Here is a 144,045-nt window from a genome sequence, read left to right on the forward strand (position 1 = left end):
TTGATCATAGTGGATCTTGACTTGACTCGACTTGAACTCGGCTCGGCCCGAAGCTCGAGCTCGAGCTCGACTCGACTCGAGTATATAATATATTGTATTTAAAAATAAAAAAATTAAATATTATATATATATATATATATATATATTATTATTATTATTACTTGAATATTTGATTTGGGAGTTGGGTCGGCGTGGGTTTGGTCAATTGGGTTGGGTGGCTAGGTTGAGTCGGGTGCCGATTGGGTCGGGTTTCTGAGTTGAGTCTGGTAAGAGTTGGGTCAGGCTGGGATCAAGCTTGATTCGACTCGAGGTAAGCTCACCTCGACTTGATCCACTAGCTCGCCTCGAGCTCGATTCGAAATTTTTAGAAAACAAGTCAAGCTCCAATGGTAAGCTCAAGCTCGAACTCAAGGAGAGAACGGACGAGTCAAGCCAAGCTTGGCGCACCTCGACTCGGCTCGGCTTCGATGTACAGCCCTGTTTTTTATCCAAAGATTGAATTATATCCGGAGCTCAAGTAGAACACATCATACAAAACAGCGCGGAATGAATGGCTGCCGTTGAAAATTTCTTGGGCCAACAGAAGTTTTGGATACAGATGATAATTGTTTTTTTCCTTCATACATGTTTGTGTGATCTTATGAACAGGTTGGATGACAAATAAACATCACTTTGGGCCTTAGAAAGGTTTCAACGGTGGAAATCATTATTCCCACTGTTTCTTGTGGTATTATCCACTCGAGCGTTGGATATGCTTCAATTTTTGTATCAACCCTAAAATGAGCTGGAACAACGGACGAACGGCGTGGATGAACCATATACATTCGTGGTGGGCCCAATAGTATTTACTCAGTACGATAAAAGCATACTGGGTAACAAAGTACGCAATCCGATTTCGTGCTAAAGGCAAGGGAAATTCCAGTGCCGCCGTTTCTAATTCGTCCACGTCATTTCCGATGACTCAGCTAAAGAAGATAGGCCTGATTTCTCTCTCTTATCGCTAATTACAAAACATAAATTTTAAAGTGTCAGTATTTTTCTAGGTCCCACCATGATTTTTGTGTTACATCTATACCATTTATATCGTATATCAAATTTTCCAGATAAATATAAAGCACGATCCCAAAAATGAGGCACATGCAAAGCCCAAGTGGATCACACCACATAAAGTAGTGGGGATTAAACAAACTACGGTTGAAACTTTCCTAAGGCCAACCGTAAGGCTTATTTCCCATATAAGCTATTCATAAGAACACACATGCTTGGATGAAATTAAAATACAAATATGATCTTCATCAGAGCCTTCTCTGGCCTGAAGAAGTTTTCAATAATGGTAGTAGCATCAATTCCTGTTGTCTTCAGTGGCGTCTTCCACTTTAGCTTTGAATCTGCTTTGTTTTTGGATTCTTATCTTATAAAGATCTAAAAAATTGAATGAATTGTGTCGATCTAATAGATCATATTGGAGCCCACGTAAATTTCACACCCCAATAAATTCCATTGCTTGCTGTGTGGTGCGGGGAGTCTGATTAAGTAAGATCCAGCCTCAGCCAAGACAATGCAGCCCGGGCCCCACCTTGATTTGTATATTCTGTATCCACTCTCTCTATCTACCGGCATCAGCCAAGACAATGCAGCCCGGGGCCCACCTTGATTTGTATATTCTGTATCCACTCTCTCTATCGACATATCATCGTAGATCATGATACCAAAATTTAAGAATATCCTATTATCATGTGAACCATATTTTAAGAAACAGTGGTGATTGAACACACAACCATTAAAACTTTTTAGGGCTCACCTCAATGTTCCCATAGATTTTATTTTCCATCCAAGCTGTTGGTAAGCTCACGTGAGCCAGGAAAGAGGAAAAACAAACATAGGCTTGATACAAAGCTTTTGTGGCCTATTAATAGTTAATCACTACTGTTTTCTATGGTATGGTCCACATGATAATTGGATCTGCCTCATTTTTTCAATAATGCTTTAAATTTATTGAAAAAATGGATGGATGAGGTGGATACAAAATACACACGATCAAGGCGGGCACCATGATAAGTGCGACACTGTCTTGACGTCCAGATAAGAAAATGGAAAGACTTGCTATGTGAAACTGATATTTGTATTAGATGTATGCATTAGATATTTGTATTAGATGTACGTATTAGATCCACACCATGATAAGTGCGACACTGCCTCATTATGATGTATGTATTAGATCCACACCATCCATCCATTTTTCCATACCATTTTATGGAATGATATAGAAAAGGAGTTAGATCCAACGATCAAGTGGGCCACACTACACAGATGGTGGAATTGGACCCCTTCTAATGAAAATTTATTGGAGTCATAGAATACTCTGATCAAGCTGATATTTGTGTTTTCCCTTCATTCCGGTCTGCGTGACCTTACGAACAGGTTAAAGGAAAAATAAATCTAACAGTGGACCCTATGAAGGTTTCAACGATATTGGTTCAATCTCCAGCTTCTTTCTTTGGTTTGGTCCACTTTAGCTTTGGATGTGCCTTGTTTTTTGGATCATGCTTTGGAATGATCTCTAAAAATTAATGGCCAGTGTGGATCTAAAACATAAATTATTTTGGGGCCTATAGAAATTCCACACGTACGTTAAAAGTCATGTGTATATAGCACCCGGGCGAGAGAAATCCCGCGCATCTTGTTACTCAGGTTCATCGGCAATGATATGGACGAATGAGAGACCACTGCACTGAAATTTTCTTTCTTCGGAACAGACTATCCACACTCAAAACAAAATCTCGTACACATGCACGGACGCCGATTGCGTGGTGAGTAACTCGATACGCTTGGCCCACTGAGTAAACTCTGAGGGGTCCACTATGATTTATATATTTTGTCCACTCCTTCCATCCATTTTACCAGATAAATTTATGGGCTGACCTAAAAAATAAAGCATATCTAAATCTCAAATGGACCACACCATGGGAAACGGTGTGATTTGAAAATCTACCGTTGAAAAATTCTTGAGGGCCTCAGAAGATTTGGATCAAGGTTATATTTGTGTTTTCCCTTTCATTCATATATATATATATATATATATATATATATATATATATAAAGAACAGGTTGGATGAAAAATAAACATCACTGTGGAGCCTAACAAGGTTTCAACGGTGGAAATCCTTATTTCCACTGTTTCATGTGGTATGGTCGACTTCAGCTTTAGATATGTTTCAATTTTAGTCTCAACCCCTTAAATAAACTGGGAAAACGGATGGACAACTTGGAATAATAACATACATTCACGGTGGGCCTCATAGAGTTTACTCAGTACGGCCAGAGCTAGCGTATGCAGTCCGATTTCGTTGCACACGGCGCCGCATGAGTATCACGTGGCACGACGTGGCCAAAATCGGATTGCGTACTTGGGCCCACGTATGTAGTCTATCCATGCCATCCATCCATTTTTCCGAATAATTCAAGGAGTTGAGCCCAAAATTAAAGTCTATCCAAAGGTTGTAGATCATACCACAGGAAACCTTGTGAATAATGATTTCCACTGTTGAAATGTTGCTAGGCCCCACAGTGATGTTTATTTGTCATCCAACCTGTTTATAAGATCATAAAGACATGGATGAATGGAAAACATAAAAATAAGCTCCATCCAAAACTTATGTGGGCCTTGAGAAGTTTTCAACGGTAGATGTTCAATTCAGATTGTTTCCTGTTGTGTGGTCCATTTGAATATTGGATATACTTCATTTTTTGGTTCAAGCCCTAAAATTATCCGATAAAATAGATGGATGGAGTCGATCAAACACATAAATCATGGTAAACCTACTCAGTACACAGTCGGCTTCCTATGTGGCCTAAGCTCTGTAGCTCTGTGGGGCTTATTGTCACGTTTGTATTATATCGTGAGCATCTATCAGTTTTGCCAACTCGTTTTATGGCATGAAACAAAAAATGATAGAGATTCAAAGCTCAAATAGACCACACCATATAAAACAGTGAGGATTGAGCTCCCACCTTTGAAAACTTTTTGGCTGCTAAGAACTTCTTATGTATATTGTATATTGTATGTTGTATATTTTCAACTGTGGGCGTTCAATCTCCACTGGCTTCTTAGTGTGGTTTACTTGAGCTTTGCATCGGCATATTTTTGGACTCGTATAATGAAATGAGCCAGCAAAATAGATGGATGGCATGAATAAACACTCGTCACGGTGGGTCCCACAAAGCTTGGCCACATAGTGTCCAAGGGATATACCAGCCGCCGGGCGGGAAATCTGCTTCGGATAGCGGTAATGCCTTGATGCTTGCGTTATGTAGACTTTCCTCATATATCTAGCCAGCTTATTTTGCACAACGTAAGATTAAATAAAACCCTAAATTAGGGCTAGCAATGGGCCTGCAACTCTTGTCAGCCCATGAACCAGCTTGCCACGCTTGCTTTTAACTTGAGCTCAAGTGTATTTACTGGGTTGTGCTTCCATTTTAGCAAAAACAAGGCCCGTTAAAGTAAGCAAGTCATGCTATGGCAAACTTGTCCTCATCTCAAACTGTTTCTAGTATGTAATAAGTAATAGAAAGTTTCAATTCCCAAATCTCATTAAAACTAATAAGTATGTAATAAGAGCCTTTAAGTAAACGGGATGGAGTGGTGCTGGTGCCTAATGAATTGCTGACCGGTGGTACCATGTGTTAGAAAATTTTAAACCCAATTAGTGGATGGGTAAGTATTGGATCATAGGTAATTGCTTGCCTCTAAGTGCAGAGGTTTGTAAGTAATATTCCGTGAATACAGGGTCAATCCCACGGGGAGATGAATTGCGAGAAGGAGAAGATCAAATGCAAAAACAAACTAAGTAATAAAAACTAAACTGATGATTGATTTTGAGAGTTTTAAATGGATGTAATTCAACTGAATTAAGACAAAACTCAAGCTTCAAAGTTCCACACATAGGTTAATGTTCCAAAATCATGATGACTTGGATAATACAACTAGGTTCCGAGCACTATGGTCGGCCTAATCGGAAAATAAAACAATTTAAACATTTTAAATAAATGATATAAAATATTAGAAAATCATAGATTTGTATCATTGATATATATTCTCAAGCGCCGACGATTTTAAGAATTCATATCTATAAGATAATGAATATCAAATAAATGTAGCAGGTTAAGAACTTCTCCTATTTAAGAAATCTAATTGATTCAGGGTAAACTTATCCATCAATGTGGATCTCATATGATGGAAACATATGAATCTCACGTGAGGATAAAAAACTAAACTTAAAGAATTGATAACATGCATATATCATTCTTCTCATCATTAAAATAATCAATCATCATAACTATGAAAATATTAAACCAATGTACTTCCCTTCTACCTTGGGCTAGGGGGAACTTAAAAGAACATAATTAAATTACAAAATAGAAAAGCAACAAGAAATAAATAAATGCAAATAGAAAAGATCTAGAAGAAAAAAAATATAAAACTTTAATAAAATTGAAAACTTTTCAAAAACCCTAAATCTTGCTCTTGAATGCTTTGAATGATGCTTAGGAATGCCCTGGGAAGCTCTATTTATAAGTGGGGAACTCCAACTTTCGCATCTAGTTAGAAGATTCTAAAAATCACCTTAAATTTATATAGTTTGTTAAAATAGACTTTAGTCTGCGCAGTTTTTCAAAATAGACTTCAGAGTTTTAGAATACATTTTTTAAAATAATTTCAGGATTCCTTTTCTTCACTTCAAATCTTTTATTCTCTTCATTCCTCACTTGATTTTCTTGGATCTTTGACATGTGAATTCTTCAATCTTGGTCTCCTAAGATCCATTCATTGCCTTGGTGATTCATGAGCATCAAATTCATGCTTTTAATACTCTTTTCAATCTAAGCTCTTAAATTCACCTTGCAATACAAACATGAGTAAAATAGAACATTAAACTGATTTATGTTCATAAAACCAAGATATAAATGAGGAAAATTATGTAATATTTGAGTCTCAATACACCCCCAACCAGCATTTTGTTAGTCCAGAGTAAAATAAGCGAAGAAAAATAAAAATAAGAATAAAAAGTAATTCTAGAAATAAAATTAAAATGAAAACAAAAATTCTGACTACACTTTCACAGGTAATCTTGATTGCATTTAGCATATGCAACAAGCCTTCAAACTCTTAGGTTTTCCCTAGTGGACGAGTTATAGTCTCGTGAGGGTTTCCAGAAATGTTATCCACAAACATTGAAAACATGAAAAATAGTTCAACACTCAGAAATTTATACAATTATGTCTCCATGCATTATATGAATTTCAAAACAAAACAATACTTACCCTAAGTCTGAAGTTAGTTAGAGCCTCAATTTCCTAATCTATTACATCCTTGAGTTTACAGACCTAATCAAAATTTAGAATATTTATGATCTAATATACTTAGGTGTTCAGTGACACTAGTCTAACTTTGAAAAATATGCATGTTCCCTATCCTAACTCCTTTCAATCATCCCAAGAATATGAAATCTCTAGTTATCTCATTTCCTTCATGCCGTTACTTCTTTTATCATCATATCCTCATTATTATAGACCACCCTTAGATGAAGGTTCCCACCGGGTTTACTTCAGAACTTAAGGTATCATAATTGTAACGGTAACAATAATGGATACTTAGGTATCCTTACTCCAGATTACTGACACAATTGTTATGGTCATTACGTTCATGCTCTTTAATGACAATTTTTTTCTCTTTCTTTTTTCTATAACTTTTTCTTTCAATATTCTCTGTTTAAGCATATGTTAATATACTAGATCATTTAACCTTATTTGAATCAAAATTTGTTATTCTAGTTCACATATCAGATTTCGTACTGAGTTAACTAGGGTGTATTGTGAATTTACTACATCAAATTACAACTCACTCTAAACTAGTGATTAGAAAATCGAACTCAAGTATATAATTTTCAGTTACCAGAATTCTAACTATTATCAACTTAAAATAAATATTAACTTTACTTTTGGAATTCGCATAATATCATGTTCACATTTTTGTATAAAAAATTTGAAATTTTTGAAAAAATTTCTCATAAACCTTTTTAAAAAAAAAACTCAACTCACATGGATGACTATCCACACCCCCAACCTAAAATCTACATTGTCCCCAATGTAATGATACATGTAATGCAGAGAACAATAAAAATAAAAGAAAGGATGGATAATACCTGCCATGAAAAACTCACCTGCTAGGTGACAAAAAAAATGAATATTATACAAATCCTATACAAATGCTCCATCAGACTAGGAGTATCAATCTGAATATTCAGGCTCATGAAGAGGGACGGACTCCTCTCCCAAATGAAAATTTTCCACATAAGGCTTCAATTTTTTACCATTAACCTTGTTCACATTGCCATTACGTAGATTCTTAATTTTAATGGCCCCATGAGTATAAACATTATTCACAATAAAGGGGCATGTCTATCTTGATCTTAATTTTCTTGAAAAGAACTAAAGACGAGAATTGTACAATAGGACCTTTTGCTGAGGTTCAAAATTTTTTCTCAAAATATTTTTGTCATGTAAAGCTTTGGTCCCTTCTTTGTAGATTTTAAAATTTTCATAGGAGTTTCTCCTCTGCTCCTCTAATTCATTTAACTCTAATTTCCTTTGTCAATATCAAAGTTTAATTTCTTTATTTCTTAACAGGCTCTATGTTCTAATTCCAAAGGCAAGTGACAAGCCTTCCCATACACCAATCTATATGCGGACATTCCAATTGGGGTCTTATAAGCAATCCTATAAGCCTATGTATAAAGTGTCGGATAGTCTGAGGGACCAATACTTCCTATCTGGCCTTATAATTTTCTCTAAAATGTGTTTGATTTCCCGATTAGAAATCTCAGCTTACTTGATGTCATATTTCTTCATCAAAACCTCAAATGTCCTATTACTAAAGTGAGACCCGCTATCACTAATGATGGCCTTTAGAGTTCCAAACTTAGAAAAAAATATTTTCCTTGAGGAATCGTATAACCACTTTATTGTCATTGGTCCTACTTGGAACTGCCTCAATCCACTTTGAAACATAGTCCGCACCAACCAATATATAAAGAAATCTAAAAGAAGATGGAAATGGACCTATAAAATCAATACCCCAACAATAAAAAATCTCCAATGGTAAAATTGGAGACAAAAGCATCATGTTGCGCCAGGACATTCTTACCAACTTTTGACATCTATCACAAGCAACACAGAAAGCATGAGTGTCTTTAAACATGGTGGGCTAGTAAAAACCACACTGCAGGATTTTTATAGTGGTTTTTCTAGTGAAAAAATGGCCACCACATGCTTCCATGTGGCAAAAGGAAATAACACTCTGAATTTCATCTTCTGGGACACAACGTCTAAAAATCTGATCAGTCCCATATAGTGATGTTGGATCTGACGACAGATTTGGATTTGGATTTGGATTATCAACTAGATCTGCCATGGAATCTAAGTGATGTTGAGTGCCTCTTTTAAGTGAATGATCAAGGCCTGGAACTAGTCCTCCTTCAGAGGAGAGTTGATTGTTTTGATTCCTACTCCAACGGGACATAAACCATCCATACCACACAACAAATATCACTAATTCAAATAGCAAGTATGATACTTAATAAAAACAAAAAGTTAACCAACAACCCAGGTGGCAAAGCCAACCATGAGGGTCAATCCATAAAGTAAAATAAATCAATAAGCCATGCAACAGAGCCGACCATGAGGGTTCAATCCACAAAGCAAAATAAATCAACAACTCACGCCGCAAAGCTGACCATAAGAGTTTAAACCATAACGAAAAAATAAAAAATAAATCAACAAAAGTAAAACTAATGTAGAAATTAAATTATGCTAATCTGGAAAATAGATTCAGCAGGATGATCTTTGTGATCAAGCAACAACTGTAGGACAACCATAACACTTGGGTGATAAAGTCCTAAGCAGGGCAACCTTATGTCACAGTTAGTGCTTGCAAGACCCAACTAAATTTACTTTCAAAGAAAAACAGAAAATCTACAGAAATTTTGGAGAGTTTAGAAGAGAACTTACGTTAGAAAAGAACTTACCTTAACTATCTTACACAGATCAAATCTATCTCATTCTTTCCCCAACAATGGCACCAAAAACTTGATTGCTTGCCGCCAAGTGCAGAAGTTTGTAAGTAATATCCCGTGAATACAGGGTCGATCCAACAGGGAGATGAATTGCGAGAATGAGAAAATCAAATGCAAAAAAAACTAAGTAATAAAAACTAAACTGATGTTTGATTTTAGAAATTTTGAATGGATATAATTCAATTGAATTAAAACAACACCCAAACTTCAAAATTCCATACATAGGTTAATGTTCCAAAATCATGATGACTTGGATAACACAACTAGGATCTGAGCACTATGGTCGACCTAATCGACAAATAAAATAATTTAAACATTTTAAATAAATGATATAAAAGATTGAAAAATCATGGATTTACACCATTGATATATATTCTCAAGCGCCAGTGATTTTAAGAATTCATATCTATAAGATAATGAATATCAAATAAATGTAGTAGGTTGAGAACCTCTCATATCTAGGAAATCTAATTGATTCAGGGTAAACCTATCCATCAATGTGGATCTCATATGATGAAAACATATAGATCTTATATGAGGATAAAAAACTAAACCTAAACAATTGATAACATGCATACATCATTCTTCTCATTATTAAAACAATCAATTATCATAACTATGAAAATATTAAACCAATGTGCTTTCCTTCTAGCTTGGGCTAGGGGGAACTTAGAAGAATATAATTAAATTGTAAAATAGAAAAGATCTAAAAAATAATAATTTATAAAACTTTAATAAAATTGAAAACTTTCTAAAAACCCTAAATCTTGCTCTTAGATGCTTTGAATGATGCTTAGTAATGCCCTGGGAAGACCTATTTATAAATAGGGAACTCCAACTTTCGCACCTAGTTGGAAAACGCTAAAAACTGCCTCAAATTTATGCAGTTTGCTAAAATAGACTGCACACTGTGTGGTTTCCCAAAATAGACTTTAGAGTTTAATAATATCCTTTTTTAGGACGATTTCAAGATTCCTTTTATTCACTTCAAATCTTTGATTTTCTTTATTCCTCGCTTGATTTTCTTGAATCTCTGGCATGTGAATTTTTCAATCTTGGTCTCCTAAGATCCATCCCTTGCCTTGGTGATTCTTGAGCATCAAATCCATGCTTTTAGTATCCTTTTCAATCCAAGATCTTAAATTCACCTTGCAATACAAACATGAGTGAAATAGAACATTAAGCTGATTCATGTTCATAAAAGCAAGATATAAATGGGGGAAATTGTGCAATATTTGAGTCTCAACAATAGGTCCATAGGATGTGACTCAGATTTGGGTTTGAATGGTCAATTTGATCCTTCTCTTAACTGGTTACCTTATGAGGCCTCGTAGATTAAGCCTATACTCTAAAGGTGTGGTGAAGGGTATGCCACTAGAGTCTGAGCACATCATAGACTTGTCCAGAAGGTTACTATGTATTTAAAACTAGATGCCAATATTCCAATGCAACGTTCACACGATTCACTACATGAATTTATGTACTCAATTACGATTTTGAATAATTGTCCACTCTTTTCTATGGTGTCGCATGTGTATTTCATCTTCAGGTGACCAACAACATGATAAGGAGATGCTGGAAATTTAGGCCCATGCATTCATTAGGAGAGCTACACCATTCAAAACGATGTACAACCATCCCTAGATGAGAGATAGATATTAAGGAGTGGGGCTGAGACAAGTTGGGTTAAGGTGCAAAGTATGCATTCAAGGCTCAGGCTCCTCCTTTGGTTAAGGTGCAAAGTAAACATTCAAGGCTCAGGCTCCTCCTTTGTTGAGATAGCACCAAGATTTCAAGGGGGTGGGGCACATGACTAGATGGATTTGGGCTGAAGTTTTACCTTCAGAGTTAAGTGTTTTTTTTTTTTTTTTTGGGTGTGGTACTAGATTTTGAGGAGTAGGCATGAGATTGGATATGAACCCAAATTTTTTTACTAATTTGTTTAAGCTTGTCAGGCTGAAATCTATTTGAAGTTTTTATTAGAGTTCGCAATGGACTAGTGATTATGGTATGCCCATCGGCCACCTGGTCAGGCCTACTTCTAACTTGGTCTTAGGCGTACTTGTGTTGCAGTTTGAGCCTGAAATGAAGGCATATTAAAGCAAATGAGTCAAGTTATGGCTAACTCACTCCCATTTCAAAGATGCATATAGGTATTAAAAAAGGTTTCAATTCCCAAATCACATAAAATTTAGTAAAGGCCTTTTAAGTAAACAAATCAAAAGGACTAGTTCTCTGCCCTAAAAATTTATTGCAGGTGGGACCATGTGCTAGAAATTTAAACCCAATTAGTAAATGGGCGAGGATTAGGTCAAGGGTCCATGTGGGGCCCACTGTGATATTTATCTCATCTCTACTCTATCCATCCATTTGCCAGCTCATTTTAGGACATGAATATATGAGGCAAATTTTAAAAAAAAAGTCCCCTCTCTCTCTCTCTCTCTCTCTCTCTCTCTCTCTCTCTCTCTCTCTCTCTCTCTCTCTCTCTCTCAGTTCTTATTAGAAAATGAAATGGAGGAGTCCAACTTCTACTAATAAAACTCATTAAGAATGACTTCAGGTCTTCTATCTCAACCAATCTTACTAGAAAACAATATTATACAATGGGTGGTTAGCCACCTTGTGAATGCATCACAATTTTAAAGTTAATATTTCCTAATTAAATAGCCAGGTCAAGGGGTGGTGAAAATAAAAAAAATACAAGAAACGAAACCCCATTAAAAAATGAGGAATGCTCTGATATTCTTAGAGCACCATAAGTTACGGTGCTCCTAGCTTCATTAAGTCACTTAGATTGTCTAATTAGCTGATCTAAACCATCCATTAAGTCCATAATATATGTCATATAACAGGATGGAAAAATTATTCCAAGACCATTTGATTGCAGTATACTTAAACATTTTATATTGTATACAACTATGTAAGTAGATTGAAACTACCATGTGTTACCAAAGGAGTCTAGCCGTACAAAGCATATTCAGGTGTGGGTCGCAGTACTTACTAAAAAACAAAGCCATACAAGGTTTGCTCAGAGCAAACTGTGCATTTTCCCCATTAAGGGAACATGAGGCAACTGGACCCAAATTCCAATGGACGTTTCAGATAGGCAATGCGAATGCCGAGAAAGTCAAATACAACAATGTGAATGGAGATGTTTCCATAGACAACCCACTAGATCGTTTTTCAATGAATTAAGGTTAGTTAGAAACGTCATGAGTTTATAATATTTCAATTGAAAGCAACAACTTGAAATCTAATCAAATTCAATACCCGTTATTTGTATTTATTTCTTATCCAATCAATTTTAGTGGTACTACCTACTATTGCTATAAAAAAAATTGTACAAAAATATACCAGTGTGACCCACAAAGATTAGGGATTAGTTTATATTGGAATCTACAGGTTGTATTATTATCTATGGTTACCTTAAATTAGATTGTGTTATGTGTAGGATATTCTATACTTTGGATGTATTAGCTAGCATGTATGAGCAATATCCAAGCCATCCATAAGGATGGAGAGCATTCAACCTCTAGATTCCTAAAATTGGGTAGGACATGCATTCAACCACGTGAGCCACTAGAGTGTTAACACACCACCGATTTGTCCAAATGGTCACAGTGTCTTCAAAACTGGATGCCCATGAGTTGATGCGAGCTTCACGTGGTTCACCATATGAATTTGCTGTAGATTTGGAATAGTTGTCCATAGCTTTCTATGATGTGGCATGTGTGTTTCATCTAAGGTAACCAGCAATATAATATAAAGGTATGCCTGGAAAGTCAGGCTCATGCATTCATCATGAGAGCCACACCATTGAAAACAAATGTACAACCATCTCCCGCATGAGAGGGAGATTTTAAGGAGTGGGGCCTGGGACACTGTGGGTTTGGGCCTAGATTCTGCAGTCAAGGCTCATGCATTCATTACAAGAGCCACACCATTGAAAACAATGTACAACCATCTCCCTGCATGACGGAGATTTTAAGGAGTGGGGCCTGGGACACAATGGGTTTGGGTCCAGATTTTGCAGTCTAAGTCTCTACTTCTGTTGGAATCAGTTGGAATCACTGAGATTTCAAGGAGTGGGACATGGGATTCGATGGGCTGAGATTCTACTTTTAAAGTCAAGTAACTTTTTTGGTTGGGTGCTACCAGATTCCAAGGAGTTGGGCTTCAGATTGGATATGGGCGTCGACTTTTTACTAATTTGCTTGGGCTTGTCAATCTGAAGTCTATAGAAAGTTTTTACTTTGCACAGCCAGGGTTAAGTGGGCCCGTGAATTTGGTCAGCCCATAGGCCAGCTGGCCAGCCCTGCTTCTAACTCAGTCTTAGGTATAGTATTTGCTTTGGTTTCAATGTGAAAACAAGAGCTATTAAAGCATATGAGTCAGGTTATGGCTGACTCACTCCTGTTTCGAACAGTTTTAAGGACGAACGATAGGTACTAACGGAAGGTTTCAATTTCCAAATCTTATAAAAGTTACTAATAGGTCTCAAATAAAACTAAATGTGTCAAAGGAGTGGTGCTCAGGTCTAAGAATTTTTCTTGCACGTCCTACCCAAGTTGCCATTAAAAAATTTAACAAAAGTACTCTGATGATAATTACTTAGATTAAAGAGGTAACTTACATAATACTTTTATGAGAAAGGTATAGGAATCTAATTCTAGATTAATTTGTTTTTTTTTTTTAAAAAAAAAATCCTTATTAAAAAATGAAATTGAGTCGGACTTCTACTAATAAATCTCATTATACAATGACTTAAAGTCCTCTCTCTCTCTCTCTCTCTCTCTCTCTCTCTCTCTCTCTCTCTCAGTTCTTATTAGAAAATGAAATGGAGGAGTCCAACTTCTACTAATAAAACTCATTAAGAATGACTTCAGGTCTTCTATCTCAACCAATCTTACTAGAAAACAATATTATACAATGGGTGGTTAGCCACCTTGTGAATGCATCACAATTTTAAAGTTAATATTTCCTAATTAAATAGCCAGGTCAAGGGGTGGTGAAAATAAAAAAAATACAAGAAACGAAACCCCATTAAAAAATGAGGAATGCTCTGATATTCTTAGAGCACCATAAGTTACGGTGCTCCTAGCTTCATTAAGTCACTTAGATTGTCTAATTAGCTGATCTAAACCATCCATTAAGTCCATAATATATGTCATATAACAGGATGGAAAAATTATTCCAAGACCATTTGATTGCAGTATACTTAAACATTTCATATTGTATACAACTATGTAAGTAGATTGAAACTACCATGTGTTACCAAAGGAGTCTAGTCGTACAAAGCATATTCAGGTGTGGGTCGCAGTACTTACTAAAAAACAAAGCCATACAAGGTTTGCTCAGAGCAAACTGTGCATTTTCCCCATTATACTACGCCAAAACTGCAAAAAAAGGACGGTCCAAAATCGTCTCAAATGACCAAAAAGGACGGTCATGGACCGTCGCAAGGGCCGTCAAATTTTGACGTGTCGTATTACTTAAAGGACGGTCGAAAACCGTCTTTTTTATTGATGAAAAAAGGACGGTCATGGACCGTCCTAAAAAAGGACGGTCGTGAACCGTCCTTAAAAAGGACGATCTCGAACAGTCTCTTATGAGCCTTTAAAGGACGGCCATCGAACGTCCTTTAAGAGGATGGCCATCGACCGTCCTTAAAAAAGACTGTTGTAGACCGTCTCTGATGAGCCTTTAAAGGATTGTCATGATCCGTCTCTTATGGGCCTTCAAAAGACGGCCACAGACCGTCCTTAAAAAGGATTGTCATGGACCGTCCTACAAAAGGACTGTCATGGACCGTCCCTTATAAGAGGGTCAATATACACCTGTTACATCATCATATTCTTCCTGATATACACCTGTTATATAATATATTTCATCATATTCACATTCACATTCATCTAAACCTAAACTACGTAAATCCAATATAAACTACATTCATCCAAACATAAACTACATTCATCTAAACCCAAACTACGTAAATCCAACATAAATTACATTCATCCAAACACAAGCAATCTTATCCACATTACATTCATCCACACATAAATATATATAAGTTTAACATCATAACTAAAAAAAGAAAAAAAATCAGCAACAATTTTCTTTTTGTGTCTTTCACCTGAAAAAAAAAATATTAAACCAACAAAACATTATAATTTAGAATCATGAAGAATTGCATAAACTTCTTCCAAAAAAGTGAGCACTTTTTAAAAATAAAACTGATCATTAAAATAGGTTCAGGTTTAGGATTTAAGTTTTAGGTGTTAGGTTTTAGGTTTAGGTTCAGGATTAGGTTTTAGGTTATAGGTTATAAGTTTAGGTTATAGGTTATAGGTTATAGGTTAAGGTTTAGGTTATAGGTTTTGGTTTAGGTTAAGGTTTAGGCTTAGGTTATAGGTTTAGGTTAAGGTTTAGGTTTTAGTTATAGGTTATAGTATATAGGTTATAGCTTTAGGGAATTAAGAATAGGTTAAGGTTTAGGTTTAGGAAATCGGGTCCGAGTTCGGGATCGGGTTTAGGTTTGGGTTATCAAGTTTAAGTTTAAGTTTAGGGAGTTGAGATTATGATTAGGTGTAGGTTTAGGTTCAAGGATTTGAAAATACATTTCGATTTTAGGTTTAGGTTTAGGTTTTAGGCTTATGTTTAGGTTATAAGTGCAGGTAATAGGTTTAGGTTTATGTTAGGTTATAGGTTAACGTTTATGTTTAGGAAATCGAGTTCGGGTTCGGGATCGGGTTTAGGTTTGGATTAGAGAGTTGAGATTAGGATTAGGTGTAGGTTTAGGTTTAGGGATTTGAGAATACATTTAGGTTTAGGTTTAGGTTTAGCTTATAAGCAATAGGTTTTAGGTTTAGGTTTAAGTTATAGGTTACAGGTTTAGGTATAGCTTTAGGCTTAGGTTTAGGTTACAGGTTTAGGTATAGCTTTAGGCTTAGGTTTAGGTTACAGGTTTAGGTATAGCTTTAGGCTTAGGTTTAGGTTACAAGATAAAAGTTTAGGGAATTGAGAATAGGTTAAGGTTTAGGTTTAGGAAATCGGGTTCGGGTTCGAGATCGGGTTTAGGTTTGGGTTTTCAAGTTTAGGTTTAGGTTTAGGTTAGGAAGTTGAGATTAGGATTAGGTGTAGGTTTAGGTTTAGGGATTCGAGAATACATTTAGGTTTTAGGTTTAGAGATTCGAGAATACATTTAGGTTTTAGGTTTAGGTTAAGGTTTAGGTTTAGGTTTAGGAAATTGAGAATAGGTTAAGGTTTAGGTTTAGGAAATCGGGTTCGGGTTCGGGATCGGGTTTAGGTTTTGGTTTTCAAGTTTAGGTTTAGGTTTAGGTTAGGGAGTTAAGATTAGGATTAGGTGTAGATTTAGGTTTAGGGATTTGAGAATACATTAAGGTTTAGGTTTAGGAAATCGGGTTCGGGTTCGGGATCGGGTCTAGGTTTGAGTTTTCAAGTTTAGGTTTAGGTTTTGGTTAGGGAGTTGAAATTAGGATTAGGTGTAAGTTTAGGTTTAGGGATTTGAGAATACACTTAGGTTATAGGTTTATGTTTAGGTTATAGGTTATAGGTTTAGGTTAAGGTATAGGTTTAGGTTTCGGTTTAGGTTATAAGCAATGGGTTTAGGGAATTGAGAATAAGTTAAGGTTTAGGTTGAGGAAATCGGATTCGGGTTCGGGATCGGGTTTAGGTTTGAGTTTTCAAGTTTAGGTTTAGGTTTAGGTTAAGGAGTTGAGATTAGGATTAGGTGTAGGTTTAGGTTTAGGGATTTGAGAATACATTTAGGTTTTAGGTTTATATTTAGGTTATAGGTTACAGGTTTAGGTTAAGGCTATAGGTAATAGGTTTAGGTTAAGGTTTAGATTAAGGTTTAGATTTAGGTTTAAGGATTTGAGAATACATTTAGGTTTTGGGTTTAGGTTTAGGTTATAGGTTACAGGTTTAGGTTTAGGTTATAGGTTACAGGTTTAGGTTTAGGTTTATGCTATAGGTTATAGGTTTAGGTTACGGTTTAGGTTTAAGTTTAGGTTATAAGCTATAGGTTTAGGGAATTGAGAATAGGTTAAGGTTTAGGTTTAGGAAATCAGGTTCGGGTTCGGGTTTAGGTTTGAGTTTTCAAGTTTAGGTTTAGGTTTAGGTTAGGGAGTTGAGATTAGGATTAGGTGTCGGTTTAGGTTTAGGGATTTGAGAATACATTTAGGTTTTAGGTTTATGTTTAGGTTATAGGTTATAGGTTTAGGTTAAGGTATAAGTTTAGGTTTCGGTTTATGTTATAAGCAATTGGTTTAAGGAATTGAGAATAGGTTAAGGTTTAGGTTTAGGAAATTGGGTTCGGGTTCGGGATCGGGTTTAGGTTTTGGTTTTCAAGTTTAGGTTTAGGTTTAGGTTAGGGAGTTGAGATTAGGATTAGGTGTAGGTTTAGGTTTAGAGATTTGAGAATACATTTAGGTTTTAGGTTTATGTTTAGGTTATATGTTATAGGTTTAGGTTAAGGCTATATGTTATAGGTTTAGGTTAAGGTTTAGGTTTAGGTTTAAGGATTTGAGAATACATTTAGGTTTTAGGTTTAGGTTTAGGTTATAGGTTACAGGTTTAGGTTTAGGTTTATGCTATAGGTTATAGGTTTAGGTTAAGGTTTAGTTTAAGTTTAGGTTATAAGCTATAGGTTTAGGGAATTGAGAATAGGTTAAGGTTTAGGTTTAGGAAATCGAGTTCGGGTTCGGGATCGAGTTTAGGTTTAGGTTAGGGAGTCGAGATTAGGATTAGGTGTATGTTTAGGTTTAGGGATTTGAGAATACATTTAGGTTTTAGGTTATGTTTAGGTTATAGGTTATAGGTTTAGGTTAAGGTATAAGTTTAGCTTTCGGTTTAGGTTATAAGCAATTGGTTTAGAGAATTAAGAATAGGTTAAGGTTTAGGTTTACGAAATCGGGTTCGGATTCGGGATCGGGTTTAGGTTTTGGTTTTCAAGTTTAGGTTTAGGTTTAGGTGAGGGAGTTGAGATTAAGATTAGGTATAGGTTTAGGTTTAGGGATTTGAGAATACATTTAGGTTTTAGGTTTAGGTTAAGGCTATAGGTTACAGGTTTAGATTAAGGCTATAGGTTATAGGTTTAGGTTAAGGTTTAGGTTAAGGTTTATATTTAGGTTTAAGGATTTGAGAATACATTTAGGTTTTAGGTTTATGTTCAGGTTATAGGTTATAGGTTTAGGTTTAAGTTTAGGTTAAGGTATAGGTTTTGGTTTCGGTTTAGGTTATAAGCAATAGGTTTAGGGAATTGAGAATAGGTTAAGGTTTAGGTTTAGGAAATCGGGTTTGGGTTCAGGATCAGGTTTAGGTTTGGGTTATCAAGTTTAGGTTTAGGTTTAAGTTAGGGAGTTTAGATTAGGATTAGGTGTAGGTTTAGGTTTAGGGATTTGAGAATACATTAGGTTTTAAGTTTAGGTTTAGGTTATAGGTTATAGGTTTAGGTTTAGGTTTAGGTTTGGTTTTGGTTTTGATTTAGGTTATATATTATAGGTTTAGGTTAAGGTTTAGGGAAAGGTGGTTTTGATTTAGGTTATAGGTTATAGGTTTAGGTTAAGGTATAAGTTTAGCTTTCGGTTTAGGTTATAAGCAATTAGTTTAGGGAATTGAGAATAGGTTAAGGTTTAGGTTTAGGAAATCGGGTTCGGGTTCGGGATTAGGTTTAGGTTTTGGTTTTCAAGTTTAGGTTTAGGTTTAGGTGAGGGAGTTGATATTAGGATTAGGTGTAGGTTTAGGTTTAGGGATTTGAGAATAGATTTAGGTTTTAGGTTTAGGTTAAGGCTATAGGTTATAAGTCTAGGTTAAGGTTTAGGTTCAGGTTCAGATTTAGGTTTAATGATTTGAGAATACATTTAGGTTTTAGGTTTATGTTTAGGCTATAGGTTATAGGTTTAGGTATAGGTTTTGGTTTCGGTTTAGGTTATAAGCAATAGGTTTAGGGAATTGAGAATAGGTTAAGGTTTAGGTTTAGGAAATCGGGTTTAGGTTCAGGATCGGGTTTAGGTTTGGGTTATCAAGTTTAGGTTTAGGTTTAGGTTAGGGAGTTTAGATTAAGATTAGGTGTAGGTTTAGGTTTGGGGATTTGGGAATACATTAGGTTTTAGGTTTAGGTTTAGGTTATAGGTTATAGGTTTAGGTTTAGGTTTAGGTTTGGTTTTGGTTTTGATTTAAGTTATAGGTTTTAGGTTTAGGTTTAGGTTTAGGGAAAGGTGGTTTTGATTTAGGTTATAGGTTATAGATTTAGGTTAAGGTATAAGTTTAGCTTTCGGTTTAGGTTATAAGCAATTGGTTTAGGGAATTGAGAATAGGCTCAGGTTTAGGTTTAGGAAATCGGGTTCCGGTTCGGGATCGGGTTTAGGTTTTGGTTTTCAAGTTTAGGTTTAGGTTTAGGTGAGGGAGTTGAGATTAGGATTAGGTGTAGGTTTAGGTTCAGGGATTTGAGAATACATTTAGGTTTTAGGTTTAGGTTAAGGCTATAGGTTACAAGTTTAGGTTAAGGCTATAGGTTATAGGTCTAGGTTAAGGTTTAGGTTCAGGTTCAGATTTAGGTTTAATGATTTGAGAATACATTTAGGTTTTAGGTTTATGTTTAGGCTATAGGTTATAGGTTTAGGTTTAGGTTTAGGTTTAGGTATAGGTTTTGGTTTCGGTTTAGGTTATAAGCAATAGGTTTAGGGAATTGAGAATAGGTTAAGGTTTAGGTTTAGGAAATCGGGTTTGGGTTCAGGATCGGGTTTAGGTTTGGGTTATCAAGTTTAGGTTTAGGTTTAGGTTAGAAAGTTTAGATTAGGATTAGGTGTAGGTTTAGGTTTGGGGATTTGGGAATACATTAGGTTTTAGGTTTAGGTTTAGGTTTAGGTTTGGTTTTGGTTTTGATTTAAGTTATAGGTTATAGGTTTAGGTTTAGGTTTAGGTTTAGGGAAACGTGGTTTTGATTTAGGTTATAGGTTATAGGTTTAGGTTAAGGTATAAGTTTAGCTTTCGGTTTAGGTTATAAGCAATTGGTTTAGGGAATTGAGAATAGGTTAAGGTTTAGGTTTAGGAAATCGGGTTCGGGTTCGGGATCGGGTTTAGGTTTTGGTTTTCAAGTTTAGGTTTAGGTTTAGGTGAGGGAGTTGAGATTAGGATTAGGTGTAGGTTTAGGTTTAGGGATTTGAGAATACATTAGGTTTTAGGTTTAGGTTAAGGCTATAGGTTATAGGTCTAGGTTAAGGTTTAGGTTTAGGTTTAGGTTTAGGTTAAGGTTGAGGTTTAGGTTATAGGTTAAGGTTTTAGGTCATAGGTTTTGGTTTAGGTTAAGGGTATGGTCCCTGCAAATACAGATATAAACACGGCCATCCGACACAAATTGCCAGGCCCTTCCAATGCTGTCCATAAAAAATGGACAGCTTCATCATGGTCATAATAGCGGTTCCCTCTTTCCAGGGAACCCCGCTCTTCCGGATAGCTCCGACGCACATCCAGGTCTGCTCCATCAATTTCGAGTTAATACATAAACATGGCCTGTCCAAATGGTCAGGCCACTCCAATGCTGTCCATAGGAAATGGACAGCTTCATCATGGTCATAACAGCGGTTCCCACCTTCCAGGGACCCCCGCTCAACATCCGGATAGCTCCGACGCACATCCGGGTCTGCTCCATCAATTTCGAGTAAATACATAAACATGGCCTGTCCAAATGGCCAAGCCACTCCAATGCTGTCCATAGGAAATGGACAGCTTCATCATGGTCATAACAGTGGTTCCCACCTTCTAGGGACCCCCGCTAAACATCCGGATAGCTCCGACGCACATCCGGGTCTACTCCATCAATTTCGAGCTAATACATTTAAAAACAACATAATTATATCTAAAAGCATCTGGATACCTGGAGAAGGCCTCCCATATTCGTATTGTTGGTTACTCATCCCTTTGTCTATAAGCCACAATCGACCAACACTTTCTATTGCTACCTGTACTCTGAAACCAACACAAATATAACTGGGAAACAATATAAGGAATAAGAAAAAATCAAGAAAACATTTACTAAATAAAAAATTTCCAATTTATCAATAAGGTTCATCACTTGTCCATCCTCTATTCATGAAATAAAATGAAGGTTCTTCTTGAAACAATGCTTGGTTTCAAAATCAATTTGGAAACACTATATATAAGCGTGTTTTGTATAAATGATAAAAGCCATATATATAAGATCTTGATGTCACCAAAGAATATATCAAAATCAATTTGAAGGCATTGTGGATAAGTGCATTTTGCAGATAAGTATGATAAAAGGGTGTGAAATACCTACAGAGACTGTCCAGACATCACACGAACATATCATACTGCTATCCATAACGAATATAACAAGATCTGGCTTCTACAACATCAAGGAACTTAAATGTGATATAGATAGCATGTTGGCAACCAACATAAATAAATAAGAGTGATAAACCTTTAGAATAAGAAAATGAATACCGTTGCTTCAGACACGGTGCATTTCTTCAAACAGAGCCGCTTCCTGTTTGTAGTGTCCACTTATGTCTACAATTATCAGATCACAATTTTCCTTCTTAAACCGTTCTACACCTTCTACTGCAATTTTTACAGGGTCTGACTCCATGTAGCTGTGGATACAGCACAAATGATTTTTTATGTGAAAATGTTAGGGAAAGCACAAAATGAAACAAACAGTGTTATGTAGACATAAACATATTTTATTTGACCAAAAGACGAGCAGCACTGGCAGCATTAACAAATTTGGAACTAATGTACAAATTTGGAACTCGTTCAGATATTCCAAGACCTAAATCGGATTTCACTGTGATGACCCATTCTCCATGGTTGCTTTTGAACTCATACCTATGATTCAAAATTTTTGAGGCATCAGCACCGAAAAAAAAAAATCACATTCAATTTTTATAAGGGAGTCATGATAATAAATAATAATACCACACTGCCACTGCTGTGTATATTTCATGAAACAAAATAGATACACCTAGATAGGGGATGGCCCTAACTAACCCCTCAATACAAAGCTATATAATGAAAAAAAACAGACCTCTATGCACAACCGCAACACTTGGATCCCTAAAAAATCAAACATCAAAGGATCAAGAGAATTGTAGCTTCACATGTACAACATGCAAGCACAGTAGCTCTCAAAGATCCCCATAACTTTCCAGCTATTTTTCTTGGGATCCAGGCCGGGTTAAACATTTCATTTAAAGCAAACAAGGGCCTTTTTTGTTCAGGTCCTAACAGTGTTCCAGACAGAATGTACAGCAAAGCTAAAGAACTTGAAAATAAAGACACTTGACTAGGATCTCCATGAACCAATCGGATTCAGATCAGTTTGATGAAGGAAGAAAAAGTCACACTGTGATGTCAAGAAAAATCCTGCAACTGCTGATTACATCACATTTGTATGTATCCAGAAAATAGCATCTTGAACAGGACAACCATGCAATTTTTTTTCTTGTATTTACAGAGCACTTTGTAAGAATGCAGATAGCCATGCAATTTTTCTTATATTTACAGAGCTTTGCGAAGGCAACGCACAGTCACATGTCTATGTCATCTGAGAAAACCATCAGGGGTGCCTGATGTTTGGTGATCAAGTGGGTCAAATCATCAGGTAGAGTGGCAATTGATGGTGTCAAAAATTGCCCAGTCCACATTAAATGAACATGTACACTGATGAGTTTGGTGACTGTTTTATACCAAAATCTACCCAATGCCTCTGAAAAGCAAAGAGATCTCAGGTCCATTTAGACATTTGACTAAACATTCGATAATTCCAGGGGTCTGAGGAAATGAGATCCTCTTTCCCATTCTTTTCAGTATTGTGGTGGAAGGTTGTATTGTAAACAATGCTATGACTGGTCATGTTCGATCCATTTTTGTTGTCCTATCAGTTGCCTCAATGGATAGGTACCTCCTTTTTCTTTTTCTTTTTGAGAAATGAAATTTTCATTGCCGATTAGAAAAAAGAGAAGAAGAAGAAGAAGAAGAGCTAACTCAAGATTCTACAGTTTGATTCAGCAGTTCTTCATGGGGACAAAAAACAGCTCAAATCTCCTTGCTTGCAACAAAATCCAATCATATCAGGGAAAACATGAATAACCAACAAGAAAAACAGCGTATTAAGAGAAGCACAGTTCATTTTTTAACCAAAATCAATCAAGATATTAACACAAGTGAAACCAATCAGCAAAATCTGTACTCATTTCCTTAACCAAGGCAATAGAATGAGCAAGGAACGAGTATACAATAGCAGAAAATCAATATCATTTGCAAATCCTCATTTCCTACAACAAAATCCTTGGAAACAGTGGTAAAGAAAAAGCAATGTAGGAAGTACATGCTAATGTGGCATGCTACATCAGCTGATTGCATCACTGGTCCAATGGGCCTTGTTTTTCTCTTTGCACCCAATAAGATTTTATATGTATTTTTATTTCGTTCTTAAGGGATGAATAACAAAACAAACATGTACAGTTCTCAAAATGTCTGATTGGTTAAGACCTAGTACACTAAATCTGTGTATGCTTCTTGTTACAGTGTTTTGCAGATTGCATTGAAACAATGTCGCGAAACTCACTGCCACTTTTGCTTCAATGAATTTCCAGCAAATAGTATACCCTGTTCGTCATGTATGATTTCAATGTATTGCTCCCAGCATTGCCAAGAACAGGCAGGAGGAATACAATCTTGGAACAGTCAGCTCAAAGATACTATGCATGAGCACATATCAGACAAATTTCTGTAGAAGTGCTTGTATAAGTTCTGCATCTCTATTAATGTCAGATCCGAAATGTGAATTACATAAACTGAATTTTAGAGTGTAATCCAAGTTCATGTAATTATAAGATATGAATTAGAGATCGACTAAAAAGATATGAATTCATTTTAAAGTGGAACCCAAACAGGTCCTTAGAATTTACATTCAAAAAATCCTCCAGTCTTTTTCCTATTGTGCAGGAGAACCATCTATGCACATAAAATTGCTGGCAACTATTTTTTTTTTTTTGGTGTATTAAAATCCTCTCACCCCAAACAGGTGACTTTCCTCCCCCAAACGCCAACTGTAACTACGTCACCTGTAACTTACTTACATTTTAGAAAAGTTACAGGCATCCAAACAGGCCCTTAGTTGCATTCTGCTTCAACTGATCAAAAGCACCAGCTCTAATTTTTGGGATAAAGCCCTAAAATGATCTGTAAAAATGGATGAATGGCATGGATAAAATATATACATCATGGTGGGGCCATAGATCATGGTGGTGCTGCAGACGAAATCGGATTGCATACTGAGTTACTCAGTACGCTCTTATTGTACTGAGTAAACTCAGTAGGGCCCACCTTAATCCCAAAATCCCTAAATCCCCATATCCTAAAATCCCTAAGGGCCCGTTTGGCCGGTCGGATTGGAAGGGATTGGATGGTATTGGAAAGGATTAGAAGTTAAATCCCGGGATTGGCCTGGCATGCCAAACAGAGTCGTGATCTAATCCCAATCCCATGGGTCTTAAGACAATCCACTGACAAAACCATTATTACCTTTAAATCCCATCCAATCCACCCTAATCCGTTCAAATTTGCCAGGGACGTGTTTGGTTCGAGGATTGGAAGGGATGGGAAGGTTTAATCCCGAGATTGGCGGGGCGTGCCAAACAGAGGGTAACCTGATCCGGTGATATAGCAATCCCATGGATCTCAAGACAATCCACTGACAACACCATCATTACCATGCTATCCACCCTAATACCATTCAATCCCTTCTAATCCACCCGGCCAAACGGGCCTTAAATCCCCAATCCCCAAATCCCTAAATCCCCAAATCCCTAAATCACCAAATCGTTTCAATCGGTCTTGAGATTGAGAGAGAGAGAGAGAGAGAGAGAGAGAGATACCTCATGTGGATGTACGAGATAGAGAGCACCGAGAGAGACAGAAACAGAGAGAGGGCCCGGTGGAGATCGGACCGAGAGAGAGAGAGGGCGCGGTGGAGAGCGGACCGAGAGAGAGAGAGAGGATGCGCGTGAGTGAGAGAGGGCGGCGAGGAAGGGAGGGCGGCGAGGGAGAGAGAGAGAGAGAGAGAGAGAGAGAGAGAGCCCTCGCCGAGGGAGGGCAAGGGTGAGAGAGAGAGAGAGAGACAGAGAGAGAAGAGGGAATGTGCTTGGGCGCGCGCCCAAATTTGGGCGAGATTGGACGGTGCTTTGTGGGCCCCACCATGATGTATGATTTTCATCCATGCCATCCATCCAATTTTACAAATCATATTAGGCTCTATGCCTAAAACTAAAGGGAAATAAATCTCAGGTGGTCCACACCACATGAGAACAATAGTAATTGGATATCCACCATTAAAATCCTCCTAAGGCCCACTGTACTGTTTATTTGACATCAAATCTGTTGATTTGGTCATCCAGGACCAGATGAAGGGAAAAAACAAAAATAAGCTTGATCCAAAACTTTTATGCCTATTGATCATATTTTTAATGGTCGACGCTGATTCAACACGTTTCCTGTAATGTGGTCCACTTGAGATTTGCATATATCTCATTTTTGGTCTCATAATGTAAAATTATCTGTAAAAATATATGGACAGCATGGATGAAACACATACATCGTGGTGGGAGCCATAGAGCACTGAACACTAGTCATTGGTTAGTGTCAGGGGAGTAGTCAATCCGTTCTCAAGCGTACAGAGTAAATCCTATAGGGGCCACCATAATTTATTTATTTTATCCACTCCATCTATCCATTTTAACATATAATTTTATTACATAAGTTCAAAAATGAAGCCTATAAAAATCTGAAGTGGACCACATCATAGGAAATAGTATAAACTGAACATCTACCATTAAAATAATTTGTAAGGCCACCGAAGTTTTGGATCAAGTTGATACTTTAGTTTTCCCTTCATCCATGTATTTGTGATCTATTGAACAGGTTGGATGACAAATAAAAATCATTGTAGGCCATAGGAAGATTTCAACGGTGGAAATCATTATTCCTAATGTGTTCCTGTGGTATGGTCCGTTATGTCCACGTCATCCATCTGAGAGAGAGAGAGAGAGAGAGAGAGAGAGAGAGAGTGTGTGTGAGAGGACAGAAAGTGAGTCTCTCTTACGAGTGGTCATGGGTCACATGGTCTGTGCTCTGTGGGCCCCACCATGATGTATGTGCATGTTTCATCCTTGTCATCCATCTATTTTTCATTTTATTTTATGATATGAGACAAAAAATGAGGTATATCCCAATCTCAACTGGACCACATTATAAGAAACAGTGTTGAATGAGCGTCGACCATTAAAAACCTTTTAGGGGCCGTATAAAGTTATGGATCAATCTGATATTTTTTTTCCCTTCATCTGGGCCTGTATGACCTAATCAACAGATAGGATGTCAAATAAAAGGTACAGTGGGCCTTAGGAGGGTTTTAATGGTGGATATCCAATCACTATTGTTTTCATGTGGTGTGGTCCACCTGAGATTTATATCCCTTTCATTTTTAGTATTTTGCCCTAATATGATTTGTAAAAATGGATGGACAGCATGGATAAAACACATACATCATGGTGGGACCCATAGAGCACCGACCAACATCCAAAAACGGTTACTCGCCTCGAACATATTTCGTATGAGAAAGATATTGGGCAAACAAGATTGATTAACAATTTGAGTGAATTTTGATTTAAACATCTGAAGTTATTTACTTTTCATGTTTGGACTGATCAGATTGTCCAAAAACAATTAAAGGCTGTTCATAATATCAAAAATATATAAATGAATAGAAAACACAAACATCAGCTTGATCCAAAACTTCTATAGCCACCAAGAAATTTTAAATGGTAGAGGTTCAATCACACTATTTCCTGTGGTGTGGTCCACTTGAGCTTTGGATATGCTTCCTGTTTGTTCTGTAGACCCCAAATTATCTGTTAACATGGATGAATGGAGTAGATAAAATAAATAAATAACGGTGAACCCCACAGAGTTTACTCTGATAAAGGTAACAAGTAATTCACTTAAATGTAGTGGAGAAAGGTTTCCTTAAAACATTCATAATCATATATTGGGCCTGCCTAAATGTGATTCACATATCCAACCCACTCATTATGTGTGTCCCACTTGGATGAGGGGTCAGACCAAGTTTCAACCGCATCCAAAACTCATGTGGGCCCCACCAAGTGCTTTTATATTTTTTAGGATGTCTTCACATAGTTTTAAATGGTATGGCCCACTCGAGTTTCGTTTACCGATGATTTTTGAGATATCTCATAACTATAAATGGGACACATCAAATCCACGATGTTGATGTTCGACACACATCATGATGAGGCCCACAAAACTTACTAACATCAATTCTTAGGTTCTCACAAGGTCAGTTATAAGTTGGGTCACAATTTTAACCAGAATATTTGGCCCATTTCACATGTCTAGTTCATTCACTCTATTTTACTAATTAATTCTCAATTTGACTAGTTACTCGCCTCAATCAGGCTACATATATATGAGAAAGATATTGGGCATACAAGATTGACCAACAATTTCAGTGAAATTTGATTTAAACATCTGAAGTTATTTACTCTTCAATTTGAACTGATTAGATTGTCTAAAAACGATTAAAGGTTCAATTAGTGGATGTGCCTAATAATTTAGTAATTTTATTTTTCACAAATAAATTTAACATTTTTTTCAAAATGTATATTTTTTCTCTTTTAACTAAATATCATTTTTATTATAAATAAATTTAACATTTTTTTTTTACAAAATTTAGTTTTCTTTTTTAAAAAAATATATATTTTTTTACAATTTTTCAATTTTTTCACAAATTTGTTTAATTTTTTAAAATTTATTTTTCAAAATATCATTTTTTAAATCTCACTTTTGTTATAACTTTTTAATTTTTCTTGTCAAAATACAAAATCTGATTAGTGGACTTGGTATGATTTGATGGATGTCGGTCGTCTTTTTTTTTTCTTTTTCTTTTTAGATTCCATTTGGCTTAAACTATATTCCAATTCCTTTTTAATTAACAAGCAGCTTAAACTATATCTAAGCTGTGCAAGTTTACATCTCATTGCTTTGGAGACGAGTTAATAGCCGAAAAATGATAACATGAGAATGGCCTATACTAATGTATGCATTTGGTACCAATTCTTAATGTTGGCAACACCTCTCCAAAGGTCACACTGATTGAATGATCTTAACTGTCTGAAATTGCCGTTGGATTAATTTGGACCATTTTCTTTTTGACTATCCTGAAGAACATTGACTTGTACTATTCTTTTTAAACATCTATATGCTTCAATCTCCTTTGGTCTGCACTTGTGTTGAAGGGCACATCTATTATGTTGGGTAGAACACTTATTTTAATATCACAATGATTGGATAATCTCAACCATCTGATATTACCGTTGAATTTAGACCATTTTCTTTTTTACCAAGGTATTGAGGAACTTTGATTTGCACTCCTCTTTCTTAAACGTGTATATTTTTTTTTAACCTCGAGTTAACACTCTTCTTCTTCTTCTTTTTCTTTTTTCTTTTCACGTTTACATGTTTTTAATCCCACCTTGTGTATTGTAGGCCACATCCATTTAATTTGGTATAGATCCTTTTTTTTATTCAATTTTTCTTGTCAAAATACAAAATCTAGTTTTCTTTTTTAAAAAATATATTTTTTTACATTTTTTCAATTTTTTCACAATTTTGTTTAATTTCTTTTTTTTTTTTTTTCAAAATATCATTTTTTTAATCTTACTTTTGTTATATAACTTTTTAATTTTTGTTGTCAAAATACAAAATCTAGTTTTCTTTTTTTTAAAAAAAAAAAATATATTTTTTTACAATTTGTCAATTTTTTCACAATTTCATTTAATTTTTTAAATTTTCTTTTTCAAAATATCATTTTTTTTATCGAAATCTTGTTATATAACTTTTTAATTTTTCTTTTCAAAATACAAAATCTAGTTTTCTTTTTTAATATATATATCTATATATATATATATATATATATATATATATATATATATATATATATATATATATATATATATATATAATTTACAATTTGTCAATTTTTTCACAATTTTGTTTAATTTTTTAAATTTTCTTTTTCAAAATATCATTTTTTCAATATCACTTTTGTTATATAACTTTTTAATTTTTCTTGTCAAAATACAAAATCTAGTTTTCTTTTTTAAAATATATTTTTTTTACAATTTGTCAATTTTTTCACAATTTTGTTTAATTTTTTAAATTTTCTTTTTCAAAATATCATTTTTTAAATATCATTTTTGTTATATAACTTTTTAATTTTTCTTTTCAAAATACAAAATCTAGTTTTCTTTTTAAAAATATATATTTTTTTTACAATTTGTCAATTTGTTCACAATTTTGTTTAATTTTTAAAATTTTCTTTTTCAGAATATCATTTTTTAAATATCACTTTTGTTATACAACTTTTTAAATTTTCTTTTCAAAATACAAAATCTAGTTTTCTTTTTTGAAAAATATATTTTTTTACAATTTGACAATTTTTTTACAATTTTGTTTAATTTTTAAAATTTTCTTTTTCAAAATATCATTTTCTTATCGAAATTTGTTTTTTCAAAATTATCAACTTTATTAAAAGTTCTTAATTTTTATTTCAAAATCTAAATTTTTTTCTTAAACATTGTTAGTTATTTTTCTAAGCTTTTTAACGTTTTTTTTTTTTCAAATTCATAAATTTTTTTTTGTTTTTAATGTTTGAGTTGAGCATTAGTCTAATGTAGACGGTCTTTGGCGATTTCAAATAACCACAATAAGACGGCTATTAGAGACGGTCATTGACAGTCTCAAATAGGGACTGCTAAGGACCGTCCCTAATGCAGGTTCTTTTTCCCTACCTTGCAGAAGCAGTAAAAGACGGCCGTTGACCGTCTATAATTGAGACGGTCCATGACAGTCTCAGATTACCAATACAAGACGGTCAATGACCGTCTCTAATAGAGACGGTCCTTGACAGTCTCAAATAGAGACAGCTAAGAACCGTCTTTAATACAGACTATTTTTTCCAGTCCTAAATTACAGGAAAAGACGGCCAACGACCGTCTCTAATTGAGACGGTCCTTGACAGTCTCAAATTACAAATAGGGACGGTCTTTGACCGTCTCAAATTCCAGCATATAAGACGTTCAGGACCGTCTCTTATTCCAGACGGTCAATGGCCGTCTTTTATCTGCAGTTAACGACAGTTTTCGACCGTCTCAAATGATTTGTGGACGTTTAAATTTTCAAGACAATAATCAGGACGGTCAAGGGCCATCTAAAAGTTTAGAGACGGTTTACGGCCGTCTCTAAAGTGTCTTTAAACCAAGCAATTTTAAAGACGGTCCAAAACCGTCTCTAAATTCGTCATTTTTTTCCATTTTTCATGTAGTGAATTAAGGGAACATGAGGCAACTGGACCCAAATTCCAATGGACGTTTCAGATAGGCAATGCGAATGCCGAGAAAGTCAAATACAACAATGTGAATGGAGATGTTTCCATAGACAACCCACTAGATCGTTTTTCAATGAATTAAGGTTAGTTAGAAACGTCATGAGTTTATAATATTTCAATTGAAAGCAACAACTTGAAATCTAATCAAATTCAATACCCGTTATTTGTATTTATTTCTTATCCAATCAATTTTAGTGGTACTACCTACTATTGCTAAAAAATAAAAATAAAATTGTACAAAAATATACCAGTGTGACCCACAAAGATTAGGGATTAGTTTATATTGGAATCTACAGGTTGTATTATTATCTATGGTTACCTTAAATTAGATTGTGTTATGTGTAGGATATTCTATACTTTGGATGTATTAGCTAGCATGTATGAGTAATATCCAAGCCATCCATAAGGATGGAGAGCATTCAACCTCTAGATTCCTAAAATTGGGTAGGACATGCATTCAACCACGTGAGCCACTAGAGTGTTAACACCACCGATTTGTCCAAATGGTCACAGTGTCTTCAAAACTGGATGCCCATGAGTTGATGCGAGCTTCACGTGGTTCACCATATGAATTTGCTGTAGATTTGGAATAGTTGTCCATAGCTTTCTATGATGTGGCATGTGTGTTTCATCTAAGGTAACCAGCAATATAATATAAAGGTATGCCTGGAAAGTCAGGCTCATGCATTCATCACGAGAGCCACACCATTGAAAACAAATGTACAACCATCTCCCGCATGAGGGGGAGATTTTAAGGAGTGGGGTCTGGGACACGGTGGGTTTGGGCCTAGATTCTGCAGTCGAGGCTCATGCATTCATTACAAGAGCCACACCATTGAAAACATGTACAACCATCTCCCTGCATGACGGAGATTTAAAGGAGTGGGGCCTGGGACACAATGGGTTTGGGTCCAGATTTTGCAGTCTAAGTCTCTACTTCTGTTGGAATCAGTTGGAATCACTTAGATTTCAAGGAGTGGGACATGGGATTCGATGGGCTGAGATTCTACTTTTAAAGTCAAGTAACTTTTTTGGTTGGGTGCTACCAGATTCCAAGGAGTTGGGCTTCAGATTGGATATGGGCTTCGACTTTTTACTAATTTGCTTGGGCTTGTCAATCTGAAGTCTATGGAAAGTTTTTTTTTTTTGCACAGCCAGGGTTAAGTGCAACACTCAATTAGGGCTGGCAATGGGCCTGTGAATTTGGTCAGCCCATTGGCCAGCTGGCCAGGCCTGCTTCTAACTCAGTCTTAGGTATACTTACTGGGCTATGCTTTGGTTTCAATATGAAAACAAGAGCTATTAAAGCATATGAGTCAGGTTATGGCTGACTCACTCCTGTTTCGAATAGTTTTAAGGACGCACGTAGGTACTAACGGAAGGTTTCAATTTCCAAATCTTATAAAAGTTACTAATAGGTCTCAAATAAAACTAAATGTGTCAAAGGAGTGCTGCTCAGGTCTAAGAATTTTTCTTGCACGTCCTACCCAAGTTGCCATTAAAAAATTTAACAAAAGTACTCTGATGATAATTACTTAGATTAAAGAGGTAACTTACATAATACTTTTATGAGAAAGGTATAGGAATCTAATTCTAGATTAATTTTTTTTTAAAAAAAAAAAAAAAAATCCTTATTAAAAAATGAAATTGAGTCGGACTTCTACTAATAAATCTCATTATACAATGACTTAAAGTCCTCTCTCTCTCTCTCTCTCTCTCTCTCTCTCTCTCTCAGTTCTTATTAGAAAATGAAATGGAGTCGTCCAACTTCTACTAATAAAACACATTAAGAATGACTTCAGGTCTTCTATCTCAACCAATCTTACTAGAAAACAATATTATACAATGGGTGGCTAGCCACCTTGTGAATGCATCACAATTTTAAAGTTAATATTTCCTAATTAAATAGCCAGGTCAAGGGGTGGTGAAAATAAAAAAAATACAAGAAACGAAACCCCATTAAAAAATGAGGAATGCTCTGATATTCTTAGAGCACCATAAGTTACGGTGCTCCTAGCTTCATTAAGTCACTTAGATTGTCTAATTAGCTGATCTAAACCATCCATTAAGTCCATAATATATGTCATATAACAGGATGGAAAAATTATTCCAAGACCATTTGATTGCAGTATACTTAAACATTTTATATTGTATACAACTATGTAAGTAGATTGAAACTACCATGTGTTACCAAAGGAGTCTAGCCGTACAAAGCATATTCAGGTGTGGGTCGCAGTACTTACTAAAAAACAAAGCCATACAAGGTTTGCTCAGAGCAAACTGTGCATTTTCCCCATTAAGGGAACATGAGGCAACTGGACCCAAATTCCAATGGACGTTTCAGATAGGCAATGCGAATGCCGAGAAAGTCAAATACAACAATGTGAATGGAGATGTTTCCATAGACAACCCACTAGATCGTTTTTCAATGAATTAAGGTTAGTTAGAAACGTCATGAGTTTATAATATTTCAATTGAAACCAACAACTTGAAATCTAATCAAATTCAATACCCGTTATTTGTATTTATTTCTTATCCAATCAATTTTAGTGGTACTACCTACTATTGCTAAAAAAAACAAAAAAAAAATTGTACAAAAATATACCAGTGTGACCCACAAAGATTAGGGATTAGTTTATATTGGAATCTACAGGTTGTATTATTATCTATGGTTACCTTAAATTAGATTGTGTTATGTGTAGGATATTCTATACTTTGGATGTATTAGCTAGCATGTATGAGCAATATCCAAGCCATCCATAAGGATGGAGAGCATTCAACCTCTAGATTCCTAAAATTGGGTAGGACATGCATTCAACCACGTGAGCCACTAGAGTGTTAACACACCACCGATTTGTCCAAATGGTCACAGTGTCTTCAAAACTGGATGCCCATGAGTTGATGCGAGCTTCACGTGGTTCACCATATGAATTTGCTGTAGATTTGGAATAGTTGTCCATAGCTTTCTATGATGTGGCATGTGTGTTTCATCTAAGGTAACCAGCAATATAATATAAAGGTATGCCTGGAAAGTCAGGCTCATGCATTCATCACCAGAGCCACACCATTGAAAACAAATGTACAACCATCTCCCGCATGAGGGGGAGATTTTAAGGAGTGGGGCCTGGGACACGGTGGGTTTGGGCCTAGATTCTGCAGTCGAGGCTCATGCATTCATTATGAGAGCCACACCATTGAAAACAATGTACAACCATCTCCCTGCATGACGGAGATTTTAAGGAGTGGGGCCTGGAACACAATGGGTTTGGGGCCAGATTTTGCAGTCTAAGTCTCTACTTCTGTTGGAATGAGTTGGAATCACTGAGATTTCAAGGAGTGGGACATGGGATTCGATGGGCTGAGATTCTACTTTTAAAGTCAAGTAACTTTTTTTGTTGGGTGCTACCAGATTCCAAGGAGTTGGGCTTCAGATTGGATATGGGCTTCGACTTTTTACTAATTTGCTTGGGCTTGTCAATCTGATGTCTATAGAAAGTTTTTATTTTGCACAGCCAGGGTTAAGTGCAACACTCAATTAGGGCTGGCAATGGGCCTGTGAATTTGGTCAGCCCATTGGCCAGCTGGCCAGGCCTGCTTCTAACTCAGTCTTAGGTATACTTACTGGGCTATGCTTTGGTTTCAATATGAAAACAAGAGCTATTAAAGCATATGAGTCAGGTTATGGCTGACTCACTCCTGTTTCGAACAGTTTTAAGGACGCACGTAGGTACTAACGGAAGGTTTCAATTTCCAAATCTTATAAAAGTTACTAATAGGTCTCAAATAAAACTAAATGTGTCAAAGGAGTGGTGCTCAGGTCTAAGAATTTTTTTGACACGTGGGACCATGTATTAAAATTCTAAACTCAAATTTTTTGAATGGTCTGTCCATCTTATATATAGCAGGCCTTTGAACCGAAACTAGTCCCACCCTTTGCCACTTTGCTTAAATTTACTCTCTCTCTCTCTCTCTCTCTCTCTCTCTCTCTCTCTCTCTCTCTCTCTCTCTCTCTCTCTCTCTATATATATATATATATATATATAGTAAAAGGTTCTATACGGTCGAGCTCATGGGAACTCCCCATGAGGTCGATCTATGTCGGCCCCACCATGATGTATGTCAAACATCTACCCCATCAGTCAGATGCACCATTCCATAGTGGGCCTAGGCTTATAAATCAAGTCAATCCATGACTTGTGTGGGCCACCACATACAATAGTTGAGAGGGGTTACCCTCCATTAAAATATTCATAATCATTTTTTGGGCCTACCGAGATGTGGTTCACAAATCCAGCCCAGCCATTATGTGTGTCCCACTTGGATGAGGAGTCAGACCAAGTTTCAGACGCATCCAAATTTCATGTGGCCCCAACCATGTGCTTTTATATGTTTTAGGCATGTCTTCACAAGATTTTAGATGGTATAGCCCACGTGAGTTCCCAGCTAATTTTTGGAATATCCCATAATTTAAAGGGGACCCATCAAATGCACGGTGTTGATGTACTTGACATACATTATGGTGGCGCCAACACAGCTAGACCTCATGGGGAGTTCCCATGAGCTCGACCTTATAAAACCTTTTCCATATATATATATATATATATATATATATATATATATATATATATATATATATATATATATATATATATATATATATATATATATATCTTTTTAGTAGTAATGGATCCATGTTTGCATCATTGAGCATGGGTTCAAATAATGCGCAAATATTCAACAAAATATATAAGAGAATGCCAAGCAATTTGTACACCAAGAGGTTGTACGTGTAGAGATGATTCTTGACACTCATGTAATATCCGTGATCAAGAAGGCCCATTATGAAGATATATTGGCCCAAAAATAGGTCCCTAACCCATGAGGTGGGCTATAGACATGAGAAAAATAAATTTTCATGTACAAGCAACCTATATTTTATGTAACACGCTTCATGAGTGTAGTAGCCCAAAACTCTTGAGAGAGGATATGCTAACAATGGACAAAGCTCATGAACGACACAGATCTGGCCTGCATGGCCTGTAGACACGTGTCCTATCAATCACCTCTTCAATCTCTGCCCAAATTGCTTTCCCAATGCTTCATTTAGAGTGACATCACATACAAGCAAGGCAAAGTATTTCATACATTTTTAGGGCAGGTTGGACCGGGTCCCTACTATTCCTTGAGTTTGTTGTGTTTGGGCTCTTTCTGGGCTTAGTTTTGAGCCCAGTCGAAACCTGAACCACTGGCCCCCAGATCACAAAACACCTGAGGAAGATCCCATTATTAGGCAGGGCCAACAGCAAGGAATAAGCCAATCTATTAATTAGATGGGAGAAATTTTAATTCCATAAAGTATCCAAATAAGCCAATCCATGAATTAGGTGGGTGCACTTTCAATTCCATTGAGTATCCCACCGCACCATCGAACCTACCATCCAATTCATCTTTCACACTAGAACTGATCACCACAACTTTTGGTGACATTCCTTCTTTCCCACTAGCATGACAACTACATAAGGCATCCGTCCCATGAAAACAATAGATACCACCATAAAGTTCACCCATCTTGAAAATCAATCTGGTTGACCCACTAGATGGGCCACACCTACATGTTGAGTAGATTGTTTCAGTTTTCAGGTCTTTAAAGTATAGGCTCAATTACAACTTTCAAATATTAATTATAAGATATCATGGAATCAATTTGATGAGAGGATTGTATTTTTCCTTCATGAGCAAAATTTTCACATGTGATCATTAATGGGTAGGGAAATAAGACTAGACATGGATTCCAAGGGCTTCCAAATGATACTATGAATGAGATCAATGGCCATTAGATATTTTATTAGGACGGCTTGGGGTTTTCCTTAGTGAAAGTTTTATCATGCAGGCATTATTTTGATTGGCCCACAAATAACTTATTTCCCCTCTATTACAATCATCTAAATTTGAATGTAAAGAATGCTTCTGCTTTCAATCACCTAAAGTTGCATCTCAATCCCATTCATGCCTTCGGACGACGTGGACCGCATTTCAGGGTCCAAATGGTCGGTTCAGTACTGTCTGCCCAAGGCCTAGCCATTTCCTGAATGAACTAAGAATTTTGGCCCTAACCTGACACATTACCCATTACATAGGGACCTGTCCTGGCCCACTCAAAATTTGCCAAGCCCCAGCTCAATCTCTGACCACAGATTGCGATTGGCTTGGACTGGACTGGACCCAATCAATCTTGAATTTTGGATCTGCCTAATTTTTTGTCCTAACATGAGACCGAGAAACTGATGGACAGGATGGGTTTGTCACGGATGTCTCGGTGCAGCCCACATAGCCTTCCACAGCTTCATTTGGGCGGAGTGGACGTGGAATAGCTACTAACGACTTCAGTAGCTATCTCGCTACTAAAGTGATGTCACCAAGTTATGTGGACCCCATCATGATGTATGTGTTGTATCCACACAGTCTATCCATGTAGAGAGATCATTTTAGAGCATGAAGCAAATAATGAGACGGATCCAAAGCTCAAGGGAATCCCACCATAGAAAACTGTAGGAACAGTGATGGCACCATTGAAACCTTTCTATAGCCTACGACGATATTTATTTGAGATCCAACATGTTCATAAAATTCACACAGACATGGAAGAAGGGAAACCACAAATATAAGTTAACATTACCCTCTCTGTGAATTTTACTGTTACAATCCATCACCAGCAGTGATGCAGGGATGAACGTGATGAAGTCGATCACCGTCTTCCTCAAGGATAACTAATCCGAATCCACGGAGCTTCTTTGGACTCCTCACACAGATTTCTCGAATCTACGAGGAAAGAAAGCAAGAAGAATAGAAATAAATTCTAATAAATTCGTAATTTGATTGATTAATGAAATAAATGAGTGCACAGCCCTTTAAATAGGGATACCAAGCAATGAGAGAGAAATTAGAAGCAAACTATAACTAAAACTCTTAGAATTCGTAACTTACTATAAATAGTAAACTTAGCATTTAAGACGTTCGTGATGTCTAGTAGTGCACAAGGTTTCTGGCCAAAAATAGTGTCCTATTTGGCTTCACCAAGCTATTTTTCTAATTATTCTAAGCTCTTTTCATGTTGGGCACAACTTCTAAAGCCGAACGGATGAAGAGTTATAATCAAACTAAAACTTACTATTTATAGTAAAAACGGAATTAAACAAGGAAACCACCGTCGATACAGTTCGCAAATCCGACTTGCACAACCTGGCATAGCAAGTTGGGTGGTTAAAGTAGCCTGTTCTACCCAGAAACAGTGTTGAAATGAGTGTCGACCACTAAAATCCTTTTGAGGACCATAAAAGTTTTGGATCAAACCGATCTTTGTTTTTTCCCTTCATTTGGGCCTGTATGGCCTAATCAACAGATTAGATGTCAAATAAACAATACAGTGGGCCTTAGGAGGATTTTAATGGTGGATATCCAATCACTATTGTTTTCCTGGGTAGTGCACCTGAGATTTATATCTCTCTCAATTTTGGGATAAAATCCTAAAATGATCCCTAAAAATGGATGCAACAGAATGAATGAAACACATACATCATGGTGGAGCCCACATAGCACTGACCACTAGCCAGAGGGCGGTGGCAAGGGGACTAGCCAATTCGTTTCTGTATTTGTTTTACCAATGCTATTCATCTATTTTTTTCCTATCATTTTAGAGTATGATCAAAAAAAAATTAGGCACATCCAAATCTCAAGTGGACCACACCCCAGGAAAATAGTAATGATCTTACCATTAAAAACTTTCCAAGGCTCAGTGTAATGGTTATTTGCAATCCAAGATGTTGACTAAGTCACATAGACCTGGACGAAGGGAAAATACAAATATCAACTGCATCCAAAATCTTTGTGACCTCAAGAAGTTTTTAATGGTGGGCATTCAATTACAACTGGTTTCCTAAGGTGTGGTCCACATGAGATCTGGATGTATCTTATTTTTGGGTTCATACCATAAAATGAGCCCGAAAAATGGATGGATGGCGTGGATAAAAGAAATACAACCTGATGTGGCCTACAAAGCACTGTCAGTAGCTAGCCTCCGTAGGCAACCGGCGTCCTCCACTGTAGGGGTTGGTAAGCATGTTATCTTACCATTTTACACGCGCGGATTAAGTGTTATTACACGGGTAACTCCTTAGTGGGAGTTACCCTTAATGTAGGGCTCACCTTGATCATATGTTGTATATCCACTCCATTCATCTGTTTTTACTGCCCTTTTTAAGACACTTTCCCAAAAATTAAGCATATCTAAATCTAATATAGATCACACCGAAATAAACAGTGATGATTGAACGCTTACCATTAAAAACTTCCCAAGGTCCACTGTAAGCAGACCCATAATGTTTATTTGTCATCCAACCCATTGATAAGGTCAAACAGAACTGGATGAAGGGAAAATTTCTAAGGTTTGCTTGATCCAAAACTTTTGTGGCCTACAAATGGCTTTTAATGGTCATTCGCCATTTTTTTCCAGTGGTGCGATCCACCAGAGATTGGATCTTCTTAAGGTTTGGGATAACACCCTTAAATGAACTGAAAAAAATGGACGGGCGGTGTGTATATGAAACACATTCAGGAGGGTGGGCCCCACATGGAAAGGGGCTGTTACCCGGACCGCTCCCCATTTTACATGAGATGGCTTCCCGTGTGGCGATTCTATCACCAACGTGGGAGTGAATCAGGTGGTACCCAGATAGCACGTCTATGAATGGTTCCTAGTGTGGTCCACCTGCCATTTGGATATATTTCATTTTGGGGTGCATGTCCTAAAATTAACTGGGAAGATGGTATGAATACACAACATAGACATTAAGGTGGGCCACAGTCAGCTAAACACCAACTAAAGATATTATCCCTAAAATAAGCTGGCAAAAAATGGATGCACGGCATGATACAACACATGCATTCTGGTCGGCCTACAGAGATCTGATACCAGGTAGCTGGCTGGTGCTGGGGCTCACCATACAAAATAGGTCTGTGTGAGCATTGGACATTGTGCCACGCATGGGGCCTAGATCATCCATCTGGTGGTCCCCACTGAGTATGGGTGAACTGACGATTCACTTCTCTTGTGGGAGATTGAAGTGGGAGGTATACATCTCTGGTCACAAGCTTTGTTTTTTTTTCAAAAAAAATAAAATAAATTATTTTATTATTATTATTTTTACACACGCACACATACCCCACGCACACTCACGCTATAGTGGGATTTCACCACCTATGGATATTCGAACCCTTGACCAGGTGTTGAAACTTCCAAGAGTCTACCACCCGAGCAAGATGAGGATCCAAAAAAATAAAAGAGTAAGGATCCAAATTATATGCACAAGCTCTGTTAACTGTTGAGGGTCGAATATTGTATATTAGACTTCATTTGTTATCTGCTTTTACGAACATGATACTGTTTAATACCTTATTTTAATCGCGTTTGTAGTGTAAGGTGAATTTAGAAAGCTTGGATTGAAAATGGTACTAAAAGTATGGATTTGATGCTCTAAAGTCACCAAGGCAAGGGACGGACCCTAGGGGATTGAGATCGATGATTTTTCACAGCCAAGATTCAAGAAAACCACGTGTGTCACACTAAAGAGGCTCGAAAATCATACAGAATGCAAGATCACAGGGTTTCCACCATCCGTTCGGCTCGAAACTTTATATATGGCCTGAAGACCATAAATTGACCGTACATATCAAATTTCAGCCTCCAGATCCTTGTGGAAGTAGCCCAGTGGTCAGATCAGACCATAAATCCTCAACTTAGTGGCCTGGTTGATAACTGGATAGGCTTCAATTAACGTTTCAACCTTTTAAATTAACTGAGGAAATGGATGGACGGAACGGATTTTCTTCATTTACATCAAAGTGGGCCCCACTACAAAGTGCATGCGTATGGTGCATGAGCACAGCCGCCATGCACCGAAACAGCTAAGTCGGTCAGCAAGCGCTGACCTGACTAGTTCCCATTTTAACTCTGCTGCGAACAGGGGATCGACGCAGGATCTTTGTGGGCCACCATGTGGACCCATAAGCTCAATCCGAATCGTCCATTCGATGCATATGAGGGTATTAACCAAGATCTAGTGGTTCTTGGTCTGAATAATGCCAGCAAGAGGATGTAAAATGTGTTGAACGGCAGAATCATGCCGCAAGATACATCAAGTGGGCCACGTTATCAGCGCTCCAAAACCAGCCATTTCAGAATGTTTTTGGAGAAGAGACTAATGGACGGCGTGGATTTCTCAAAACATCTGTGCTCCACAACATTCACCGCAACCTGCTTTCCGTAGGGATTGCACGTCTGCGAGTTCCAGACGTTCCGAAACGTTGTGGCTCACCACCGTTGATCAGTCCGGCCATCTGGACCGTCAAAAATCGTCCCAAGGTGTGACCGACCAGAGCCAAGACGACTAAACGTCTTCGATCATGCACTTGGAGCCCCTGTAGTCGGAAATTTCATTCCAAACGTAGATTGGCTGCGTTTTGCTGCGCAAGATGATTTCCGATTTTGTTGCTGCGAAGGGCTATGCAGCCGACCACTCTAACCAGCTCAGCAAGGTCGGTTCTCCACTGAGAGCTCTCCAACCGCTCTCCTTCTATAAAAGAAAGAGAAGAAAGAAAGGGAAGGATCTAGTCCAATCATGTTAGGCTGAACCTCTTAGCTAGGGCTAAGAGGTGAAGCCCGGAGCATGATTGGGATGTTGGCTCTGTTTTGATTCATGACTGGTTGAACATTATGAATTCTAGTTTAATTATCGAGGAATATTTTTTGTTTTAATGGTTTGTTGTAATTCAAATTACAATAGATCTGTGATAGCTTAAGATATTCTCTTTTCATGCATTGAGATTGTTAAATTAGGCAATCTTGTTGTTCACCATCGTCTCATGGGCATGGTTGGGTGATGGAATCCTCGTAATCTTCTCAATTCTCTTATGATTGGTTGTTGGTTTGGTAAATTATTGTTGTTTGCCTTGTCTCCTAGGCATGGTTTGGTGACGGAATCACTTTCAAATCTTTATCATTCTTATTATTGATAATTAGATCCATGAGACATTCAAAGATCTAACAAATCTCTTCTTACCAACTGGATAAGATAGAACTCTGATTCCAGTTGTGTCCTTGAATTATGCAAAGTACTTTCCCAATTGCTAAAAGTGGATCCTCGGCACCCTAGTTCCCAACCTCTAATTTTTACTAGTTTTTATATTAATATTTTTACCATTATTCCCTTAAAATCCCTCTGATTTAGATTTCATCTTATTGTAGTTCTAGTTCTGGTTACTTTCAGATTACGTACAAGATTTAGTTCTTATGGATTTGACCTCGGTCTTACCGAGATTATTACTACATCACAACCCTATACTGGGGGTGTGAACATTAGCAAATTGAACAAATCTACAACGTTTTCCCAAAGGAATTTTAACATGTATCAATTCCCCAAATTGGCTAAAAACTTGTCTCAAATGGTCACCAGTAACATTTGAATCCAGAGCGCCAACAAATATAATTGTATTATTTGGGTCGTTCTCGGACTGAGTTGCTTGAGCAGTCTGGTAAGAAGTTTTTATAGGATATTGCTGCTGTGTAACGCCTCGAATTTTCAGGACCCGAGTATATGACTCGTTTCCTAAAACCCGAGTGTTAACCTTAAGGATGGTCAAATTCAAGTGTGTGTGTGTGTCTATATATATATATATTTCTTTCATCAGAGTAAGCAGAAGAGCGTAGAATGGACAAGTAAGTATAAAGGAAAATTTCAAATTTCATTTAGAATATATAAGAGGTTGTCAATAATGACTTATACAAACCAATGTCTCCAAAATTAGCAAATATAAGAATTACATGGTCCAATACATGAGAAATAGTAGAATGCAAGTAAATTTGAGCCGCAAGACCCCTTATCTTCTCAAGGTAGATACAGTCATGCAACCCTGGCATTTGAACCTGGCTCCTCATCAACCCGAACCTGAAAATCACTTAAGTCACCTGTGCTACCTGTATGGTTATATTTATTTGATGGATGAGTGGCCAACTCAGTGTGAATTCCCCTCAAGATTACACACCGCCACATTAGATAAGCATAGTTATAAGGAAAAACATACAAAACAATACACGACATAGGTCTTATTAGATGCATGGATGCGTGAAGTATGTAATCATCGCCCCGGGGATGCTCATCCGTGCGGACAGTGGGCTCGTCACCTATGCAATCATCGACCTGAGAAAATCATCCAGTTGGACAAATACGTACATCACGTACGATAACAATAGATGTTGGTCTGTGTCATAAATGCACGATTAGTCAAACCATTATTAATCCGTTTACAACCAGTAGGTTTAATAAGCTCAAAGATCACTATGGGGAACTCAGAGCCCAACGTAGGCTGACAGCTCAAGCATAGTGTCCCATGACCACCATCCCTAACTCATAAGATTACCACCTTAGGATGTTTAATGGAAACCTGTCGACTAATGGCCAATCATATCATAGTATATGGGGCTTGCCATTGCATGATTGCACGGTATAAAACATCGAACCCATATAGAGAAAATACCAGAACAGAGCTATATAAGGCGATATCAAAACAAGCCACATAGGGCAATTATCAAAATAGGCTACATAGGGCGAGTATAAAAACCACGCGATAAAAGACCATCCTTGAAAACCATTAGACACAACAACCCTGGATGGTAGGCCTACATCAATGGTCAATTTAAACCACCATTCAATAACCACTAAGCCGAAGGTCCATTACAATCACAACCAATCGGGTTACATCAAGTATGGGTGTACATTTTTAGGTGGGGGGTTTCCCACTGATGTACCAGTTTAAGTTTCATAAGCAATCCACAAATAATCTACCTGCATGAGTAAGTATGCAGGATAAATATTAAACATGTAATGTAACAATTCAATTCCAACAATTAACACATATAACTATGAAATGGAGATATCAATTATAAATTAAAATAAAACTATAACTTAAGCTAATAGGAAAATATAAAGCTCAAGGGGAAGAATCATTACCTGATGAACCAAATCACCTTCTAGTGTTGCTAAGTACTTGTGTTCTTAGAATCGAATCCTATCATGAATTATAAATTTTGTATGGTTAGATCCAAGTTTCATATGTCATCTATGGTTAGGATCATGACCTATGGTTTGGATCATTTAGATTTAGGGTTTTATTCATTAATCTAATCTTAGACTTTGGTTTAGGGTTTGAAGTTCAACTCATATAATTAAATTGTAATAATATTAGAATGGAGTAAAATTAAATAATAACTGCCTATTAATACTAATAATGCAAATCTTATTATCAATAACCTACAATGATAAAATAGGAATAAGATGATTAATGTTAATATCTAATATCTATAATAACCAATACTTAGCAAAATTAACCTATCAATAGTTAGCCACGTTTAATAATTGCAATAATTATAGTGACACTAATGATGGTAATAAATACTAAAATCTACTATTGAGGATAATATTAAATAAGATTCTACTACTTGATAACTACAGTTTTGTTTATAATAACTAACATTAGCACAAATAGTGTATTGACATATAACTAGGTTTTCATCCTAAAGCCTTAGACTTAGTTTCTAGGATCGAACGCTAATCGACGTGTGATTAATCACAATGTTAGTAATATCAATAGTTGTCAAACCACCATTAACATTAGCGATGCAATTTATAGTAGCTACATGATAATAATAAGCATTACAATGGTAATAAATATTCTGATCTATCCTTAATGGTAATGTTTAAGGGCGGTAAATAAAATATTATTACATATAAAATAACTAGTTTTATTATAACTAACCTCCTAATGGCTAATCGCCGGTAATATTAATAATACTAATAATAACATTAGTAGCAACGATAACTGCTCATTGAAATAGGTGTGGAATGAGGAGAAGTGGACTTATTACCTAATCGACTCAGTTCGAGTCGAGTTGACTCGGTCCAACACAACTATTCTTTCATCTTTCTCTTTTCTCTCTCTCTCTCTCTCTCTCTCTCTCTCTCTCTCTGGTCAGCGGCAGCAGCTCCAGCAGGCCTGGAGCAGGCCCAACATGGCAGACTCAGCCCCGACTCAACCCACTTCGCCTGAACTCGGTATAGGCTCAGGTTCGACATGACAATAGCAACCCCGGCCCCAACTCTCTCTCAGATTCCCTTTTCTTCCTTCCTTTTTTTTTTTTTTTTTCTCAGCTTTTCTATTACTACCGAGGGCTCTTTGAATGGCAGGGATTCGAAATCGACTCAGCTTAAGCCGAGTCAGACTCAAGACAGACCCACCCGACCAGTTTTGATACGTTTTTGATGAAATCATTGCCTCCAACACGCTGATCTGATCTTGATGGAATTAACAGGAATCAGACACCATCAAATGAGCTACGGAATAGACGCCTTAGATGAGTTACTGATGATCGGGTTGGGCTCAACGACTGGTGCATCTTGGCGAGGAAGAAGATGCAAGCGTTAATGGCAGATTGCAAGCGGGGGTTTATTTCTTCGAACTGATTGTTGTAGGTGGTGTGTATGAGCTCAGAGGAGCTTGGAGAATGGTTGGAGTGAAGCTCCAGGGAGGTTTTCATGGTGGGATTAAGCTTGAGAGGGAACGGCTATTTTCTCTCTCAGCGCCCATTTCTTTTCTAAATACCAAGCTAGGACGGCTAAGATTTCTTTAGAATGGACGGTTTGGTTGGAAGAAGAGCGATTCACGCGGATCGCCCTGCTGGCGTGAGAGCAGTTTCCATTTTTGGGAACTTTGTGTTTTTGGGACTGTTTGCGTCAGTTCTCGTGTGTACATGCATGCCGAAAAACTGGATAAAACAGTGTATTTTTGGTCGAGTCCACATCCTGAGTAAGATGGACGGTTTGGATCGTTCATATGATTAGCATAGGTGGGCCACTTACCACCGAAACGGACGTCCGTCCGTCCCATGTTTTTCCTTTTTAGAAACGCCCGCAGGCGGGAAGCTTTGCCCTTTTTGGAAAGGGTCGGGTCAAGGCAGGTTTGACCGAGGCCTTGATCCCATGCACTGGAGGTGCACGATCATGGTGGTACACACCCAATCCATTGTGGGGTCCACAGCGGTGTATCGCCTAATCCACTCCGTTTATTTCACTTGGAGGTCCCAAGAAGCTCCATGATCTGAGATCAGGCCAACGAAATGTCCAGACAGGGCCCACAACTTGATTTGGGTCCCGTTTATGGGTTTCCCGCTGATCTGTTGGTCGGATCAGTCCGAATTCGAATATATGCGGTTAAAAGGTCCTAATGCCTCATTCCATAACAGATTACTAACCAATCACTAATATTAATATTAATTTTATTACTATCATTGTTTTATATTAGTAAAATTACATTAATTTATAAGTAAGAATGAAATTTGTTATATATAATCTGCGTTATCACAGATTGTTAATACATTTAATTTGTATGAATATCAGTGAGAAAGAACGAAGGTTTATATATATTATTTGGGTGTTATTTGTATAGTTGTATATGTCTTAAGTTTTAATTTTGTATAAAATGTTAAATCGTTTGGATACTTGCATTAAAGCGAGTTACAACTCATGAACCCCTAATTACTGAATCATGATTTGTTGAGCGTTCCAACACTCTAACGATGGGATTGACTATTATTTACTTATCAACAACCCTTGAGATCCTAAAGAATGCGTAGGTATGATCCAGGAGTTGGATGTGGAACTAAACAACTCGATTTGTGCTTTTAAATGATGGATCGTCCTATGAGACGTTGTAAACTTGGTGAACGGTGGATTTCATGATTCAAGGTTGTATATCCATAATTCGGCTAGATTTGTTCATCAGTGAAGTTGGGATCCTAAGAAAATAGGTCTCTTTAGTGGTATGACGATCCATCTTGGGAATCAACGGATAGATAGCTTGATGTATGGATTAGGACTATTTTCAACGGTTGGGTTTAGACTAGAATGAGTGTGAATGTCCACTTAAGCCTGGCTTGTATGTATACTAAGTTTGGTTATATGGTAACACCCGAGTACTGGAAAGTATGGGGTGTTACATGCTATTCACCCGTATTCTTCTTAGTAGTTGCTGGACTGATCCGCATTGGCCTTGTAGAACAGAACACTCCATTCATTTCTGTCATGGCACGCACTTGCTCACTTTTATCCCTAAATCTCACAAACCCATAGCCCTTTGAGCGTCCTAATTGAGAAAATATCAGGCTTGTTGAATGTAATGTGATAGTTGCAGCAAATTTAATAGATAAGACCAAGGGTAGCAATGGGCTGAGTAGTTTACCCAACCCAGCTTTAGGCTGGACTTGGACCTACTTGCTGGGATCATGTGTTGGGCTTCTGCCTCTTATGCATGGCCTGAGAGCGTCCTAATTGAGAAAATATCAGGCTTGTTGAATGCAATATGATAGTTGCAGCAAATTTAATAGATAGGAACAAAGGTAGCAATGGGCTGAGTAGTTTGCTCGACCCAGCTTTGGGCTGGACTTGGACCTACTTGCTGGGATCATGTGTTGGGCTTCTGCCTCTTATGCATGGCCTGAGAGCATCCTAATTGAGAAAATATCAGGCTTGTTGAATGCAATGTGATAGTTGCAGCAAATTTAATAGATAGGACCAAGGGTAGCAATGGGCTGAGTAGTTTGCCCGACCCAACTTTGGGCTGGACTTGGACCTACTTGCTGGGATCATGTGTTGGGCTTCTGCCTCTTATGCATGGCCTGAGAGCATCCTAATTGAGAAAATATCAGGCTTGTTGAATGCAATGTGATAGTTGCAACAAATTTAATAGATAGGACCAAGGGTAGCAATGGGCTGAGTAGTTTGCCCGACCCAACTTTGGGCTGGACTTGGACCTACTTGTTGGGATCATGTGTTGGGCTTCTGCCTCTTATGCATGGCCTGAGAGCGTCCTAATTGAGAAAATATCAAGCTTGTTGAATGCAATGTGATAGTTGCAGCAAATTTAATAGATAGGACCAAGGGTAGCAATGGGCTGAGTAGTTTGCCCGACCCAGCTTTGGGCTGGACTTGGACCTACTTGCTGGGATCATGTGTTGGGCTTCTGCCTCTTATGCATGGCCTGATTAATTCTCAAGCCAGCCTTATGCTCATGTCACTTTAGCCACTAAATATGTGCATGTGTTATATCCTACAAATATATAAACTAATTCAATCCCAGGTTAGGCAATCCATCCATCTCGAATGTAGACAATTGGTTTAATTCCTCTGTAATGTCTTTTTCTTTGTGCATTTATGCCCCCACGTATACAATTTTCAGTCTAGGCTGGATCAAGTCGGTCTGTCTCAGGCTTGGGCAGGACCAGGCCTAGCCTAGCCAAGCCTAAATCTAGCCCATTGTCACCCCCCGAAATGACCAAAATGTAACTGCCTTTGTTTTTGTTTTTTTTGTTATTTTATTTTATTTATTTATTTTTTATTTTTACACATGCACACACACCCCCACACACTTACACACCATAGTGGGATTTCACCACCTATGGATACTCAAACCCTTGACTGGGTGTTGAAACTCCTGAGAGTCTACCACCGGAGCAAGAGTAAGGATCCATGTAGCTGCCTTTGTTATTATCCGTAATTGACATAGTGCTGGTGTTTCTTTTATTTTGAACTTTAAAGTAGGATAATTGCATTTGAAGGCATAGGTAAATATAACGAACTTTGTTTATATAGTTTCCATTAAGAAACTAACGTTAAAAAACTCCCATAAAATATGATGTGAACTCCGTCTTGCAGATAAAGCTGAACTTTGTGATGATGGTATTGCCACCAAGGAAACAATCTTGGGAGCTTGGCAAAATGAGATTCTCTATTTGTCTCAAGACTGCATTAAAAGTATCATCCTTGACAGTAAGAGGAGGAGCTCATGTAAACTACTGCATACAAAACTTTCTTTTTGCCTTGAAGAAGTAATATCCCTTTCCAAACTGGCTCATGAAACTCAATAGCTTGGACAAAGCATAAACAATAAAATGTTTCTCTTTATACTATACAGACAATGCATCAAATGCGTTCAGATCACTTTTATGGACTCCAATATACAGGTAATTGCATGTTATTATTACCAATATGTTGTTGAAATTTTAGTTTTGAAAAAATAAAAAATTTAGAAGTTTCGTTTTGCCGCACGCCAAAAAGATGTTGAAAATTTTCAAAAGAAATGTGCGGTTTTTTCTTTAGTCCCACATCGGAAATGAAAAAACAAGTTGCGGGGTTTATATGTGGAGGTGTGTGTAGTATTCTTACTTGGAGTCTTAGAGGTTGAGATGCTTGGGTTGGCACGGCAACATGCTCGAGCATGGGCTAGGGCATGGGCAATGTAGCTATAATGGCGCTATTAGCACACTTTGCACTTCGTGAGTGGTTTGAGATGAGCCTGGTTTTAAAGGGCTATAGAGAACAGTTGGATTATTTATCCAAAATGGTCAGTTGTTTTGAAAACGACTATCAACCTTAAAAGCCACAACGGTTCGAAAACAGATGGGCTTTGATGATCCAACAGTTAGATCTTCAATCCAACGACCTGAAATGGCTCAAATTCATTATCAACTATCAGAAACATTTTTTAAATATTCTGAACTATTGATGGCCACCTAGTAATGGTCCACTCTCCCAGTACCTATATAAACTGCTCAAATTATATTATAATATGTTTTAATTTATCATATGATTCTGCATGGATGTGTGGTGAGATTGATTTCTTGGGACCCCTCGGTGACACACAACGTTCGTGGTCAAGTTACGTAGGATCCTAAAATATCTGAAAATTCCCTCCATGATCAGGTTCAGACTATTGGATTGAATGTGCTAAAAAGCATTTTTCAGAGGGAACTTGGTGAAAGTGCAAACATGGAAAACAATTCGTTCATTCTCTTTTCTATTGGAGAGCTCCTTGGAGATATTTTCTCTCTAATTCAAAAGATCTCGGATGTACTTCCCATCTGAATTTATGGCGTATAAGCCAGCTGGTTTTCATCATGTGCTTTGAAAAGAGCTGTCTTATCCTCTTGATTTCAGAAAATCGTGACCAAGAATCACTTGTTACTGGTGAATGCTTGAGACTTCTAGTTCTCCTGCACACACTGTCACAAGCAAGTGAACGTCAGAAAGATGTTATTAATTTACTATTGGAAGCAATAATCATGGTTGTGTCCATATCAACTGAAGTTCATTCACAGGTAATGAAAGTTCTTACAACCATTTATGTTGATTTATTGGTCTTTAAATTGTTTATTGGGTTGGGCTCTTGATGTGTGTATCAGTTTGGGTGGTCCTATGAGGACCGAGTTTTAAGTGGTTTTCTTTAATAAAACTATGGTTACAGAGGGTTTTCTCTCTAGCAAATTTCCCAATTTCAGTTTAATTTCAAGAAATAATTAAATTATATTTATCTCATTAACTGTTTAATTTCAGGAACTTATTGAGATCAAGAGCAATGCTATGAGGCTGGTTTCTCACCTTGCTCAAATTCCATCCACTGACAACCTCAACCAAATTGCCTATGAGATTTTTTCCACTTTACATCTCACCTCCTACGCACTGGCTTTTCAGAACCACCCAAACTTTACTTTCCACAACTAAACCATGTTGTTCGGATACTGTTGAGGGTCAAATATTGCATATCAGACCCAGTTATTACATGGATTTACAAGCACGATACCGTTTAATAGCCTGACTTAATCGTGTTTGTGATGCAGAGTGTATTTACAAGCATGAACTGAAAAAGGGTGCTTAAACCATGGATTGAACGCTCTGATGACACCCAAGGCAAGGGACGGACTCTAGGGGACCAAGTTCGATGGAATTACACACCAGGGATCCGAGGAAATCAAGCCATTCACGTTAAAGAGGCCCGAAATTGGTGAAAAATGCAAGATCACATAGTTCTCGTCATCTGATTGGCTCAAAACTTCATACATGGCCTGAGGGCCATAAATCAACCGTACATATCAAATTTCAGCCCTCGAATCCCTATGAAAGTACCCCAACTGACAGATCAGCCCATAAACCATTGATTCTGGCCTGCCTGATATCTGGATATACTCCAATTTTGGTCTCAACCCATTAAATTAGATGGGAAACCAGATGGACGACGTGGATTTACCAAAAGAAGCAAGGTGGGTCCCACTTTACGTGCGTGCGTGTGCACAGCACACGTAGACTCACGACGCACCGAACCAACTAAAGCGGGTCAGCAGTGCTGACCCACGTCTTCTTCCCAATACGGCAATTGCCGTTTCACGCAGCATAATGGATGGACGCTGTCCGTTTTGCGGACGCTAGTGGGCCCCACACATTGTCCTAGTGGACAATCCAAGCCGTCCATCTTGTAGAGGGCCATGAATTCTTCAAACCTATGCTGAACTTTTGGACCCATGCAAGCACACGTACGTGATATAGGGGCCATAAGTGGACTGCCCTGCAACGTTCAAATTGATGTTTGAATGATTTCTTCTCTAATTCTGAGTCAATGGACATGAAAAACCATCCGTTTCTTACCGAAATTTCAAGGGCAATCTAATGGACGGGGTGGATTTTCATGAAAATACCTCTGTGGGGCCCACCGATCACGTCAGTGCCGGACGTGCGAAAGGCTACGCACGTCCGTGAAATCTGATCTTCCAGGCAATTGTGGCCCACCATCTTTGATCATATGGCAGATCTGAACCATCCATTGTGTAGACCAGCCAAAATACTTTCAAGAGACGCTAATTTTACAGAAATAATGCAAGGAACGCGAGAGTTATGAAGCCCCGAACTTGGCTGTGAAAAGGCTTTCGCTGCGCATGCGATAGCTTCCCAAATCCGATTTCCACCACTCCAAAAGCTATAAAAAGAGTTCCAAACGTGGAGAAGAGGGGGCGCTTAAATAGGGGACGTCAGATAGAGAGAGAGAGGCGGAGAGAGAAGTGTTTGGAATTTTTATGTATTTTTCTTTATTTTTCTTCTTTTTCCTATGATTATGTTAGGCTAAATCCCTTAGCTAGGGCTAAGAGGTGAAGCTTGTGGCGTGATGGGAGCTTCTACAGGTTTGATTGAACTGAACTGATTGACTTTGTTTTGATTTAAGAAATTCTTTTAGTCATTAATGGTTTGTTGTGATTTAAATTACAGTAGATCTGTGATGGCTTGAATAATTCCTTTCCTTTTATTTTGATGTTCGGAAACCCTGTTGTTCGCCATCATCTCATCGACGTGGTTGGATGATGGAATCCTTCCTAACACTCATACATCTTTTAGTTGGTTATGGATTGGTCTAAGTTCTGTTGTTTACCTTGTCTCTTAGGCATGGATTTGTGATGGAATCATACTTAATTCTTATACCTTTCATATCTTGAAAACTATATCAAGTAAGTTTAGTATAATATCCATGAAGCAGGCATAAGATCTCCCTGATCTCTACAAGTGGATCCTCTGAATCCCTAGTTCCCTGTTCTCTGAATTCTTTAAGTTTAGATTAATATTTCACTATTATTCCTCAAATCACAATTGGTTTATATTTCATCTTAGCCTAGTTCTAGATCTGGTTATTTTCAGATAACGTACAGGTTTCAGTCCCTGTGGATTCGACCTCGGTCTTACCGAGTTTATTACTACATCACAACCCTGCACTTGGGGTGTGAACAGATACAGCATGGGCGGACGAAAATACCCTTTCAACCTTTCCCGTCCAACTTGGTCCGTCTTGCTGCCCATCCAATCGGAAATGGATTGGCTACTCCATTGGTGCTTTTTGGGCCCCACCATGATGTATGTGTTTCATCCATGCTGTGCATCTATTTTTCTAGATCATTTCATGGTATGAGACCAAAAATGAGGTATATCCCAATATCAAGTGGACCACATTACAGGAAATAATGTTGAATGGACATCGACCATTAAAAACTTTTTGGGGGCCATAAAAGCTTTAGATCAATCTAATCTTTGTTTTTTCCCTTCATCTGTATCTATATGACCTAATCAACAGATTGAATGTCAAATAAACATTACAATGGGCCTTAGGAGGATTTTAATGGTGGATATCTAAATCACTATTGTTTTCATGTGGTGTGGTCCACTTGAGATTTATATCCTTCTCATTTTTGGGATCAAGGCATAAAATGATTTGTAAAAATGGATGAACGGAATGGATGAAACATATACGTCATGGTGGGACCCACAGAGCACTGACCACCAGCCACTGGGCTCGTGAAAGGGGGAGTAGCCAATCTGTTTCCCATCCAACCCCACACTCGATCAGCCCTGTCTTACTATCCAACTGGACATGGATTAGCTACTAACAGGTTGAGTAGGGAGACTCGCTACTGAAGTGACGTCACCAAGTTATGTGGGTCCCACCATGATGTATGTTTTGTATCCACACCATCCATCCATTTGGAGAGATCACTTACGAAGGTTTCAATGGTGGGCGTCACTCTCTCCACTATTTTTTGCGGTGGGGTCCACTTAAGCTTTGGATCTGATTAATTCTTTGGCTAATGCCCTAAAATGATCTCTCCAAATGGATGGACGGTGTGGATTGTAAACATACATAATGGTGGGACCCACATAACTTTGTGATGTCACTTTAGTAGCGAGTCTCGCTACTCAAAGTAAGATTGGGATGCCCTGACATTCTTCTCAACTCAAACTTGACCGAGCACTTCGTGAATTTGACTAAACACTTTGTATGCAATGAATTGGAAGTGACGAACCCAGGCGGATTAAATGAGATAGGCGTGGGGCCTCCGCAGCCCTTCTAACCTTAGTGATTCAAATAAGACCATATTGGAGGTACTCCAGCTTCATGAAATTGATCGAGCCTCACATGAAATTGACCGACCTAACATGTAATTGACTGGGCTTCATATGAAACTGACTGAGCCTAACATGAAATTGACCGAGCTTTACATGAAATTGATTGAGCTTCACATGAAATTAACCAAGCCTAACATGAAATTGACCGAGCTTTACATGAAATTAACCGATCTTCACATGAAATTGACCGAGCCTAACAGGAAATTGACCAAACCTCACATGAAATTGACCAAGCCCCACAAGAAATTGAACGAGTACTTCTTGAAATTAATTGAGCATCACAAGTGCAAATTTTTTCGGTTTAGGGTTTAGAGTTTAGGACAATTTGTTCAAATATACTTGCAGTCCATCGTTTCTTCGATTGAGGTACTATTTTTTTATATCATTTATTGACAAAATAAAATAAAGAAAAAGAAGTAACAATTTGATGAAAGGGTATTCTTGTATGAAGAAGAGATAAGATTTCAGAAAATGTGTTTTCGATACTAGAGTATTTTGGTATAAAGAAGAGAGAGAATTCCAGAAAATGAATTTTTGGTAGTAGAGTATTTTGGTATAAAGAAGAGAGGAGAGAAGATTTCAAAAAATGAGTTTGTATTATAGAGGTATCATCTTCCGAGAAAAGGCATTAGTTTAGTTAGGAAGGGTAAAGTTTGGATGGCTTAGAAAAGCCGGTGGGTAAAAGGTGAGATTTACAGTGGGAAAAAACTCATTACTTACTGAGGTTGCCAACAACTAGGTAACTACTGTACAGTGCTATGTGGGCTCCACAATGATGTATTTGTTTTATCTAGACCTTTTATCTATTTTTCTAGATCATTTTAGGCCATGATCCCAAAATTGAGATAGATTCAAATTTCAAGTGGACCATGCCACAAGAAAATAGTGGTGATTGAACACCTAATATTAAAGCTTTTTAGAGCCCAGTGTGATAGTTATTTGCCATCCAACCTATTATTTAGGTCACCCGGACTTGGATTAAGGAAAAACACAAATATCAACTGCATCCGTAACTTTTGTCACCCCTGAGAAGTTTTTAACGGTGGGCGTCTATTTTGTGTGGTGGGGTCCATATGAGACTTGGATGGGCCTCAATTTTGAGCTTTTTGAGCTTGTGCCCTACAATGACCCGAAAAAAAGAAAAAAAAGAAAAAGGATAAATGGCATCAATAAAACAAATACATTATAATGTCCCACAAATCACTGTCCAATAGATACTGGCAGCCTCACTAGGTAATAGGGAATGGGGAATATTGACAATGATTGCTTACTAACTTTGCCGGTACTTAAGTCATTACCGCACAGTTCTTTCTCCAAGTAGTGCATTTATTTTTCTAGATAATTTTAGGGAATGAGCCTAGAAAGAGAGATCAAAATCTCAAGTGGACCACATCATGCGATAACAGTGGTGATTGAACGGCAATAGTAAAAAACTTTCTCAGCACAGTGTAATGGTTATTTGCTATCCAACCTGTCGATTAGGTCACACGGACCTTGATGAAAGGTAACAACAAATATCAATTACATCTAAAGACTTCATAGACTTAGGAAGGTTTCTAATGATGGACATTTAATCACTACTATTTCATGAGCAGTCGTTCACATGAGATCAGGACCTGCCTTAGTTTTTGAGCTCTTGTCTTAAAATAACATGGAAAGAGGAAAGACAGCATAGATGAAACAAATACATCATGATGGGCCCACCCCACAGACCACGGTCCAGCAGTTACGGGCTACCAACAGCCTCTGTAGGCAGTTTACCTCCTAATGCGTAAGCAGCCAATAGCGAGGTGGATATTGGTCAGTTGGACTCCGCGATGATGCATTTGCTTTATCCACACCCTCTTCCATATCATTGTAGGACAGTGCTCTATGGGCTTCATGATGATGTATTTATATCACCTTAATTTTAGTCTAAATATTATATCCTATAAATATATATTAATTCAATCCTAATTTAGGCAATCTATCTATTTTGAATATAGACATTTGACTTAATTCCTCTTTATTGTATATTTCTTTGTGCATTTATGTGCTACAAGATTAAGGGATATATTAAGAAATTCCGAATGGGAAATAGGGATTTTACTAATTTTTAGATCAGGCTTGACCTTTGGCCTATTGTGTTAGGCTCATGTTGGGCGTGGGCCAGGACTAGGCATCAGGCCTGACTCATTGTAGTAGCCCTCAATAACATGTAGACAGAAAAAACGAAGACTACAACATTTTCCTTTTTAGTTTATACAGACAATGCATCAAAGGCATGTACATCGCTCTATTGGACTACCATTTACAGGTAATTGCGTGCCAATGCTTCTGATATTGTGACCATCATCATCTAAGACAGTAGCAAGTAGGAAGTGATGCCAACTACATACGTAGGATACATATGTTGGACACATTTTGAAATTTTCTATTGTTTGAAATAATGGGCCAGATGGGACATTGAATAGAAAGATAGAGAGGTGAACGGTTTAGATCACGTTAATGAGCTCTAGGTTAGACCCACAATTGTGTGGCTTGTACAACCTCCCTATACCCCACTGCGTATCATACTAAAAAATTGAAATTTGTGTTTGGCTTATGGTTCCTCACTCTCGCCGACTCTCCTCCCAAGTTCAAATGCGGTTTTCCCAATGCAGAGAGGGAGGTAAAGAACGAAGATTGCGGGCGTTGGGCCTTCTCTGGAGAGCGTCTTCTCGAGCATTCGGTCAGGTAGGTAAGGATCAAAACCTCTGTTAGCTCGTTGATTCAACGCACAGTAGCATTGTAAACATTTGGTATCATAGCAAAGTCCGTACTTGTGCTGCCGCGATTGGTCGGAGAACATAATCCCCCTTTTAATGGGCCTGCTTGGGGCATTTTGTCACAGCCCCTATCAGACAAAGACTGATGAATCGATGGCCCTCAGATAGTGGAGATGGTGATGAACAGTATAATCCGGCACGAATCGGTGGACCTTTGCCAAATCAGGCCTCCATCTCAGTCACTACTACCGAGTGGGGTTCATCCTTATTCCTCTTTTATGTTTTATGATTCATGTCTTTGTAGTTTTAACTCGTAATTCTTTATGAAAATAGTCCAGCCCATTACCACCCCTGGAAATGACCAAAATGTAACCATCTTCCTCACTATTCATAATTGAAGTAACCCTTTGTATGCAGTGGTGTTTCTTTCATGTTAAAAGTAGTATAATTGCTTTTTTTTTTTTTTAGGAAATGTGGAATCTTACCACCGACTTTGTATTGATGTAAGTGAGTTTACAAACATTCGGGAGGGCCCAGATGAGCAAAAAGGAATATCGGGCCCTGCCTATCATATATCCAAGAAAAACACAAAAAAAGAAGCAAAATAAGCCTGGAGAAGGAGCCAGCAGCAGGCAGCGAGGGCAGGGGCCAGATATAATTGCATTTCAAGATGTAGCTAAATATAACAAATTAAGCATCCTTTACGGTTTCAATTAAGAAACTCTGATAAAAAAATGATGTGAACTCTGTATTGCAGATAAAGCTGAACTTTTTGATGATGCTATTGTAAACTTTCTTTCAACATGCAGAACTTTATTCTGCCTTGAAGAAAGCAAGCAATATCCCTTACCAGACTGGCTTATGAAAACTCGATAGCTTGAACAGAACATGGACAATAACATGTTGCTTTTCACTCTATACAGACAATGCATCAAATGCCTGCAAATCACTCTTACAGATATGCAGGTAATTCCATATCAATGCTACTGATATGTGACCACCATCATCTAGAAAGTAGCAAGTAGGAAGGGATGCAAACTATGTAACAAGGAGATTACATTTCATCTTATCATCTTGATTTCTGGAAAACATGACCAAGGAATCAGTTGTTATTGATGGTGAATGCTTGAGACTTGTAGTTCTCTTGCACACACTGTCAAGAGCAAGTGAATGCCAGAAAGATGTTATGAATCTACCATTGAAAGCAATAGTCATTGTTGTGTCTATATCAACTGAAGTTCATTCACAGGTAGTGAAAGTTCTTACAACCGTACTATGTTGATGTATTATTCTTTTAATTGTTTACTGGGTTGGGCCTTTGATGTGTCTATCAATTTGGGTGCTAATGTGGGATACCAAGTTTTAAGTGGTTGTCTGTAACAAAACAATGGTTATAGAGGATTTCTCTCATATTGCAAATTTTTTTTTTTCCAATTTCAATTTATTTTCAGGATATTATTAAATTATATTTATCTCATTAACTGTTCAATTTCAGGAACTCAATGAGATTAAGAGCAATGCTATGAGACTGGTTTCTCGCCTTGATCAGATTCTATCCTTTACAGTTCAATTCTGAGAAGTTTTGTTAGCAATGCCAATGACATGTAAATAACAACTTCAGGTACACTTGTTACAAAGTCAGATAACTACAGTTTATTTTTATTTTATTTTTCATTTTTTTAATATGCTGGCAGCTCAGGATGTTTTGATATGCAGGCACCCACATGCAGCATGCATGTAACGCAAACTAAACCGACTAAACTGCCAAACCATCACTAATTCAGTCCAGAAATCAGATTTCTTGAACAATCCTAACCTCTGGTTTTTGGACACTTGTTTGTTGAAACAGGACCATTTATCATTTTTATTTTTATATTTAACTGCCCAATTAGTATCCACTAATCTAATATTTACAAATAACAATTAATCTTGATTTTTGGTTCATGATACATCTAAACAGGAACCCATAATTTGGCCAGCCTAATTTGAATTAATTGTATGCAACATATGCAATTTGTAAGTAATTTCTGTCTGTGCATCGTCCACCACTCTGCCAGAGTGTCAAGTTTTTCTTAAAGCTAAGTTCACGAATATATGAAATTGTAAATATTGAGGTTTGAATTCCTTATTCTTTCAAATTAGGGAACTTCCCCGTTTGAAACTTAATTTGTATATTTGTGGCCATGGTTTGTATATCCTAGACATTGGTGTGACAGCTCCCATCATGAATAGACTAATCCTAGAATATCCTCTCAATTGATCAACTGTAACCTTCTTCTTGTTGGCATGCAAATACATGGTTTTAAGAAAGGCACGAACAAACCATATTCAATAAATGAAAGATGAACGAAAGACCAACTTCTTCCATTAGCACTACTACCACTCCTAACCAACCATCATGCCAAGTAGGCCCACCAACACCATCAACTACCAAACAAAATCAACAACTCCACCTACAGCCTGAATCCCAGCCCCTCCAGATAGCATTATCAAAATAGAGGGCAACGATATGACCAGCTCACTACCCACTGCCACCGAAAGTATACAATGGGATGAAGCTGCAAGGGACTGAGATCCTCCTCAAAACTATTGTTGTAGCTGGAACTTGGGCTGATCTATTGCATTTGGAGATGGAAAAGTTATTGCTTCCTCAGACAAAACACCCTTTCTCCAGAAGGATTAGTAGCACCGGAGCTGGATCATTCCTCTGAAAAGCTTCTGAACAGCTTCGGAGCAGAGATGCGCCACCATCAGAGATGTTGGCGAACCTGGCAAACTGGAAGCGGAGAGGTGCATAGCAGATACCAGAAGCATTCCATCCTGCACATCATGCAAACAGACAAGCCCTCGTCTAAAATTCCATGCAATCAACTGGGCCTTCTTCTTACTACCCCGCATTCCCGCATAATCTAGATTAACCAAGCCCCTGATCTCCCAAGGGAGTTCTTCTGTTTTCTGCTGGAGAGGTCCTCAGAGATATTTTCTCCCTAATTCACAAGATCTTAGAGGTACTTCTCATATGAATTTATGCAATATAAGCAAGCTGGTTTTCATCATGTGCTTCTAAAGAGCTGTCTTATCTTCTTTATTTCAGAAAACCGTGACCAAGGAATCAGTTGTTATTTCTAGTGAATGTTTGAGACCTCTGGTTCTCCTTCACACACTGTTACAAGCAAGTGAATGTAGAAGGACGTTATGAATCTACTTTTGGAAGCAATAATCATGGTTGTGTCTGTATCAATTGAAGTTCATTCATAGGTAGTGAAAGTTCTTACAACCGTTTATGTTGATGTATTGGGCTTTTAATTGTTTATTAGGTTGGGCCCCGTGTGACACCAAGTTTAACTGGTTTTCTTTAATAAAACTATGGTTACAGAGGATTTTCTCTCTAGCAAATTTTCCCAATTTCAGTTTAATTTTAGGAACTCATTAAATTATATTTATCTCATTAACTTTTCAATTTCAGGACCTTTTCAATTTCAGAGAAGTTTTACTAGCAATGCCAGTAACACGCAAGCAGCAACTTCAGGTACACTTGTTACAAAGTCAGATAATAACAGTTTGACATAATCCATTTGATTCCCCTGCCTGTAAAGCTAAAGGGGAGTTATTTGATACTCTGGCTGTTTAGGACACTTTCATATACAGGCACGCAGCATACATTACTCAAATTAAACCGACTTAACTGCCAAACTGTCACTAAGTCCATTTTTTTTTTTTTTTTATTATTATTTTTTTTTTTGAAAAGTCACGATTTATATTAGAAAAGAAAAGGATACAAAAGAAGGAGAGAAGAGAGATCGCCGAGGAAGCAATCTCAGTTAGACTCCAAGAAAAAGAAAATCACAATCCTTAAGATCCACAACATACACAGCCTACTCTATCATTAACCGCGCTTAGCCTTACTAGCAATAATCAATTCCGAGTTTGAGGTATCCTTGAAACATCTATCGTAACTTTCTTCCCAAACTGACCACCTAATGGCAACAATTGCCATTCTCCACAAGCGCATCTTGTGCCTGCCCAATCTAACCCCATGCCAAGCTTTAATGAGATGGGACACTGAGCCAGGAAAGCACCACTGAATGTTGAAGCGGATGAGGAATTCAGCCCAAATCCGAGAGATAAAAGGGTAAGAGAGGAGAAGATGATCGACGGTTTCTTCATTCTTCATACAACAGAGGCACATGTTAGCTATGGACATCCCCCTTTTTCTCAAGTTATCCACCGTAAGGATTTTCTTGATCCCAACCAACCAACCAAAAGAAGAGAATTTAGGAGGAACCGAATAGGTCCTAATATGGAAGGGTGGGTGATCGTTATTTGGAGGCAGCTCGTGGTCTAAAAAGGAGTAAAGAGATTTAACAGAGTACTTGCTGGACTTGTCTAGCTTCCAAATTAATCTGTCTTGAGATTGATGATCTGGCGAACCACTGTAAATATGTGCAAGAAGCCCCACATATTCATCAATTTCCCAATCTTGGAGATTTCTTCTGTAGGCTACATTCCATACAATATCGGCGGCCAAGAAATAGTAGCAACTTGCGACTTGGATGCTTGGATCGGGGGTGAGGCTAAGGATATTCGGGAAATCTTCTTTTAAGGGCGCTTTTCCCACCCAAACATCTTCCCAAAACCGGATATTAACTCCATTACCTAGAGCAAAGCCAATGCCTTTGAGAACTTCCCTTTTCAAAGATAGGATCCCTTTCCACAAGGCGGAAGCCCTATAGAGAGAGGAGTCTTTGGACCACCAGCCGCCGAAGGATTTGCTGTATTTCCTTGTCATGATTTTTGTCCCAAAGGCTGTCATCCTCCGTCCCAAGTCTCCATATCCACTTCCTAAGAAGAGCCTTGTTCATGATCTTGAGGTCTTTAATCCCCGCTCCACCTTTTTGGAATTGGTTGCAAACCTGGGGCCACCAAACAAGATGAAATTTCCTTTTCTCTTCCTTCCCATTCCAAAAGAAATGACATTTTAGTCTTTCAAGCTTGGACAACACTGAAGCTGAGCATTTGAATAGAGACATGTAGTAAAGGGGTAGATTTGAGAGGGCTGCCTTAATGAGTGTAAGACGGCCACCCGAGGAAAGATATCTGCATTTCCATCTAACCAGGTAGCATTCAAACCTATTGATGACCTTATCCCATAGGGATTTGGGAGGCGAACCCAAGCACAGCGGAAGACCAACAAAAGAAGAGGGGAGCCTAATCGAAGAACACCTAAATGAATCTGCAAGAGAACTAACCTCCTCTTCCTTCAGGTTAACCCCAAACATCTTAGATTTTGCCATGTTCACCCTTAAGCTCGACACTGCCTCGAAACAATGGATCGTAGTGCACAAGTTAGCTATCTTGACAGGATCTGCTTTGCTGAAAATGAGGGTATCATCTGCGTACTGAATATGAGCTATCGTGAAAGACAGACCTTTCATTTTGATCCCACCTATAGTCTCGGCCTCCTGACCTGACTGAATCATTCTGGAGAAGGCCTCCCCCACAATAAGGAAGAGGAAAGGGGACAAGGGGTCACCCTAACAAGTGCCATGGGAGCTCCTAAAGAAACCAAACGGGGTCCCATTTAGGAGGATAGAGAAATGAGCCTTAAGCATTCTCCAATCCACCCTCTCCATTTAGCTCCAAAACTCATCCGCCTCATCATATATTGCAGGAAGCGCTAATCCACGTGATCATAGGCCTTTTCAATATCTAGCTTACAAAAAATAGTCTTCAAGCCAGCTTTGCGGGAGGAATCCAAGCATTCATTGGCTATAAGGGCACAATTGATGATCTGCCTCCCTGGAATAAACGCACTCTGGTGACTTGAAATGAGATTCCCTATAAATATTTTCAATCTGGTAGCCAAGACTTTTGCCAAGATTTTGTATGGGCCCCCTAAAAGACTGATTGGTCTGAAGTTTTGAAGAGAGCTAGCACCTGAGAATTTTAGAATTAATGCTACGAAGGAGGCCCCCAGGCCTTTAGACAGACAACCCCTATCATAAAACTCATTGAAGAAAAGCATGATATCTTCTTTTATGACATCCCAAAAAGTGATGAAGAAGGAAATAGGGAAACCATCAGGGCCCGGGCCTTGTCGCTGGCTAGGGAGGCCATTGCTAATCTCACTTCTTCTATGCTGAAAGGGACTTCTAAGGCTTTGGCGTCTTCAGGTGATAGGCCGACCATCTGAAGATGGTTCAACAACGGTCTTTTTCAATGATCTTCCCTCAACAAGGAGCTGAAATGGGCAATAGCTTCCTCGGCAATTTCCTCTTTATCTTCAATACGGCGACCATTAACTGTTATGTTTCTAATTCTGTTTTTTCTGGCATGCATACTAGCTATGTTGTGCAAGGATTTCGAGTTTTTATCCCCCTCCTTTAACTACTTGGCTCGGGACCTTTGCTTCCTGGCAATTTCATTTTCAAAGGCCCTGACAGATAGAGACTGGATGAGATGAATTGTTCTGAATAAGATTTCAGTCGACATAATACCATCTTCAGCCTCGACGTCTATCGATTGTAACTCTGCCATAATCGATTCCGTTTCCGAAGCCCTTTTGTATAGAACCTCCTGCTTCCACTTCTTAAGATTTTCCTTCAACATTCTGAATTTGCTGCAAAGCCTGAAACCTGCAAAACCATCTACATGAAAATCAGACCACCAACCTGAAACCATCTGATTGAATGCTTTAATATTTAACCAGGAGGATTTGAATATGAAAGGTTTGGGGCCCCAGTTGTACTCGTCAGTAGATAACATAATTGGATTGTGATCAGAGGTGGTTCTTGGGAGGGTTGTCTGAGAGACAGAAGGAAAATATTCCAGCCAGTCCGCAGAAGCAAGGAATCTGTCCAATCTGGAGAGGGAGGATTTACTCTACTGTTGGTCCAGGTAAATCTGGAACCGAGGAGAGGGAGATCAGCAAGTTCCTGGTCATCAATCCAACATGAGAAGGAGCGCATCGCTGGAGAAACTTTTCTACCATGGGATTTTTCTTCAGTGTACCTAGTGACGTTGAAGTCTCGGATAAAGCAGCAAGGGCCTAAGAAGCCCCACTTAGAGGCATTCAATTCCTCCCAGAAATCTGAACTTCTAGCTTCAAGAGTAGGGCCATAAATCGAATAATGCAGGGGCATTTTCACACCGGGCTCGAGTGGGGTCGCCTGTGGGATGCAGGGGCACACTCGGGGTGGGTGAGGCCCATGGGGGAGGTCTCGTGTTGGAGACTCCTCACCGGGGGTGATTAATGCGCATTTCACATCGGGCTCAAGTGGGGTAGCCTGTGGGATGTAGGGACACACTCGGGGTGGGCGGCCCATGTGAGGCGTACCCATGTGATTTGGGGCCCATGAGGGGGGTTCGGCCAAGGTCTTAACCCATGAGATGTGGGGCCTGGGCTATGAGATAAAGGGATTAATTCACCATACTCTAACAGTTTAAGCTTTCAGAGTAAGTCGTTAATTGTCCTACATCACCGAAGAGATAAGACAATTCTGATTTGAGAATCTGTCTGATAGAATAACCGAAACCGAAAAGGATCCCCACCAGGATTTCACCAGCGTCCATAGAGACGATTTTCACGCGATCTGAATGCCATCAGCACTGCTGTTGGCATCCAGCACCACCCAGTCTGCATCAGCAGCCTTCCACAGCGAGCTCAAGATCCTGTCATTGAAATTTTGAATCTTCGTTTCCTGGAGACAAATAATATCTGGGTTGTGAGCATCACATGAGTCTTTAATCAGCCTTCTTTTCTACTTCGAACCCACCCCTCCGACGTTCCAAGAGATAATCTTCATTGGTGAATTATGTTGCCCCGAGAACCTTGAAACTCTGTGCAACTGATCCCGCGAAGGACGCAAGGCGCTGGAGCTCTCGATTACTAACCGATTTGGACAATTGATTTTTGGGAGATCTGGTGGCAATAAGAGGCAGTGTTTCAAATAGCGCCCGTAGCGTATGCTAAGTAGCGTAGCGTGGCCATAGCGCTACGTAGCATCCTAAATAGTGTAAATCTCATGTGGCGTACGCTACAGGGGCCGTAGTGTACGCTACAACTACGTAGCATGTAGCGTCCGTAGCGTAAGCTACAATGTATTTTTTTACTATTTTATTTTATTATTATTTTTTTCACATTTGTTTTGTTTCTAATGCTGAGGAATGTGACACTTGTATTATACTTGATACATTTAACCTATGAGATTTTTATTTCTTTTCATAATTGTGATTTGTGGTTTCAATTAGACATTATTAATTAAAGTGGTTTGCTTAGAAAGTTGTTGATGTGATAATTATTTGATTTAGCTCATATACGTGGATTGGCTTTTGATAAATGATAACTAATAACTTTTTGGAACACGCTTATAATTAATAAAATGAATCATCTTTTGGGCATTTTTATATTTTTTCCCCTTTTTTTTTCTCTATTTATTATATTTGTCATATTTTTAAATTAAAAAATAGAAGTATCGTGTAGCTTACGCTACACGCTACATGTTATAGATGGTTGAGCGCTACGCGTCACTCTACTGCTATTTAAAACACTGGTAAGAGGTCTTCCACGAGCTTCCACACACTGAAATAGAGCAATGTAGTCTTCCAGGCAGTCCCCGAAGGATAGCCCAATGGCCCTTCCGACGTGGCCTATTGCATCTCTGATCCATTTTTTCTTTCGGATCGTGTTGATAAGGTTTGCTCTACATTCTGTATCTATTGTCTTCTTATCTTAAAAGGCCCCTTGTTCTGGAGGAAAGTCGATCTGGATTTGAAGAGGCTCCGCTTCAATGACGCGATCGCCTAGATCATCCTGGAAGAGGGTAATAAGGCCATTCTCTGAGATCGAAGCGTTTGAAGCTGAGGGGGAGGGAGGGAGGGAGTCGAGAGAGATCGGATTCTTCGAGTTGTATGATTGGTTGTCATACTCGAAAGGGTTTGCACCTACCCGACAGTGGATGCTAAGATCGGGCAGGCTGCACCAGTCGTTTGAGGCTATGGGCCTCGGGACGAAAGTCCCCATCTCGAGAACCTGCTGACTCGATGGAGCTTTCCACCTCAACGTCTCGGGGAGACCAGCAGGTTTAAAGACTAGGGCAGTAGGGGCTGCTGATCAATCTACGATCCAGATGAGGCTCGGGGCGAGGGGAGAGGTTGAGATTAATTAATCATCTGGTCCAATTCTACTAAAGAACCCGATCTGGAAAGATCATTTGGGATCAGGTCCGAGGTAGACCCGGACCCGGAACGTGAGCTTTAGCAGAGCTGAATGTCAACATATTACCATCATACTCGCCAGGTGTCTCCCTTGAAACAAGATCACCAAAATAATCAACCCTTCTGGAGATCGTAGACAAGTCCATAAATCAGATTTCTTGAACAATCCTAACCTCTGGTTCATGAACACATGCTTGTTGGAACATGACCATTGAAGATTTATCATTTTTAACTCCCCAATCAGTATCCACCAATGTCATAGTCACAGAAAACAAATAATCTTGATTTTCGGTTCATGGTACATTTAAACAGGGACCAATAATTTGGATAGCCAATTTGAATTGGTTGTATGCAGCTTATGCAATTTTGACTAATTTCTAAGTGCCTCTATTTCATCCATCACACTGCTAGTGTCTGGTTTTAATCGAAGCTAAATTCATAAAGAGTTGAAATTCTAAATGTTGAGGTCGAGTTCCCTATTCTTTCCAAATAGGAAACTTCTCCATTAGGAACTTTGTAGATTTGGGGCCCATGGTTGTTATATCCAAGCCACTGGTCTTCGTGGGGTTTGCTTTAGCCAGAGTTTTATTATGTAGGAATTATTTTGAGTGGCTTGTTTCCTGGCCCTCACAACCGTGTAACTGCAAATGGAAAATGGTTTCTATTTTTTATTCACCTAAGTAGCATCCCAATCCAATCCATGCCTTCGGACGTGATTTGTATTTAAGGGTAGAAATGGTCAGGTCAGAGTCTACCCAAGCTCCACCCATTTCCTGAACGAGCTAAGAATTTTGAGTGGGTTGGGTTGGCCCTGTGTAATGGGCGAAGTGACCTGCAATAACGTGGGCTGCATAACTCAGCTTTTGAAGACTGTTTTAATAAAACCCATATTACAGATGTTCCTAACTAGCAACCTATGCAACACTTCATTATTTAGTTTCTTAATTTTTATTACATTAATTTTTTTAGTATATTTTATTACTAGATGTTTTGATATTCATTAATTGTCGAGCCTAGTATCAACTTGGATGGACAAACCACAAATCGACTTTTCAGTTTGGAACTATGCACCAGGCTAACTGCCACCTGTCAAAATGATTATCTAGTGGGAAGGCCCACTATGGATGGTATTTGGTGCGGAAGTTGCACCAATTCTACAATCCTGACAAACCCATTAGTGAAATTTCACATTTTCATTGTAAGTGGTATACCTAGCTGAGGGGGAATACACAAAATTAGGTCATTCCAAAACCATATGGGCCTCACCACTATTTTAGATTTTTTAGTCATATTTGTTACACTGTTCCAGATTGAGTGACCTGCCTAAGTTTAGGAAGCTGCTGATTTTGGAGCGTCCATTTTCATTATGGCTGCCTTTGACACTTGGTTCATATGGCACACTCACTACATGGTTGGACACACTTTTGGTCATGTGTGTGTGTGTGTGTGTGTGTGTGTGTGTGATAAATGCTCCCATCCAACTGGTTGGGACGATAAGTTACCCATCTTGTGCATGTGACATCCAACCCTTCTAATATATAGGTCGGCCCCTTGTGCAAAAATCAGCCCCATCCAAGGTATCCCGTATCGGTATCGGTTGGTGTAACGGTGCCCTCCGATACCGATACAGATACGGGGGCATAACGGCGATACGGGGGTGTAACGGCTCATAACAATGCAAAGAAAATTTTTGCCAAAAAAATATAAAAAAATATGGATTAAGTCCGGAATATTCTAAGCATTCCAAACATGCATTCGTTTATAAATTGGAACATGTTTATGGTGGTGTAACGGTCCACTCTTTGGTGAGAAGTTGTATCGGACTGTCTGATGAATTTATGAACCAGACAACCTGGATTTGACTGCAAAACTCATATATTTAATTTTCTAACTATCTACTATCAATGATAGATATATTAGAATGAATGTAATATGAAAATATCTTACATGTGTAGGTGTTTGCAATTATTTTTCATAATTCATAAAAAAAATATAAAATGACAATAATGATCTGTAAAATGAACATTAACATATTCTACTATGATTAACACATCATATTCTACCATTAAAACATCAAAACATTCAATAAAAAATAATTTTTTGAATTAAAAAAATAAGGGCCGAAAATAGTGCATAAATAGAAAAAAATTATAAAAAAATATAAAATGATAACAACAATTTGTAAAATGGACATTAATATCTTCTATTATGATTAACACATCATATTTTAACATTAAAACAATAAAACATTGAATAAAAAGTATAAATACCTATTTTTGAGGAATTTCTGGAAAATGGCCCACAGAGCTTCGAATCAAGAAAATCCTTAATATAAGTTGTTTTTATTTGTAATGTCAAGCTAAGAGTGGTTGAAAATAGTAATAGAATGATTTAGGAAGAGTTTAGAAGAAAGAAGTTTCAAAAAAAGTGAAAAAATAGACCTTAAAAAGCAAAAAAAAAGAAAAAAAAGAAAAAAAAAGAGGTCATTTTTTTAACCGTTACGCCCGTATCGTAATGGATACGGGACACCCTGGCCCCATCCACTCATCAGGTTGCACACACCATAGAAAATAATATTTATTTGCCGATAAATGACAAAGTAGAAGTGTTGTCTGCTAGGTGAATAGTATATATAACTTATGTGCCAACGTTGGACGTGAGCATCTCTCTGTGTAGATGTGTGTACGTGTTCGTAGAAAACATTTGTGCATGTGAAATCAAGGCCATCCATCATATATGCCTAGTTGTTTCTCTAATTTCTTTTTTATCATCGGGAATTGGGCTAACCTATGACTTAACTGAGCCACAAAGGGAGGCAGGTAAATGTTCGCCATTTGCTGTCGTGTTTTTTCTGTGGAGCTTGGGTCTGGTTCCTAAGGTGCTGGTGTGATCCTTGTCCTAAGTGGGATCTAAGCTGCAGGGATTTCTGTTGTCTCGAACGAAGGTCCTGTTTTTGTTTCTGCAGGCAGGGTCTCATCTTCTAATTGACCTTCATGTTGCCGGAAGGAGAGATCCTTAGCTGGAAGGAGAGATTGACCTAAGGAGGAGCAGGGATAGGTATCCTCTGCTGGTAGGAGTGATCGGCCTGGATCATGATGTGCTTCATGGAGGTTTAAGCCTTTTCTTTTTTCCATTTTGTGTATGCAATTTAGGAGATGTGATAGATGAGGCCCGGAGTTTTTTTGGAGCCCATCTGAAAATCAAGATGTACATCCTCTGTTCATTTTATCAGAATTATAGGGGCGTGCCCAATCTTTTTTAAAAAAAAAAGGGGGTAAGGAGGGAACCCCCACTTTTGATCTCCTGCATAATTGCATAATCTGCATCTATGAACCCAACGAATTCCAAAATTTAGCTACCACAACAATTAGAAGTCCCAAAAACAACCTTCCAGTAATGAAGGGTATACTTCATTGTAGTCCAATGGTCTTTACCTAGATTTGTGGTGTATCTGCTGCCACCATTTAATGTTTGGTCTACTGCATATGATATCAAATATAACACTCCTTATTGCCAATAAATATAGTACCAGAGACATATTAGTTTTTTAGCTTTTGTGCTAAAAGATTAATTTTTAGATACCTTACAAACCGAAGCAAATAAAGTACTAGTTTGAAATTCTGGATATTGAAGTAGTGAAAAGCTTTTTCAACTTAAGTCTTTTGAGTTATGTACACTTTTCTGCTTTTTTGCTTCAAATATAGTCATTTGAAGAATATGATTAATGACTCCTAAATTATTATTTTTATATCGAATTCACCAACCTCATCACTTTCATCCCTATGTCAAATATACTCTCTCTTGTGTGGTCTATATAAGGAGGAACACAACCGAGAGATGTATTTCATTCATCATCTCTTGAGGTATTCATTAGTACGAGAATATATTGTACAGAGGAAGAGTGGGAGAGAGGTAAATCTCGTAATTTTGTTTCTATTGTTTTAGAGAAGAAAAAAGCTCCATGTTGCTACCCTATGGACATAGACTTTGCTAGGCATATTTTAGAAATACAATGAAATAAAAAGTTTTCAAATTTCTAATAAAATTAATTAATTAGTTATAGGATGCTTAATTAGACCTGGTCATTTTAATTTTAATTAAAAAAAAAACTACTTTATTTTTATTATTTTTTTTTTTTCCCAAAAGGTGGACAGAGCCACAATTCCAATAATCACCGAAAATTACAGAAATTCGGGTGGGACCCGACAAAAAGAAACAAGTCCCACCTATTCATAAAGCCTAAGGAAGATTCCCACCTATTAAAAAAAACTATTTTAATTAGATATACCTCACGATGACCCATCGATTGAATGCTGTTTTGATCTCCCAAGCAAGGGAATCTCTCCTAGACCTATTCCAATTGAAGAGGATGGAAAGCTTCCTGTCTATATCTTGGTAATTAGGACAAGATATGATTCTTGAGTCATTTGTGAGATTGCGATATAATAGTCTAAGCACATATGATCCTCCTCTACTTTGGTTACTCTATGAGGCCTTGTAGATCATTAAGCTTATATTATAAAGGTTTGATGACATGTAAGCCATTGAAGTGTGAACACAGCACAAACTTGTCCAAAAGGTCACTGTGCATTCAAAATTTGATGCCAATAGGCAGATGCAACCTTCCCATGATTCACCACATGAATTTATGCTGGATTTTGAATGGTTGTCCAAATTTTATTTTATTTTATGGCGTGGTATGTGTATTTCATCTGAAGGTGACCAGCAACATGATAAGGGGATGCCTCGAAAGTCAAGCCCATGCATTCATTAGAGAGCCACACCATTGAAAATGATGCATAACCATCCATAGATGAGAAGGAGATTTTAAGGAGTGGGGCCTGGGACAAGATGGGTTTGGACCTAAATTCTAAGTCACATCTCCTCTTTTATTAAGAGCATCGGAATTTCAAGGAGTGGGGCATGGGACTTAATAGATTTGGGCACAGATTCGGGCATGGGTCAAGATGTATTTGGGCACAGATTCTACTTTTAGAGTGAAGTATACCCATTTTCGGGTATTACTAGAATCCAACGTGTGGGGCCTGATACTAGATGTGAAACCAGATTTTTTACTGATTTGTTTTGACTTGCCAGGCTAAAATCTATTGGAAGTTTTCATTTTGCACCGTGTAGGCATGAACAAAGCGCTGAATTATTGCTAACAATGGCCAGGTGACTTTGGTCAGTCCATACTAGGCTGTGCTTGAGTTTCAGCCTGAAAACAAGGCTTATTAAAGAAAATGAGTAAGATAATGAGACAAGTTATGGCTAACACACTCGTTTCAATGCATTTTAAGGATGCATGTAAGTATTAATAGAAGGTTTTAATTCCCTAATCACATAAAACTTAGTAAGAGCCTTTAAGTAAATGAATCAAAGGAGTGTTGCTCAGGCCTAATAATTTGTTCACGGGTGGTGCCATATGTTAAACCTCTAAACCCAATTTGTAAATGGGTGGGGATTAGGTCACAGGTCTAAGTGAGGCCCACACTAATGTTTATCTCATATCCACTCTGTTCATCCTGTCACTAGCTTATTTTAGGACATGAATGTATCAGCAAATTAAAAAATTAAGTCAAGATTGCATCAAGAAATAATAGGGATGAATACACCCACCGTTGAAACCTTCCTTAGCCACTGTTATGTTTATATGCCATCCAACCCCCTTCATAAGTGATTGTAACATCCCAAAAAAAATTCAGCTGGTGTAGGTACACAGGTACTTATTCTAATATACATTGCATGTGAAATTGTGTTTTTAGAATAATAATACTTGGACCCGCACACAGGTACATACACTTAGACTCACGCACACCCAAATCGTTAAGCCTCGTATATCTTTTGTATACTCGATTAGTTTCTTAACTATATTAAATGTCACGAAGAAAAGTACAAAAATTCCGGTGGGCTACACTCAACAGAAGATGGGCCACACCTATCCTATAAGCAACAATAAAAATTTAAACATATAATATATCAACTATAAGAAAAGTACAAACATTCGAGTGCACCCGATTAGTTATCAAACTTGTCGTTGAATTAACTACTCATCCCCTGGAAAAGCCATCCGACTGTCCACTTCGTCTTTGGATCGCCGGATCATGATATATCAACTTTCGAATCATTATATCTACTCACGTACCTATTTATCCATAATTCCAACCTATTTATTTTACCTACCACCCCTATATAAGCTTAACTGACCATCAAGATTGCAATTGGAATACCCCTCATAAATACATGTACATGAATGCCTTTCTATTTATCCTGAGTTAGCAAATCATTACACAACTATTTGACCATCAATCCAAACCATTGAGAATACTTGTTTAGGTTAGATTACGCTAATCTACCATCAACTTTTACCCAGACCTTACATCATTTTTTTTTTTTTTTGATCTTTTATATATATATATATATATATATATATATATATATATTTGGAAAAGGTTCAATGCGGTCCAGCTCATGGGAACTTCCCATGAGGTTGAGCTGTGTGGGCCCCACCGTGATGCGTGTTGAACATCTACACCATCAGTCAGATGCACAATTCCATGGTGGGCCTCGGGTTTAAAATTCAAGTCAATCCGCAACTTGTGTAGGCCACACCACATACAAAAGTTGAGAGGGGCTGCCCTTCCATTAAAACATTCATAATCATTTGTTGTGCCCATTAGATGTGGTTCACAAATCCAGCTCATCCATTATGTGTTTCGCACTTGGATGAGGGGTCAGATCAATTTTCAGATGCATCCAAATTTCAGGTGGGCCCTACCAAGTGCTTTTATATGTTTTAGGCATGTCTTAATGAGAGGATAGCCCCTCTCAACTTTTGTATGTGGTGTGACCCACAAAAGTCTTGGACTGACTTGATTTTTAAGCTCGAGGCCCACCATGGAATGGTACATCTGACTGATGGGGTAGATGTTCGAAACGTATCAAGGTGGGGCCCACACAGCTCGACATCATGGGTAGTTCCCATGAGCTGGACCGCATGGAACTATTTCTCGTGGGAAGCCCGAGGCCGACCATGGAATGTTGCGTCTCACCAGCACGCCTACCCATGTGCACACCTTTGCACACGTGTCATAGTCGTCTAATCCGAACTGTCCATGTGATGTGGAATCTTATAAAAACCCCAAGGGATAAATTTTCACTTTGATCTAAAATTCTGGGCCACAACAAAGAGAAACGCAAATCAAGGGAGGAAACTGTTTTCATTTTTCATAGCCCATCAAAGTTTTGGATCAAAGTAAAAATTGAGTTTGGGGGTTTCATGAGGTGCTGCTTCACGTGGACCACCGTTCAGATTTTGGAGTCGCATCAGGTATGATGAGTTCTCAAAATAGTTTTGCATGGCCTGCAAACTGGTGGGCAGCTGAGCATTCGGTAGGAAATGAGACTAGAAATGGATTGAGAAAATGACCACTGTAGACAAAACCTTTTACCCAGCGGTTTTTATGTTGGAATACAAACTTAAGTTACCAACTTAGACTAGCACGTGCGGACAGCGACGTTGAGGACGAAACTACCCCTCCTTTTCACTTTCACTGCGAAGACGACGCTCCTCCAACTGAGAGTTGTGCGAGCGGCTTAAAAGAGATCAAAGTTACATGGCCCCACAGCTATGTTTTTATTATATCCACAACGTTCATCCATATTTCTAGATCATTTCGGAGCATTATCAAACAAAAGAAAATCATATCCAAAGATCAACTGGGCCACACCACAGAGCAGCGGAAAATTAATTTTCATAGTTGAAACTTTTGTAGGGCCCACCATAACATTTGTTTTCCATCCAATCTATTCATAAGGTCACAAAGACCTGGATGAAGAGGAAAAACAAATTTCATAATGATCCAAAACTTGTGTGGCCCCTAAAAGGGTTTCAACGGTAGACGTTCAAGCAGAATAGTAATGGCATATGCACAGGGATATGGATATAGCTACGGTTATAATCCGTAGCCATACCTTGGCGATCAATCCCAAATCCCGTGATTCCACCGCAAGTCGCTGTCCCTATTGGCGATTAATCGCGGATTTCGCGATTCCACCCCCTCGATCTATGGCTACGGATTATAACCGTAGCTATAACTGTATCCCTATGCACTTTCTTTTTTCTTTTTTATTTATTTTTTATTTTTTTTATTTTTTACATGGAGAATTTTATTCTACCTACATTTTTTTCTAACACATATTTATATAAATATGTAAATATAAGCATATAAAAAAAAATTTCTCTTTTTTCATTTCTTTCTTTATTCATGTAACAAAAATATTTTCTAAATCAAAATTAGTTACTTGACGTACCATATATAATTTTAGGGCTGAAAGTTGGGTGGGCTCAACTCGACCAACCTGTGACCAACCCGACATTGGGTTGGGCTTGGTCAGGATGAATCGGGTTTGGTCTTGGGGTTGAGCCATACAAACAGCAACTCGATAAAACTTAGGTTGGGCTTGGGTTGAGGTCTCGGGAATTGCTAGGAATTGCATGGAAATGACCGTGAAATGAAGGGAAATGACCGTGAAATGAAGGGAAATGACCGTAAAATGTATGGAAATGATCGTGAAATGAAGGGAAATGACCGTGAAATGCATGGAAATGACCGTGAAATGAAATGGAATCGCTGGGATTAACCGTGAAATACATGGAAATGAACGTGACGTGAACGGAAATGACCGTGAAATGCATGGAAATAATCTTCTAAATAGCATTAATTGCTAGTATTTATCATAAAAGCTAACTTTTTACAAATTTCTAAGAAGAGTCTGATGGAAGACTGAGAAAACTACAAATTTCTAGTCTTTTAATAACTACAAAAATAAAAAACTAACCAATAGTAAAAATTATAACCATTCTTAGTCTTGCTTGGATTATCAGAGAACAAAATCAAACCACCTCTTCAGGATGAGTTCTTTCGGTTGGTGTAGTACATTTCCACTAATTTACAGCCTTCCTTTTCTTCATTTTAGTATTCATGAACCAGCATAACACAAAAGTATTCATGGACCATCACATGCAATATTAACAGATGTGAGCGCTGGATCCCTTTTTCAAGGGCTAACCTATGGGTCAACTGCTTTGACGACTTCGTTTGGTAGAGGTTTGAAACCAAGCATCCAACCTTCGAACAATACGACCTAAAAAACTGCAACACAATCAAAATATTGAATATTGATCATCGTATATACCATACATAGAATCAAAAAGTTATTTTGGGTGTTCTTGAGTGCACTCCCAAATTCACGGTTGGCAGGGCTTCTATGACAGACGTGTAAGTGAAGGGTGGGGTGGCAGAGAAAACAGAACAACATTATGAGGGACATGTTTTCATGATTTTTCAGTTATTTGCATCTGGAGAACTTGTAGCATGGAGAAATTTTGGAAAGTAGAAATTGAGCGGGCCAAACTGGAAAATGAGCGAGACAAACTGAAAATTGAGCGGGCCAAACTGAAAATTGAGCGGGTCAAATTGAAATTTCAGCGGGCCAAACTGGAAATTGAGCGGGTCTAACTGGAATTTGAGCGGGACAAACTGAAAATTGAGCGGGCCTAACTAGAATTTGAGTGGGACAAACTGGAAATTTGAGCGGGACAAACTGAAAATTGAGCGAGCCTAACTGGAAATTGAGCGGGACAAACTGGAAATTGAGCGGGTCAAACTGAATTTCCAACTGGAAATTTTCAATCATTTCCATGTTTGCCCGCTCAATTTTCAGTTTATCCCACTCAATTTCCAATTTGGCCTGCTCAATTTCCAGTTTGTCCCGCTCAATTTCTAGTTTGGCTCGTTCAATTTCCAATTTGTCCTGCTCAATTTCCAATTTGGCCTACTGAAATTCTAGTTTGTCCCGCTCATTTTCATGTTCGCCGGCTCAATTTTCAGTTTGGTCCTCTCCATTTTCCAGTTTGTTCTGCTCAATTTTCAATATGGCCCGCTGAAATTCTAGTTTGTCCCACTCATTTCCATATTTGCCAGCTCAATTTTCAGTTTGGCCCTCTCCAATTTCCAGTTTGTTCCGCTCAATTTCCAATTTGGCCCGCTGAAATTCTAGTTTGGCCTGCTCATTTTCATGTTTGCCCGCTCAATTTTCAGTTTGGCTCGCTCAATTTCCAGTTTTGCCTGCTCAATTTCCAATTTATCCTGCTCAATTTTCAGTTTGGCTTGCTCAATTTTCAATTTGGCCCGCTGAAATTCTAGTTTGTCCCGCTCAATTTTCAGTTTGGCCCTCTCCAATTTTCAGTTTGTTCCGCTCAATTTCCAATTTGGCCTCTTGAAATTCTAGTTTGTCTCGCTCATTTCCATGTTTGCCCGCTCAATTTTTAGTTTGGCCCGCTCAATTTCCAATTTGGCCTGCTGAAATTCTAGTTTGTCCCGCTCATTTCCATGTTTGCTCGCTCAATTTTCAGTTTAGCCCTCTCAATTTCCAGTTTGTTCCACTCAATTTTCAATTTGGCCCGCTGAAATTCTAGTTTGTCCCGCTCATTTTCATGTTTGCCCACTCAATTTCCAGTTTGGCCCGCTCAATTTCCAGTTTGTCCCGCTCAATTTCCAGCTTGGCCCGCTCAATTCCTAGGTTGCCTCGCTCTAATTTTTACGTTGCCTCGCTCAATTCCTAGGTTGCCTCGCTCAATTCCTAGCTTCCCTCGCTTAATTCCTAGGTTGCCTCGCTTAATTTCTAGTTTCCCTTGCTCAAATCCTATGTTCCCTCACTCAATTCGTAGGTTGCCTCGCTCAATTTCTAGGGTTCTTTGCTCAATTCGTAGGTTGCCTCACTAAATTTTTAGGTTGCCTCGCTGAATTTCTAGCTTCCCTCACTCACGGTCAATTCGCTTCACTTCACGGTCATTTTCATGCATTTAACGGTCAATCCTGGCGATTCCGTTTTGATTCACGGTCATTTCCATGCATTTCACGGTCAATTTCCTTCACTTCACGGTCATTTCCATGCATTTCACGGTCAATCCTAGCGATTCCGTTTTGATTCACGGTCATTTCCATGCATTTCACAGTCAATTTCCTTCACTTCACAGTCATTTCCATTTATTTCACGGGCAATCCCGGCGATTTCGTTTCATTTCACGATCATTTCCATGCATTTCACGGTCAATCCCGACGATTTCGTTTCATTTCACGGTCATTTCCATGCATTTCATGATCAATCCCGGCGATTTCCTTTTACTTCATGGTCATTTCCATGCATTTCACGGTCAATACTAGCGATTCCATTTCATTTCACGGTCATTTCTATGCATTTCATGGTCATTTCCCTTCATTTCACGGTCATTTCCATACATTTCATGGTCATTTACATGCATTTCATGGTCATTTCCCTTCATTTCACGGTCATTTCCATGCATTTTTTGGCAATTCCTGAGACTTCAACCCAAGCCCAACCCAAGTTTTATTGAGTTGCTATTTGTATGGCCCAACCCCAAGACCAAACCCGATACATCTTGACTAAGCCCAACCCAATGTCGGGTCAGTCACAAGTTGGTCGGGTTGAGCCCGCCCAACTTTCAGCTCTAAAATTATATATGGTACGTCAAGTAACTAATTTTGGTTTAGAAAATATTCTTATTATATGAATAAAGAAAGAAATGAAAAAAAAGGAATTTTTTTATATGCTTATATTTACATATTTATATAAATATGTGTTAGAAAAAAATGTAGGTAGAATAAAATTCTCCATGTTAAAAAAAAAAAAAAAAAAAAAAGAAGAAGAAGAAAGAAAGAAAGAAAGAAAGGAAGTGCATTGGGATACAGTTATAGCTACAGTGATAGCTACGGTTATAATCCGTAGCCATAGGTCGGGGGTGGAATCGCGGAGTTTACGATTAATCGCCGATAGGGAAAAAAAGAAAGAAAGAAAGAAAGAAAGAAAGTGCATTGGGATACAGTTATAGCTACGGTGATAGCTACGGTTATAATCCGTAGCCATAGGTCGGGGGTGGAATCGCGGAGTTTACGATTAATCGCCGATAGGGACAACAACTTGCGGTGGAATCATAGAATCCACAATTGATCGCCGACTTACTGTTATAGCTACGGATTATAACCGTAGCTATATCCGTATCCCTGTCCACACACCATTACCATTCTACTTGAACGTCTACTGTTGAAACCCTTTTAGGGGCCACACAGAAACCCTTTTAGGGGCCACACAAGTTTTGGATCATTATGAAAATCGTTTTTCCTCTTCATCCAGGTCTTTGTGGCCTTATGAATTGATTGGATGGAAAATAAATGTTATGGTGGGCCCTACAAAAGTTTTAACGATGAAAATCAATTTTCCGCTGCTCTGTGTGGTGTGGCCCAGTTGATCATTGGATATGATTTTCTTTTTTTGGATAATGCTTCGAAATGATCTAGAAATATGGATGAACGTTGTGGATATAACAAATACATAGCTGTGGGGCCATGTAACTTTGATCTCTTTTAAGCCGTTCGTACAACTCTCAGTTGGAGGAGCGTCAGCGCCGTCCGCACGTGCTAGTCTAAGTTGGTAACTTCAAGTTTGTATTCCTTCATAAAAACCGCTGGGTAAAAGGTTTTGTCAACAGTGGTCATTTTCTCAAATGGATTCCCAGAGAGAAATTTACGACTGTGGACCCCACCTTTTATCCAGTGGTTTTTTTGAAACAATACAAACTTAGAATACGCACTTGGACCTCCTCGTACGAAGTCGGATTTTCAGGACGAAAATACCCCTCCTTTCATGGCTGTGGCTTTTCCTCTCCCATTTCCACTGCTTGCTTTTCCTCTTCCTTTCCACCGTTGCTTTCACCCCCTTTCCTCACTGTGTTTCTGGAGAAAGACCCAAAAAACCCTTTTTGTGGGCCCCCTCATCAGCATTTTATCTTCTTCTGAAAATGGTCGGTCCAATGAAGAAAGCACGCAGCACAGGTATATTTTAAACTCAGTTGAGCCCACATTGAATGTATGTAGTTCCATTTTTATTTTTGTACTAGAGGAAAAGGTTCTATACGGTCGAGCTCATGGGAACTCCCCATGAGGTCGAGCTGTGTGGGCCCCACCATGATGTATGTCGAACATCAACACAATGAACTTGATGGGTCCCCTTTAAATTATGGGATAGCAGAAAAATCAGCCGTATACGGAACTCAGGTGGGCCATACCATCTAAAATCATGTGAAGACATGCGTAAAACATATAAAATTACTTAGTGGGCCCACCTGAAATTTGGATGTGTCTGAAACTTGGCCTGACCCCTCATCCAAGTGGGAGACACATTATGGATGGGCTGGATTTGTGAAACACATCTTGGTGGGCCCAAAAAATAAATATGTATGTTTTAATGGAAGGTAACCCCTCTCAAGTTTTGTACGTGGTGTGGCCTACAAAAGTCACGGATTAACTTGATTTTTAAGCTCTAGGCCCACCATGGAATGGTGCATCTGACTGATGGGGTAGATGTTTGACATACTTCATGATAGCGCCCACACAGCTTGACCTCACGGGTAGTTCACATGAGCTCGACCATATAGAACCTTTTCCCACACACACATATATATACACACGACACATGTGCATGCTTGCACGCGCGCGCGCACGTGTGCTTGTGTGTGTGTGTGTGTGTGTATATAAGGGGTTGAGCCCCAAATTGAAGCATGTCAAAAGATCAAGTGGACCATACCAAGGGAAATAGTGGGCATAATGATTTTCCAGTTTGCCCCATTGAATTTCTAGTTTGCCCCGCTTATTATCTAGTTTGCCCCGCTCAATTTCATGTTTGCCACGCTGATTTTCTAGTTTGCCCCGCTGACTATCTAGCTTGCCCCGCTCAATTTCATATTTGCCCTGCTAATTGTCTAGTTTGCCCCGATGAATTTCATGTTTGCCCCGTTGATTTTTTAGTTTTCCCCGCTGATTTTTCAGTACACTCCTATTGTACTAAGTAAACTCAGTTGGGCCCACATTAAATGTATGTAGTATATCCATGCCGTCCATCCATTTTTCCATCTAATTTTAGCGGTTTAGCCTCAAATTGAAGTATATCAAAAGATCAAGTGGATCATACCATGGGAAACATCGAGGCATAATGATTTCCACCGTTGAAACCATAGTGGGCCCAACAGTGATGTTTGATTGTTATCAAACCTATTCATAAAATCATACAGACATGTATCAATAGAAAAAACAATTATAAGCTTGATCCAAAACTTCTGTGGCCCCTAAGAAATGATCAACATTAGAAGTTCAATTCGAATTTTCATTTGGTGTGGTCCATTTGAACATTGGATATGTTTATATTTATCGGCTCAAGCCATGAAATTATTTTTTAAATTTGCCCCACTGATTGTCTAGTTTGCCCCGTTGAATTTCATGTTTGCCCTGCTCAATTTCATGTTTGCCCCGCTGATTTCCTAGTTTGCCCCGCTGATTTTCTAGTTTCCCCCGCTTAATTTTATGTTTGCCTTGCTAATTTTCCAGTTTGCCCATCTGAGTTTCTAGTTTTCCCCGCTGATTATCTAGTTTGCCCTACTCAATTTCATGCTTGCCCCGCTAATTTTCTAGTTTGCCCCGCTGATTTCCTAGCATGCCCCGCTGATATTCTAGTTTGCCCCATTGAATTTGTAGTTTGCCTCGCTAATTTTTTAGTTTGTCCTACTGAATTCTTTGTTTGCCTCGCTGAATTTCATGTTTCCCCCGTTGAATTTCAGGTTTGCCCCGCTCAATTTTCAGTTTGCCCCGTTGAATTTCATAATTTGCCCTGCTGAATTTCATGTTTCCCCCGTTGAAAATCAAGTTTGCCCCGATCAATTCTTGTTTTCTCCGCTGAATTTAATGTTTCCCCCACTGAATTTCTTGTTTGCCCCGTTCAATTTCATGCTTGTCCGGCTCAATGTCTAAGTTTCCTACTTCAATGTCTAGGTTCCCTCCCACATATGGGGTTTTGGTGTATACATATACCGATGAAAACGGAGGGGTATTGAACATGATGTATTACAAATAAAACATCATTATGGGGCGTAGCAAGCGTAATCGGATTGCGTACTGAGTTAGTCAGTACGCTCCCATTGTACTAAGTAAAGAGAAATTTGGGATTGTGGACCCCACCTTTTATCCAGCTGTTTTTATGAAACACTACAAACTTTGTTTTGGAACTTAGACCTACACATTGCCCATGCCTTCCCATAACTAATAACAATATTATACTTCCCTTGCATGGCGAAGATAATATCACATGGCCTCAACCCCAAGCGTTGCTCGATGCGGCTAACAACTAAATCACATGCTAACTTACTGCTTGCTTGCCGGTGATCGCTCCTCATCCATGACATGTCACACGTGTGATTTGACATATTAGTCTGTATCTTGAAAATCCCCGAATCACTCAGCGTGATGCATGAACCCTCCATTTACATCTATCTTCGAAGCATACAACCGTAAATCTCCTAGAATTTGAGTACAGTACCCTGTACTGGAATTTATTTTGAAGGGCAAATTGGCTCAAAACATGTTGGCACCGACTCTTGTCCTTAAATATTTGCCCAACGGCTATCTCGATTGATTCACTCAACGAATCAGTATATTCTAGCATTGCTGCATTGGTGAATGCAACATCATTAAACGGCATGGGAACTTGACGGGTGCTGAAGTTTGATATTTCGGGAAGGTTTGGATGCGGGATATCACTTTCAGGATTGATGTATCTTCGGGCTGTGAATGATGATGACAAATCTGCTGTTGTTGCTAGAGGCGGTGTCATGTAATCATAAATGAGGTCAAGGTCACGTGCACCACTGACTTGGGTACTCATAAATTTTGATGTTTGGAGTGGCTCGGGCAGTTGATCATTTGTTCCTCCTACTTCTAATGGATTTGGCTTATATTCAAATTCCACGCCATGCTCTTCTGCCACACTGTCAACGTGTGTTGTCATATTAATGTGTTGGATTGTCTCGATGACTAAAGAGAAGAACTTTTTTGAATGCTCCAACTGTGTTGTCAGGAACTCTTTGACGTCATCGTCGTCCTCAAGTACGGTTGGAGGGATTGATTTGTTGGAGCAGGGATACAAAACTTTCATCTGAATATTACAATCTGTTGGTGTACTCTTAATAATCCTGTACATTCTGGATAGAAGTTCCTCATACGTAGTATTAACATCTAGTGAAATAGTTTTCGTACTTCCACTCTTGTACGTCCATTGCTTGTTTTCACATTCTAACTCCCTGCCATAGCAACAGATACTTCTCGTAGCCATTATCTGGAGATCAATACAATGACAAATGATCAATAATCAATAAACAACGGAAGCTTACCATAAGACAAAACTTATAGATGAGAATGATATAAATCTTAAAGAAATAAAGAATAAGTAACGCGTTAAATTTTCACGTAAACAACCAGAGCATATATGGATTATATCATGATTTCATATCGTATTTTATTAAACTGAGTAATGTAATCTACCATGACATTGAGCGGGGCAAACTGGAAAAATGAGGAAGACAACGTACAAATTGAGTAGGGCAAATATGAAATTCAATTGGGGGGGGGTAAGCATGAAATTCAGTAGGGCAAACATGAAATTCAGCGACCATAGCATGAAATTGAGTGAGGCAAACTATAAATTAAGCTATGCAAGCAAACATTAAATCGATTGTATATAATCCCCATTAACGCATTAAATTCAATAAGCCTAACGCATGAAATTGATTAAGCCTAACACATGCGCATCAACTTGCATTAAATTGATCTTAACTAGCCTCAAATAAGTCCATCAGTAAATTCACTAAGCTAGCATCAAATAAACAACCGGACCTCATACGGATTAGGCCTTCAATGATATGAATAATTTCATATGGTGCTCGTTTAATTTTGTGACACTAAGTATCATGACATCGAGCGAGCCACGCATGGAACTTGATCAACACAAACTAGGAATTGATCGAGGGAAGTATGAAATTTTAGCACAGCCATCTAGAAACTGAGCGAGGCAAGCATTAAAATTGAGCGGGGCAATGTAGAAAATTGAGCAGGGCAAACTAATAATTCAGCGTGGCAAACTACAAATTGAGCAGGGCAAACATGAAAATTGAGCGGGGCAAACTACAAATTGAGTGGGGGAAACATTAAATTGAGCGAGGCAAACATGAAATTCAGCGGGGGAAACATGAAATTGAGCAAGGCAAACTAGAAATTGAGCGGGGGAAACATGGAATCGAGCGGGGCAAACATGAAATTCAGCGGGTCAAACTGAAAATTCAGCGGGGCAAACATGAAATTGAGTAGGGCAAACTTAAAATTGAGCGGGGCAAACATGAAATTCAGCGGGGCAAACTAGAAAATCAGCGGGGTAAACATGAAATTGAGTGGGGCAAAGTAGAATTTCAGCAGGGCAAACTAGAAATAGAGCGGGGGAAAAATGAAAATGAGAGGGGTAAATATGAAATTCAGCAGGGCAAATATGAAAATTGAGCGGGGCAAACTAGAAATTGAATAGGGCAAACTATAAAATTTAATGGGGCAAACTACAAAATTCAACGAGGAAATCCGAAAAATTAGCGGGGCAAACTAGAAATTGAATGGGGCAAATAGAAAATTGAGCGGGACAAAATATAAATTCAGCTATGTAAGCAAACATTAAATCGAGCGAGCGTAACATGATATTGAGCTGGGCAAATGATATTTCGAGCGAGCATGGCATGATATTGAGCTGGGCAAACATTAAATCGAGCAAGCATAGTATGATATTCAGCAGGGCAAACATTAAATTGAGCGGGCATAGCATGATATTGAGCAGGGCAAAAATTAAATCAAGCAAGCATAACATGATATCGAGCTAGGCAAACATTAAATTGAGCGATCCTAGCATGAAATTTATCGAGGCAAACATTAAATTGACCTTATCTTATCTACCGTGAAATTAAGCTGGGCAAACATTAAATTGAGTGATCCTAGTATGAAATTTATCGAGGCAAACATTAAATTGACCTTATCTTATCTACCATGAAATTAAGCTCGGTAAACATTAAATTGACTGATCCTAGCATGAAATTGAGCAGGGTAAACATGAAATTCAGCGAGCATAGCATGAGATCGAGTGAGCCCTAAAATGGAATTGAGTGAGCTTCAAATGGAATTGAGCGAGTTCCACATGGATTGGACCAATCAACGCATAAAATTAACTAAGCCTAAAGCATGAAGTTTAGTAAGCCTAACACATGGAATTGATCGAACTTCGCATGCAATGCAATTATACGATCTGAGCATTTTTAAAAAAATATTTATATCACCGACTGCCGTAATACAGGTCAAATGTAGGTTGAAGAGAGGTGCTTTGGAGTGAGGGAATATTTTGAACTTTTTCAAGGATTGCAAATGCAGTCACTTCCTGGCATTTCACGTAACCCTAGCGAAGAAGGAAAATGGCAAACGTAGAATAATGATATCTAGATGATTCATGGAGATTCGATGAGGAAAATGAGAAGAATAACCTCTGTACGTCGGTTTATCGTTAAAAGGGAGTGGAAGGCTGTTATTTTGAGAAAGAGGTTTTTTCGTCAAGGGAGTGAAAGGAACGGAGTAAAAGCAAGGAGTAAAATATTAGAGGAAACAAATTAGCTACTCACCCTGCCACCAGCCAATGGCTGTGGTCGGTGGTTCGTGAGCCCCACCATGATGTATGTGTTTCATCCATTTTTACGGTTCATTTTAGGCCATGTCCCAAAAAATGAGGGGGATATAAATCTCAGGTGCACCACACCACAAGAAGATAATATTGATTGGATATTGACAATTAAAATTCTCCTAAGGCCCAATGAATTGTTTATTTCACATCTAATCTGTTGATTAGTTCATACAGGCCTAGATGAAGGGAAAAACCAAAAATCAGCTTCATACAAAACTTTTATGACCCCCTAATGGTTTCTAATGGTTGACACTCACTCAACACCGTCTCCTGTAATGTGGTACACTTGAGATTTGGATATACCTCATTTTTGGTCTCATACCATAAAATGATCTGGAAAAATATATGAACGGCATGGATGAAAAGCATACATCATAGTGGGGCCCACAGACCACCGACCGTCCGCCATTAGCTGGTGGCAGGGGAGTACCGAATCCATTTCCGTCAAAAGGAGGGGTATTTTCGTCCTGAAATTCCGACTCCGTGCGAGGAGGTCCAAGTGCGTATTCTAAGTTTGTATTGCCTCCAAAAAACCGCTGGATAAAAGGTGGGGTCCACAGTCGTAAATTTCTCATTCCCAGAGCTTTCGCATGAGACTGTGAATGAGATCAACAGCCATCAGATATTTTATTAGACGGCTTGGGGTTTGCCTCAGTGAGAGTTTTATTATATAGTCATTATTTTGACTGGCCACAGAAAACTCATTTCCCCTCTATCACAGCCATCTAAATTTGAAGGGAAAGAAGGTTTCTGTTTTCATTCACCTACAGTGGCATCTGAATTTGATTCATGCCTTCCGACAACGTGGACTGCATTTCAGGGTAGAAATGGTTGGTTCAGAGTCTGCCCAATGCTTAGCCATTTCCTGAATGAGTTAAGAATTTTGACCCTAACCTGAAACATTACCCATTACACAGGGGCCTGTTCCGACCCACTCAAAATTTGCCAAGCCCCAGTTCAATCTCGGACCACAGATTATGATTGGCTTGGACTAGACTACACCCAATCAATCTTGAATCCTGGTTCTTCCTATTTTTTTTGTCCTAACATGAGACAGAGAAACTGATGGACGGAATGGGTTTCTCACGGACGTTTCGGTGCAGCCCACGTAGCTTCCCACAACTTCATTTTGGCGGAATGGTAAGCGGATTAGCTACTGACGACTTCAGTAGCTATCTCGATTCTGAAGCGATGTCACCAAGTTCTGTGGACCCCACCATGATGTATGTGTTGTGTCCACACAGTCTATCCATTTAGAGATATCATTTTAGAGCATGAGGTAGAGAATGAGGAAGATCCAAAGCTCAAAAGAATCCTACCACAGCAAACCGTGGGGACAATGATGCCACCGTTGAAACCTTCCTACAGCCCACCAAGATGTTTATTTGAGATCCAACATGTTCATAAGTTCATACTGACATGGAATAAGGGAAAACACAAATATAAGTTAGCATTGCCCTCTCCATGTATTTTACTGTTACGATCCATCAGCAATAGGGACAATAATTTGTACGGTTTGGATTGCCATGCAACTGTGCGTAGCAGAAGAAACCACCATTTAAAAAAAATGGTGCCCAACTTGTTAGACAGCTCACATACTACCTTGTATATCTTCTTACCTTGTATAGATGATTGTAATATCTTTCCTTTCCTGTTATAGATGAGTGTAATATCTATATATTCAACCCCATTGGGTTGTCTCAAATACATAGAAAAACCTTTTTGGATTCACTGTTTTCATGGTATCAGAGCCATACTGATCCAAATCCGGCCACTCCCTGCTGCGTCCCTGCTGCGTCCGGCCACCCCCTGCTGCCAGATCCGGCCTCCCTGCTGCGTCCGGCCACCCCCTGCTGCGTCCGGCGTCCCTGCTGCATCCGGTCACCCCCTGCTGCAAGATCCGGCCTCCCTGCTCCCTGCCCCCTGCTGCGTCCGGCCTCCCTGCTGCTCCAGCCTGCTCCAGATCCAGATCCGATCCACCCCCTGCTGCCCCTGCATGGTTTTCCGGCTCCAGCCTGCTCCAGATCCTGCGCCCCTGCTCCAGATCTAGCGCACCTGCTCCAGATCCAACATCCCTGCTCGGTTTTCCTGTTCCAGATCAAGATCTGACGCCCCTGCTCCAGATTCGACGCACCTGCTTGTTTTTCATACTCCAGATCCAGATCTAGAGTTGCTTTTCCAGATCCCGATCAAGGTTGCTGATTGCTTTTCCAGATCCAGATCCAGATCCAGATCCAGAGTTCCTTTGCCAGATCCAGAAACTGCAATTCCTTGGGTATCTCCTACTGTACGGTACTTCTACGACCTTCTTCTGCTGCAACTTCTTGTCTGCTTTACATTACTTCAGATCAATGGACAAGAACTCATCACGTACAGAGGCCCCACGTTGTAGTTTTGATGGTACCAACTACTCTCTGTGGGCCATCCATTTTCAGAACTTTCTCAAGGGTCGTGGTTTGTGGGGACTAATTGATGGATCCGTTCCTCTCCCCACTTCCACAGATGCCGACAAATTAGCTGATTGGGAAATGAACAATGGAAGGATTATTACCTGGATTTTTGATTCCGTCGATCGGTCCATTGCTGTTGGTCTTACACCTCATCGCACTGCTAAGGCAATGTGGGAACATCTCCAGACGATTTATCAACAGAGTAATGCGGCCAGGTTATACCGCCTGGAACAGGATCTCGTTAACCTTACTCAGGGTAACGACAGTATTCAATTATTTTACTCCAAAATTGTCACAATTTGGACAGAGATGGCTATGATGGATCCACCATTTCCTCATGACTTTAAAATATTCCAATCTATGCGCGAGAGTACGCAAGTTCGTCAATTCCTTATGAAGCTACGTCCGGAATTTGAGCATTGTCGGGCTGCTCTCTTGAACCGTAGCCCTACTCCACTGAATTCAGTTATTAATGATTTATTGGCTGAGGAACAACGTCTGAAAGTTCTCTCTATTCCTTCCTCAACTCCGGGCTCATCTGATATGGTGCTTGCTGTGTCCACCACTCCACCAACACGTGGTTCTGGTTCCTCTCCTTTAACTTGTCGCGGGTGCAACAAGGTGGGTCATGTTGTCGCTCAATGCAAGGAATGGTGCGCTTATTGTCGACGGACTGGTCATGGTATTCAGGACTGCCGTACACGTGTCGTTCGGGCGTGGACGTGGAAGTCGTGGTCGTGGCCGTGGTCGTGCTCTTTCTGCTACTGCTGCCACTATTTCTTGTGAGCCGTCTTTTAGTGATTCTGCATCTACTGCTTCCGCTGAAGGTCTTTCATCTCCGTTGACTCCTGCGATGCTCCAGCAAATCGTTCAGGCCCTTTCTGCGGCCGGTATGTCAAGTATATCCCCATCTTCTACATGGTTCTTCGATTCGGGTGCTTCCAATCATATGACCGGTGCTGTATCCCATCTTCGTGACATTCGTCCCTACACCGGCAATCAGGCTATTTCTACTGCGGATGGCACTAGACTACCTATTCAGTCCGTTGGATCATTGACTTTCTCTCATTCTGCTCATCGTCAGTTCACCCTTCGTGATGTGTTTCATGTCCCTAACCTCTCCTCCAATTTAATTTCAGTTGGTCAACTCACATCCAATAACTGCTTAGTCATATTTCTTCCCAACTGTTGTTTTGTGCAGGATCTGACAACGGGAAAGGTACTTGGGAGGGGTAGGCGGCATGGTCGTCTGTATGTGCTGGATTTTGATCCATCTGTCACTCCGACTCGTTGTTTCTTTTCTCCATCTTCATCAGATATTTGTTCGGCAAATAAATTGTGGAAATTGTGGCACTTTCACCTAGGTCATCCACATTCCGATCGGTTACTTTGGTTAATTTCGTCTGGCATGTTAAGAGATATTTCTCTCAATAAAAATGATTTGGATTATTCTTGTTCTTCCTGTTGTCTTTCAAAAAGTAAGTGTATTCCCTTTTCTCTAAGTACTACAAAATCATCTTCTATGTTTGAACTTGTGCATACGGATGTCTGGGGTCCTTCACCAATTATGTCTCTCTCTGGGTTACGATACTATGTTATATTCATTGATGATTTCACACGTTACACTTGGATTTACTTTCTGCATTCGAAGTCACAGGTTTTTGAAAAATTCAAGTCCTTTCACTCTATGGTAAAGACTCAATTTCGGGTTCCAGATCAAACTCTCCGTTCTGACTCAGGGGGGGAATATCTCTCAACAGATTTTCGTACATTTCTTCAAGGTCATGGGATTATTCATCAGACCACCTGTTCTGATACTCCACAATAGAACGGGGTGGCTGAACGGAAAAATCGTCATATTGTTGAAACTGCCAACACCCTGATGACAGCTATGAGTGTTCCTCGTTCTTTCTGGGCGGAAGCAATGTTACATTCTGTCTACTTGATTAACCGGATGCCAACCAAGGTTCTGAACAGTAAATCTCCCTACTTTGCTCTCACCGGCTTACCTCCTGCATATTCCACATTTCGTGTTTTTGGTTGTATCTGTTATGTTCACCTGGCTTCACGTGAACGTCACAAACTATCTCCAAAATCAATCAAATGTATGTACTTGGGATTTGGGGAAACTCAGAAGGGTTTTCGGTGTTATGATCCGGTTTCTCGTCGTGTTCGGGTTTCACGAAATGTTGTCTTTCTTGAACACATTGCTTTTCATTCATCTCCTCCTCCTCCGCACACTCCAAACCCTCCTGGTTTAACCGCCTTTCCAGAAATTCCGGTTGCCTCAAGAACTCTCCCTCTCACGTCGACCACGTACAGATCCACCACCTATTACTCAACCCGAATCTACTGTACCTGTTGCAGATCCCAAACCTACCTCAATACGACGTTCCGCTCGTGAACATAGAGCGCCTGATCGCTTGATATGTTCTATGTCTGCCATGAATGCTACTCTGGATACTGTTTCTATTCCAACTTCATACTCTCAGGCAGCCACTCTTGATTGTTGGAAGAAGGCTATGGCAGACGAACTTGCGGCATTGGATGATAATCATACGTGGGACATTGTCACTCGACCTGCTGACCAACAGCTGATTGGTAGCAGATGGATTTATTCTGTCAAGCTCAAGTCTGATGGATCATTGGATCGATATAAGGCTCGGCTTGTCGCTCAAGGATACAAACAGGAATACGGAATTGATTATGATGAGACTTTTGCTCCCGTGGCTAAGATGAAAACTGTTCGTACTCTTCTGGCTATATCTTCTGTTCGCTCATGGCCACTCGCTCAGATGGATGTGAAAAATGCATTTCTTCATGGAGACCTCCAAGAAACCGTATATTTGAAACCTCCTCCTGACTCTTTAATCCCTGACGATAAGGTATGTCGCCTAAAGAAAGCCCTGTATGGCCTCAAACAGGCACCTCGGGCATGGTTCCAACGCTTTCACGATGTTGTTACGAGTGCTGGCTTTACTCAAAGTGGTTATGACCCATCCTTATTTTTGCGAACCACTGCTCACGGAATTGTCATTGTTCTGGTCTATGTTGACGACCTCCTCCTGACTGGTAGCGATGCTACTGGTATTTCGGCTTTAAAGGAAGTTCTGCAATCATCCTTCAAGATGAAAGACCTCGGCCATCTCACATACTTTCTTGGACTTGAATTTTCACGTTCCAACCGTGGGATCCTGGTCAGCCAGCGTAAATATACCAAGGATCTTCTCGCATTGGCATCATTGACGGATCAGAAGACAGTTCAGACTCCCTTAGAACTTAACGTTCACTATGGCCGTGACGATGGTGATCTACTTGCACAGCCCGACTTATACCGCCGTTTAGTTGGGAGTCTGGTTTACTTAACTATGACTCGCCCTGATATTGCCTACGTTGTCCAAGTCGTCAGTCAGTTTGTTTCTGCTCCTCGGACTCTTCATATGACTGCGGTGTTGCGCATCCTACGGTACCTTCGTGGAACTCTAGATCGATCTCTGTTCTTCTCCTCCACGGCAACTCTGGAACTTCGTGCTTATTCGGATGCTGATTGGGCTGGATGCGCTCTCACACGAAGATCTACCACTGGCTACTGTGTTTTTCTTGGCACTTCTCTCATCTCTTGGAAGTGTAAGAAGCAGGCCACTGTTTCCAAATCGAGTACAGAAGCCGAGTATCGGGCGATGTCAGCTGCGTGTAGTGAGCTCGTCTGGTTACGTGGACTTCTTTCAGACTTGGGCATTCGTCTACAGAATCCTACTCCACTCCATGTCGATAATCTCAGTGCAATTCAGATTGCCTCTAACCCGGTTTTTCATGAACGGACGAAGCATATAGAAGTTGACTGTCATTTTATCCGCGAGAAATTTCAGTCTGGGCTCATTTCTCTTCCACATGTGGTATCCCATGATCAGATTGCTGACATTCTCACCAAGTCCCTCACATCTGCACGTCACTCTTTTCTTGTTGGCAAACTATTACTTGTCGATGACCAGCATTAGTTTGAGGGGGGATGTTAGACAGCTCACATACTACCTTGTATATCTTCTTACCTTGTATAGATGATTGTAATATCTTTCCTTTCCTGTTATAGATGAGTGTAATATCTATATATTCAACCCCATTGGGTTGTCTCAAATACATAGAAAAACCTTTTTGGATTCACTGTTTTCACAACTAACATAGGAATCTAGCCGATTATGTATTTGTTTTATCCACACTGTTCATCTATAATTTTTCCATATCATTTTAGCACATGATCTAAAAAATTAGATGGATCCAAATCTCAAGTGGACCACACCACAAGCAAACAGTGGTGATTGAACTCTCATCATTAAAACTTTCTAAGGCCCAGTGTAATGGTTATTTGCCATCCAACGTGTGTTAATTAGATGTGGATGAAGGGAAAACACAAATATCTACTGCATCCAAAACCTTTGTAGTGCCAAGAAGTTTTTAATGGTGCGCATTCAATTGAAACTGGTTTCCTAATGTGTGGTCCACATTTGATTTGAATCTCTCTTATTTGTGGGTTCGTATCATAAAATGAACCAGAAAAATGGATGGACGGTGTAGATAAAAGAAATACATCGTGATGAGGCCTACAATGCACTGTCTAGTAGCTAGCCTCAGTAGGCAACCTACGTCCTCCATTGTACGGGTTGGTAAGCAGGCTATCTTACAATTTTACAGGCGCGGATTAGATGTTACCAGGGAAACAACTTGGTGGGAGTTACCATTACCGTTGGGCCCACTTTGATCACATGTCGTATATGTTGGGGGACCACGTAAGCACACAAATGAATCAAGCAAAGTATTCTAATATCACAATCGAGTCCAATCACAAACACTCTAAATTTAACAAAGAAAAACCCTTACCAGAAAAAACTACGGCGCAAATCAACCGTAATCAAAATCCATATATCCTACTAGCTTGTCTCCTAATTTCATTTCCCAAATCGGATAAAATTAATTAATAAAATCCTTTTAAGTAAACAGATAAAAGGACCGGTTCTCTAGCCTAATAATTTATTGACGAGTAGGACCATGTGTTAGAAATCCAAACCCAATTAGTAAATGGGTGAGGATAAGGTCATTGGTCCATGTGGGGCCCATCGTGATATCTCATATCCACTCTGTCCATCTTTATACCAGCTCATTTTAGGACATGAATACACGAGGTAAATTTAAAAAAATAAAAATAAAATCAATGGAGCTCTCCTCATAAAATAGCAGGGATGCAAATGCCCACTGTTCAAACCTTCACCACATGAATTTGTAGCAGATTTTGAATGGTTGTCCACATCTTTCTATTGTGTGGTATGTATATTTCATCTAAAGGTGACGGGCAATATAATGAGGGGATGCCTGGAAAGTCAGGCTCATGCATTCATCATGAGAGCCACACCATTGAAAACAATGTACAACCATCTCTAAATGAGAGGAAGATTTTAAGGAGTTGGGCATGAAGGTAGACAGGCAATATGATAAGGGGATGTAAGGTCAGGCTCATGCATTCACTATGACAGCCACGTCATTGAAAACAATATACAGTCATCCCTACATGAGAGAGATTTGAAAGTGGGGCCAGAGATAGGATGGGTTTGGGCCAAGATTCTACAGTCAAGTCTCCACTTGATAGAATCACCGAGATTTCAACGACTGGGATAAGGGACTGAATGGGTTCAGATTCTACTTTTTAAGTTAAGTCTCCTCTCTTGTGGGGTGTTAACATATTCCAAAGAGTTGGGCTTCAGACCGGATATGGGCGCAGACTTTTTACTGATTTGCTTGAGCTTGTCAATCTGAAGTCCATATGAAAATTTTATTTTGCACAGCCAGGGTTAAGGGCAACACTCAGTTACAGTTGGCAATGGGCTTGTGAATTTGGTCAGCTCACAGGCAAGCTGGCCAGGCCTACTTCTTACTCGATCTTAGGTGTACTTAGAAGGCTATGCTTTGGTTTCAACCTGAAAACAAGGGCTGTTAAAGCATATGAGTAGGCTATCGCTGACTCACTCCTGTTTGGGCCTGCCATGATGTACGCCTGACATCCACTCTGTCCATTCGTTCTGCTGGCTTATGACTTTTCATATTGTGTGGCCCACTTGAGTTATGGAACTGTCTTATGTGGCTGGGCTCATATCCAAAAGTGATCCAGAGAAATTGGTGCACGGAATGGATTTTTACATTGCAATAAGCCTACAGGCTCTCTGTATGGTTCTGCCCAAGGAGGGGATTTTTTCATGTTCTAAAGAATCTCAATTCCTACATACCTGCCTACGGGTTCCTTGTATGCTGGGGCACAGGAAAGCCCTGTCCAATGGGAACCCTAAGCTCTTTGAGGTGTGATGTATGAGTTATATCCCCTCCGTTTATCCATTGTGCTTTCTCATTTTAGGAATTGATTTAAAAAATCAGGCATGCTCAAATCCCAAATGGGCCACATCAAAAGAAATAATGGTGATTGATCAACCACTATCTAAAACTTTTTCGGGTCCACAAAAGTTTTGGATCAAGATGATATTGGTGTTTACCTTCATCTGCGTGGGGATCAACTTACAAGTGGGTTGGATAACATATAAACATTGTGTCGGCCTTTGGAAAGTACAGCGTGGGCCTTTCAGTCCTCTATTTCCGATGTTCTGCCTCAATAGTGTTTTATACATCAGAATCTAACATGGGCTTGCATAATGAATGGAGTGGATATATCACAGACAGCACATAGCCCCCACAAAGCTTAAGGTTAAAAGGAATTTCTGTTATAATGGCTTACCGGGAAGTCCCATTTCTATTATTCCAAGGAGTGGGGGACTAATTGGTTTCGGACCTGGATTCTACTATTGCAGTCAAGTCTCCTTCTTTTCTTTTTTTTTTTCCTTTTCTTTTCTTTTATTTATTTATTTATTTATTATTTTCTTTGTCTTTTAAATTTTATTTTATTTTTATTTTATTTTATTTTATTTTTGGGTATTGCTGGATTCCATGGACTTGAACAACAAATTCAATGGCGCTGTGCCAAAATTCTATCTTCTTGGTCAAGTATTGTTTTTATTGGGTGTTGTGATATTCCAAGGAAGTGGGCCCAGGACTGAATGATTTGATCTCAAATTCTAATATGAAGTTTACTCTTTTGTCAGAATGTCAAGATTCCAATGAGTTTAGGCCTAGATTTTACTTTTCAAGCTATGTCTCTTTTTATCGATAGATGCTGCCAAATTTGAATGATTTGATCTCAAATTCTAATATGAAGTTTACTCTTTTGTCAGAATATCAAGATTCCAATGAATTTAGGCCTAGAATTTACTTTTCAAGTTATGTCTCTTTTTATTGATAGATGCTGCCAAATTCCAAGGATTGGGCCTGGGACTAGATATAGACATAGATATTTTATTGATTTGTTTGTGCTCATCAACTCAAAATGTATTCAAACCTTATATATATATATATATATATATATATAATTTGCACAACGTTTGATTAAATGAAACTTAATTAGGGCTAGCAATGGGCCTTCAATTCTCGTCAGCCAATGAACCAGCTTACAAGGCTTGCTTTTAACTTGAGCTCAAGTGTATTTATTGGGTTGTGCTTCTATTTTAGAAAGAAAACAAGGCCTGTTAAAGTAAGCAAGTCAGGCTATGGCAGACTCATTCCCATCTCAAACCGTTTTTAGCATGTACGTAAGTAATAGAAATTACCAAATCTCATAAAAACTAATAAGTATGTAATAAGAGCCTTTAAGTAAATGGGATGGAGTGGTGCTAGTGCCTAATGATTTGCTGACTAGTGGGACCATGTGTTAGGAAATTCTAATTAAACCGTGATGTGTTTGTACTTTGAGCATAATGTTTACTTTGCAGAACAAGCAGTAGAGATGATTTTTGACACTTGTGTAATATATGTAATCAGGAAGGCCAGCATGAAGATCCATTGGCACAAAAAAATGACCATTAACTCATGCAGTGGTATTACAACCAGGGACTTGTATTCAAAGCAATGCACTTCATGAGTGGAGCAGCCTCAAAACTCTTAAGGGAGGGCATGCTAACAGTTGGCACAACCCATGAATGACCTGGAGCTTGCTTGCATAGCCCCTAGATTCATGTCTTCTCAATCACTTCTTCAATGTGTGGGGCAGATTGCTTTGGCAGTGTTCATTTAGAGTAGCATGGCTTACAAGCAATGGTGATCCAGACAGTTCATCGGTAGGGAGATACCGAATTGATGGATTCACAAAGTACTGAGGCATTGGGCGAATATAACCATCCGATATATGGCCTCCATGTTGTAGATAACGTGAAAATACAACTAATTGTTCAATGAGAAAGAGTACACTAGTCAGGTAGTAGGGATGGTTAGATGGAGGAGATTTTCACCTATACATGGCTCATCCATGCTTGGCAGGATATAAATGACTTATTAAGGATAGGTCATAGAATTGCTAATATTATGTTCTCAATAATTAAAGGAAATGTAAGGACAGACACTGGAGATAGACATGGGCTTTGTGATTCATGCCCACATGGCACACATGTAACAGATCATGGCAATTCATCATGGAATAGGTATTTGATCAATTTCCAAGATGAGTCGGACCCTGTCCCAACCAATCTTTTCAGGCTTGGGCTTGGGCTTGTGCTAGGCTCATACTGTGCTTCCTATCTTGGCCCATTGCTACCCAAGTCACAACACAAATTCAATTCCATAAAACATCCAAATGCACCCTTGAACCTATCATCCAATTCATTTTCTATGTTTTTTTGGTGACATACCATCTTTCCCACTAGCATGACACTTCGGTGGGGCATCCGTCCGGTTAAAACAATAGATCTACATTTCTCAAAAATCAATTGGATGGACTAAATAGGTGCACCACATCTACATGTTGAGCCAAACCATCCGTTGTTCCATGGTACCAATATGGTGCCACTCAAGTGATTTCTCTCACTGGTACATTTCCAATGACTCCATCTAATAAGATACGCAGGATTTCTCTCTCCCAAATAGATTGCATGCTACACAACAGGACTAACGTGTGATACTTCTCCAGCCTCACAATGATTTATCTTTTAGATCCACACCGTTCATCAATTTTTACGGATCATTCTAGAGGACGAGCCCAAAAATGAGACATCCAAAGTTCAAGTGGACCACAACACAGAAAACAATAGGAATTGAACAAACTACCATTGAAACTTTCTTAGGGACAACCATTAGGCTTATTTATTTAAATAAGAAGGTGAAAATCGTTCCACCTGATCTTTATTAATGAAGAACCAGAATTTACAGCCATTCGGGCAGGCCCCAACAAAAAGGATCCGGGCCGCCCATCATATAGGACAGCTACACATGGCTATACAGGAAAAACAGAACAGAAGCGAAATCTCAAGGGCCCTTGAAGTGTGACAGCAGTGAGATGGGAGCCAAACAACAACAGCCAAACACACCCAAGAGGACTCCAAAGGATGCTGAGAAAGCGGCTAGACGCCAGCAGCCTCCCAGCCTGCACATGTCTGAATGGAGCAGGGCTGCAACAAAAACCACGCAACCTCAACTACTAGCATCCACAACGGCCAGGCCTGACGCCAAGCCTGGCTGACTTGTTCATAATATGACACATGCCTTGATGAAGTTAAAATACAAATATCAGCTAAATCAGAACCTTATGTGGCCCGAAGGAGTTTTCAATGTTAGCATCAATTCTTACTATTTTCAGTAGTGTGGCTCACTGTAGTTTTGGATTTGTATAGTTTTTGGATTCTTATCCTAGAACAATCTAAAAAATAAGATGAACGGTGTGGATCTAAGAAATACATCATAATGAGCCTCACCAGAAGAAATTCAGTTGCTTGCTATGTGGTGTGGTGCAGGGGAGTGGATTAGGGCCTCACCCAAGACTTTGCCAACTTTATCGTGGGCCTACCTTGATGTGTGTATTTCATATCTACTCCATTCATCCATTTTTTCTGATCATTTTAGAGCATGATCCAAAAAAAATTAAGAAGATTCAATTTTAAAGGGGACTATACTCTAGGAAATAATGATGATTGAACACTGCTATTAAAAACTTCTTAAAGCACAACTTAACATTTTCCTAGATTTTATTTGCCATCCAATCTGTTGATAACTTCGCATAAACCTGGATGAAGAGAAAGAAAACAAACATCAGTTCAATCCAAAACTTCTATGGCCCATTAATGGTCAATCACCTTTGTTTCCTATGATATGGTCCACCTGATAATTGAATCCGCTTCAGTTTTTTGCATAATGCACTAAAATGATCTGAAGAAAATAGATAGACAAGGTGGATATGGAATACACCCATCAAGGTAGGCAATCACGGCAAGGGCCGCACCATCTTGGGTGAGGCCGGTGTCTCACCTAATCAATCGGGTGGTGCATCGCCTTCCAGGTTGAGAGATGAACAACGGGGAGTTGACGTGTGGAACTTTTGTGGACCATATCATCATATATGTATCCGATCCACATCGATCCATCTATTTTTTCATATCATTTTTAGGAAGGAAATAGAAAAAGAGGAAGATCCAACGACTCAAGGGTCAAGTAAGACACACTAAAGAAACAGTAAGAATTGGAGACCCACCGATTGAAAAGTTCTTAGGGTTACATAAGGCTTTAATCAAGCTGATATTTGTGTTTTCCCTTCATCCAGCTCTGAGTGACCTTGTGAAAAGATAAGATTGCCAAATAAAGCTCGCAGTGGACCCTATGAAGGTTTCAACTGTAGTCATTAATCCCTGTTTCTTTTTGTGGTGTGGTCTAATTGATCTTTGGGTGTGCCACATTTTTGTGTTCATCCTCTAGAATGATCAATAAAAGCTTATGGATGGTGTAGATCTAAAACATAAATCATCATGGGCTTAAAGAATTTCACATGCTAAAATATATGCTGTATAACACCCAATCTACTTGGGAGAGAAATCCGGCCCATCTTGTTTGCCACAGGCAATGACATGGAACAATGAAAAGCGACTACACTAAAATTTCCTTTGGCATATCCACCCGCGCATGCGGTTCATACGGAAGGGGATTGCCCGTTGCACACCGCATGAGTACGCACATGGCACGGCGTGGCCATTGTCGTGTATGTGTTTTATCCACATCATTCATCAGTTTTGCGGGTTCATTTTATGGAATGAGATAAAAAAATGATACAGATTTAAAGCTCAATTGGACCACACCTTAGAAAACGGTGAGGATTGCCGTCATTGAAAACTTCTTGGTTGTGATCGGACGCGGATTAGATACTGACAGGTTGAGTAGCGAGAATTGCTACTGAAGTGATGTCACCAAGTTCTGTGGGCCCATCTATGATATATGTGTTGTATCCACAACGTCCATTCATTCGGAGATATTATTTTAAGGCATGAACTAGAGAACGAGGCAGATCCAAAGCTTTAGTGGACCCTACCAAAGAAAACAGTGAGAAGATTGATGCCCACCGTTGAAACCTTCCTAAGGCTCACCATGATGTTTTTGAGAAATTCAACCTGTTCAAAAGTTAATAAAGACATTAAAGAAAGGAAAACACAAATATCAGATTGATCTAAAACTTTCACGGCCTTTAAAATTTTTAATGGTGGTCTCACTCTCCCCACTGTTTTCTCTGGCGGGGTCCACTGGATCTTTGGATGTGACTCGTTATTTGAATATTACCCTAAAATGATCTATACAGATGGATGGACGGCGTGGATACAAAACATACATCATGGTGGGGCCTACAAATCTTGGTGACGTCACTTCAGTAGCAGTCTCGCTACTCAACCTGTCAGTAGCCAATCCGCGTCCGTTGTGATCTGTTACAGAGTAACCATGCATATTTTCAACGGTGGGGGTTCAATCGCCACTGTTTTCTTTATTGGGTACCATATCAATCACTGCCCGCTTTACCCTTAAGAGACAGTAGAAGGTATTTGAAAGACACTAAAAAAGTATTTTAATTGTTGTACACATGCACAGGCATAAGATCTAGACTGCCCCAATTTGTGGACCTCCATAGATGGGGGTAATAGCTTAAATCAGATCCGTTGGACCTATCTCACCTCTGTATGATGGGCATTTATTCGTTGAATGCAGGTCCTTTTTACTCGTTGTACAACACATGTATGCACACGATTTAAACTGCCCCAGTTTGTAACTATGAACATATTTTAGACATTGATAAAATGTTAGAATTTTTTTTTTAGTTCCATTTTAAGTATATGGACCATACACAGTTTCTGACATTATTTTAACGGTTTGGATTATAACTACATGCATTAGTATAGAGGATTAATGACTAACAGAGTACTCTCGGTTTCTGATTTTCTGTCTTCATAATGGTGCTGAAACCACATGTCTTCTTAAGGCTGATATTTCCTTTCTATCAGTAATATTAGAGTGGGTAATGCCAGCGCTGAATCAGGGAAGCGACCTGACTACAGGCTGCTCTGAATTTAGGACGTGAATGGATGTGAATTAACACCATCCCTGCCTACTGGATGTTCAAGTAGGTGCTAGCTATATGCGGCCTGCAACGGTCTATGTGTGACATCCATTCCGTCCATCAGTTTTGCAGGTTCTTGTTAGGACCATTTCCTATCATGTGGCCCACTTGAGTTTTTGCATCTGCCTCATGATTCTGATCATGTCCTAATGTAATCCTGATCCGGTGAAATTGATGAATAGAGCTTTTGCCTAAGGGGCTCCAGTATGCTGGGACACAGGAAAGTGGCATGAAATGTTATTGGACTGTAATATGAAGTTATGTGAATGTACTCCTATCCTGAGCTCTATGAGGCCCACTGTGATGTCTGTGTTATATCCACTTCGTTTATCCATTGCACTTGCTCATTTTAGAATGTATTTTAAAAAATATGGCGTATTCAAAACTCAATTGGGCCACATCACAAGAAGCAATGGTGATTGAACAATCATTATCGAAAACTTCTTGTGGGCCATAGAAGTTTCGGATCAGGCTGATATTGGTGTTTTCCTTCATCTATATGGGAATCAACTTACTAATTACGGTTTTGGATGGCAAATAAACATCAAGTAGTGGGCCTTGGGAAAGTTTCAACGTGGGCATTCCTATTCCCACTATTTCATGTGGAGCTTACTTTAGTTTCTGAATCTTCTTGATTTTTAACATCACCACCTAACATGGGCCGGCACAAGGACTGGAGTAACACAGAATTCACAACTACACTACAGAGCTTAAGGTCGTATGCGATCTCCGTAGCCCGTGTTTAGAGGCAAGTTGCATCTTCGATATAGTGGGCTCGGGGACTGAATGGTTTCAGACCTGTCTTCTACGTTTTGAGTAGTCTCTCTTTTTTTCTCTCTCTCTGTCTTTTTTTTTTTTTCTTTAAATTTTAATTTTCTTTTTAAAAAATTGGTTGTTACTAGATTTCCAAGAGTTTGGCATGGCATTGGATGACTTTGAGCCAAAAGTCTTATGTTTTTATAGTCAAGTCTCTTCTTTTATAATTTGCATCGAATTCCCTATGGGTTTGGGCACCGACTCAACTTTTCCGGTATTCCAAGTAATGGGACCCTAGACTGGATGGGTTTGAGCCTGACTATACTTTTCCAGTCTTCTTCCCTCCTTTAATAGTCGAGTCTTACTTTTAAGAGTCTAAGTCTCTACCGACTTTAGGAGTCATGTCCCCCCTTTAATAGAGAGCTACTAAATTCCAAGGACTCATTTGGATGCCCCCTTCAAAGGGGTGTTTGAACCCAATTGATGGTGTGACTTTGAAAATCAGATTAGATGGCTTTGGATTCTACTGTTGGGGTCAACTCTCTCTCTCTCTCTCTCTCTCTCTCTCTCTCTCTCTCTCTCTCTCTCTCTCACATTTGGGCTTAGCTGGATTTTGAGGAGATGTGCATCGTATTAGATGGCTTTGTAGCAAAATTCTACCTTTGGAATCAAGTCTGATTTTTGCTGGGTGCTCCAATTTTCCAAGGAGTGGGCCTAAGATTGGATGGTATGATCCCACATGGATCAAATTCTACAGTCAAGTCTACTCTTTTGTCTGGAGCATCAAGACTCCAACCAGTGGGCCTGGAAATGAATGAGTTGCTTCTAAATTCTAAGGGATGGGCCAGGGACTAAATGTGGACAGATATTTTATTGATTTTGTCTGGGATATTCAAGTGAAAATATATTCAAAAGTTTTTATTTTGCAACAGCACAAGTTTAAATGAAATCCTAAATTGGGGCTAGCAATGGGCCTGTGACTCTTGACAGCCCATGTACCAGCTGGTCAGGCCTGCTTCTAACTCTGGCTCATGTGTATTTAATGAATTGTGCATTGATTTCAGCTTGAAAACAAGGTTAAATTTCTTTTTTTAATTTTTTGACTATGCTCTAAGGGGTAGGTTGTTTTTTCATTTACATATCTATTTGCCCATAAATGAACAATGATTATTTACCAATGTAATTATGGCATTGACATGCAGGATAAATATTAAGCATAAGATTTAGCAGTTCAATTCCAACAGTTAACACATACGAGTATAAAAGGAAGATATCAATTATTAATCAAAATTTAAAATAAAAACTATCACTTAAGCTAATGGAAAAATAGAAAGCTCAATGGGAAGGATCATCGCCTAATGTTTTGAACCGTTTACGTCATCGATAGGAAGTGTGTGCGCCCTTAGGGTCGACCCTACCACGAGTCATGAAATTGTATAATTAGATTCAAGTTCCATGCACTCACGGCCTAAGGTTTGAATTGATTATCCTTAGGATTTGATGTATAATTAAGGTTTCATCTTAGAGTTTAGTCCTAAACTTAGATTTTAGGATATCCAATCCACACCCAAATTTTATCGATTCTGTAAATCCATTTTACGAAGTTGTTTTAGTTTTTGATCCAGAAAATGAAAGATATCTAGAGCTCAAGTAGAACACACCATACAAACATTGCAAAATTAACGTACGCAGTTGAAAATTTATTAGGGCCAACAGAAGTTTTGGATCAAGATTATATTTGTTTTTTTCCCTTCATTAATATATGTGTGATCTTATAAACAGGCTGGATGACAAATAAATATCACTGTGAGACCTATAATGGTTTCAACAGTGAAAATCATTATTCCCACTATTTCTTGTGGTATGGTCCACTTGAGCATTGCATATGCTTCAATTTTGGGATCGAATCCCTGGAACAAAGGATGGACAGTGTGGATAAGCCATATACATTTATGGTGGGCCCAATAGGAACAATGGATGGACGGGGTGGATAAGCCATATATACATTCATGGTGGGCCAATAGGATTTATTGGGTACGAGAAAAGCATATTTAGTAACCCATTACACGGTTATGAAGGCATGAGAAATTCCAGCGTTGTCCCTTCTCATTCGCCCATGTTATTTGTATGACTCAAACAAGATAGGCCGGATTTCTTTCTCCCGAGTATATTGCCAACTGCACAACATAACTTTTTCTGGATCCCACCATGATTTTTGTGTTAGATCTACATGGTCCATCAATTTTTCCCGATAAATATAAAGTACTATCTTGAAAATTAAGTACATGCAAAGCTCAAATATATCACGCCACACAAAGTAGTGGGGATTGAACAAACTATCATTGAAACATTCCTAAGGCCAACCATGAGGCTTATTACCCATTTGACCTGTTCATAGGATCATACATACTTGGATGAAGTTAAAATACAAATATTATCTTGATCTAAGCCTTCTTTAGTACTAAGAAGTTTTCAATGGTAGCATCAATTCCTACTATCTAGGTGTGGTCTACTTTAGCTTTGAATCTGCATTGTTTTTGGGTTCTTTTCTTAAAATGTTCTGAAAAAGTAGATGGATGGTGTAGATTTAATGGCGCCCACCTAAATTTCACACCCCACTAAATTCACACAAACCCCACACACTCATGCCCTAGTGGAATTTCAGCACCTATGGGTACTCGAAACCCTTGACTGGGTGTTGAAACTCCTAAGAGTTGACTACCACCGGGGCAAGAGTAAGGACCGGTTGAGCTAGCTACCTTGATTTGGATATTCTGTATCCACTTGGTCTATTCTGTATCCACTTGGTCTATCCACCTGTTAAGATCATTGTAGATCATGACACCAAAATTTAAGAATATCCGATTATAGAGTGAACCATATTTCAAGAAACAGTGGTGATTGAACACACAACCATTAAAACTTTTTAGGGCTCACCTCAATGTTCCGGTAGTTTTTATTTTCTATCCAATCTATTGATAAGCTCACGTAAGCCAGGAAAGAGGAAAAGCAAATATAGGCTTGATACAAAGCTTTTGTGGCCTATTAATAGTTAATCACCATTGTTTCCTATGGTATGGTCCACATGATAACTGGATCTGCCTCATTTTTTCAATAATGCTTTAAATTTATTGAAAAAGTGGATGGCACGATCAAGGTGGGCACCATGATAAGTGTGACAGTGTCTTGACGTCCACATGAGAAAATGGAAAGCCTTGCTATGTGAAACTTTGTCCACCTCATTATGATGTATGTGTTAGATCCACACCATTTATCTATTTTTCCATACCATTTTATGGAACGATGTAGAGAAGGAGTTAGATCCAACGATCAAATGGGCCACACTACACAAACAGTGGAATTGGACTCCTTTTGTTGAAAATTTATTACAATTATAGAAGACTCTGATCAAGCTGATATTTGTGTTTTCCTTTCATTCAAGTTTGTGTGACCTTATGAAGAGGTTAAATGAAAAATAAATCTAACAGTGGACCCTAAGAAGGTTTCAACGATAGTGGTTCAATCCCTAGCTACTTTCTTTGGTGTGGTCTACTTTAGCTTTGGATGTGCCTACTTTTTTGGCTTATGCTTTGGAATGATCTCTAGAAATTGATTGTCGGTGTGGATCTATAACATAAATCATTGTGGGTTCTAGAGAAATTAGACACGTTAAAAGTCATGTAGTGTAGCTCGCAATCTATCTAGGAGAGAAATTCTTATCTTATTTCTTGGATTCTTAGGCAATGACGTGGACCAATGAGAAGTTATCGCACTGACTTTTCCTGTCCAAGAATTTTTCGGTGCCTTCCACGCAGACATCTGCATTCTAAAAATAATCTCGTACACATGCACGCACGCGGTTTAAACCGAAGCGGATTGCCTGTTGCACACGGCACATGAGTATCACATCATGCCACCCAAGCTCTGTGAGGCCCATCGTCATGTTTGTGTTTTATCCCTACCATCCATCAGTTTCTCGAACTCATTTTATGGCATGAGACAAAAAATGATATAGATTCACAGCTCAAGTAGACCACACCATATAAAACAGTGAGGATTGAACTCCCATCTTTGAAAACTTTTTGGCTGTGATCTGCTACCAACTTGTCATGTATGTTGTATATTTTCAACGGTGAGCGTTCAATCTCCACTGATTTCTTAGTGTGGTTTACTTGAGCTTCACATCAGCATATTTTTGGACTTATGCCTTGAAATGAGCTGGCAAAACAGATGAATGGCGGGGATAAACACTCATCGCGGTGGGTCCCACAAAGCTTGGACCACAGTGTCCAGTGATATCCCTGCGGCCTGTGTAGCCAGAAGCCTGCTTCGAATAGTGGTAACACAATGATGCTTGCGTTATATTGACTCTGGCCATTTGTCTAGCCAGCTCCTTTTTAGCCATAAAGCTCAAATATGAGGGAGATGCAAAGCTAAGTGGGCCACATCACATGAAATGGTAGAGATGGAAACACAAATCATTAATACCTTCCTGTAGCATGCCTTTTTTTTCTTCAAAAAGGTTAAATCTATATTCATGAGGAGAACTATACAGAAGGGAACTCCCTTACATAAAACAGGAGACCCCGCATGACAACGGAAAAATACTTACACAAAGAACCCACCTGTGATCAGACTATTCTAGTCGAGCCTAAACCAACTTTGTCTAGAAAAATCATACCTCGAAGTTGTCGTGGAAGCTCAAACTGGTTCTCGTAACAAGCACTAGACTTGGAAGCACTTCCTACACGAGCCAGAAAATCAGCCAGCGAATTTCCTTCCCTTAGAATATGCACAACATTGGTGTTGCCCCTCCTCCTTAGAAGGTAAATCCTAAGTAGCCTGTAGCATACCTTGGTACTTATATTCCATCTAACATGTTCCAAGGAAATTTAACAAATAGCGTCCGGCTGCAAAACTTATGTGCTCTCAAGAAAGTTTCAATCATGGTATTCAACTTTTATTATTATTATTACTTTTTTTTCTTTTTTAGCTTCTCTAAATTTTGGATATGAATAAAAGTGAATTGCCAGCACACTCTGCCTGCTGGATGTTCCAGAAGATGGTAGCTATATGGGCTTGCCATGATGTACTTGTGACATTCACACTGGCCATTAGTTTTACTGGCTCATGGTTGTCCAATTTTTATTTTTTATTTTTATTTTCATTTTTATTTTATGGCATGGTATGTGTATTTCATCTGAAGGTGACCAGCAACATGATAAGGGGATGCCTCGAAAGTCAAGCCCATGCATTCATTCGAGAGCCACACCATTGAAAATGAAGTATAACCATCCATAGATGAGAGGGAGATTTTAAGGAGTGGGGCCCAGGACAAGATGGGTTTGGACCTAAATTCTACAGTCACATCTCCTCCTTTATTAAGAGCATCGGAATTTCAAGGAGTGGGGCATGGGACTTAATAGATTTGGGCATAGATTCGATCATGGGACGAGATGTATTTGGGCACAGATTCTACTTTTAGAGTGAAGTATACCCATTTTCGGGTATTACTAGAATCCAACGAGTGCTAGATATGAAACCAGATTTTTTACTGATTTGTTTTGACTTGTCAGGCTAAAATCTATTGGAAGTTTTCATTTTGCACCGTGTAGACTTGAACAAAGCGCTGAATTATTGCTAGCAATGACCATATGACTTTGTTCAGCCCATACTAGGCTGTGCTTGAGTTTCAGCCTGAAAACAAGGCTTATTAAAGAAAATGAGACAGGTTATAACTAACATACTCATTTCAATGCATTTTAAGGATGCATGCAGATATTAATAGAAGGTTTTAATTCCCTAATCACATAAAAATTAGTAAGAGTCTTTAAGTAAATGAATCCAAGGAGTGTTGCTCGGGCCAAATAATTTGTTCACCCGCAGGACCATATGTTAAAACTCTAAACCCAATTCATAAATGAGGCCCATGCACACATATGTTTATCTCATATCCACTCCGTTCATCCTGTCACTAGCCTATTTTAGGACATGAATGTATCAGGCAAATTAAAAAATTAAGTCAAGATTGCCTCAAGAAATAATAGTGATGAATACAACCACCGTTGAAACCTTCCTTAATTAGCCACTGTTATGTTTATATGCCATCCAACCCCTTCATAAGTGATTGTAACATCCCAAAAGAATTTCTGCTGGCGTAGGTACACAGGAACTTATTCTAATATACATTGCATGTGAATTTGTGTTTTTAGAATAATAATACTTGGACCTGTACACACGTACATACACTTGGACTCATGCACGCCCCAATCTTTAAGCCTCATATATCTTTTGTACACTTGATTAGTTTTTTTTTTTACTATACTAAATGTCATGAAGAAAAGTGCAAAAATTCGGGTGGGCTACACTCAGCAGAAGATGGGCCACACCTATTGCATAAGAAATAACAAAAAATTAAACATATAAATATCAACTATAAGAAAAGTATCAGACATTCGGGATGCACCTGATTAATTATCAAACTGGACGTTGAATTAACTACTCATCCCTAGGAAAAGCCATCCCACTGTCCACTTCATCTTTGGATCCCCCAGTCATGATATATCAACTTTGGAATCATTATATCTGCTCATGTATCTATTCATCCATAATTCTAATCTATTTATTTTGTATACCACCCATATATAAGCTTAACTAACCATCAGGATTGCAACATGAACGCCTTCCTATTTATACCGAGTTTGCAAATCATTACACAACTGTCTGACCATCAATCCAAACCATTGAGAATAATTGTTTAGGTTCGATTAAGCCAACCTACCATCAACTTTTATCGGGACCTTACATCATTACAAGCCTAGCAATAGGCCATTTACCATCCACCGTTAAGATGTGCCTGGGACTAAAAAAGTTTTGAATTTGGCTAATAAACGTGTTTTCGGTTCATCTCAATAGGAATCATGACTTCATGAGCAGTATAGATGGCTTATATTCATCCCAATCAACCAAAGGAAGTTTTCAACATTAGGCATTGCAATTGCTTTTTCTATTGGCGCAGCCTACTCGCCGTGTGAATCTATCCCATGTTCGAGCCTACACCCAATCCCGATCTGCTGAATCAGATGGATGGTGTGGATGCTTCTCAAACACCATAAGTGGGGCTCATTGATCTATGTTCTTTTTCTTTTTTTTCTTTTTTCTTTTTTTTTTTTCTAAAAAGAAAAAAAAAAAAGAAAAGAAAAAAGAAAAAAAGAAGGCACAATGCGGGATGCACTAAAAGTAAAACCGTCCTCACCTTCTTCTCTCTAACCTCCCTCTCTCTCCATCCATCATCTGCAGACTTACCAATGTGATCCAGGCCATCCAATATCAGTAGCCAAGAAGGCCTCCAAGTTTTGGCATTCTTTCCCCACAGTTTCATATCATGCAGCCCACCTGATTTTCTGATCTGCCTCATCCTTTTGGTATGACAAGTAAATGGCACACACACACCCTGATCCATAGCTCAAGTGGTAGACTGAGTGAAAGATAACAGTGGGGGTGGCTAACACTGAAGTATGAACTGACAGTGGAAAAATGAAAATAAAAATGGCACACACACACACACATATATATACTCAGCTGCGTACACCAGCATGCACAGCACAGAACTGAACAGTCTGAACAGTCTTGAAGCAGCACCTCATGAAACCCCTCGGCCCAATTTTTACTTTGATCGGCCATGAAAAATGAAAACAGTTTTCTCCCTTGATTTGCATTTCTCTTTGCTATGGCCCACTATGGTAGGCCCTGAGAAGGTTTGAACGGTGGGTGTTCAAACCACATTGTTTCCTATGGTATGGCCCACCTAAGTTCTGGATCATTTTTATTTTAGGGCTATTGGCCTAAAATGATCTTAAAAAAATAGATGGACGGCATGGATGAAACACATGCATCATGGTGGTGGACTGCTGCAGCAGGCCACACCCTTCCTTTTTTTTCTTTTTTCTTTTTTTTTCTTTTGTTTAAAAGCAGCACCACAGCAGCTACATTTCTGCATGCAGCAGCGTAGCTGCAATAAATTATTATTATTATTATATAATTTTTTTTTATATTATATGCGTGTGTGCCTAATTAGGATGACCATTTAGATTTGGTTGTGTCAATAAAAAGAAAAATTTTAAAATAGGAAGAAAAACTAGTTTAATTAAATATGTCTCACGAGTTATCGATCGAATGACACTATTGATCTTCCAAGCAAAGAAGTATCTCCAAGATCTATTCTATGTGAAAAGGATGGAGAGCATTCAATCGATATCTTGATAGGGGCCATATATTTGACTCTTGAGTCATATGTGAGACTGAGGTTTATAGGTCTAAGAACATTTAATACTGCTCTAGGTTGGTTACTCTACACGGTCTTGTATGTTAAGCCTATACTTTAAAAGTGTGGTGACAGGAGCCACTAGAGTGTTAACACACCACTGATTTGTCCAAATGGTCACATTGTCTTCAAAACTGGATGCCCATGAGTTGATGCGAGCTTCACGTGGTTCACCACATGAATTTGCTGTAGATTTGGAATGGTTGTCCATAGCTTTCTATGATGTGGCATGTTTATTTCATCTAAGGTAACCAGCAATATAATAATAAGGGTATGCCTGGAAAGTCAGGCTCATGCATTCATTACGAGAGCCACACCATTGAAAACAATGTACAACCATCTCCCTGTATGAGAGAGATTTTAAGGAGTGGGGCCTGTGACACGATGGGTTTGGGTCTGAATTCTGCAGTCAAGACTCATGCATTCATTACGAGGGGCCACGCCATTGAAAACAATGTACGACCATCCCCCTGCATGAGGGTAATTTTAAGGAGTGGGGCCTGAGACACGATGGGTTTGGGCTCAGATTCTGCAGTCAAGGTTCATGCATTCATTACGAGAGCCACACCATTGAAAACAATGTTTAACCATCTTCCTGCATGAGGGAGATTTTAAGGAGTGGGGCCTGGGACACGATGGGTTTGGGCCCATATTCTAAAGTCAAGGCTCATGCATTCATTACGAGAGCCACACCATTGAAAACAATGTACAACCATCTACCTACATGAGGGAGATTTTAAGGAGTGGGGCCTGGGACACAATGGGTTTGGGCCTGGATTCTGCAGTCAAGTCTCATGCATTCATTACGAGAGCCACACCATTGAAAACAATATACAACCATCTCCCTGCATGAGGGTAATTTTAAGGAGTGGGGCCTGGGACATGATGGGTTTGGTCTCGAATTCTACAGTCAAGGCTCATGCATTCATTACCAGAGCCACACCATTAAAAACAATGTACAACCATCTCCCTGCATGAGGGAGATTTGAAGTAGTGGGGCCTGGGACATGATGGGTTTGGGCCTGGATTCTATAGTCAAGGCTCATGCATTCATTACGAGAGCCACACCATTGAAAACAATGTACAACCATCTCCCTGCATGAGGGAGATTTTAAGGAGTGGGGCCTGGGACACGATGGGTTTGGGTCCGGACTTTGCAATCAAGGCTCATGCATTCATTACGAGAGCCACAACATTGAAAACAATGTACAACCATCTCCCTGCATGAGGGAGATTTTAAGGAGTGGGGCCTAGGACACGATGGGTTTGGGCTCGGACTCTATAGTCAAGGCTCATGCATTCATTATGAGAGACACACCATTGAAAACAATGTACAACCATCTCCCTGCATGAGGGAGATTTTAAGGAGTGGGGCCTGGGACACGATGGGTTTGGGCCCGGATTCTGCAGTCTAAGTCTCTACATTTGATCAAATCACTGAGATTTCAAGGAGCGGGACATGGGATTCGATGGGCTGAGATTCTACTTTTAAAGTCAACTAACTTTTTTTGTTGGGTGCTACCGGATTCCAAGAAGTTGGGCTTCAGATTGGATATGGGCGTCGAATTTTTACGAATTTTCTTGGGCTTGTCAATCTGAAGTCTATAGAAAGTTTTTATTTTGCACAGCCAGGGTTAAGTGCAACACTCAATTAGGGCTGGCAGTAGGCCTGTGAAGTTAGTCAGCCAATAGGCCAGCTGGTGAGGCTTCTAACTCATTCTTAGGTATACTTACTGGGCTATGCTTTGGTTTCAACAAGAAAACAAGAGCTATATATTAAAGCATATAAGTCAGGTTATGGCTGACTCACTCCTGTTTCGAAGAGTTTCAAGGATGCACGTAGGTACTATCGAAGGTTTAAATTTTCAAATCTTATAAAAGTTACTAATAGGTCTGAAATAAAACTAAATGGGTCAAAGGAGTGGTGCTCGGGTCTAAGAATTTTTTTGACAGGTGGGACCACGTGTTAAAATTCTAAACCCAAATTTTTTGAATGGTCTGTCCAAACTAGTCCCACCCTTTACCACTTTGCTTAAATTTAGTCTCTCTCTCTCTCTCTCTCTCTCTCTCTCTCTCTCTCTCTCTCTCTCTCTCTCTCTCTCTCTCTATATATATATATATATATATATATATATATATATATATATTGGTGATGGATCCATGTTTGCATCATTGAGCATGGGTTCAAATAATGCGCGAATATTCAACAAAATATATAAGAGAATGCCAACCAATTTGTACAGCAAGAGGTTGTACTTGTAGAGATGATTCTTGACACCCATCTAATATCCGTGATCAAGAAGGCCCATTATGAAGATTTATTGGCCCAAAAATAGGTCCCTAACCCTTAAGGTGGGCTATAGACATGAGAAAAATAAATTTTCAGGTACAAGCAACCTATATTTTATGTAACACACTTCATGAGTGTAGTAGTCCAAAACTCTTGAGAGAGGATATGCTGACAATGGACAAAGCTCATGAACGGCACAGATCTGGCCTGCATGGCCTGTAGACGTGTCCTATCAATCAGCTCTTCAATCCCTGCTCAAATTGCTTTGCCAATGCTTCATTTAGAGTGGCATCACATACAAGCAAGGCTAAGTATTTCATACTTTTTTAGGGTAGGTTGGACCGGGTCCCTACTAATCTTTTCAGGCTTGGACTTGCATTTGTTTTTCTGGGCTGTTTCTGGGGCTTAGATTTTGAGCCCAGTCCAAACCTGAAGCACTGCCCCCCAAATCACAAAACACCTAAGGAAGATCCCATTATTTGGCAGGTCCAACGGCAAGGAATAAGCCAATCCATTAATTAGATGGGTGAAGTTTCAATTCCATAAAGTATCCAAGCAAGCCAATCCATTAATTAGGTGGGTGCACTTTCAATTCCATTAAGTATCAAACTTACCGTAGAACTTATCATCCAATTCATCTTTCACACTAGAACAGATCAGTGGAACTTTTGGTGACATTCCTTTCCGCTAGCATGACACCTACATGGGGCATCCGTCCCATGAAAACAGTAGATCCCACCATAAAGCTGACCCTATTTGAAAATCAATCTGGTCAACCCACTAGATGAGACACACCTACATGTTAAGCTAGATGTAATTTTGGTTTTCAGGTCTTTAAACTATGGGCTCAATTACAACTTTCAAATATTAATTAGATATCATGGAAGCAATTTGATGAGTGGATTGGATGTTGCCTTCATGAGCAAAATTTTCACATGTCATCATCAATTAGTAGGGAAATAAGACTTGAAATGGATTCCAAGAGCCTTCCGATGATATTGTGAATGAGATCAACGGCCCTTAGATATTTTATTAGGACAGCTTGGGGTTTTCCTTAGAGAGTTTTATCATGCAGACATTATTTTGATTGGCCCACAAATAACTTATTTCCCCTCCATTACAATCATCTAAATTTGAATGGATAGAATGTTTCTGTTTTAAATCACCTAAAGTAGCATCTCAATCCCATTAATGCCTTACGGGGACTGCATTTCAGGGTCCAAATGGTCGGTTCAGTACTGTCTGCCCAAGGCCTAGCCATTTCCTGAATGAGCTAAGAATTTTGGCCCTAACCCGACACATTACACATTACACATTACACAGGGACCTGTCTCGGCCCACTCAAAATTTGCCAAGCCCCAGCTCAATCTCTGACCATAGATTGTGATTGGCTTGGACTGGACTGGACCCAATCAATCTTGAAATTTGGATCTGCCTAATTTTTTTGTCCTAACATGAGACTGAGAAACTGGTGGACAGGCTGGGTTCGTCACAGATGTCTCCGTGCAGCCCAGGTAGCCTTCCATAGCTTCATTTGGGGACGTGGATTAGCTACTGACGACTTCAGTAGCTATCTCGCTACTAAAGCGATGTCACCAAGTTCTGTGGACCCCACCATGATGTATGTGTTGTATCCACACAATCTATCCATGTAGAGAGATCATTTTAGAGCATGAAGCAAAGAATGAGATAGATCCAAAGCTCAAGGGAATCCCACCATAGAAAACTGTGGGAACACTGATGGCACCATTGAAACCTTCCTACAGCCTACCAGGATATTTATTTGAGATCCAACATGTTCATAAAATTCACACAGACATGGAAGAAGGGAAAACGCAAATATAAGTTAACATTACCCTCCCTGTGAATTTTACTGTTACAATCCATCACCAGTAGTGACGCAGGGATGAACGTAATGAAGTCGATCACCGTCTTCCTCAAGGATAACTACTCCAAATCCACGGAGCTTCTTTGGACTCCTCACACAGATTTCTCGAATCCACGAGAAAAGAAAGCAAGAAGAATAGGAATAAATTCTAATAAATTTGTAATTTGATTGTTTAATGAAATAAATGAGTTCACAACCCTTTAAATAGGGATACCAAACAATGCGAGAGAAATTAGAAGCAAACTATAACTAAAACTCCTAGAATTCGTAACTTACTATAAATAGTAAACTTACTATTTAAGACGTTAGTGATGTCTACTAGTGCACAAGGTTTCTGGCCAAAAATAGTGTCCTATTTGGCTTCACCAAGCTGTTCTTCTAATTATTCTAAGCTCTTTTCATGTTGGGCACAACTTCTAAAGCCGAATGGATGAAGAGTTATAATCAAACTAAAACTTACTATTTATAGTAAAAACAGAATTAAACTTGGAAACCACCGTCGATACAGTTCACAAATCCGGCTTGCACAACCTAGCATAGCAGGTTGGGTGGTTAAAGTAGCCCGTTCTACCCAAAATTATATATTTTACTTCTTATAACTCATTCCGAATTACGAGATACACCCGATCTAAGGTTTGATGGTCTAGATCACTTCTGTCATCGACCGGGCCTTTTCTTATCTATCTTGGCCATGAAACTGTCCGCAACCCGCTCTACATCAAGCAGGGACAACAATTTGTACGGTTTGGATTGCTATGCAAGTCTGCTATGTGTATGGTGGAAGAAAAATGGTGCCGAATTAACATAGGAAGCTAGCCCTGTCCACTGTAAGACGCGATTGCGGACTGACGCAGCCACCAGGGAGGTGGCTACTGGACAGTTCTATGTGGGCTCCATGATGATGTGTTTGTTGGAAACGGATTGGCTACTTCCCCCGCCACCAGCCAATGGCTTATAATCGGTGCTCTGTGGGACCCACCATGATGTATGTGTTTCATCCATGCTATCCATCTATTTTTCCAAATCATTTTATGGTATGAGACCAAAAATGAGATATAGCCCAATCTCAAGTGGACCACATTACAGGAAAGAGTGTTAAATGAGCATCGACCACTAAAATCCTTTTGGGGACCATAAAAGTTTTGGATCGAACTGATCTTTGTTTTTTCCCTTCATCTGGGCTTGTATGGCCTAATCAACAGATTAGATGTCAAATAAACAGTACAGTGGGCCTCAGGAGGATTTTAGAGTATGATCCAAAAAATGCTATTCATCTATTATTTTCCTATCATTTTAGAGTATGATCCAAAAAATTAGGCGCATCCAAATCTCAAGTAAACCATACCACAGGAAAATAGTAGTGAGGTTACCATTAAAAACTTTCTAAGGCTCAGTGTAATCGTTATTTGCAATCCAACATGTTGATTAAGTCACATAGACCTGGACGAAGGGAAAACACAAATATCAACTGCATCCAAAATCTTTGTGACCTCAAGAAGTTTTTAATGGTGGGCATTCAATTACAACTGGTTTCCTAAGGTGTGGTCCACATGAGATCTGGATGTATCTTATAATTATTTTTGGGTTCGTACCATAAAATGAGCCCGAAAAATGGATGGATGGCGTGGATAAAAGAAATACAACCTGATGTGGCCTACAAAGCACCGTCAGTAGCTAGCCTCCGTAGGCAACCGGCGTCCTCCACTGTAGGGGTTGGTAAGCATGTTCTCTTACCATTTTACACGCGCGGATTAAGTGTTATTACACGGGTAACTCCTTAATGGGAGTTACCTTAATGTAGGGCTCACCTTGATCATATGTTGTATATCCACTCCATCCATCTGTTTTTACTGCCCATTTTAAGACACTTTCCCAAAAATTAAGCATATCCAAATCTAATATAGATCACACCGAAATAAACAGTGATGATTGAATGCTCACCATTAAAAACTTCCCGAGGTCCACTGTAAGCAGACCCATAATGTTTATTTGTCATCCAACCCGTTGATAAGGTCAAACAGAACTGGATGAAGGGAAATTCCAAGATTTGCTTGATCCAAGACTTTTGTGGCCTACAAATGGCTTTTAATGGTCATTCACCACTTTTTTCCAGTGGCGCGGTCACCAGAGATTTGGATCTTCTTAATGTTTGGGATTACATCCTTAAATGAACTGAAAAAATGGATGGACGGTGTGTATATGAAACACATTCAGGAGGGTGGGCCTCACATGGTAAGGGGCTGTTACCCGGACCGCTCCCCATTTTACATGAGATGGCTTCCCGTGTGGCGATTCTATCACCAACATGAGAGTGAATCAGGTGGTACCCAGATAGCACGTCTGTAAGTGGTTCCCTGGTGTTGGGCTTTCAATGACCAGTATTTTCTATGGTGTGGTCCACCTGCCATTTGGATATGTTTCATTTTGGGGTGCATGTCCTAAAATTAACTGGGAAGATGGTATGAATACAAAACATAGACGTCAAGGTGGGCCATAGTCAGCGAAACACCAACTAAAGATATTATCCCTAAAATGGCTGGTAAAATGGATGCACGGCATGATACAACACATGCATTATAGTGGGCCTACAGAGCTCTGATACCAGCTAGCTGGCTGGTGTTTGGGCCACCATCCAAACCACGTCTGTGTGAGCAATGGACATTGTGCCACGCATGGGGTCTAGATCATCCATCGTATGGGTGAACTGACCATTCACTTCTCTTGTGGGAGATTGAAGTGGGAGGTATACATCTCTGGAGTCATTATTTGTTTTTCAATTACTTTGCACAAGTATCAGATTTTTCTTTGTTGGGCCTTCATAAATATTTAGCCCTCCTAGCTGAGTTCCATTCAACCTCAGTAAAGCCTCCTCTGCACAAGCTCTGTTAGCAAATTGAACAAACCCACAACGTTTTCCCAAACGAATTTCAACATGTTTCAATTTCCCAAACTGGCTAAAAACTTATCTCAAATGGTCATCAGTAACATTTGAATCCACACCGCCAACAAATATAGTTGTATTATTTAGGTTGTTCTTGGACTGAGTTGCTTGAGCAGTCTGGTAAGAAGTTTTTGCAGGATACTGCTGCTGTCCACCCATATTCTTCTCACTAGCTGCTGGACCGATCCGCATTGGCCTTGTAGAACAGAACACTCCATTCATTTCTGTCATGGCACGCACTTGCTCACCAATACCATTTAGTTTTGTTTTAATTTTAAGGTGCAATTGCCAGCGAGCACAATTTATTATTATGCTTTTACCATTATTGTACTGGTATTTACACTTAACCAAACAACCCAAAATGTATCTGTACTAGAAGTTCATTATTATTATGTGGCAGTTAAAATTCCCACCATTTAAACATGGTCACTTGAAATACGTAACGTTGGCACATACATTCTCCATGTGGTTGCATCATATATATATTTATATAGTACTACAAATATTAATAATCAATACTAAAATGATACAATCGCTATGATCAATTATGGATAGTGAGGAAGGTAGTTACATTTTGGTCGTCTCTAAGGGTGGTAATGGGCCAGATTTCTGCTCGGCAGGCTAGGCCTGGCCCTACCCAAGCCTGAGACGGACTAACTTGATCCAGCCCGGACCGAAAATTGGTATACATGGAGCACAAATGCACGAAGAAAAAGACATTACAGAGGAATTAAACCAACCGTATACATTCAAGATGGATGGATTGCCTAACCTAGGATTGAATTAGTTTATATATTTGTAGGATATAACACATGCACATATTTACCGGCTAAAATGACATGACACAAGCATGGCTTGAGAATTAATCAGGCCATGCATGGGAGGTGGAAGCCCAACACATGATTCAAGCAAGTGGGTCCAAGTCCAGCCCAAAGCTGGGTCGGGCAAACTACTCAGCCCATTGCTACCCTTGGTCATGTCTATTATATAACATTGTTGCTATGACTACATTAAATGCAATATATGATGATGTAGCTCAATCACATTGTAATATATATGTTTTACCTGTTTGTAGCAAGGAGAGAATCTGGATTCATCATTGAAAAATGTAGACTCAATAATAATATAGCTCACTTTAGCTTTCGATCTACCTTGTTGATGAACTGTGGTCAGGAATGAAAGAATGACCCCAATGAAACACACCATCATGGCATTGCCAAGTAGATAAGTACTGATTACACATAAACCAAGTCTCCTTTGAAATGCCATACCTGTCAACGGCAAATACTAAAGGAGCACATCTTTGGTGGATTCCAAGGTGGGTGGGATCCTTGACCGTGGGACCCACTGTGGCATGGTCCATCTAAGATTTGGATCTGCTTCATTTTTTTGAATTGTGATCTAATATGAGCTTTTAAAATGGATTAACGGTGTAGATGTAAGGCACATACACCACAATGACCCCACAGTTAGAGGGATCCACCGAAACCGCACCAATACTAAAAGTAACCAATTATTACCTATTTATGCAATTACGCTAAATCCAACATACCCTTTGGTTATTCATTATCCAAAAGTGACGGTGAGTGTGTGATCCGAGGCCCGGCTAGCCTAAAATTGACTCTTTATTTATTTATTTATTTTTACTGTCTAAATTCAGCAAACAAGCGTATGCTAATCAGAGTGTAAGATCATCTGATAGATCTCGTGTTTAAGATCATCTGATAGATCTCTAGTGTATCCCCCACTAATCATGCGGTTTGGATTTGTTGTATGTGTGTCACATGTGGACTGACTGAGTGCAGGCGCACGGATCTCATACTCTAGCAAGTGAACCTATCAGGCTTGTTGAATGCACAATCTGTATACCTGTGAATGGGAAGTAAACATTTTGTTTCATTGTAAAGACGATTTCTCTGATATATGCTGTTGATCAAAGGAATAAGGTTGTGTTTAAATGCAATGTGATAGTTGCAACAAGTTCAATAGATAGGAAATGCAAGGGTAGCAATAGGCTGAGTAGTCTGCCTGACCCAGGTTTGGACTGGGCTTGGACCTACTAACTGGCCCATAGGTTGGGTTTGGGCCTCCCATGCATGGCCTAATTAATTTGTATGTCAGGCCTGGACTCATATCACTTTAGCCTGGCTTGTTCGGCTAAATACCAATTCAATCCCAGGTTAGGCAATCCATCCATCTCGAATGTATACCGTTGGTTTAATTCCTCTGTAATGCATTTTTCTTTGTGCATTTGTGGCCTGCATGATCAATGGATATGTTAGGAACAATTTTCAACGATTCCCGATACAGAAGAAGTAGTTCAGGAATTACTAAATATGGGACCATAGAGGTGGATTCAATAGTCAAAAAAGAGGATTTGATTGCATAAGTAGAAAGTATGGATTTTTACCAATTTTCGGTCTGGCTGGATCAAGTCCGTCCATCTCAGGCTTGGGCAGGGCCAGGCCTAGCCTGGCCGAGTCTAAATCTGGCCCATTGCCACCCATAGAAATGACCAAAACTTAACTGCCTTCCTTACTATTCGTAATTGATATAGCACTGTTGTTCTTTCATTTTGAACTTTAAAGTAGGATAATTGCATTTTAGGGCATAGGTAAATATAACAAACTTTTCTTCTATAGTTTCGATTGAGAAACTCAAGTTAAAAAACTCCCATAAAAAATGATGTGAACTCTGTCTTGAAGATAAAGCTGAAATTTGTGATGATGCTATTCCCACCAACGAAACAGTCTTGGGAGCTTAGCAAAATGAGATTCTCCATTTTTCTAGAGATTGCATCAAGAGTATCCATATCCTGGACAGTAAGAGGAGGAGCTCATGTAAATTACTGCGTACAAAACTTTCTTTCTGCCCTGAAGAAGCAATATCCCTCTCCAGGCTGGCTCATGAAACTCAACAGCTTGGGCAGAGCAAAGACAATAACATGTTTCTCTTTTACCCTATACAGACAATGTATCAAATGCTTTTGATATGTGACCATCGTCATTCATCTAGACAGTATCATGTAGGAAGGGATGCCAACTTCGTAACAAGGATACTATATTTCTTATGTGAATAAATAACTGTTGTCTGACACTTGTGTAGGATACACATGTTGGACACATTTTGACACTTTCTATTTGGAAAAATAATTTAATTATCCTCTTTTCATAATTTTTCCGTATTTATATTCTAATTACAAGAATATAGTTCGTAGGATATCCATATCTTATGCATATATGAAGCACAAATTCTATTATACCATGTTTTTCTTTATCATATGATTCTGCATGGATGTGTGGCCAGATTGATTTCTTGGGACCCTTCTGTGACACCCTGCATTCGTGACAAAGTTACATAGGATCCTAAAGTATCTGAAAATTCTTTACATGATCAGGTTCAAACTGTTGGATTGTATGTGCTGAAAAGCATTTTCCAAAGGGAACTTGGTGAAAGCGCAAACATGGAAAATAATTCTTTCATTCTCTTTTTTGCTGGAGAGCTCCTTGGAGATATTTTCTCTTTAATTTGCAAGATCTGGGAGGTACTTCCCATCTGAATTTATAACATATAAGCTAGCTCGTTTTCATCATGTGCTTCTAAAAGAGCTGTCCTACCCTCTTGGTTTCAGAAACTCGTGACCAGAGAATCACTTGTTATTGCTGGTGAATGCTTGAGACTTCTGGTTCTCCTGCACGCACTGTCACAAGCAAGTGAATGTCAGAAAGATGTTATGAATTTACTATTGGAAGCAATAATCATGGTCGTGTCGGTGTCAACTGAAGCTCATTCACAGGTAGTGAAAGTTCTTACTACTGTTTATGTTGATTTATTGGGCTTTAAATTGTTTATTGGGTTGGGCTCCTGATGTGTTTATCAATTTGGTGCACCTATGAGAATCAAGTTCAAGTGGTTTTCTTTAATAAAACTATGGTTACAGAGGATTTTCTCTCTAGTAAATTTCCCAATTTCAGTTTAATTTCAGGAACTAATTAAATTATATTTATCTCATTAACTGTTCAATTTCAGGAACTTATTGAGATTACAAGCAATGCTATGAGGCTGGTTTCTCACCTTGCTCAGATTCCATCCTCTGCGGTTCAATTCAAAGAAGTTTTATTAGCAATGCCAGTGTCACGCAAGCAGCAACTTCAGACACACTTGTTACAAAGTCAGATAACAACCGTTCTGCATAATCCACCTGATTCCCCTGCCTGTAAAGCTAAAGGGGAGTTATTTGATGCTTTGGTAGTGCAAGAACTTTTGATATGCATGCACCCCTACACAGCGTACGTTTTACTCAAATTAAACAGATTAAGCTACCAAACCTTCACTAAGTCAGTCCGTAAATCAGATTTCTTCAACAATACTAACCTTTAGCTTGTGGATACATTGAAACAGGACCATTAAACATTTTTCATTTTTAACCGTACAATCAGTATCCATCAATCTGATAGTTACAGAGAACAAATGATCTTGATTTTTGGTTCGTTCATGGTACAGCTAAAAAGGGACCCAAGATTTATATGGCTTAATTTAAATTACTTGTATGCAACCTATGCAATTTTTGGCCAATTTTTAAGTGCCAGTGTTTCATCCATCGCACTGCCAGTGTCATGTTTTTCTCGAAGCTAAATCCACGTAGAGGTGAAATTGTAAATGTTGAGGTTGAGTTCCCTACTCTTTCCAAGCTATTGGTCTTACGGGCTCCCATCACGAACGAACCGATCGGGCGCAGCTTCGGTGGATCCCGGGATCCACTAATGTGGGTGGGACCCCTGACTGTGGGGCACACCGTGATGTATGTGACTACATCCACACCATCCATCCCTATTGAAAGCCCATTTTAGGGCATGATCCAAAAATTGTAGCAGATCCAAATCTCAGATGGACCATAGTACAGGAAACAATGGCCACAAAAGCTTTGGATCAAGATGATATTTGTGTGTTCTCTTCATCTAGGTCTTTGTGACCTTATCAATAGGTTGGATGGCAAATAAACATTCATGTGGAATCCATGAAGTTTTTAATTGTGGGGATTCAATCATGACTGTTTCCTGTGGTGTGGTCCACCTAAGATTTGGTCAGCTTCATTTTTTGGATCATGCCCTAAAATGAGCTGTCAAAATGTTTGGAGGGTGCGGATTTAAGGCACATACATCACTGTGAGCCCCACAGTCAGGGGTCCCACCCACTGTACTCTCAAACCACATTTAATGGAGGAAAGACCACTAAAAACGAAATGTCAGGATCTTCCAATTTGGGAGATTTTGGGGATATGGTCCATCCATGATGGGGGCGTCGTATCTATGGCTTGAGTAGACCAACCATGGGCACCACATCTCCGAACTAGGCTCTGAACAGGAAAGTTCCCTCTTGGGAATCATTAGGGATCTCTGCGGCCTCTGCAAAATACTTAATAATCTTTTACCACAGTTAAATTACCCTGGCTTTATTTTGGCATGAAAAAGTTTACTGTTTCTACAGCATACATAGTTCACCAAATTCCCACATACATTCTCATCAATAAAGTGCCTCTGCAAAATTATTTTGAAGTTGCCATTCTAAAGGAAACTACTCTTCAAAATTTCCATCATCCAGGTTGATTCAGTCACTTGCAATGAATTTTCAGATGCATATGGGACCTTTTTGGCTATTGTTGTTTGTACAAATATTGTATTCCTGCCTGTTGAAGTGAATTTGATACTAAATCTTGTATCTTATGAATTCACCTATCTAAAGTTTTAGTCTTGCCTTACCCATTTTATAAATGTTTCCATCCACTAGCTTGTTTATGTGTACTATGATAATTTAGAGTTAGTGGCCCATATTTTATTGATGTTTTGTCAAATTCAGTGGTCATGTTTGTTACACTTTTATGTCGGATTGGTGTAGACCAACTCATGAATGATGCACTTGCATAATTTGTTTGAGAACTGATCACGTAAGAAAGATACCACAACTTGTGGTACAAGTGTACTATCTTTTCCACCAAGTTGCCAGATGTCCAGGACATGAAAATGGTAGGCCCCAGCATGAGGTTTGCGCATCTAGAAAATTAGGTTGATATGCTCGCTACACTACAAGAAAGTAGGCCTTTATCCACAATTTTTTTAGCCTCAGTTGAAAAAATGGAGGCTAAATGTGTTTTTTTAGCCTCGGTTGCTAAGGAACTGAGGCTAAAAGTTCGTTTTTTGCCTCAGTTGCTAAGGAACTGTGGCTAAAAGTCCATTATTTCACCTCAATTATTGTAAAACAGATATTAAAAGTTTATTATTTTGTCTCGGTTGTTGAGAAACTGAGACTAAAAAATTACCATTTTCGCCTTAGTTGGTGAAAAACTGAGGCTAAAAGTTTACCATTTCGCCTCGATTAATAAGAAATTGAGGTTCAAAATCTATATAGTTTTGCATTGGTTGCAAAGGAATTGAAGCTAAAAGTCTGCCATTTCGCCTCAGTTGGTGAGAAATTGAGGCCAAAAGTCCATCATTTTGTCTTGGTTAGTGAGGAATCGAGACTACAAGTCTACCATTTCACCTTAGTTGAGGAGAAACTAGGGCTAAAAGATTACTATTTTGTCTTAGTTAATCAGATATTGAAGTTAAAAGTTTACTTTTTAGCCTCAGTTGTTAGGAAACTAAAGTCAAAAGTCTACCTTTTCGCCTTGGTTGCAAAGCAACTGAGGCTAAAAGTTTCCAATTTCACCTTAGTTGATGAGAGACTGGGGCGAAAAGTCTACCATTTTGCCTCCGTTGGTGAGGAACCAAAACTAAAAATTTACCATTTGGACTCAGTTGGTGAGAAACCAAGGCTAAATGATTACTATTTTGCCTCAGTTAGTAAGAAACTAAAGTTACAAGTTTACTTTTTAGCCTCAAGTGTTAGGAAACTGAGGCCAAAAGTTTGCCTTTTCGCTTTGGTTGCAAAAGAATTGAAGCTAAAAGTTAACTATTTCGCCTCAGTTGGTGAGAAACCAATGTCAAAAGTCTACCATTTTACTTTAGTTGATGAGAAATGGAGGCCAAAAGTCTACCCTTTTGCCTCGGTTGGTGAAAAACTAAGGCCAAAAGTCTGCCCTTTTACTTCAGTTGGTGAGAAACTGAGGCAAAAGTATGCCCTTTTGCCTCGGTTGGTGAGAAACTGACTTTTGGCCTCAATTGATGAGAAACTGAGGCTAAAAGTTAGCCCTTTTGCCTCGGTTGGTGAGAAATTAAGATCAAAAGTCTGTCCTTTTGTTTCGGTTGGTGAGAAACTGAGGCCAAAAGTCTACCCTTTGTCTCGGTTGATGAGAAACTGAGGCCAAAAGTCTGCCCTTTTAACTCAATTAGTGAAAAACTCAGGCCAAATGTAATGTGCCACAAAAAATGCATAATAAATCTATGTTCCATCTAGATGGCCACGATCATATGATAAGTACAATTTTATATCTATGTTCGATCCAGATGTGGTTCCACGATTTGGACGGTCCATATTACCATCAATTCATGCGCCTTGTCGTGGATAAGTTACCGACATTTATAAAATGGTGGTCAACTATCACTGTAGTATAGCCCCACTTCAGTTTCATTCCACTCCATCGTCCCGCCTCTTCAAAAATTAAAAACAAAGGAAAAGACAAAAAACAAAAAACAAAAAAAAAAAACAAAAAAAAAAATGAAACATGAAAAAGAGAAATTTACGATGTGGACCCCACCTTTTATCTAGCGATTTTTATGAAACAATACAAACTTACTTTGCGAACTTAGACCTGCACGTGTGGAGACCAAATTTCAAGACGAAAATACCCCTCCTTTTCACTCTTGTGGCTTTTCCTCTCCCTTTCCACTGTTTGCTCTTCCTCTCCCTTTCCAGTACTGCTTTCACTGCCATTGCTTTCACTGTCGTTGCTTTCACCCCCTTTCCTCACTCCATTTCTAGGAGAAAGACCAAAAAAACCCATTTTGTGGGCCCCCTTATCAGCATTTTGTCTTCTTCTAAAAATGGTCGGTCCAGTGAAGAAAGCACGCACCATAGGTATATTTTAAACTCAGTTGGGCCCACATTGAATGTATGTAGTATAGGAAACGGATTGGCTACTCCCCCTGACACCAGCCCCATGGCTGGTGGTCGGTGCTCTGTGGGCCCCACCATGATGTATGTGTTTCATCCATTCCGTTCATCCATTTTTAAAGATCATTTTAGGGCTTTATCCTAAAAATAAGAGGGATATAAATCTTAGATGTACCACACTACAGGAAAACAATAGTGATTGGATATCCATCATTTAAATCCTCCTAAAGCCCACTGTACTGTTTATTTGAAATCCAATCTGTTTATTAGGTCATAAAGACCCAGATGAAGGCTAAAAACAAAGATCATCTTGATCCAATACTTTTATAGCCCCCAAAAAGCTTTTAATGGTCGATGTTCATTAAACACTATTTCCTGTAATGTGGTCCAATTGAGATCAGGATATACCTCATTTTTTTGTATAATATCATAAAATGATCTATAAAAATAGATGGATGGCATGGATGAAACACATACATCATGATGGGGCCCACAAAGCACCGAACACCAGCCATTGGCTGGTGGCAGGGGGAGTAACCAATCCGTTTCCTGTAGTATATACACGTCGTCCATCCGTTTTTCCATCTAATTTAAGGGGTTGTGCGCCAAATTGAAGCATATCAAAATATCAAGTAGATCATACCACCGAAAACAATGGGCATAATGATTTTCTAGTTTGCCCCACTCAATTTCATGTTTGCCCCACTGATTTTCTAGTTTGCCCCGTTGAATTCATAGTTTGCCCCGCTGAATTTCATGTTTCCCCCACTCAATTTCATGTTTGTCTCGCTGATTTCCTACTTTGCCCCGCTGATTTTCTAGTTTGCCCTACTCAATTTCATGTTTGCCCCGGTCAGTTTCATGTTTGCCCCGGTCAATTTTCTAATTTGCCCCACTCAATTTCATGTTTGCCCCGCTGAATTTCATTTTTGCCCTGCCTAATTTCGACCTTGCCCCGCTCAATTTTCGGTTTGCCCCACTCAATTCCTAGTTTGCCCCGCTCATTTTCATGTTTGCCTCGCTCAATTTGGAGCTTGCCCCGTTCAATTTCATACTTGTCCCACTCAATTTGTAGTTTGCCCCGCTCAATTTGGAGCTTACCCCGCTTAATTTCATGCTTTCCCTACTCAATTCCTAGTTTGCCCCGCTCAATTTCATACTTACCCCGCTTAATTCCTAGTTTGCCCCGCTCAATTTCATACTTACCCCGCTCAATTCCTAGTTTATCCCGCTCAATTTCATACTTGCCCCGCTTATTTTCATGTTTACCCTGCTCAATTTGGAGCTTGCCCTGCTCAATTTGGATGCAAAATGAAAATAGATTGAATTACAAGCATTAGTTTAATTAAGAAGAAATGGTGAAACTAATGATGATTTCCTTGCATTCATAATGAATTAGTCCTCCAATTTTCAGTTTGTCCTGCTCAATTTCTAGTTTGCCCCGCTCAATTTTCAGTTTACCCCGCTCAATTTCTAGTTTGCCCCGCTCAATTTCATTTTTGCCCCACTCAATTTCTAGTTTTCCCCGCTTAATTTCATGTTTGCCCCGCTCAATTTCTAGTTTGACCGCGAAGTGATTGAAATTGACCGCGAAGTGAATGAAATGGATTTTCGACCATCGACCCGATGGAATCTTAGAAAATAACTAGGTTGGTTGAGTAAATTAGCTTTTCCTACCCCAAAATCATATGTTGTACATTAAATAATTCATTTTACCCCTGATGATTTTCATGTTTTCCCGCTGAATTTCATGTTTTCCCCATTGAATTACATGTTTCCCCTGCTAAATTTTATGTTTCCCTCGAACAATTTTCTAGTTTGCCCCACTCAATGTTTTCTCAAAGCGATCATTTTTTATATATCACAATGGATAATTCCATCGTTCATAGTTGAAAAGAAGAGTCACAAGAGGTTTTTCAATCCAGAAGAGGTCTCTATCCTCTTTAAGTATTTCCAACTTCCAATTTTCTTAAAACCCTTGATTCCCATATAGTTTGTCAGGATCTTTATTTTCTTCTGAATAAAGGGAAGGGTCTTCTTTTGTGGATGCCTCTTGCTCCTATTTAGTTCCATCGTTTTGGAAGTTGTTTCTATTTCTACAACTGTTTCTTCCGCACTTTTCCCCATTTCTTCCGTTTCCGAGATTTGTTTCAGATTCTTAGTGACAATAGGCAACGGTATTCTGCATAAATGTAGACACAGGTGATAAATAAAAGAATACTAAAGATTCGAGGGATAGACTTTCGCAAGTTTGACACAAGATACTTATTAGATCAAATAAGTACATTACATCTAATATAATTATTTTGTCGTATCCAAAATAATACGAATACAACCCATTTCATGAAGAAAATGTGTCCAATTAACCAACCAACAAAACTAGTTACAAATAACATCTTCTTGTTGCATTGAAACATATAAATGTTCACTAATCTGGCTAACGTTAAACTTGGTAAAATGCTATGGTTGAATTTTATGTTTCCCCCGCTTAATTTCATGTTTCCCCCGCTGAATTTTCAGTTTGCCCCGCTCAATTTTCATGTTTGCTTTGTTTTGTTTTGTTTTATTTTATTTTATTTATTTATTTTTGCATTAGGTGTGAAAAAGTAAGTTGATAAAGTAATAGTAGGAAAGGAGATGAGAAAATGACCGTAGACCTATGGCTACGGATTATAACCGTAGCTTAGATTGTCGATAATATCGAAGATGAATGCCAAATTGTCCAGCAACAAAACTCGAAAAATAGATGAATTTTTGATATTATCGAGACTGGTTCGATAGTATCGAGCATAAGTCATCAATAATATTAAGAAATGATAGATAGAATCAATAATTAATGTAGAGTAATGGCCGTAGACCTATGGCTACGGATTATAATCGTAGCCATAGGTGTCGTAGCCGATCTGGCAGCTAACCCCAATTTAATGTCATGTCCCATGGTCAAGGTTCGCTGCCAGATGGGCTACACTACCTATAGCTACGGTTAGCTATACGTCTACAGTCATTACTCAAAATAAGTTATCGATACTATCTATCATTTCTCGATATTATCGATGACTTATGCTCGATACTATCAAACCAGTCTCGATAATATCGAAAATTCATCCATTTTTCGAGTGTTGTTGCTGGACAATTTGGCATTCATCTTCGATATAATCGAACTATAGTCGATATTATCGACAATCTAGGCTATGGTTATAATCCGTAGCCATAGGTCTACAGTCATTTTCTCATCTCCTTTCCTACTATTACTTTATCAACTTACTTCTTCACGCCTAATGCAAAAATAAATAAATAAATAAATAAATAAATAAAATAAAACAAAACAAAACAAAACCAAAAAAAAGAAAAAAGAAAAAAAGAAACAAAGTATTAAAACACCATAGTGTGAGTGTAACCATTTGCATCTATCAAAGAGAAAATAGACAACAACATGTGAATTTGTTACAGACCCAGGCCAGATCCCAGTCAACAACAAGACAGGCCTAGAAGCTCCACAGTCCACTGCCATCTCATGAGATCCCCATGCCATCCCTTCTTTTAGTGAAGTAAATTGTACAAATCTTGTGGGATGCCTATCAAACAAAGATCAAACTGAGGACTAATTCGCTTTCCATGATAAATGAATCAGATTATAGAACCTGAATTGTAAATTGTAGGATGTTAACCACAAGCTCATGTTATAAGAACCCAAAATGTGATTTAAGATTATGATAGTCCAAGAGACACCTGAGAGCTGATTGGAGGTCACCATTCTCCCGATAACCAAGGCAAAACACGTGCACAAACCCTATACTCAACTCAAGCATGCCCTTGTAAATCATACATGTAAATCCCAATAACCAAAGTGTTCTCCCTTTATACACCAACAAACCATATTCGGAAGAGTTCTCAATAACCAAAGTGTCAAGTGGAGGAGAAAAGGAACCCATAAAGTAGTTGAACTTCGTGGATACCAAAGGCTTGACATCAACACCAAGTCCAGTTCTTAGTGGATCTGATGGTAAAGTGAAGGATTCCTACAATGGCTGTGCAGGTGATACATAGCCAAAAAAAAAAAAAGAAACAAAGAAACAAAGCATTAAAACACTATAGAGAATGTAACCTTTAATATGAAAAGTTCCAAATTTATGCCATAGAGATTTCCAATTTGGAGTTTGAAGCTCTAGTTGCATATGCAAATGGAAGAACGCCAAAAAATTACCTTTACAACAACTTTTTTGCCACCATGCATGTGAGCAACATGAACCTTTGCGAGGGAAGCACTTGCTAGTGGAACAAAATCAAACTCAACAAAAATCTATTTCATAAAAAGATTGCTTCATTTAGTTGGCAAGTTTTACATCAATTGAGCATTTAATCAATCCATAAAACTACTCTTCACAACAAAAAAGAAAGAAAAAAAATCAAACATTGTAATTTGGTTCCACCTCCCTACTCAAAATTAGTGCCTACTTGTATCGCTGTTACATCCTATTGAAGATATTGTTCGTTGATGTGTTGACAAATAAATATCAAACAAGGAACTGTATAGTTGCACAATTGGAACATCTAAAATTCAAAGGAATGACAAAAACAACTGATGTATTAATTATTGTAATTTTTCTCTTCAAGTTTCACAACTGATATGTTGGGTCCTCTAGAGGTCATGTTGGGCTTAAGTTGCCCTCAACCCAACCCAACCTACCCCTCACTACAACTTGGGTTTGGATCAACTGGCCTAACTTGAGATGGGGTCAGGTTCACTCAGGTTGTCACGGTCTTGAGCGGGGCAAGCATGAAATTGAGTGGGGCAAACTGAAAGTTGAGCGGGGCAAGTATGAAATTCAACGAGACAAACATGAAATTCAGCAGGGCAAACATGGAATTGAGCGGGGCAAACATGGAATTGAGCAGGGCAAACTGAAAGTTGAGCAGGGCAAGTATGAAATTCAGCGGGGCAAACATGGAATTGAGCGGGGCAAGCATGAAATTGAGCGGGGCAAGTATAAAATTCAGCAGAGCAAACATGAAATTGAGCGGAGCAAAGTAGAAAATCAACGGGGCAAACTTAATCGATAATTTCATGGCTTGAGCCCAAAAATCTAAACGTATCTAATGTTCAAATGGACCACACAACATGAAAATTTTGAATTGAACTTCTACTGTTAATCAAATATTAGGGGCCATAGAAATTTTAGATCAAGCTTATAATTGTGTTTTCTATTAATCCATGTCTGAATGATCTTATGAACATTGCGTGAGGCAAGTTAAATTTAACGATGCTGTCTATCATGGAATTGTGTGAGGCAAGCATGAAAATTGAGCATAACAAGCATGAAAGTTTAGCAAGACATGCTAGAAATTGAACAAGGCAATCATGAAATTTAAGCAAAGCGAACTAGAAATGGTGCGAGGGAAGCATGAAAATTCAACGAGGCAAGCTAGAAATTGAGAGAGGGAACCTAGACATTAAGCGGGGCAAACATGAAATTCACAAGATAATCATAGTGTACAAACTGAAGTGATTGATATAAGCTAAGTAACTTGATAATCATACGGAGGAGTTTGGATTGTAAGTAACTTGATATAAGCTACCTATGTGTTAAGTAGCTTATCTTGGTTCCTACTTCTCAAACTGAAGTGATTAAGTAACTTTAAGTAAAAAAAAGTTACTTATAATTGATCTTAAACCGAATGTACATTCAGTAGAACACTTTCTCTAGTTACAGTAGATAGAGCTTCAGGAAATGTGAAATTATCTACAGTCAATTTGTATACCTCTTCCATATCCATCACAACTCCCAACAAATTGAATTCAGCGGTATAGCAACCAAACTTGTTTCCGTAGAATGTTTCATCAATGACAGGAATGTTTGTTATTTGTAAAAAAGCTCCTGTAATGGATGGAAGGAAAAAGGACCCAAAGGGGGTTACATACCCTTTAAAGCTCTTCATCCATTCTCCCTTTTTCAGAGTTCTCAAAAAATCATCATCGACTTTCCCCCTCTTCTTTAAGTACCTAATAAACTGCAGCAGTAAAATTCTATATTTGCTAGTAATTCTTAATGAAGGAAGAGATGTAACATGATTGATTATTAGTTTACATACGCGCACTGACCCAAACAACACCCCAATCAATTTCAGCTTATCCAGGATTAATTATTAGTCTACATACATGATTGCTAGTAATTCTTATGCCTCTATTTTATTGGTAGGACGGATTGGAAGGGATTGGAAGGTAAAATCCTGGAATATGACGGGCATGCCAAATAGACTCGGTGAACCTGTCCCGGGATATAGTAATCTCATGGAGGTCCCGACCTTTGATCCAGGGATTGAGAAGGTCCCAACATTTCCTCAAATCAATCTGCATCCCTGATATGGCCTAGATATCCAGTCCGGACAACTAGATAGTCCAAATCTTTAACACAGATGGTTGGAACTTAAGGTAGGATCCTCGTGCTCTTCAATCTACCAGCATGGAACTCTCTTCTTAAAAGCATGGAAGTAGAGAGTTATAATCACATTTGCAATATGGAAGGATTGAAATGATAATTGAATTTTAGTCCTTGGCTGATTAGCTTATATGGTGGTATCCAAACTTTAGGCATAATAGCAGTAAGAAACATGGATTGAAATCACACTAATAATAACCCATGCCATGTATTGAAACTATAAAACTCTAGGCACAATAGCAGTAAGAAGCATCATATCTAAAGTACCTTAAGCCCCATCATGCTTACAGCAGCATCACCATAGTTGTCAAGGTTATGATGTGCCTCAAACAGCTAACGACTAAAGAGTTCCAGTAATCCAAGCATATCTATCCATGCATTTAACACAGACAAGGTAAGACTTTATACAAACTCAATTACAAAGAAAAGAAGGCATGCTTATATCTTGTGGGGGAAGCTTGAATTTGAGCGCGGCAAACATGAAATTCCACGGGGGAAGCTTGAATTTCAATGGGGCAAACATGAATTTCTGTGGGGCAAATGTGAAATTGAGCGGGGCAAAGTAGAAAATCAGCGGAACAAACATAAAATTAGGGAGGCAAACTAAAAAATCAGCGGGGCAAACTAGAAATTAAGCGGGGCAAACATGAAATTCAGCGGGGCAAACTAAAAATTCAACGGGGGAAATATGAAATTCAGTGGGGGAAGCATGAAATTCAGTAGGGGAAACATGAAATTGAGCGGGGCAAACTAGAAAATGAGCGGGGCAAACAAGTGGGGCAAACATTAAATTGAGCGGGGCAAACATTAAATTCAGCGGGGAAAGCATGAAATTGAGGAGGACAAACATGAATTTGAGCGGGACAAACTAGAAAATCAATGGGGCAAACATGAAATTGAGCGATCGTAGCATGAAATTTATTGAGAAAAACATTAAATTGACCTTATCTACCAAAAAATTAAGCTGGGCAAACATTAAATTGAGCTATCGTAGCATGAAATTTATCGAGGCAAACATTAAACTGACCTTATCTACCATGAAATTAAGCTGGGCAAACATTAAATTGAGCGATCCTAGCATGAAATTTATCGAGGCAAACATTAAATTAACCTTATCTACCATGAAATTAAGCTAGGCAAATATTAAATTGAGCAATCCTAGCATGAAATTTATCGAGGCAAACATTAAATTGACCGTATCTACCATGAAATTAAGCTGTGCAAACATTAAATTGAGCGATCCTAGCATGATATTTATCAAGACAAACATTGAATTGACCTTATCTACCATGAAATTAAGTTGGGCAAACATTAAATTGAACGATCCTAGCATGACATTGAGAAGGGTAAACATGGAATTCAGCGAGCCTAGCATGAGATCAAGTGAGCCCTAATATGGAATTGAGTGAGCTTCAAATTGAATTGAGCAAGTTTGACATGGATTTGATTGATTAACGCATAAAATTAACTAATCCTAACACATGAAATTGACTAAGCCTAACACATGGAATTGACCGAACTTCGCATGCAATGCCATTATACAAGTGTAGCCTTTTTTTTTCAAGATCTATACCTCCGACTGCCGCAGTACCGGTCAAATGCAAGTTGAAGAGAGGTGCGTTGGAGTGAGAGAATATTTTGAACCTTTTCAAGGAGATGCAACCAGTTCGTGGGATTTCACATAACCCTAGCCAAGATGAAAAATGACAAATATAGAATGATGATATCTAGATGATTCACAGATATTTCAGTCAGTAAAATAAGAAGAAAACCCGTTGTACTTCAGTTCTTCGTTCCAAGAGAGTGTAGGGATAGAAGCACCTATTTTTTCGTTAATGAGAGTGAAAGCAATGCAGTGAGCAGAGTACGGAAAAAGGAGGGGTATTTTCATCCTCAAATTCGGTCCCCGCAGGTGCAGGTCTAAGTTCCCAAACTAAGTTTGTATTGCTTCATAAAAACAAGTTCCCAAACTAAGTTTGTATTGCTTCATAAAAACAGCTGGATAAAAGGTGGGGTCCACAGTCCTAAATTTCCCTGATAGAGAAAAAAGACTAGGGTTCGACTATATACTACCACATTAAAACTAGCAATGAGGCCTCCACCACTGACAGAACATATTTTTAAAACAATCGCGGCCGTCCAATATCTGTCCCACCTGTGGATGGAGTATAAATTAAAGAATGAAAGTGAGATGATGCTATAACAATCTGACCTTTTTCCTTTGGAATTTCGACCACTCACTATTTAATTTCTAACCATCCATTTGATAAACATAAAATGGACGGCTAGGATTAATTAATTAGAGTGATTTTTGACACATTCTCTATTGATCTACTGCTCCACAAACTGGACGGTCTGGATATCCCTATATGACTGGCATATGACGATGAATCACCGTCCTTTTTCGAAACGGTGGTGTTAGGATTCTATCCCCAAATCTCCATTTCTCCCTCTCTCTCTCTCTCTCTGAGCTATTCCTCTCTCATTTCTCCTCATTTCCAAGCACCTTTCGAAGCGAAAGAACAACAACATCGAGCATGAATCAATACCACATATATGAAGCAATCGGCAAGGGCAATCATTCTGTACTCTCTCTATCTATTGGCATTTCTCTGTGAATTGATTTGGACAGCTCCAGATCGAGCTTCAGCCGCACGATATCATTCTTCTGATTTTTATCTCCTTTTTTTTTTTTTTTTTTCCGAAATGAAAAAAAAAAAGGATCAAAATCAGAAGACCGAGATCGCGTGACAGATTCGCACGATCTCATTTTTCTCAAGTGTAAAGAAATCCACCATCCAATCGCTGGGATTGTTTTGGCAGATGAGGCATTTTGGCCCACTGCCGTCCATGGCTGGGGTCACCAGTTGAGCAATCTGGATCAATGAAAGATGAGCAGACCTGTATGAAATGTGGTCCGGTATGAGAAATGCTAGTAATCTGAGCCGAGCAATGTATGACATTACCGCATGAAGAATGTGTACATATCTCTCTAACACTCACATCAATAATCTGAATAAACCTATTTCCCTAATTTTCTCAAAATAAATACATTAATCTGCTTTGCTTTTTTCCCCACTAACAATTAAACCCTCCGTCGTTTTTAGTAGAATGGGTGCAATCGATGACATGATTTTGGAGGTTTGATTATGCGATTTTTGATGATATGATTTTGGAGGTTTGATTATGCGAAGAATGAGAAAATCTCAGCTAAATCACACAATTGTGATCTTCTTGAAGGATCCTTTGGTGATTTTCTTATTTCTTCTATTCCTCTCTGCATAACGAGGCTTGTTTTGAGATTGAGCTACCTATAATCCATACTATCCTGCTGCTGAGCAGCTAGAAAGTGACTATCTGATGCATTCCCTGTTTGGCGTAAAATATGTGGCACATTACTAGTATGTAGTAGATATTAGCACTGATTTCATATGGTGTGGTCCACATGAGCTTTTGATATGGTCCACCCTGTTTGATGGCTTTTTTCTTTTTTTCTTTTTAAAATTCTTCTTAGTGTGTTCTATTTTTGAAATTCTATATCTTAACAGTTCTGCTATTCATCGATGGACCAGATTGTGATTAGAAATCTGAAAATGTGTTATAATCGACATGCAATATTGGTTTCATTTCCTTTTTCTGGATTTGCAGTTTTTTATGATGGGCGTTTGATTCTCAGGTTGAATCTCTGATATCAGGTTTTTTCATTTATAAACCATACTAATTTTAAGGAAAATATGGTGGTCTTTTCATCCTTTGGGTTCTTGGGAATAATGAGTGTTATTTCTAAATTCTGATTTTTGCCAGGCCCCATGCCACCATGTCGGATTGAAAGAAACTTTTTTTATAACTGTGTGAAGTTCCTTTGCTGTACAGGTTTCTTTCACAAGTTCTGGTATATTGCCTCAAGAAGTTGTTACTCCTTGATGTAGAGCGGGTCGCGGATAGTTACATGGCCAAGATGGATCAGAAAAGGCCCGGTCAACGACAAAAGTGAGCCAGACCATCGGACCTTAAATCGGGCGTATCTCGCAATCCGGAATGAGTTATCTAACGTAAAATATATGATTTTGGGGTAGAACGAGCTACTTTAGCCAACCAACCCTGCTATACCGGGTTACCCAAGCCGGATTTGCAAAATACCGCCAGATCGACGGTCGTTTCCCTATTTTAATTTCGTTTTTACTATAAATAGTAAGTTTTAGTTTGATTATAACTCTTCATCCGTTGGGCTTTAGGAGTTGCGTCCAACGTGAAAAGAGCTTAGAAAAATTAGGAGAACGGGTTGGTGAAGCCAAATAGGACACTTACTATTTTTGGCCGAAAACTTTGCACACTAGTAGACATCACGACCGTCTATAAATAATAAGTTTACTATTTATAGTAAGTCGCGAATTCTAGGAGTTCTACTTGTAGTTTGATTCTGATTTCTTTCCCATTGCTTGGTACCCCTATTTAAAGGGTTGTGAACTCGTTTTTATTAATTAATTAATCAATTTTGAATTTATTAGAATTTATTTCTATTTTCTGCTTTCTTTCTTCGTGGATTCGAGAAGTCTCTGTAAGGAGTCCAAAGAAGTTCTGTGGATTCGGAATAGTTATCCTCTTGAGGAAGACGGTGCTCGACCTCACGTCTTTCCCTGCATCAATTTGGTATCAGAGCGAGGTTTCTCCTCGGATCGATGGCTTCTAACTACGAGTCGGGTAACAATCCCATGGGCGGTGCTCCAGGGAATTTACCTTTAACGGTGGCAGCTTTCAAAGTAGCGCAACGAGAGAATCGACAAGCCATGCAAGGGTTGCAGGATTCCATCGACCGCATGGTAGATCGCATAGTAGAGACCTTAGGGCAACTCTATGTTCCTGGTGGTGATCCGCCACCAACAATTGTTGACACTCGTAATCACTCTGATCGTAGGATGGTGCAAACAGTGAACCACAGGATCACTCTTGAGAAGGTGGGATCTAATAACATGATTCCACAATATCCTAGACAAGGCAATGATCAGATGGATCAAGAATTTAAGATGAGGGTCGATCTTCCTAACTTCAATGGCCAACTTCACATTAAGGATTTTCTTGATTGGCTTTCTGAAGTTGAGCGATTCTTTGAACATATGAAAATTCCTGAAGCAAAGAAGGTTAAGCTTGTGGCATACAAATTGAAGGGTGGAGCTTCAACTTGGTGGGAACAACTTCAACTCGAGTGTACGAGATAGAAGAAAGTGCCAATTCGCACGTAGCCGCGGATGAAGCAGTTATTGTGCATGTGATTCCTCCCCCGAGATTACGATCAAGTATTATTCCAACAAAACCAAAATTATTATCAGGATAGTCGATCAGTAAAAGGTTATGCAGAAAAATTCTATTATTGGTTCGCGAGAAACAACCTCATCGAAACGGAATCACGACAGGCCACAAGATTCATCAGTGACAAATATGTGACATCTATAGGAACGGAGAACCAACCCAAGACTTCTAAAGTTGATGGACAATATCTCATAATTGAACAAACTTTTGTTAAACAATCTGAGGAAATGAGAAATATATATCCATTAGTTGAAAAGAAAAAATATGTGGAGCCTGTGAATATCCTAGAGGATTTGAACCAGTATCACAGGAGTTCAAGGGGGTTGTGCTCGATGAACTCCCTAATAAATTACCTCTCATGCGAGATATACAAAATCACGTTGATCCCGTCTCAGGGGCAAGTCCGCCTAATTGCCCACATTATGAGAAAGAATATGAGATCTTGAAAGCAGATGTGAAAGAATTGATCGATATTAGTCAAGTTAAGAAAAGCATGAGTACATGTATTGTGTCAGCTCAAGAGCTTAATGCCAAGTACAAAAAAAGGGCTAATGAACATCGGCGTCAGAAGTTATCTCAGACTTATGTGCCAAGTCTCTTGAGTAACTCGAGGACGATTTTTTTCAAGTAGAGGGGTCTGATGTAGAACATGTCACAGATATGTTCCTAGCATGGTTGGGCCAAAAGAAGATGGACCGTAAATTGACCATAACTTTTGATCCGGGTATCGTTACGGGGCGCACAACCTATCAATCTTTACTGAAACAGGCCATCCGAGATGAATCGACCCACAAAGTGGGTCGCATCTCTCTGTTTCGTCAGAAAACGAGCGCTTTCAGCTCAAAAACGGATTTTTAGGAAAATTTTACTATTTTCAGTAATTCCAATTTTTAAATTTTTTTTTCTTCTATTTTTAGAGTTTTAGATTTTCTTCCCTTTTAGAAATAACTTTTAATTATACTAGGACTCTTCTAGAGAAAGTTTATTTGGAATTTTTATTTTTAGAAATTAGGCATTAGAAGAGTTTTATTAGAATTAGGATTTTTATTAGAATTAGAATTTTGGTATTTTTGGTAATTACGAATTTTAGTTTATTTTTTCTTTATTAATGGTGTAAGGAGACACGTTAGACAATTATCAATGATTTATTAATCAATTTTGAATTTATTAGAATTTATTTCTATTTTCTTCTTTCTTTCCTCATGGATTCAAGAAGTCTCTGTGAGGAGTCCAGAGAAGTTCCGTGGATTCGGAATAGTTATCCTCTTGAGGAAGATGGTGCTCGACCTCACGTCCTTCCTTGCGTCGCTCCCACACATGTGTGAAGCCTTTCCCATCCACATGCAGGCGCACAGGATCTGAGATTTCCATTGGGTATGCGACACGGTTTAGATATTCTGGCCAAAATAAGGCCATTTTCTTAATCATCATCATCATCTAAGCCTTATCCCAATTAATTGGGGTCGGCTACATGAATCCTTTTCTACCATTCCAATATGGTGCAGAGGCCTTCACCTCTAACTCTATTCTTGAGTGACTGTAGACTGTGGAGCTTATTCTAAATTTTCTAGGATGACCCTTTTAGTTTAACTTGCCTGCAGGCTGCAGCAGTGGTGCCATGTTGAGACTGTTGTCTTCATTGATCAGAAAAACAAACAAGGTTGTGAATCCTTTTATTTTACTTTATTTATTTATTTATTTTATTTTTATTAAAAAGGTAATAGTACCAGCAATTGAAACCTCGATCACTCACACACACTGCACTTGTCTCTATCAGCTCATCTAATAAGCAGTAGACATCCACTATTACTTTCAATATTCTCAACCAGGTGGTTATTTTCGAGGCTGAGCATATTCATAGGTTGATCACCCTATAATTGAGATGATTGTTGGCCAACACCTTGTAGAGTGGCAGATCCTTGTAGCAAATGGAGAACCTCTTCCCTTGACTCAGTTACAAGTGCCTTTATAAGGTAATTGCTATCAAAGAAGCAGTATTTGACACCAGATATGAGCTAGAAAAGTATGCTGCATGATATGTTAATTTGAATCAATTAACCATTCCTCACTAGAATTGTTCGTTTCCACATCAACTCTTATTTCACTTTTGTCAGATATGACCTGGCTTCTAGCATTGTCAGACCTGATTTTACTTTGCTTCTTCCTTTTCTGGTGCCTACTTTTCTTGCACATGGTTGCAAGTTTCGTCATTCTTGAATATGAAGCAATTACAAGTAAACAAGATATCAAAATCATCAAAGAATGCATGAAATGATCCCAATTTTCAGAAATTTACTGAAAACCAATCTTGTTTCATTTTCAGCCATAACTTCATTTGGAATTATTGCAACACAACAGGTTGGCCCTTTGTCAGTGTCATTTTATACAGCTGTTGAGAGTTCCTACTCCATAGCTAGAAGCAGAAACTTGTACTTGAGACACCTACCCATTTCATGAATGTGTTTTTTTTTTTTCTTTCTTTCAGCTCACATCATCCAGATAATTATTATACTGCCTGGTATATAATGTTCTGGTTTCTACTTGACCGTCGTGGGCATAACATCATTGAGGTGTATTCAATTCAGCAATCAACAAAGCAGTTGCCTGGTGCTGTTGGGTTCAAGTTGTCTGGGAAATTGAACAATGGTGTTACAGCTACCGACTTAGTTTTAACTGTGACGCAAATGTTGAGGAAGCATGGGGTTGTTGGCAAGTTCGTTGAGTTTTATGGTAATCTCATTTTCATGGAGCTGAATAGATTAGGCCGTAGGCTTTCTGTTCCATTTATTCTGACGTAAATCTGTTGTTCTAAATCTTTACTTTTCTCATATAGGTGGGGGCATGGGTGAATTATCATTGGCTGATAGGGCTACTATTGCTAATATGTCTCCTGAATATGGAGCAACCATGGGTTTCTTTCCTGTAGATCATGTCACTCTACAATATCTCAAGCTAACAGGATGAAGTGACGAAACTGTAAGTATTGTACTTGTGAATGTTTTGACTGGAGAATGGGGGGATTAGAAATTTGGTCGATGAGGAAACCACCCTCTTATGTACCAGGTGGCAATGATAGAAGCCTATCTGAGTGCAAACAACGTGTTCGTTGACTACAACAAGGTATACATCTTTCTTAACCATTCAGTTTTAATTGAGCATTTGACTCTGAAATGTAATTGATTTCTTTTTGTGGATCCAGCCTAAAAAAGAGAGTATATTCATCTTATCTAGAGCCAGATCTTGCAGATGTTGAACCCTGCATCTCAGTTCCAAAGCGGTATGTTCGTGTTAGTTTAATCCATGTGCTATATTCACTCAGTTGTTGAATCATTATATTCAAGTTGGAGATATTGCAAGAAAGGTATTTTATTTGGGTCAGTAGGCTTTTAGACTGAGCTTCTCTTGTTTTTGGTATGACTTTGTAATATGGCTTTAAAGTCACTAGTATGGAGTTATTATGGCAAATTTGATGTTTTTGTTTTTTATTGAATAAATTAGTTTCACCAAGTGAATGAGGTGCAACAAACTGCCTCATTGTGTTCCAAATGAATGATTGGATCTCATGTATATTTGTTCTGGGCTGGGTTGGGTTGGATCGAGTATAAATGACTTTGGGTTTTCGCCCCTCGGTTTGGAATTCGGGACAGGTCGGGTTGCGAGATGGGAGGATGAGTTGGGCCTGGGTTGCTCCCTCAACCTGACCCAACCTGCCTGAGTTGCACGCCTAATTGCAGAGTACCTATCCACACCGGTTTCTATGACACTCTTGGCAATATTTTCCCAAATCAATGGAACTTGGATCCTCAAAAAAGTTTTTTACATTCCTCACAGTTAAAATCTTGCTGTAACTTGTATTAGAAATTTATTTATTTTAGTCAAGGTTAGCTAAGCCCGCATGTGTGTACAAGCGATCCCATCTACACACCATTGGATGTATCAATGTGGCACATTGGTGCAAGATCCAATCCGTATGTCGGATGGGCCTGACCATGTACATGATCTGGTACAAAAATCAGTCTGGTCAACTTTTAATTGGGCAGACAAGCTAGAGATACTTTGCCAATTCTTTTTCATCCATCCATTTGTTTAGTAAACTTTGGCAGGCTGGACAAGTGGACTGGCCTGAACATTGTTGTGTAAATGGCAGCCTTGACGCATGGGCTTATCAAAGCTCTTTTTAGTCATTGTTGTACTTCATGTGCACAATATGGCCGTGTTCTTCTTTATTATTTCAGGGATATTTGGGTCATACTATCTTCGAATCTTTTGCATACACGCCAACGTTTTTTCTGGTGAAATAAATTACTTTCTTCATTTTAGATTTTGGCAAGTGTTACATGTATATCTGTTCATTGCATTCGATACATGTAAAAAGGCTATCTAATGATCCTATACTATATATAACTCTAGTAGTTGGAACATTGGGAATTCCAGGTTGGCACTTCTGTCGGAATTTCTGCCGGTATGAGTTGTGGGTGGCCTGCTACACCCTCGAGGTATCTGTTAAACTAGAATTTACTTTAATACTAATTACTTTCTTTGTGAATGGCTCGAATCTAGAGCATGCCTTCTTACTAGATGCCAATTTTGACTTGCAATGTATCTCTTGGTTGTGATGAACATCCATTATTTGTTTTGTAGCAGCAGGAGATTTCTTTGGCTTCTGGATGTTTGCATCCTTGTGTGCTTCAACACCCGCTTTTTAACATGAGCTGGACAGATAGGAGAGCCCTAGCCAATCAGAGTTGACTGTGTCAGTTGTTAAAAGCCGAATTATACCAAACCTTGGTTTTTCGAGTGTGTTTTCTTAGGTGCATTTGTAGTTTGTTTTGAAAACTTTAAATAGACGGATAACTTTTTTTTAAAATAAAATAAAATTAGTATTGTTATTTTATAAATGGATTAAATTGAATGATTGTATTTGATTTGATTGAATGAATGATTACGCACATGTTTAAGAATATATTAAAATGGATGATTTAGCCTCAGTTGTTGTGAATTGATGTTAAAATTTGAATTTAGCCTTATTTGATGCCAACGGAGGCTAAATCCATCTTTAGCCTCAGTTACCTAAACTGAGACTACAACTCCCTTGGCTAAAGGCTTTAGCCTCGGTTCTTGAGAATTGAAGTTAAAAATAGATTTAGCTTCGGTTGTAGGCAATTAAGGCTAAAATTTGGATTTAATCTTAGTCGGAAACAACAGAGGCTAAAATTTTGATTTAGCCTCATTTCAAGGCAACCGAAGCTAAAATGTTCTTTTAGCTTTACTTGAAGAACCAAGGCTATAGAAGTCTTTTTAGCCTCGCTTGCTAAAATTGAGGCTAAAGCCTTTAGCCACAACATTTCCAACCTCGGTTTGGATAACTAAGGCAAAACTAAGGCTAAAGGCTTTAGCTTCAGTTTTTAACCCTTTTAGCTACGATTTTGAATTGAGGCAAAAGCCCTTTTTTCTTGTAATGCCATATTGGAGAGGAACGTGCAATGGTTGCTTGGGCAGGGGGAACTTTTGAAAAGATAACTGGACGGGACTAGGCCCGCAACCTCAACACTCTAAAAAATCTGTTCCTCCTGGCCTGATGTCCCTTAAGGTGAATTAGTTCCTGGGGTTGAACAGCCTTCCCCCGTGCTCGGCCTTCGACTTCCTTCCCCAGCGAATAATTGACTTCATTTTTCAGGCAGGTTTCTGCCTAACGGATGGCCTTGACAAGTGCATCTGGCCTTTCACCACCTCGTGTGAGTTCTCGATCCGAACAACTTGGAAGGTAAGCAAGGCCAGTAGTCCTCGTAGAGAATGGGCAAGATGGGTGTGGCATTCCCCAACGAATAACTGACTTCATTTTTCAGGCAGGTTTCTGCCTAACGGATGGCCTTGACAAGTGCATCTGGCCTTTCACCACCTCGGGTGAGTTCTCGATCCGAACAGCTTGGAAGGTAAGCAGGGCCAGTAGTCCTTATAGAGAATGGGCAAGTGGGTGTGGCATTCCAAGCTGCCTCCTAAGATATCCCTATTTGTTTGGCGAGTTCTGTTGAAAGCTGTCCTAGTGGATGGAGCTGTCCAAGGGCATGGGATTCAGCTGGTGTCCAAGTGTGAATGTTGCTTGGACATCTTGCGCTCAGGCCATTCGGGTGAGTCTCTTCATCACCTTTTTATTAGCAGTGTGCTGGCGTTGTCCAGCTAGGAGTATTTTGGAGGGATTTGCAATGTATCAATCAGGGGGGCCCAATTGATTGAGGCCAGGCTGAACCAATGGTGGAATGCTCCTTCGTCGAGTGGGAGAGCATCGCCCCTTCAAATGTTGGTTCCATGCCTTATCCTGTGGGAAATTTGGAAGTCCAGGAACTTGACTAGATTTGACGGAAGGCCCGCCTTTGTGGCCGATGTCATTGCTAAGGTGAGTAGGTGGCTAGCCTTCATGAGCGATCGGCCCTCAATCCATCGCCTTAGGCCATCCGGTCGTGCATCTCGGTCAGATCTGGGGTCGGCTGCCTCTCACCTCGTTTCCTCTCCTCTAAAGATCGTGAAATGGGCAAGGCCCAATCAAGGCCGGACAAAGGTGAATGTTGACGGGTCAGCAAGGGGTAATCCAAGGCTATTTGGTGGCGGGGGTGTCTACAGAGGTGACAAGGGAGGATTTCTTTTTTGCTTTCTCGGATGGTTATGGGATTGGCTCTAACATCAGTGCGGAGCTTCGGGCGGTTCATGACGGGCTATCTATTTGCTTCAGTTTAGGTCTCACCAAAGTGGTGGTGGAATTCGACTCCCAACTAGTGATCGCGTTTTTAAATGGGAGTGTCTTCCCGAGTTGGAAATGGGGCTATTGGTTAGCTAGAATAGAGAGGTTAAAACTCAGAGGTTAGGTAGATTTTGTCCATATCTTTAGGGAAGGAAATGTGCCAGCAGATGGTATGGCCCGCTTGGGAAGCGAGTCTCAATCGGCTTCGATGGTCTGGAATTTCAGGGAGCTCTTGATCCAGGTTAGGGGTCTCCTTTTCCTGGATATAGTAAACCTGGGGGCAGTTAGGCTCGTCTCTGGTGGAGACAACCAGTGACCCAAGTTTGAGCTCCGGTTGTTTGGGCTTGGTTTTTGTTTTCTTTTTTCCTACTTGTGGGATGTCCTTTTATTTTTCTTGCCTTTCATTTTCCTGCTAGATTATGATAGGCTTCGCCCATGCCCTTTTTTCTTGGGGAAGCCTGAATGTCCATTATCATGTATATTTTGCCTCAAGGATGAATTGAGGAAAGTTTCTTTGAAAAAAAATAATTAAAAAAATGACTCAACTGAGCCACAAAGGAAAGCAGGTAAGGAGGGAATCCCGCTTTTGATTTCCTGCATAATCTGCATGTATGAACACAACGAATTCCAAAGTTTAGCTACCATAACAAATAAAAATCCCAAAAACAACCTTCCAAATGAAGGGTCTACTTCATTGTAGTCCAATGGTCTTTTCCTAGATTTGCGGTGTATCTGCTCCCACCATTTAATGTCTGGTCTATTGCATATGATAGCAAATATAGTACTCCTTATTGCCAATAAATATAGTATTAGAGGCATATTAGCTTTTTTGCTTTTGTGCTAGAAGATTAATTTGTAGATAGCATACAATATGAAGCAAATAAAGTACTAAGTGGATTGAAATTCTGCATATTGAAGTAGTGAAAAGCTCTTTCAACATAACTCTACACTTTTATGCTTTTTTGCTCCAAATATAGTCATTCGAAGAATATGATTAATGGCTCCTAATTTTTCATATTAAATTTACGAACCAAACAAGCTTTGTACTACAATATCTTTACTAAGACGTACATCCATAATGTGATTAATACCCAATCATAAGATAATGATGTTACTTGTACTATATTGACGAACATAGGTACCATGATCTGCCTCACATTTTTTAAATCTTAAATTAACAGTGGAAGACTTAAACTGCTCGTAGGCTTAAACTGCTTGTATTAGCACCTTCACGCCTATTTTAATCCAAAAGCTTTCTTAAAATATTTTAGGGGATGGTTGGGAATATTTTATAGGACTTCTCTCTCTCTCTCTCTCTCTCTCTCTCTCTCTCTCTCTCTCTCTCTCTCTCTCTCTCTATATATATATATATATATATATATATATATAAAATTCTTTCTTGGAAAATGTTTTCGACCATAAGGTGAACTCACAATTAGAGAAAATGTCATTTTCTTGAAAAATATTTTCCACCCAAATACTTTTTGAGCACTTAAACAGGCCCTTTTTCAAAGAATAATACATAAAAGAAGTTATAAAAATTATTCCGTCTTTTCTTTTTTCTTTTTTCTATTTTTTTAAGCCCACAACAAGCCATAAAAATATGCCAACTTCATAACTAATAATTTTATTAAAAGACTTCTAAAGAAGCAGAGGATGGTTACAACAAGGCCAATTGAAGTTCTTTGGAATGCCTCCTCTTCTAATGAAAAATAAAAAATAAAAAATCTTTTCCAAAGGTGAGGAGGCTTATCTAATTAATGTAATTTTTGGATATATCATGTATAAGGCTCTCTTGAGGATAGTTACAAGGCTCTTAACAATGGGGTTACATGTAAAGAAAGGCATAGGTTACTTATTATGCCCCTACATAGATTGGAGAATATTCATAGACACTTTGCATTGTGCTACAAAACCACTATCTTTGTCACATTTCCAGAATGTGGATTCATCGTTCTTTTTTTCCATTTTTTTTTTAACTCCTCTTGTAACTAAAGAAGCCATAAATTACGATCTCTTTATCATTTGGATTTGAGAAAAGCTTCACTTAAATCCCATTTAGCTATTTATCCCTCTTATTCAATCTATTAGAAATCTTATTGAGGGTTACATGTGTCATGTTCCTAACATGCTGAGCAGGTTTTACTTCCCAACCCTTGTGTGACATATTTGGGAGAGAGGATAGATAACCGCATTTTCAATTCTAAATCCC

At 38.9% G+C, this 144,045-nt stretch overlaps 1 protein-coding gene and 2 long non-coding RNA genes across 6 annotated transcripts; all 3 read left to right on the plus strand.

Moving 5' to 3' along the window:
• Positions 1 to 48,285: 48,285 nt before the first annotated feature.
• On the plus strand, positions 48,286 to 119,172 carry LOC131230567 (protein SWEETIE-like). Its single transcript, XM_058226471.1, has 3 exons — positions 48,286 to 48,766; positions 118,702 to 118,848; positions 118,936 to 119,172. The coding sequence occupies exons 1-3, from the start codon at positions 48,695 to 48,697 to the stop codon at positions 119,170 to 119,172; spliced, it is 456 nt and encodes a 151-aa protein (XP_058082454.1). The 5' UTR covers positions 48,286 to 48,694.
• LOC131230843 (uncharacterized) lies at positions 56,613 to 68,783 on the plus strand. 3 transcript variants are annotated; one of them, XR_009164105.1, is made up of 4 exons: positions 56,613 to 57,515; positions 57,762 to 57,887; positions 59,361 to 59,524; positions 59,733 to 59,986. It is a non-coding gene; the product is annotated as an uncharacterized LOC131230843 (long non-coding RNA). The 3 variants fall into 3 exon arrangements; XR_009164106.1 differs by lacking the exons at positions 59,361 to 59,524; positions 59,733 to 59,986 and adding an exon at positions 68,448 to 68,783; XR_009164107.1 differs by lacking the exon at positions 59,361 to 59,524 and having other exon boundaries at positions 59,733 to 59,987.
• Positions 119,173 to 137,638: 18,466 nt separating the features above from the next.
• Positions 137,639 to 138,632, plus strand: LOC131230865 (uncharacterized). 2 transcript variants are annotated; one of them, XR_009164118.1, is made up of 4 exons: positions 137,639 to 137,827; positions 137,931 to 138,073; positions 138,161 to 138,217; positions 138,297 to 138,632. It is a non-coding gene; the product is annotated as an uncharacterized LOC131230865 (long non-coding RNA). The 2 variants fall into 2 exon arrangements; XR_009164117.1 differs by having other exon boundaries at positions 137,648 to 137,827; positions 138,161 to 138,632.
• Positions 138,633 to 144,045: the final 5,413 nt, after the last annotated feature.

Source organism: Magnolia sinica, chromosome 17 (assembly GCF_029962835.1).
Source record: "Magnolia sinica isolate HGM2019 chromosome 17, MsV1, whole genome shotgun sequence".
NCBI classification, from domain to species: Eukaryota; Viridiplantae; Streptophyta; class Magnoliopsida; order Magnoliales; family Magnoliaceae; genus Magnolia; species Magnolia sinica.

Excerpts from the sequence above, each read along its gene's own strand:
- LOC131230567 (XM_058226471.1), top strand. The coding sequence starts at position 48,695 with ATGTTTCTCTTTATACTATACAGACAATGCATCAAATGCGTTCAGATC. Across the intron at positions 48,767-118,701 it reads TTATGGACTCCAATATACAG|GTTCAAACTGTTGGATTGTA; the intron begins GTAATTGCATGT and ends TTACATGATCAG. Across the intron at positions 118,849-118,935 it reads TAATTTGCAAGATCTGGGAG|AAACTCGTGACCAGAGAATC; the intron begins GTACTTCCCATC and ends TCTTGGTTTCAG.